At 38.6% G+C, this 121,896-nt stretch overlaps 1 protein-coding gene and 1 long non-coding RNA gene across 2 annotated transcripts; both read right to left on the bottom strand.

The window, feature by feature from the left end:
• Positions 1–272: 272 nt before the first annotated feature.
• Positions 273–24,433, bottom strand: LOC118914354 (uncharacterized). Its single transcript, XR_005025579.2, has 3 exons — positions 23,644–24,433; positions 1,999–2,040; positions 273–398 (listed from the first exon to the last, which is right to left on the bottom strand). It is a non-coding gene; the product is annotated as an uncharacterized LOC118914354 (long non-coding RNA).
• Positions 24,434–29,165: 4,732 nt separating this feature from the next.
• EDNRA (endothelin receptor type A) lies at positions 29,166–83,684 on the bottom strand. The gene is made up of 8 exons (XM_036889001.2): positions 83,535–83,684; positions 78,833–79,320; positions 53,155–53,282; positions 41,500–41,698; positions 37,871–38,023; positions 34,014–34,147; positions 33,246–33,354; positions 29,166–31,575 (listed from the first exon to the last, which is right to left on the bottom strand). The coding sequence occupies exons 2-8, from the start codon at positions 79,277–79,279 to the stop codon at positions 31,435–31,437; spliced, it is 1,311 nt and encodes a 436-aa protein (XP_036744896.2). The 5' UTR covers positions 79,280–79,320; positions 83,535–83,684; the 3' UTR covers positions 29,166–31,434.
• Positions 83,685–121,896: the final 38,212 nt, after the last annotated feature.

The following is a 121,896-nucleotide window of genomic DNA, read 5'->3' as shown; positions in this document are numbered from 1 at the left end:
AAGTTCCTGTTGCTGTCTTCATTTGGCACAATTCCTTCAACTTCCAAACACCCCGTGACATTTTATGCGTTATAAGAAACCTTAGAGATCACATCACACTGGCCAGCAATTAATGCTAGAAACAGCTCTTGGAAGAATCTAATTTGGCTTTCCTCTTCAGTCTTTTCTTTAGATAGAAACGATACCGTCTTAAGTTCTAAACTGAACTTGGTAGAAAAATACACACAAAAGCATTTTGTAAGAGAGCCCTGAGGGTGACTGACTTCAGGGACTACAAGGAAAGAATAGGCAACGCCTGAGTCCTGCCATTCAGGCCTGAGACGTCGTCTCTGTGAGCCACACAGTGATGCTGAGGACGTGCATTCTCCGGACCGAGCTGGGGAAGCCTGAGAGTGGTTCTGGCCAGGGAGACAGAGGAGGGAGAAGAAAGCTCATTACTTGTGCTATTATTTTTTACCTCTGGGTTAAACCGAACAGTGACATCAAAGTGATTCGTTTAACTAGTTTGTTTTTTAGCGAAGCACTTGTTTATTTTGTTTTGAGGTAGTTTCTTTGGAGGGATTAGGGGCTAAGCAGAGTGGATATTACTTGTTTCTTCCATGTAATCCTATAATAACTACAAGTTTGTTATAGTCTTTGGGTTCCCACGCAGAGGTTTGTATTCATGGGTGTGTACGTATATTGGGATGTGGGGAGACAGGAAGCTGAATATAGAGGAACTGAATCTTGAGAAAGAGAATGAATATAGGGCATGCTGTGCTGGAAAGTGAACTAAAGATAAATAAAAACAGTAGTATCTGGGAAAAGCGATGAGAAATTCACAAAGGATGGTGTGGAGAAAACCAACTGCGTAAGAGTCAATCATAAGTTAGAGCTGAGTTGGATCTTTAAAAGTATTGAATTCATCCTCTTTATTTCAAAGAGGAGGGAACAGAAGTCCAGGGAGGCTATGAGAATTAACAAATTGGTTAAAATCAGAGCTAAGGCCAGCACCTGGGTCTCCTGCCTCAGGAGGTAAATAGCTATTTGAGGCGGGCAGAGGTCGGGGGGTATATCTTTGAGCTAAAGACAGGACAGTGATGTGATTTCTCTTTCACTGTTGTTAAACAGTAATAGTTTTAAGTGGTAAAATAATGACTCTGATACAACTATGATATGAACAAGCATCATAGATTTTATGTAACTCATGAATTGTTGGGGAAACCGGTAAGATATTATTCACTGGTTGAAATAATTCAAGTACCACACATACATATGGGCAGATAAGGAATGCTGAAATGAATTGCCAAATAAAAACATGGCATAGATTTTATTTAACTCATTAATTACCGAGAGGATTTGATAAGAATTTACAACTGGTTGAAAGAATCCAAATACCTATCTAAGTACAAAGTTCCTATGTAAGTACACACTTACATAGGAATGCTACCATGAATTTACAAACACATGCAACTTGGTTCTATGCACGGGCAATAATCACTTGCATTCTTTCTGACTCAATAATTTGCATTGGTATAGAGAAGAATCATTTGTATTATTTTCAGCTTTCCACAAATTATAGACTTGTAAAATAGCTCAAAAACAATTAAAGGGAAATAACCAGGAAGGGTATGCTAAACAGTATACTCAATAATTTTTATTTTCTCCATTTCACAATCATCGGAGCTGAAGGAGATGCTTCCTCACCAATTTTGGCTCACAAAATTATTAGCAATGAAACCAGTTTGAGAAAATGGGAAGAATCAAGGAATTCAGCCAACATCCAGCTTCAGGCACCTCTAGTCAGAGGTACCGCTACCTCTAACCCTGCTGGTCACTTGAAACCGGCATTGTTAGACACCCCAGATGGCCACTCAACCTGCCTCTTTGGGCTACACCCTCAATTCCAAGTCTAGGACAGAGGCCTCAAGTGGACCTGGGTCCCATGCTCTCACCCCAGCTACCATAGGCTTGAGAGAAAGAAAATCTGATTTTACTATGGCAAAAGCCAAGACTCACCCAGTGGGCACTTTCCTCCAAATGGGAAGGATATGTGATGTGCTGGATAGAGAAACAAAAAGCAAATTTTTATGCAGGTACTATACAAAACAATTGGAGAGTTCTGTAGCTTTTTTTTTTTTTAAGAAAGATAATGTAATGAAATAGAAAGGGTAAGGGCCTTAGACTCAGATATACTTGGGTCTAAGCCAGCCTCCACCATTTGCTAGCTTAGTTATGGGAAAATTACAAACCACTCTGGATTCCAGTCATTTATATCACTGTTACTATTTACTTCACGGATACTCAAAACTCTGCATGATCTGGCTCCACATCATTATTTCTGTAACCTTATCTTCTACTACTCTTCCCTTGATAAACTCGGCTCCAGCCCTACTGACTTCCTTGCTGTTCTTTGAGCATACAAACACCAATGTGCCTCAGGCCCTTTGTATTTGCTGCTTCCCATGTCAGAAAAATGTTTCCCCCTACATGACTTGCTCCCTCACCTCCTTTCTCATTCAGCTCTATTCTGAAATGTGACTTTGGCTTTAGTAATTAATGTCTACTCTGACAACCCTACTGAAAATTATAACCCTTCCCACCTGATACCACCTCACTCTCCTCCCTGCTTTATTTTTCTTTCTATCATTTGATATTTATCTATCTCCCTTCTCCAATGACAGCAGCAATTTCAAGTCTATTTTTACACGGCTGTATCCTTACTACCTTGAACAATTCTGGCACATAAAAAGTGCTCAGTAATACCTGTTGGGTGAACGACTGATTGCAAAGTGTCTGGCATACAACTAGCACCAAATAAATGCTAGTTTTTGTTATTTTTACCAAAGGCTTCCTTCTCTTCACATTCTCTGGCCAGCTACTCCCAAGCTGACCTGCTTTCCTAGAGAACTTCTGATCTAGTAATAGAATTTTACTCCAGGAACTTAGTCTCCCCCAGCTAATCACATAAGATAACCAGAATATCAGAGTATTCATTTTAACAATATGACTTTTGGGGACTTCATTTTCATTCTGCTCCTTTTCTCTTATATGTATCTGGACTATGGTGGTGGTATCAAATGGTTTATATTGACCACTGGGCAAAAGCTCATAAAATTACCCTGAAAGTGTATTTTGAGGCACGTGAGAGACACAACAACTGAACATGAGGAAAAGTCACTGTATGGGGATTCTCCAGAGAAACAGAACCAATAGGATATTAAGTAGTTATAGGGAATTGACTCACATGATTATAGAAGCTGACAAGTCCCTAGATCTTGACAAGCTAGAGGCCCAGGAGAGCCAATGGCTTAGTTTCAGTTTGAATCCAAAGGCCTGAGAACCAGGAGAGTTGATGGTGTCCAGTTCCAAACTGAAGGCTGGCAGGCGGGAGACCTGGGAAGAGCTGTTTGGGTTTGAGTCCAAAGGCAGGAAAAAAGCTAATGTCCCAGTTTGAAGGCTATCGGGGTCAGCTCTTTTGTTTTATTCAAGCCTTCAAGTGATTGGATGAGGCCCACCCACGTTAGGGAGGATAATCTGCTTTATTCAAGTCTACCAATTTAAATGTTAGTCATCCAAAAACCTCCTCACAGAAACATCCAGAAAGATATTTGACCAAACATCTGGGCACCCTGTGATGCAGTCAAGTTGACATGTAAAATGAACCATCAGGGCCACTCTGTCTTTGCTATTCACCATTAGTTCTTTACTGTCATGGTCTAGCTGTTATAAAGAAACAGTGGTTCACAACAATACATTGAATAAAAACAGATATAGGTCAGCTAACTTATGTTGGTAAACCCTGTTTAGTGTATGTGTGAAGGCTCTCAATGCTGAAATTAGCACAGAGACAATTAACAAAATAAAACCAATATTGCAGTCAGTGCCTAGGGACCTACATTCTATTTATAAGAGATCTGATCTTTAGGAACTTTTAAACCTTTCTGGAATTTGCTTTCCTCTTCTGAAAATGAGGGGGTTGGACTAGATGATTTTTAAAGATCATGTTCAGCCTGAGGATCTTGGGTTCTTGATGAATGAATGGACTGAAGGGAAGCTCTATAGGCTAGCCAGCAGTGTTATACACAGGGACATGTCTTTGAACTTATGTATATAGCATCATCTGCATTTGATGACAAAAATAATTTGGCCTGGACTTTATTTTTTTCCCAGTCAGCTGAGAGTAAACCATTTATTCTAGGAAACATCATGTCTTCTACATGAATTTCCTCATTCCAAGCCTTTTCTTGCCCAAGTTACACGGCCCTTACGTGGATTCCAAAATGGCTTCCTACTTCAGCTGATTATACTTTGATTAAAACTTATTTATGTTGCAATATTACCTGAGCCAGATTTTTAGGAATTTAATCTTGTCATTTCTATTTCTGAAGTGAAAGACTTAGCCCTGGTTAAGAGAAATGCCAACACAAGCAAACTGGTTAGAAAATGTGGGGCTCTGTGGTCCACAGAAAGAACATTTCATTTAACCCAATGGATCACAAAGACTTGAATACCACTTTTGCTTTGTGGAGTGAGAAAAGAGAAGGTCAGAAAGAATGGGGTGTAACTTTTCCACTACTCTCCCCAGCCCTACAGTAAGAATGCAGGTGAAGAGCTAGGCCCAAAATCTAGGGTGGGAATGCAGGAGTGTCACCCAGAGGCCGCAGGAAACAGACACCCCTGGGGCCTGTGCACCCCTTCCTGCCTCTTTTGACCACCTTTATTCCCCCACCCCCATCCCCACCTCTCTCCAAGGTCCTTTGATATGATTTGTGTTTTCTGCCATAATAATAATTCTTTAGTTTGAGTTTCAGGTGGTAACTTTCCTTAATCATTACTTTTTTTTAGACTATATCCATGGCTCTCCTGTGTTTTAAAGAGAGTCTGATTGCTAAAAGGGAGTCAGGGTACAAAAAAAGGTATTACATTGAAAAGTTTGAAAATTGGCTGAAAAGTTTACACATTGTATTAACAATGTTTGTCTCCAATATTTTAATTTTCATCTACATTTCTTTTTTTCTCCTCCCCAGTCATGAGCAGGTGTTATTTTGTAAACTGGAAAAATCAGTATTAAGAAAATTTACAAATCCATTTTATTTTAAGCGAATGCACTTTAATGAACTCCAGCACATGAAACCTTTTGGGAAAAAAGTCAAGAACAAGTTTGCATTTGAGAGGGTATCACACATCCTTTTTCACAGAGCTGTGGCCCAAGAATTGTGAGAAATCTTGACCCCTTGAATAGGCTTATCTCATTTTGAATGAGAGATTGTCTTATCACATTACAAATATTACCAACTTATTTGTTTGCTTTACATAACTTCTTAGAAACTAAATATTGTAGTAAGTAAGTGAGACTTAGTTTGCAAGTTATTTTCCTTATTAGAAAAGACCCAGTTTCCTGAAATAATAAATCAATTACCAGGAAAATTCAGAACACGTTATTCCTCACATTACTGTAACATAATCATACTCCTTTCACTCATTTATTATAAAATTATCTAAGTGCCCAGGATTTCCAATGATTTCAAATGTTTCAGTGGATACCAAATTTCTGATGATTATAATAACAATGACATCTGATTACAATAGTAACATGTGCTTAGTGTTTTGTCGATTGCAGAGCATTTGTATACATATTCCCAAATGATCCACAATATTGCTTTATCCAGATAAGGGAACTGATTCTGAGCGGTTAAGAGGCCAGCCCAAAGTTAGCAATGCATGATATACTTAAAAAAGATCATGCACCTTAGAGTTAGACAGACTTGAATTCAAAACTGAGGTCACTCATATACTAACTGGCAAATGAAACATTTATCCTCTGAGGCACGCATTTTCTCCCTCTTTCCTAAGGATGTCTGGAGATAATGAAAGTAGAATTCCTACAGGAGAATGCCAGGCACATAGCAGTGCTCAGTGATGCTAGTTCTCTTCCCTGTCTCTTTACAAACTGTGTCCTGGGTGCAGAGCATTATTTGGGAAATGGACCACGTGGTTATGACTGTCTAGGCTTTCTATTCTTTCTTATTTATCATGCTAACTGGCAGGATGTTTTCATGCTCTTACAGACCGGGACTGTGGATGCAGTTGGAGCCAGGGCTTCTATTCTCAGTGCCTCACTCAGTGCCTGGCATTAATTCAGCCCTCAATACATGTTTGCTGTGTGAATTACAGAGCTGTTGAATGAATGTACCTGTTTGGCTTCTGGACAGAGCATCCGAAACTTCCCAGGGGCCTTGGCCCTCACTTACGGGTCAGCTTGGGTTGGGTTAGGTGCACGGTGGCCTGTGAAGCACGTCCTTCTCCCTGCCTGCCTGCCCTATGCCTTTCCAGTACAGACCAGGTCATCTCCACTCTCCCTTCCATCTCCGTCATTTTGAATGTGATTCTGGTGACAGCAGCCCTCCTCCCCGTGCTGCAGGGATGGCAGCCCCTGACGTGCCCCAGATGAGGTGGTGGATGTGAGGTATTTAAAAACTCCACTAGAGTAGCTATGAGCAGGAACTGGAAGAGCAGGGATTTCTGTGGACATGTTTTCTCATCCAAGCCTGGTGCCCCTTGTGAGCACTGAGGAAAGGAGAACTTTTGAAATCAAAGAGAACTTCATGGAGGAGTTCTGAATCTGGGGCACTGAGGATGTGGATGGGAGAAAAAATTGCATTTTTATTTTCATTCACTTCCAACTGCCAATGAGCATTTCCTTCAACAATGAATACAGACCACACATCACAGTAGTGTTAACAGTACCTGTGACTTTGTGGCCAGTACAAATCACAGGCATTTTCATATCGTATTACACATACTGGTAGATCTCTCAAAATACCACCTGCACTCATCACTACTTTGAAATCATGATGGTTACTTGACCTACCATTAGGTCTTATTATTTAATATGTTAATACAGAAGACAGATATTGCCTTATCACAAATTAGTTTTTAAAAAACTCTGGTATTTTAATGTAATTACAGTTCTTATAATTCTATTTTATATATTTTATTTTATCTATGTGTTTTATTTGGTTACTTTTTCTTTTATGGGGCAGACAGAGTTGATTCCTAAACCAGAAATCCACCTCCAAGTAATAGTTACTGTTACGCATGTGAGTGAATATATATATGTGCGTGCATATGAATACACAGACAAGTATATTGTAGCTTTTCTATTATCCCTAGAAATATATTCTATGTATATTTTAAAACTCCACTTAAAAATACCACTCTCTAAATTTCCAGAGGGGTCCACAACCCAGAACAGATGAAGTACCCCTGCTGTGGTCTGAATGTTAGCGTGACCTCCAAATTCCTGTGTTGAAGCCATAATCCCCAATGTGATGGTGTTTGGTGGTGCGACTTTTGGGAAATAAGATTTAGGTGAGGCCTTGAGTGTGGAGACCCTATGGTGGAAGTAGTGCCTTTATAAGAGGAGGAAGACAGTTCTCTTTCTCTCTGCCTTGTTTGGATAGGGCAAGAAGGTGGCCATCTGCCAACCCAGAAGCAACTCCCGCCGGACACCAAGTCTGTGGGTGCCTTGCTCTTGGACCTCCCACCTCCAGAACTGTGAGAAATAAATGTCTGTTGCTGTAGCCACCCCATCTATTTCGTTACAGCAGCCTGAGCTGACTAAGCCTCGGCATAGGAAAGTCTTGCACTGAGAACCAGTCGCAAGTGGATTGGTGGTGCAGCACTCACTGAACAAAGTATCCTTTGTTCATGTCTATCACAAAATTGTGGTAATACTTAGCAACATTTTGATATCAGAATTATTCCTAACTAGTATTTTGCTCCCTATCAGATTCAGCTAGTTACAAGATATGAAAAGTTAATAAGTTAAACTGTTAAACTATTTAAGACAACAAATCAAAGTGCTTTCTTGAGAACATGACTTAAGAAAAACTTAACCAACCCATTAACCCACAGGCCTTGGCGTCTTGACAGATGATTCCCTCCTGTGGTAAAAACTCAAAAGACACAACAGATGGCTTAGTATCTCACTTATAAAAATGTCCTGTGTGTTTGTGCGGAGGAATGGTTCTTCCTTTAAATGTCATTATATTTATTTTTTTCTCCATGTGTAAACATTTCTCTTTGGAGAGATCAAAAGATATAAATTATTATTGATTTATTTATATGGAAGGCTTTTATTTGGCCTTGTATGCATGCTGAGTGCTCAGAGGGTATTAGATTAATGAGTCTGGAGACTAAAGTCTTCTGTTTATCCACTTATTTGGGAAACAGAAGATCTCTAAGTCATTCAGTGTAAACTTGTCTGTTCTATGTGGCTAACGGCCTCACACTTGACCCAGGGAACTCTAGAGATTCATCCCTGAAGCCATCATAGGGCCATAGAAACTCTAGCTACCACTCTAAAGCCTTCTGTAAGGAGTTCCTTTCTTCCCTTCCCCTTCGTTCATTTACTCTCCCCCCCTGGTATAACCAGATGGGTATTCTGTGATTTTTCCTCTCCATTTTCTTAAGGCAGCCATAGCCGTCTCCTGTCTAGTCCTTCCTAAATTCACTTTGTTTTCTTTACTTCATCTCTTTACCCCTATGGACCTATTTTACTCTGTGTTAGTGGTACTTATTAAGTGCTTCCCGAACTAAGCAGAAGAGTGGTTAAGTGGATTTCTAGTATTATTCTGTGAAGCTTCTTTCCTCATAACCTAATACAGGATGGGGAGGCCCTAGTCCTGCCAGTTCTGCTTTTACCAGAACAGTTTTTATTTGTTATATTTGCCTGAATACAGCTAGTAAAATTTCATTTGAACAAAGGGCCTGTGAGTAAAGGAATTTAGAAGCCACTGAACTAGAGCATACTCTTGGCATTGACTGCCACTATACTTTGACTCTAGCACATGCTCAGGGAAGACTCTGATTGTCCAGTTATCCAGGGCTAATGTAATACCATGATAATCCAATGAAAACTATGGTAAGTGTGTCCTAATAGCTACTTTGTTGGCCCCTGAAGCCACGTGTCTCTGGAGGCTGTTTTGGGTTGAATAGTGTTCTCCCCCAAATCCACATCTACCAGGAACTCAGAGTGTTACCTTATTGGAAATAAGGTTTTTGTAGATGTAATCAAGTTAAAACGAGGCCATACTGGATTAGATTGGGCCCTAATCCAGAAACTGGTACCCTTGTAAAAAGAGGGAAATTTGGGTATAGACATGTAGATAAACATAGTGGAGAACACCATGTGAAGATAGAGGCAGAGACTAAAGTGATGAATCTACAAGCTAAGCAATGCCAAGGATTGCCTGTAAACCAACAGAAGCTAGGAGAGAGGCAACCTCACTAACACCTTGATTTTGGATTTATAGCAACTAGAAAAAATGTTTGTAGTTTTAAGCCACCCAGTTTGTAGTACTTTGTTATGGCAGCCATAGGAAATGAATGCAGAGCCTTTAACGAGTCCTCCCTAGTCCCCTGTCCTCTCCATGACACCCTCCCACTCCTCCCATGGGTCCAGCACCCCACGCAGCACCTCCCTGCCTTCCATTAGGGTCTCTTCTAAGTTGTTTAGGCTTTGGGCAGGGTCTGTCACTTTCTTCTCCAAGGGGTCTTGCATTTGAAGTCTCATTTCCATTGAGCAAAGGTCTTTTCTGGCATCCCTAAGCTGCGGGGCAGATGCATTGTTTAGTCACAGAGGCTTTCTGGTGCCCCTTTGAGACTGTCTTCTAGAAGCGGACTCTTAACTTTACCCCTCTGTTAAGCTACTGGTAGTGAAGAGCCCTGAATAAGGAGCCAGAAGATTGAGTTTGAAAAAGCTTGTGCTTTTTAGGCATTCTTGTGTTCAACAAAAGTATTAAGAGCAAAAAGAATGAACACCCCTGAGAACAGCCCTTAAGTAATAAAGGAGTGGGAGCTGGCAGATAAATGCTCCAGCTTCTCATTCTTTGGGAGAATAATTCTGAGGTGCATTTACATGATTCCTCTGGGAATCCACAGTTAAACGTTTATGCTTGACTGACTTTTCATTTTCTCTTCCATTCCTTTACTCTGTTTTCTGAGATCATTTCCCAAATGAATTACCTATGCTTGCATTCAAACCTGAGACAGGGAGTACTGAAGGTGTTTCAAGAAGGTAGATGATCAGGTTGGGATTGTTTAGCAGAACTAAATCACTCAACAGCCAGATGGCAACAAAGACCTTATTGCTGATGGTGGTAGCATCACAAAAGTTGAGAGTCTTTGAGAAAGTCTCTGCTAGGCCAGTGGGGAGCCTCAGGGCAACTATTGCCCATTAGAGGAGTCCTATGATGGACAGGCAATGACAAGCTTCTATAATGGTACTGTAGTAGAGACAGAATGCCCAAATACTGGGGTATCAAATAACTATGCTATTAGAATCGCCTATCGTGAATTTGTCATAAGTTGGAGCACCCAAATTATGTTGGAAAGATGAAGTTGCAATGTTTTATGATAAAATAATACATCTTGGAGCTAGTTAGAGGGTACAAAGTTACAGGGATAGCCCTGACCCCATGTCACCTACTTCTCTCGCATCCGTACTTTCCCCTCAGCTCACCCGTATAGCTTCTTGAGGAGTTCCCTATTACCGATAAAGACAGAAGAACATCCTGCCTGGTTCACGGACTGGCTGGTTCACTATGTTGGTGTTATCCAAAAATGAGCTGCGGCTGCACTAGGACCCTCCTTGAGATATACCCTGTAAGGCAGTATTGATGTAAAATCTTTCCAGGGGGTAAAACTTTCAGCAGAACACTTTTGTGTGTGACATTTGTATGCTGTTTTTGTATGCTGGAAGTGCTCTCAGCATTGGCAAAGAGCTTGGCTGGTTGGTTAGGGGCCTGAAAAGAGCGAGTTTAGAAAACTGAAGTAAAGATCTGGGGAGAGAGGAAGGTGTACAGGCACAAGAGCCATTGTACTCATAACGGTGTCTGCTCGGAAGCACCCAGGGCAGGGGAGTCATTTAGTGATAAGATGGACAAGACGGTACATTTGGCAGATGTCAACCAGCTTCTGTCAGTGCTTGTGTAATGGGCCCATGAAAGGAGTAGCCATGTGTTTCAACCATCTATTGTAATGTAGCAACCACACTAAAAGTTAGGGGCTTGAAATAATGATTTTTAAAAAATTTCTCATGGTTCTGTAGATTACGTAGGTAGTTCTTCTGCATTACTTGATTCTGGTTAATCTAGGGCTATGGGCTAGGGAGCCTCAGAGCTCCTCGACAAAGCCCCTCTCCTTAGCTAGCTTGGGCTTCCACATAGCGTGATGTTCTCTGAGTAGTCAGACTTTCTACACGGTGGCTAGCTTCTAACAGGAAACATTCCAAGAGCATGAAAACAGAACTGACTGGATTTTTTTGCTGCTAGTGAGTCATCTTAAAACTTAGTGTCTCAGAACAAAGATGATTTATTATTTCTTATCATCCTGTGGGACAGGAATACAGGCCGAGCTGTGATGTGTGGTTCTTTTGCTCCATATGGTGTCAGCCACTCCCTGAGCTGCATTCGGCTAGGGGATGGTCTGGTTTTGAAGTTCCAGGAAGTCTGTACTCACACATCTGGCACCTCAGGGCCTCCGTGCTTTTCTATTTGAGCTCTATTTTAATTCAGGCTCAGGCTCATCATTTGTTTATCTAACCCAAGCCTTTGTACAGCAGAATATGGATATACATTCCCTGACCACTTATGACCTATTATACTCAATTTACTAACAACAGTCCTCCATAACATTGCTTTCTACCAAGTGACTCATGTTGGGGGCAAAGGACGTGTGGCCATGAACTAGTGACCACAAGACCCATGAGTACTGCAATATATCACATCACTTGGAAACAACAGCCTGACAAAATGGAATGGCCTATTAAAGGCTCAAATAAGATGAGATCTTGGAGACAACACCCTGTGACCTTGGAGCCCTGTCCCCTAGTTCTGAGAGGAACAATACAGGTTCTCAGAAGGACCCCATCAGGACCAGAGCCTAGTTGCCTGCAGAGGACACCAGTTCAAAACAGATCATTTGTTGCCTTTTCTTTCTTCTCTTAATTTCTATCTCCTTTACTCTGTTTCCTAGAGTCACCTTTCAAATAAGCTGCTTGCCCAAGTCTATGTCTCAGAAGGAAGCCATACTCAGGCACTTCTTAGGATATACTACATTTTGCTATAATAAAAAAATGGAAATTAACACTTTTAGCATACAACTTGCTTTTCAGATTATTTTTTGAGCAGCTCCCAGCATTTGAATTGTTGGCTCAAAAGGCATGGATTGCATTTAAGGCTCTTACTCTGCCCATTGAAAATAATGTGCCTATTTGTATTATTTCTACAAAAAAATACATTGCTGTGTCTCACTTTCCCTGTTAATTTTCTGTAAGTTGCAAGAAAAAAGTTTGTGAAGTCAATGGCTTGTTTTGAAAGTCATGAAGCATGAATGACTTGAAATATTGGTTCTTGGGCCATGTTTCATTAGTAAAGTCCACGTCTCTGTAACTGACAGGATATAGCTAGGAACAGGTAAATGCAGTTGTCATTTATGAAAGAAAATTCACAGAAAAAAATGCATTCACAGATAAAGAAGTTCTAGGTCTCAGAACACTTTCTGATAAGTCATTTCAATAAAATTGCAGTGGGTTTTAGTGGGGGAAATGAGAAGTCTCTTCTCATTTTTGGGCTTTACCAGGTAATAAAGTATCAGTTAAATCTTTAATCGTTTGATAGGGATGGAGTTTATAAAGATGTTCAAGGAAAGCAAAAAATAATAAGCTAAATCAGAAATTCCTTTTCCTCCTCTGATTTATAGTGTTCGCTTATCTCTCTGTATATAAACCATATCATTTTTGTGAAGAAAAAAGGACTTTAAAAATAGTTAACTTTCATGGTAATGTGCCTTTGCACAATGAGAAACTCTACCAACTTTGAAGTCTGACAACTTAATTTGTATCAAACATTATTTTAAAAGTGAGTTTGTATAGGAAATATTGTGAAAACCTTTAAGGGCAAGTACACAAGTGCTCCAGAAATGCAGTTATTTTAAGGATTCTAAACTTAATCCTGGTTTCTACTACCAAGGTTAAATTAAAGGGGACTGGATGGTTTAAAAACCAGTATACCACCCACATAGTTCTGATTACATAAGCATTTGTCTTTAAAGGTCATGTTTTGGTTCACGTGGACATCTTCTTTTCATATTTCCTCTTCTTCTCAAAGTTCCAAAATGATAGAAAATATACTTTATAAAAGAATAAAGCCAGAAAATTGTTGGAAAATGAAGAGAGTTACATCAGCAGACCAAAAGATCTGGGGAATTCCTGATTAGTAGAAGGCAGAAGATGCTGTATTGATGGAAAAGGCAGTAGAAAAATAGAAAAATCATAGTGGCAAGGAGTTTAAAGGTATTTGTTCATAGAAAAACTTGGAGAAATGCCCAACAGTGGACCAAGAAACTCTTTAGGGATGTGACCTTGTTGCAACACAGCACCCTGTGCTTAGTTAGAAGTGGCCTCTGTTTGGTTTAATGCCCTGCCATTGTCTTGAAATTATTAATAATTTTTAAGCCAAGGACTCTGCATTTTCACTTTACACCAAGGTCTACAAATTATCTACTGGGTTCCATTAGTACTACTCTTCCACTCCCTCAACTGGGGCTGTGGGAGCAATTGCTTTACCATTAGGCCTAAGTTAATAACTGCTTTTAGTCAACAATAGGCTTGCATGAGACTCCTAGATAGATTACTCATGCCTGGGAAAAAAGCACAGAATTTAAGATAACTCTAGACTTCTAAAACAAAACAAGATGAAGAAGGAGAAGAATGTTTCCAAGGGTAAAATACACTAATAGGTCCTCATAATGTGATGTTTGGGAGAGTTCTTGGCCCTTCACCCATATCGGCTGCCTGGAAGCACATTTCTGTCCACTTACTGTACTTACTGAGCCCATTGGAGAAGTGGACCTACACAACTAGGCAGAAAAACAGTCTCAGTTCCCTGTGCTAGTTAATATCATCCATCATTGATAAACAGGAATTGATAACAGCCTACCAGACACAGGAGGACAGCAAACAATGAGGAAAGTGAGTTTGGAAGCCTAAAGTTGAAACAATAATGAATCCTGGAGAAAACATAATTCAGGGAACAGAAAAAAATTTTAAGCACTCTTTTTAAGATAGTAAAAATTTGATCCTCAGAGGTATTTATGAAAATATTGTATCTATTAAACAAAATCAGGCTGCTGTATTAAAAGGAGAAAGAGTTCAAGAAAGAATACACATTTAAAAAATAATGGCAAATTAGAAATATATGGACTAACTGAATTACAAAATCGGTGGGGGAAAAGATCAAGCTGATAACCTAGAAGATAAAATGAGATAATCTCTCAGAATTTAGAACTGAAAAGAAAAAGAGATAAAAGATACGAGCTCTTGTCCTTTAACTCTTATGCCTTGCTTACTTGAGTAAAAGTACAAATAAATAATAATACATTTTCATGAATTTTAGAAGATTCTATTTTTCATATGGAAGGGCTCACAGAAGTCCAAGCAAAGAACAACAAACAAAACAAAACACTTTAATCTGTTGTGTTCACAGATATATCACTTGTACCCCATATCATTTGTACAGTAAAATTTTGTTCAATGAATGAATGAACAGATGAAAGTATCTTCATGAAGCCTCCAAATTCCAAGAAACAGGAGAAAAATCTCAAATGTAACCACAGAGAATAAAAGAACAGATTACCTCAAATGAAAAATGGTAAATGTCTCTTCAACAACTGTGGCTACTAATGACACAAACAGTATCTTCAAATTTGGAGGGAAAATGATTTTTGTACCTAGATTCATTGCTCAGCAAAATTATCATTCCTGTATGAAGGGAAAATAAAGATATTTCCAATAACTTCAGAAGAAAGACATTTTCTTCCACCTGAAAAAATTACCCAAGGATATTCACTAGGAAAACAAAAAAGAAACTTAGGAGGAAGATGCAGAATCCAGCGCATATCTTGTCACCATCCCTGCCCAGCTCTTTGGAGATATGCCTCATAGCCTCTTCTGACGCCTCCTCACCCTGGTGGACAGAGCTCTTTCAGTATGGCTGGAGCCTGGCTGCCTCCATGGCATCCATTCAGCACAGGTGTCCATATCTTACAAAGAAATTATTTATTATTTATTTATTTTTTATTTTGGTATCATTAATCTACAATTACATGAGGAACATTATGTTTACTAGACTCCCCCCTTCACCAAGTCCCCCCCACATACCCATTAGTCACTGTCCATCAGCATAGTAAGATGTTGTAGAATCACTACTTGTGTTCTCTGTGTTGCACAGCCCTCCCCTTCCCCCATCCCCCACATTATACATGCTAATCGTAAGGCCCCCTTTCTTCTTTGCCCCCCTTCTCCCTCCCTTCCCACCCATCCTCCCCAGTCCCTTGCCCTTTGGTAACTGCTAGTCCATTCCTGGGTTCTGTGAGTCTGCTGCTGTTTTGTTCCTTTAGTTTTTCCTTTGTTCTTACATTCCACATATGAGTGAAATCATTTGGTACTTGTCTTTCTCCGCCTGGCTTATTTCACTGAGCATAATACCCTCTAGCTCCATCCATGTTGTTGCAAATGGTAGGATTTGTTTTCTTCTTATGGCCGAATAATATTCCATTGTGTATATGTACCACATCTTCTTTATCCATTCATCTACCGATGGACACTTAGGTTGCCTCCATTTCTTGGCTATTGTAAATAGTGCTGCGATAAACATAAGGGTGCATCTGTCTTTTTCAAATTGGGCTGCTGCATTCTTAGGGTAAATTCCTAGAAGTGGGATTCCTGGGTCAAATGGTATTTCTATTTTGAGCTTTTTGAGGAACCTCTATACTGCTTTCCACAATTACAAAGAATTTTCAAGAAGAATTTTCAAGACAGTTGGAGGCTGACTGAAGTGTCCTATGGCAGCAGAGGGCGAGAGCAAGCTGCACTTCGCTCACTTAGGACAAGACTGTGAGTTACTGTGGGCCGAGTGGATGCAGTGGAGGCAGCCAACTCTAATCACCTGGAAAGAGCTCTGTGGTCAGGATGAGGAGGCATCAGAAGAAGGAGGCTATAGGGTTTATCGTCAAAGGGCAGAGCTGGGTGGAGCCGGTGACAAGCTGTCAGTTGGAAGGTGTGTTAAGTCAGGAAATGGTGCAGTTTGGAGCTCTCCATAGCTTTGTGTGTGGTGGCTGTCCATCAGTGCTCCCTTGGTGCGCCTACCACAACAGAGAGTACATGCAACCAGTGTCGCCCAAAGGAGAACCACCGATATGGTCTAAGCAAAAGTTCCTTTGTGCCTTTCTCTCCCCCTGGCCCTGGATGACCCAGCAGCAAGAAGGGGAAGAACTGAAAAAACTGCCCCTGTCCTCTGCTGCCCCCTCTGCTGCCCCACGCTGGGTCAGGCTGAACTGGAGGAAGAGAGAAAGATTTGAAATGGATCAGAGGTCTGGGTGTTGGTGAAAACTGAAGTGACCTTTCAAGATCTGAAAAGAAACCTTTTCTAATACCTTAAAGTGGCAGGAAAGCTATGGGATCTGTCTATGATATTGATAAAGAGTAGAGAGGGCAAATCAGATGAAGAATTGTTTCAAAATGTAGGTTTTATTTTATTCAGATATGGCAAGGCCAACAGATCAGGTGATGATTACCATTAAAAAGATAATTATACTCACAGCCCCCTTGAAGAGGGACCCTGTAAAGCCATGGGGGTGGGATGGGGGTGGGGGTGTGTGGGAAGGGTGGGGGCACACAGGGAAGCACCACGGTCTATCAGGAGGCAGGGGGATGGGCAAAATGTGGGCAGAGCCTTTATTGTGGTTTTTGTGGGAAGGTAAGTGAGGAAGAGTAAGCAGGTTTAGAATTAACTAGTTTGAATAATTTCTTTCATCTTCCAGATCTATTGAGATGTAATTGACATATAATACTGTGTATATTAAGGTGTACAAAGTGATGATTTGATACACGTATGTTTTGAAAGATCTACTCTCTGAGCAAATTTTAAGTATATAATACAGTATTGTTAACTATAGTCACCATGGTGTACATTAGATTCCCAGAATTTATTCATCTTATAAATAAAAGTTTGTACCCTTTGACCAACCTCAACTCATTTTTCCAAACCATCAACTCCTGGCAACCACCGTTCTACTCTGATTCTATGACTTAGATTTTTTTAGATTTAAATATAAGTGTGTGTGTGTGCATACATGTGCGTACGTGTGTGTGTGTGTGAGAGAGAGTATATAGTATTTATCTTTCTCTGAATTGTTTCCCTTAGCATAGTGCTCTCAAGGTCCATTGTTGTTCCAAATGGAAGGGCTTTCTTCTCCCTCATGGTTGAGTAATATCTATTGTGTATATACACCACATCTTCATTACACCTTCATTGGTAGACACTTAGGTCCATATCTTAGCTATTGCAAGTAATGCTGCAGCAAACATGGTGGTGCAGTTTTCTTGAGATCCTGATTTCATTTCCTTTGGATATATACCCAGAATTGGAATTGCTGGATCATATGGTAGTCCATTTTTAATTTTTTGAGGAGTCTCCATATTAATTTCCAAAATGACTGCACCAATTTACATTCACACTAACAGTGCACAAGGGTTCCCTTTTCTCCACATCCTCATCAACATTTGTTATTTCTTGTCTTTTTGATAATAGTTATTCTAATAGGTGAGGTGATATCTCATTGTGGATTTTTTTCCCTGATGATTTATGACATTAAACATTTTTTTATGTACCTGTTGGCTATTTGTATGTCTTTGGAAAAATGTCTCTTCAGGTCTTCAGCTCATTTATTAATAGAACTGTTTGTTTTCTCACTATTTAGTTGTATGAGTTCCTTATATATTTTGGATATTAACCCCTTAACAGATACGGTTTGCAAAATTTTTTTCCCATTCTGTTGCCTTTTCATTTTATTTTTTATAATTTCTTTTGTTGTAAGGAGTTTTTAGTTTGATGTAGTCCCACTTGTTTATTTTTGCATTTGTTGTTTGTGCTTTTGGGGTCATATCCAAAAAGTCATTGCCAAGACCAATGTCAAGGGAATTTTTCCCTATTTTCTTCTAGGAGTTTTATGGTTTCAGGTATTGTATGTAAGTCTTTAATCCAGTTTTAGTTAATTTTTGTGAGTGGTGTAAGATAGGGGTTCAGTTTCATTCTTTTGCACATAATCATCCAGTTTTCCCAACACCATTTATTGTAGGGATTATCCTTTGCCACTGAGTACTTTTGGTACCTTGTCAAATACTAGTCGACCATTTATGTGAGCATTTATTTCTGGGATCTCTATACTGTCCCATTGGTCTATGTGTTTGTTTTTATGTTTTAATTATTATAGCTTTGAAATATAGTATCAGGAAGCATGATGCCTCCAGCTTTGTTCAGCTCTCTCAGGACTGCTCTGGCTTGTTTGGAGTCTTTTACCATTCCACACAAATGTTAGGGTTGTTTGTTCTGTTTCTGTAAAAAGTGCTGTTGCAATTTTGGTAGGGATTGCATTGAATCTTGAGGTGGCTTTGATAGTATGGACATTTTAACAATACTAAATCTTCTGATCCATAAACATAGGCTATATTTCCTTTATTTATTATGTCTTCTTCATCAAAGTCTATTTTTCAGTCTCCTTGGTTAAATTAAAAAAAAATCCCCTATGCTGTATTTTTCTCTATCCTGATTTATTTCCCTATGCTGATTGTTTTTTTTTTTGTTTGTTTGATTTGGTTTTTGATTTAACTCCTTGTTTAAGTTTTTTCCTAAGTGTTTTATTATTTTTGATGCTATTGTGAATGTGACTGTTTTCTTTATTTCTTTTTTAGATATTTCATTGTTAGGAACACAACTGGTTTCTATATGTTGATTTACTGAATTCATTTATTTTAACTTTTTTTTGGTGGAGTCTTTAGGATTTTCTTTATGTAAAATTATATCATTGGTAAACAGAAAATTTTACTTTTTCTTTTCTGATTTGGAGGCCTCTTATTTCTTTTACTTGCCTAATCGCTTTGCCTAGGTCTTCCAGTACTATGTTGATAGGAGTGGTGAGAGTGGGTTCCCTTGTTTTATTCCTAATCTTAGAGCAAAAGCTTTCAACCTTTTACCACTGAGTATGATATTACCTCTGGGCTTGTCATATATGGCCTTTAATATGTTGAGGTACATTCCTTCTATATCCAACTTGTTGAGAGTTTTTACCATAAATGGATGTTGAATTTTATCAATTGCTTTTTATGCTTCTATTGAGATAGATGATTGTGATTTTTATCTTTTGTTCTATTAATGTGATGTGTCACATTTGCTGATCTGCATATGTTGAATGAAAATTTATCCCTTGCATCCCAGGGATAAATTCTACTTGGTCATGCTGTTATGATCCTTTTAATATACTGTGGAATTCAGTTTGCTAATATTTTGTTAAGAATTTTTGCATCTATATTCATTGGGGATATTGACTTGTAGTTTTCTTTTCTTTTGGGGCCAGTATCTGCCTTTGGTATCAGGGTATTGCTGGTCTCATAAAATGAGTTTGAAAGTGTCCCTTGTGCTTCAATATTTGGAAGAGTTTGAGAAGGATTGATGTTAATTATTCTTTAAACATTTGGTAGAATTTCACCAGTGAAACCTTCTGGTACAGTTGTCCATTGTTGGGAGGTTTTTGATTATTGATTCAATCGCCTTACTTGGTATAAATCTGTTCAGATTTTCTATTTGGTGGAAAATAGATTCAGTCTTTGTAGATTGTATGTTTCTAGGAATTTATCCATTTCCTTTAGATATATCCAATTTGTTGGCATATAATCGTTCATAGTAGTCTGTTATGATCCTTCACATTTCTGTGGTATCAGTTATAAAGTCTATTTCATTTCTGGTTTTATCTATTTGAGTCTGCCAGATTTCACTTGCACCATTGCCATAGCATGCACAGGGAGTTGGCCAAGGGGTGGTATTTGTGTGTATGGTATACCTCCAGGACAACTGTAAGACCAAAGGAATCCCTGGACACCCAGTGAAGAGGCTTGTGAGTTGAACTGAGCATGCTTGAGCTTCTCAAGGCAGAACATTAGAAGTGGACACTTGTACTATATACATAGAGTAGAGTCAAAATTGAATCAACCTTACATGACTGCACCAAAGTTTAGCTTCTATATTTCTGTGGTTGACTTCATCTTCCTCTGGGGCTACTTAAATTCCTGGTGATTGTAGAAAATCATTTTTTAAAGCTTATGATTAGAAGGTAATTTAGCCTATTCCAGCTAAATAGTTTCATTTTTATGGATGTATATATATTCACATCCAAGTAATTTAAAATTCAAACTCCCCACCAGAGTTCTCTTCTGAAGAGTCTCCCCTCTTTCTTCTTATGCCCAAAATGGTGTCTGGGTATAGGGGGAGCTTATTTAACCTCATAACTTTGGGGAAAGGCTCTTTGTCCAAGCGATATCATTCTCTCTGTTTTCCTATTGATTATACCAGTTGAGGTCTCTACTCACCTCTGCAATGACTGGCTTCTGTCCTCAATGTGTCCAGTGCTGAAGTGCCCATTTTTGTCTTCCATTGACTTTCTGGCTGGCTATGTCTAAACTGTGACTTTCAGTGTCATCTCATCCCTCTCTATAGTGACCCAAAGGCAACATCTGGCTCTTGACTCTTGGCTTGTTTTCATGACCTTCACTGGGAACAAGTAGTAAATTCTATATCCTTTCTATTCTGCATGGGAAAATGTGGGAGACTTGAGGATAGCTAATAAATTCTCCTTGTCTAACAACTCATGCTTATTTCTCCTTAGCTGCTGATGCCCATGTTGGTTAAGGTCAACAGATACTCTGTGAAGTGGTCTGCTCTTGTGTTCCAAATAGGAACTGTAGTGCACAAGGGCCTTTTACTACACAGGGCACAATTCAACAGTGTGAGACTTCCATCCTGTCTCTCTTCTCTACTTGAATTCTGTCTCCACAATCAACCCCTTAAATGGCTGTGGGGGCACTGAAAACCTAAAGAACTCAGGTGGGATGTGCACATTCCCCGTGCTTCCCTACTGCTCAGTAGAAGAGCATGAATTCTTCCCAGTCTGGCGGCTACTTCTCTTATCATGTCTTCCTCCGTGGACTTTTGTTCTAGGCAGTATCTGCCATGCCCTCCCCTCAGGTGATTAATGTTGAAAGGGGCTAAACAGATCAAACAAAGATCTGGATTACTGAAAAGGAAATGTTCTGGGAGGCATTGAAAATGATTTCTCTCATTACCTCTTTTAAACCTACTCTACAGGTCTAGTACTATACCTGTTCTGTTGAAATCTTGGGCCAAGCCTATAATATTCTGTGGTCACTCTTTGATAGTTATAAAGCCCTTTGTTCACAAGAATAGTCTCATCAACAATAAAAATGTGCAGGCCAGTGCAATAATCAAAACTCCATAATCTTAGCTAATTATCATTAATTATGTAGTTTTCTGCTCGAAAAGCATCTCCCCAGAGAGGCCTTCTCTGACCATTCGATATTAAAAGTAGCCTCATGGTGGCCTCCTAGCCACTTTCTACTGTATCACCTTGATTTAATTCATTTCAACTATACATATTGAGGGCTCACTATATGCCACCCAGAATTATTCGAGGCACCGGGGATATAATAAACAAGATAAACCAGGTCCTTTATACAGTGGGAGGGGAAAGATAATAGACAATCTTAAGTGAGCAGGAAAAATATTTAGTGGTATGTGCCATACAGAGAATTAAGATTAAGTGATATGATTGAGTGACTGGCTGACTAATTTACACTGTGGGGTCAAGAAAGGTCTGTCTGAGGAGGTGACTTTTAAGCTGAAATCAGAATGACAGTGTTTTACTAGTTGCATATTGTGTAACCAACAGAGGCAAAAGCTTGTAAGATTGTACGTCATGCAGCATGATTCCTAGATGAAAGCACTCAAGCATAACCACACAGTGTTCCCTGGAGTATTGGGACAACCTGGTGGAACGATGAGTGATCCCAAACATGGTCAGAAATTGCGCATTACTTTGCCTGAACCAATTCATGGTTCAGTAGAATATTCAATTCCCATGACCCTTTTTGACTGAAAGATATACTGGGAAGCTGGGCTGATGACAAAAGTTTATGGCTATACCAATTAACCAAGCCCAAAGAACCGTGAAATTTTTAATATGATTGCTGAATATCTGCAGATGATGTAGACTCTGAGAAACAGAGGGTCAGTGTGGAGGAAGTGCTGCATTCAGGCTCCCTTTTGCCTGACGAAGTATGGATACAGTTGCATTTGGAAACGGAGCCCTCAGTGGAAGGGCAGGAGTTAGAAAACAGTCTACCATTTTATAGATTTTCCATGGACACAGGAAGGGAAAGGAAGTAGGTGAGACTGCTTTGGAGCTTAATCTCCACCAGCCACGCTGATTGATAGATTTGAAACACTGAGAAAGACTCTTTAATGTGAAACACCTATGAGTCTAGGAGATATTTGTAAAATAAAGGCTTTAAGGCATTGTTATGTAGGTAGTATGCATCTCCAGCTTATTGGGAATTTATTTGCCCTGATGTGTTCTTTAAGAAAACATATGCATATAATGAAATGGTTTTGATTTGTCTTGGGTATTTATTATCTAACTGTGAGGATTACTTTTATATCCGAATTTTATCTTTACTTAACTGGGCTAAGTGATGCCCAGGTAGCTGGTACAACATTATTTCTAGGTGTGTCTGTGAAAGTGTCTCTGGCAGAAATTAGCATTTGAACTGGTAGTCTGACTAGGTAAGACTGCCCTGGCCAGTGAGGATAGGCACCATCCAATCTGCTGAGGGCTTGGATAGAACAAAAGGCAGAGGAAGGGTAATTCCATCTTTTTGTTTGAACTGATACATCCATCTTTTCCTGTTCTTGACATTGCAGCTCTTGGTTCTCAGGCCTTCAGGCTCAGACCAGGACTTATGCAATCAGCCCCTGATTTTAGGGCCTTTTGACTTGGGCTGAATTACACCATTTCCTTTCCTGATTCTCCAGTTTGCCGTTGCAGACTGTGGGACTTCTTGGCCTCCATAATCCTGTGAGCCAATTCCTATAATACATCTCTTATATGTAACTATATATGTATATTCTATTGGTTTTGTTTCTCTGGAGAATTTTGACTAATACAATAACAAGTTGTATTATGAAGATGGTTTGACACTATCTAATCACCAAATATTAAAGACAAATTTTCTTTCAATATATACCCTCTGATTACAGAGCAACATATGTTCTTTATAGAAAAAGCCATATAGCTATGGTTTCCACTGGCACCGACAGATAGCGCTGAGTGTGGATGTGACCCCTGTGACTCTGGCTAGAGGTCAGTGTTCCCAGGATCGCTCTGGCCAGGAGCTGACCAAGGTGAAGAGGACAAGCGTGCAGGTGAACTTGAATGGGTGTCTTTCCAGGATGTTCCTGTAAAGTACGATTTTAAAATGACACTCTTCTACCTGTAGTATGATCAGGCCCTGTTCTTATTCTTAAGCCTAAATATAGACAAATGACATTCATGAATAGGAGCTCATATGAAATCACCTGCCTGAGGAAAGAGATGCTGTTGATTAGTCAGTGAGGAAGAATCTTTCCTCCTGTCCAAGGCAGCTGTTTCCAGCTTCTCTCATCTCCTCTGGGGTCCTGACCCATCACTTACCTTCTTTTTCTCATCCGTCCATGATCTCTCCACTGGTCTCAGTTCTTCTGTCTTAAAAATGCTGAGGTTGTTCTTCCTGTGAAGAAATAAAAACCTTTCCTTTGTCCCTGTTGTCGCCGTCAGCTGTCACCCTGCCTCTCCTACTCTCGCTGTCCAGCCCTTTGAAAGAGTGGCCTGTGCTTGCTCCTGGGCTTCCCAATCCCCACTGACTAGTCCTGTCGCTGCTTTCTTTGACTTTTAGCTTCACAAATGACCCACACCTTCATTTGGCAGCCACTTGGAAAAGGTGTGCTCTCCTAAGGGCAACTGCAGTTGAATTCTGTTATGAGGGACGTTTAAATGTTGTTTAAAAACAACAGCCATTCATGGAAGAGTCTGAAAGGGAGTTCCTAGAGGGGGCAACATGGCACCCAACAGAAAAGCAATGCTCCTTCACAGCAAATGGGACTGAAGTGGAGGCTGAGAAGCTTGGGTTGCCCATTAGCAGGGACAGCTCATACAAACCAAGACACCTCAGCTAGAGAAATTCAAAGCATGGTTTCTATGAGCCCAAGTAAGTATGCTAAAAAAAAAATCTAACATTTTCAATTTCTGGAATTTGCCATTTTTATGTACAGCAGTGAAATAGAAACATGTGCTGTCTTTGGTTGGGTTCTTCCAGAAGTGGACCTTGAGCCAAGGATTTGGGTGTAAGTTGGTTGTTCAAATGCAGCACCTGGAAGAAACCAGTAAGGTAGGAGAAGCAGCAGGCTGGGGACAGGGAAAAAGCTAGGAAAGGTGAGGTGAAGTCCAGGCTCAGCCTGAAGATCTCAGGTGCTTGGTGTTTACCCCATCTGACACACAAGAGTGGGGCTTTTGCACTCACACCCCAGTACATCATTGGCCGCAGGTCTTGGTGAGAGTGGAGGTGGAAATAAAATTCCCAGGCACTCCCTCTTCTCCTTACAGGCTTAGGGGCTCCAGTGTCCAAGGGCAGGCTGCTTAAAGTTGCAGGTGCAAATACCGTAAACTCTGAAGCTGGGGATGGGTGAAGAGCAATGGTACCACGGATCCAACAGGATCTGGCCAGGTCTCCAACATATCTGCTACATGCGTCTAAAGGGGTAGTCTCCTCCAGCATGGCAGTGCCAGTGTAAAGTGGAGTAACTGCACGGCACCCAGAGCCCTGGTATCTTTATTAATGGATCAACCCAGGGATGCTGAGGACACTCTGGAGAATATCTGGCATTACATAAGGGACATTGACTATGCAAAAACCCTGTGATCCAGCAGCAAACTTACTCTTCTTTAACTGTCTCACAGAAATCACAAGTCTTCATGGAGACTTGTATAAAGATGTAGTGTACAAAGGACTGGATAAATTAAGTTAAAATGCCCCCTGTATACAGAATTTTCCCCTTGCGTACATGGATCATTCATTATTGTTTTTCAAACTGCAAGGGCTTTAAATGTATTATAGATTCACTTTATATATATTATTTTTATATGTTGAAGAGCAAGAACTATTTTTAAAGAAAATAATACAAATTGAGATGCTAACTGAGCTAAAAGTGTGAAAAAGCAGCAGAAATAAGGGGTAGCAGGACATCTGAGCAGTGTCCTCAAAGATGAAGAAAGGAAGTGGTGGAGCTGGTCTCCTTTCCCCTTTCGAAGGCCATGTGGACTTCCCTTTGGGAAGTCATCCCCACTACTCTCCAGCTCCAGGAGTTGGCCCTGCATGGCCTAAGCTGGTCAGCAGAATTCTCTCCCTCCCAACAAGCTCTTGATTGAGACTGAGGAGAGGTGAGCTAGGCTTAACCCCACCAACTTTCATTTAACAGAGAAAAAACTGGACCTGAAAGATCAGTTTTTCACTATGTACAAATGTATGCCTGAAAAGTCTAAACAGGCATATATGTTCCCTTCACCTGATATATTTAGTAGATTTTCCCCACTTCAGGATACTCTAAAAAGTCAAGAGTTTAATGTCAGTTAATCCCAGTTGGCACACTTTGCAAGAAATCGAGAGCTATAGTTCAAGAAATGCCTTTATTCTGTAAAAATCTGCATTAGTGGAGTGAGTCAGGGCTGTGCTTGTAGGTGCCTGGGGCCTATGATGTGGCTGATCATACGATGCAATGTAGGCCAGGCAGGGTCTGGTACTCTCTCCCATCTGCAACCAATCTGTCCCACACCACCAAATAAATATACAATTGTATATCCTCTCATAGAATCATATTAAAACAAAAGATGATCAGTTTCCCATAGATAAATTAGGTAAGGGGATTGTGGTTTAGGACCGAAAGGAAAAATCTGTGGAACTCTCTATATTCCCCTTAGGAAGATTCCATGACTCTTCTGATTATATCTAGGCTTGGCATTGCTGTTCCTAATTTATTACCTCCCAGGAAGAAACAAAGAATCTGCTGAGTAATACTGATGCTTAGAAACTGGGGAAATCATGAGACCTTAAGACTTCTGGCTTCACCAGTCAAAAATATACTATGCTAGCATGCTTCATGGGGAAAGCCTGGCTTTGCAGTTATAATGTTATTTTCAGTTCTTCATTATTTTCTGATTCTAAGAACTCTGGCTTGTGTCCCCTTCAGTTTTAGAAACAAAAGTCAGAGTATCAATGCTGACCAAATATAGACACTGGTTTGTCTCTGTTACTATGTAGAAGAAAATGTGACAGATACTTCTCCAAATGTAGGATTATTAAGCAAACTCCCTAGAGTTTTCAATGTGAACCCCACTGGAATTTCAAAAACAACTGCTTGTGGTGAAATTATACTCTGATTTAACTTTGCTAGTTTGAAGTATGGAGAACAATCAGTAAATACAGTGCCGTCTAGAGTATGTTACAAATAAAGGAATCACAGACTCAGAATTACAGGCCTGGAGAGGCTTTGGAAGACTGGTAGTGCATTTGCTTCCCTCTGTACATATATTTAATTTTACATTTGGATTAATTATAGTGTTTAATACTATAGTACTTATTAGTGTTTAATACTATATTTGGATTAGTAATACTATTGATAACAACAATGGAGAGAATAGTGAAAGGTTCACATTTGTCCTGGCTATTTCCTGGACTTAATCTCCAATTTGTTTCATTACCTTCAGTATTTTAAACTTTTTGAATGGAGAATAACATGTATTTACAGACTTAAAAAAGCTCATAATGTAGAGACAATACTATATGGCTTATTATGATGCCATTCTCTTAGCAGTGACATGTTTATGCTCACTAAAATAAGGATCATAAAATCAAGAGTCCTCACACTCTGTTCACGGATGTCACCAGCTGAAGTTTAAAGAATCTGGACTACTTTTGCCTTTGTGTCTTTGCTTTTCCCTATGCTCATTCCTACTGAGTCACCACTAAGCACTTCAGTGCTTTTATTTATTTACACATTTGGTTTCATGTTCCCAGCAACTGACACAATGTAATATGGTGTGTGTTCACTATATCTGTGTTGAGTGAAAAGGCAAATCAAGAGGGAGAGGGAGAGGAAAAAGAAAAGATGGAGCACAGAGGTTTTTTAGGGTAGTGAAACTCTTCTGAATGTTACTATAGTAGTAGATAACCTACTATACATTTGTCAAAACCCATAGAATGTACAACACAAAGAGTGAACCCCAGTGTAAATGACAGGCTTTAGTTAATAATATTAAATCAACATCGATACATCAACTATACCACACTAACACAAGCCAAATAATAGGGGAACTGTGTGCAGGAAAGGGAGAAAAGAGGGCAAGCGGGAGCTCTCTGTACTTTCCAATCAATGTTTCTGTAAACCTAAAACTACTCTAAAAAAACAGAAAGTCTATTAATTTAAACAAAAACAAGAAAAGATAAATCAAGATAACTTAGATGAGATGTTCCTGGAATGTGTCTATTGTAAGCAACAGAAAGCCAGATTTAACTAGCACAGGCACAAAGGTAAATGTGTTAGTTTACTTACTCGAACCATGGGAAAACATCAGGGAAAACTGAGTCTAGGGACTGGAATACTCTTCTTCATTTTTGTAACACTCTAGATTGACTTTCTTCGTGATGCCCAAGCCATGGTGGCCAGCACTTCCCAAGCTCACAACCTCCCAGGCTTGCCCTAGTGGGAACGCCTTTAGTTGTTAGAAAACTCCCCCGTGGGATGCTGGTCAGCTTAGTTTGGAAATAGGAACACCTTTAGATCATTTATGGGGCTTGAGAGACAGGCTTCAGTTAGAGTATGGTGTTTACAAGCCTGGAAACAAGTAGGCATGCTAGAGCCTATCGCAGTTATCTGGGCAAGAGACACTGGTGGCTGTACATTGGGAGGTAGAGGTTGACAGAGAGAAATGAGCAAATTCTGGATTTGTTCTGAATACCTGTCAGGATCTATTGAGTCCTTGGGTACAGGGTGTGAGAGAAAGGAATGGAAAATGACTTCAGATTTTTGTCCTGATAACTCAGAGATGGAGAGCTATCTCTAACTGAGCTGTGATGGTTAATTTCGTGTGTCAGCTTGACTGGGCTGAGGGAGCCCCGACAGCTAGAAAGATATTCTTTCTGGGTGTGTCTTTAAGGTGTTTCCAGAAGAGATTCGTGTTTGAGTCGGGGTTGAGTAAAGCGGATCCCTCTCACCGGCGTGGGCAGGCGCCTCCATCTGTACAGGGCCTGAAAAGAACAAAAAGGCAGTGGGAGGGTGAATCTGACTCTTCTTGACCTGGGACAACCATCTTCTCCTGACTTTGGACAGGAGATTCTTGGGCCTTTGTACTTGGGAACTTACACCATCAGGCAGCCCTACATTGTCAGGCTTTGCCTGCAGACTGGGAGTTACACAGTTGGCTCCAGTACCGTCGGCTTTGAACTAGGACTGAATTTTATCTCCGGTTTTCCTGGTTGTCCAGCTTGTGGATGGCAAATTGTGGCATATCCCAGCCTCCATAATCATGTGAGCCAATTCCCATGATAAATCTCCTATATCTATCTATCTATCTATCTATATTTCATTGTTTCTGTTTCTCTGGAGAACTCTGATTAATGCATGAACAGAGGAATACCATGACAGCAATAGGTTAGCGGGGTATTAGGAGCTTAGTTTTAAATATAGTGTATCTGTTAGCCTTCCAGTTGGAGATGTCAAATAAGCAGTTGGATATATATGAGTCTCTTCCTCTAGGTATTCACTTGACATATTGTTTAATGACTGTCATTGTTTATAGTCCAGCTCCTTCCTCTAGAACACAAGCTCCATGAGAATAGGAACTTTGTCTGTTTCATTCATTGCTAAATCCCCAGTACCCCGAATTCCTGGTGCATAAGTAGATGCTCAGTAACATATACTGGAAAGGTGAAGGAAGGAATGAATGAATGAGAGATTAAGTGTTCAGTACACAATGAAGTAGGTTGAGAATAGAATATAGTTAGGAAGCAATCTGTTTGAAAGTAAAATTTCTTCCCTGGCTATTACTAGGGAGAGGTTTGCAACAGGTATTATGTAATAAACACGTTCTATGCAGAATTATTTAAAAATGATGAGACTTGCAAGGCTTCTGTAAACTTTTATTTTATATTTATGGACCACTGCCAAGACAGGGCCTTGGTTTCTGGCTCACTTCTACAGATTTACTTGGAAAGACGTGATAAAGGTAGAAATATTCCGACTATTAAACCACATTTACTTACTGGGCATAAACAAAATGCACACTGAGGCCTGTGTGGTTATTCAGAAATGTATGACTTTTTGAGCTTGTAAAATGCATTTTCCATATGCAAGAAACAAGGCATTAAGAAAAAATACATTTGTCTAAACAAAAGGGTGTGAACATATAGTTTATATTACAGGAATATATTGCTGCTTGTGATGCACCGGTAGAGTAATGGAATTTGACTGCTCATATGTAAAGGAGCCCCAATTGGATAAGTTGGAATCTGGTATCATTTTATACATTCCTGTGCTAAAATGGAGCCCAACAAATCAGCTTAGCTAATTTAACATCAGTAATCTGTCTGGTGAAGTCTAATAGAAACATCAGACCACTTGTCAATCTCATGACCACATTTAGTTGAGGACTGGGACAACATAATATTGCAAAGTTTAATGACTTTTGCTCAAGCACAGAAAAAAAGACAACTCAAAATATTGCCTTAGCCAACCAACCAAACAAAACCCTATTAACCCACGGCTCATCCCCTTTCAAGCCACCTCCATATTGCATCTGTAATGGTAACATTGTCACAAAGTTATGAACACAGGTAGATTAAAACTGAGGTCAATTGTCATGATGAACAACCACCTAGATTCCACTTAGAGTGTGTGCTTTAGCACAACTACAGGGCATTATTATTAGATTACATTAGGTTCATGCGGACCATCACACACATGCATATATCACAAACACAAATACATTTCATAGAAACAATTACAGAAAAATTGGCTAAAAGAAATGTACAGTTTATATATATTTACATACACACAGTGAAAGATTTTCTGCTGTACTCACAGTCTGTAAACATCTTGAGAAATCCCACCCAAATCACTGTGGGCTCTTTGAAATGGTGACCATGTGAGCAGAGGCAGTGGGGGAGGTGTAGAGGTTCATACTGGAAACCCAGAGAAGAACCGAAGTTCATGGTGATTTGGGGGTAATTATAGTTCACTGACATGATAAACTTAGCTGGCCACTTTGAAATTACGTTTCCTATATGGAAAAGGGAATGACCAAAAAAGTCTTACTGCCAGTTAACATTTTAAAATAAATCAAAAAAATATGAAGTGATATGTATAATGTATATATATGTGTACATATACATGCACACAGATACATTTACATGTTATTATTCCAAAAAAAAACCTTAATGAAAATTTCCAAATCTTCTAAAAAGAATCCTTTTCTACCAGGTGTGCTTTAGACTTCTGTGCATTGCACTGAAAGTCTTGGGCATTGTTAAATGATGTGTACATTTGAATTTGGGTGCGTGATATTGACTTTACATAGAATACTTACATTAAAAAAGATTGAGTTTGTGAAAAATATCTATCTGATTCAAGCATTGTCTTAAAGTTTCACATAGAATATGCTCAAGATCTCCTGTAATGAAACTTATATTTTCTTAAATATAGGTTCTCAAAAATTCTTTGAATGATGACTATTAAACTGACATATAAGGATATCAGTCTGTGCTTTAAGTGCCTGGATTTGTTTCAGCTTGAGAATCATGCTATAGAAATAAAACAGTGACATGAAAAACATTAACTTAATTGTTCACCTGAATTCTTTTTTTTTTGCAAAATATGTGTAAATAACTCAATCATTTTTAGGCTACCATGCAGTTAAAAAATACTGGCACTGAATGACATTTCAAATAAAGGTGACTTAAACCTATACTGTATTTGGCCAAAAATAAAAAAATCACATACAAAAATAGAAAACCTTGTCATAATCTTTAAACTTTCACGATGACCAGTTCTCACTGACCATTCAATGTTCAGAACTGACATGAAAGGTAGTCATGTACTTGAAAATTCCATTTTCATGCAGAAGTAATAAATACCCTCCTGGCTTAATCGAAGAGTCTCCTTTTCCCCTGCTAATTCCCACCATTTTTGAGTGCCAAATATAACCTGCAGAATATGCAAATTGATAATTTTGTGGGTGTAAACCAGTCCACCCTTCAATGTTTTGGAAAGCATTTTCCAGGGGTGGAACTGAGTTATAGGAGAAGAATCGGAGAAGAAACTTTTGGAGACACAGTGGTTGTGTGTTTTTTTCTCCAATAGAATTTGAAAAGATATCGATGCACCTTTCTTAAGATGTTTAGTTTATACTGTCCTTATGGCTGCTTCTCTCGGTGTTGTGGTTGTTTTGCTCGTGGTTCTTCCACTGGATGCTTGTTCCGTTCATGGGGACTGAGGTCATCAGGCTGTTGGACCGGTGACAGCAACAGCAGAGGCAAGACTGGGAGAAGGACAGAAGACTGAACAGCGTGACCTACAGTCCTGCCCCAGCGGGACTGGGGCAAATGTGAGCCTGAATAGCACCTGGAGTGTGGGGCCTGTAATCTCCCGGTGTCAATTAAATTGTCCATTCTAGTGCGGAGAAACAGATCCCTCATTTCTTTCTTGTTCTAACTTACTCCCCAAGTGAAAGAGGAAGGGAAGGTGGTATTGGCGGGAGGAAGGTGTCCTGTGACTTGAAGTGGGCCTGGGCGGGGAGGGGCACTGGGGCCCCTGGCATCTCCTCAGTGTGTACCGCCTGTGGGCACCTCATCGGGTGCTCACAGCAGCCTGAGGTGGTAGGTGGTATTTTCCTCATTTTATGAATGAAAACAGGGAGGTTTAGAGAGCATATGTAGTAAGAAGCAAAACAGGAATTAGAACTCAGGACTCTCTAAATTGGGCTCTTTTCTCTGGGGGTGCTCCCTTTTTACAATGAACAATCAAAAACTGTGTTAATTTCTGAGAGTTTGACCTTGATTTTTCTTTCCTTCTAATCAATATGTAAATTAATTAAAATGATATTAACTCCAGATTATATAATATATTAGTTATCACCTGCATTTTAGTCAATCATTCAGAGGGCAGAGTGTAGAGCATTTCATGACTTGTAAACACTATCAAGTAAACTAGAAAAACATGGCAGCTAGAACTTCCATACCAAGTTTTATCTCCTTGTAAGATTCTTTGGTAAATATATGTATCTATCTCCTTTTAGGTTTTAAGTTCCATGAGGGCAGCCACTGTGTTTTTATTATTAAATTACAAACTCATACTAAGTTCTTATGGTCTGAAGCACTGAACATATATTAGTCCATTGAATCCTATTTATGAGATAGATACAGTGATCATCTGATTTTACAGATGAGCAAACTGAGGAATTAGAAAGGGCACCACCTAACAGTTAGCAACTGCAAGTTGTGATGTACATCAAGATTGTTTGCTTCCAGATCCTGCCCCCTTGGCCTCTTCCTAATATGTACCATAAACTGAAGTTAAACATCCCAGGCAAAGATAACAGTTATAGGATTAACTCTATGCTAAACTTATTCCAGGAAATGGAAAAATGATACCTCAATAGGAAGTGCTTAGAGCTTCTGGAAGACATGGGTTGGTTTAGGTGCAAGGAGTTTTGAAGAACAGAAGGAAACCAATTTGGAATAAAATTCCAGTTCAGATTTCCAGAGCAATAAGCATTTACTTTCCTTGAAGAGGCCATTATTAAGTATACTATTAAACAGCATTTAGCAAGAGCTTTGTTAACAAAGAGTTTCTGTTTTGTGAGACTGTAGTTAAAGTCTAAAATACTGTAATTCATGAATAGGTTTTATGTTTTCTAGTAGCCTGGGGCTCACATTTACGCATTTCTTTTTAAAGCATTACTATATTATCATGTTATTAAGTTAGTTTCTTTCATTTTTAACCTCTGAATATGTTGTCTGAATAGATATGGATTTTTTGTTATGCTGACAATTGGACCCTCTTTCTGGGTAACAAATGTGATTGATTTTCACTTCTCTACTGAAAAGTACAGCCTCTGAAAGTAATATTTATGATTGGAATTAGCCATGCCTGTTAGCTACTTAATATACTTTTGGTTGTCCTTAAAAAATACTTGCAAATCCATCTTACCTGGAAACAATTTTTAAATTTCTTGCTCACAAAATAGAGAGCTATTGGGTTTATACATGAATTCATGGTTGCCAAGTTAATACCGATGTAATCCATGAGGAGCAAGAAACTAGAGCAAAAGACAACAGAATAGAATAATTAGAACATAAGGTTTTAAAATCTGCTAACTATCCTAGCGTAAGCATTTTTCTTGCCTGGAAGCCATTTCTCATAGATGGCGATCAGAATTTTTAAGAAGTGCTTATTTAATGGGGCATTTCGATTAGCACACATAATGTAGGTGGGGGGACACGGGAAAGGCGGTATATACAGAGAAGACAAGTAATGATTCTATAGCATCTTACTACTCTGATGGACAGTGACTGTAATGGGGTATGTGGGGGGGACTTGATAATAGGGAGAGTCTAGTAACCATAATGTTGTTCAAGTAATTGTACACTAACGATATCAAAATAAAAAAATTAGAAAAGAAAAAAGGGCTTATTTAAGTGGCAGTTTCAGTTCTGCAGAACATTTACAAACACACCCATGACTTGGTTAGCTCAAACCATTATGCACAGCCTCAGGAGAGTGGGCGGCAAATTATAGATACAGCTTGTACAAAGCTTGGGGTCAGTTATGGGCTATGTCTGCTGAAGAGAAAAAAATCAACTTTGCAGTTTTAATTGTCAGGGTTAAGAACAATGTAGACTAGATGGTTTTGTAAAAGTATTATAAATGCGAAGATCAGAGAAACTCCAATTTCCTAATAAATACATAGGATTGTACCTAAGCAATTCACATCGGTTCTTGTCCATCTCATCATACACGGTTTTCTTCAAAATACGGCTTAAGTGAAGAGGGAACCAGCAAAGAGCAAAGATTACGACCAAACAGAAAACCGTTTTTGCCACTTCTCGACGCTAAAAGGAAATTAGAAAAAAAAGTACAAGTTTAGTGTTTTCCTACTAGAGGAAAGAACTACACAAAATGAAGTGGTAGATAACAGAGAAAGAATAACCCAAGGAAGAACCAACACAGCCAGTCTCAGTGTCTCCACATCTTCAAGATGTGAAAGTCCAACTTTCTCATCAAGGTGTTGCTAATGATTCTCTTGGACAGCTGCCAGGAATAATGGCAGCCTCCGGCAGGTTCTTAAGGCTGGGACAAATGTCCGAAGGCAGGGCAGAGGCGGGAACTGGTTCGACTGGATGAGCCAACACTGGCTGAGTCTGTGGTGTGTGTGAATATCATGCAGCAAAGGGTTGGTTAGCTAAAAACCTCAATGACAGGGAACTAACTAGCATTAATGATGCATGGTACTCAAGGTAACTGAACCTAGCATGATAAAAAATGGACAAATTTATAAACAAGTTTGTTAAACAAAATAGGATCAGAAACAGAAAAGGAAAGGCAACAGCAATGTGTTTTCTCCATTTCTTGATACTGAAGAATATTAGCACTGGAATGTTTTTGCCTTCAAAATTCTTTTATTAATGACCTCTAGTTTCCAAGATATCTTGTTTGCAAACAGAGGGTTGAGGCTAAAGGACTACCAGCAATGATAGAAAAACTGGCTCATGTTGACCCTGAACTAACTTCAGTTGAAGGTTTACATGCTTTCGAGTCTGTGCAGGATCAGAAAAGGCATAGTTTAGGAATTATCTGCAACCAGTCATCTGTATGCATTATGCTTGAGTATTACAGTACATGCATTTAAAAGCCTAAGTAAGAACATAAAATGCAACTTGTCGGTAACTGGGATCAGTTAATGTCAAAATAAAACTGATTGAAAACAGAGTTTGGAAGGGTAATGCTGGTTCAACCCAAAGAATAAAGCATTAAGTATGGAAACTTTACAATAAGCCCACATTATTAATAGAGCCATTTAAAAAGATTTCAGGGCTGTTGTCACAAATTGCTGCTGTAGCCCAAAGAACTGCGAGTTCTTTAGTATTTCAGAGTTATTAGGCTAGCTGGGATATGGCTTCAGAGAACACATAAACTGAGCAGTGTTTGAGAAAATAAAGGACTCCAATCTGCAAGAATGGGGGATCATTTTAAAGGGTGATTTTGTGTACACAGAAAAAGTACGCCCAGAAAAATAGAAAAAGAGGGTGTTTGGGGAAAGATTGTTTCCCCTGAGCACATTTTCAAAGAAGATAACCCTTTAACAAGTAATACCAGTACATTGCATGACAGTCTAATTTTTGCTTAATCAACCTTTCTCCTGTTTTCCTTACTAACAATGAGACCCTTGATTAGGTTAGGGTTTCAGAGGAGCCTGGCCTAATCATCTGCGTGGCCACCTGACACAGTTCTGACCAGTTACACTAAGTAGAAATCGTTATGTGAGGTTTCTGGAAAAGCTGCTAAAAGTGGGGATATACTTTTGGTGCATACACATCAATGTTCTATGTTCTTCCCCTTCTTGTTGCCTGGCAATCAGATAGAAGGGCAGAGCTGTAGCTGCTGCCCTTCAATACTAAGGGAAAGGGCAGCAAGACACAGACCCCTGGCTTCTGAGTCCCTTGACCACTCAACCATTGACAGCTGAACTTACTGCTGTGGGAGAAAGATAGACCCAGTTGGTCTACTCAAAGTTAATTTGGGTTTTCTGATACCAGCATCCCTAACTAAAGTTGTTGTTAGTATAATGAAGAGAAATTCAAGAAAACCATGCAAGATGCAGGACCAAGAGCCATTTAGGATACTAATCCAATGAGAGCAGGGCCTTTCACTGAGCCAGCTCCCCCACAGTTCCACTTGAAAGCCTTCCAGACAGGCTTTTGCTCACTTGCTCTCAGAATCTGCTACAGCTTTGAGTGTGATGCAAGGGAATGTCTACTGCATGAAGACCAAGTCTCGGGTTTTAATCTCGATTTGGTGGAGCCAATCTCATAGCCACTTGTATAATAAGGATAATCTCTGCCTATGTCACAGAGTGCATGGAGGAATCTAGTAAGAAAATGACATGGAAATGTTCTTTGAAAACTTAAAAAATGCTATGTAAATGTGAAGCAACACCTTATTATTATTGCTCCCAATTCCTATTCAGTTATTTTCAGAGTAGATAAAATAGGCTTAATCATGGAGCTAATGCAAAACCCAAGATTTAAAAAACATTGTTTTTCACAAATCTAACTAATTACATCTACTGCAAGAATGAAAGGTAATAATTGCTTAGTATGTTTCACATCTGGAGTACTTGAAACATTCATGCCTGAACAAAGTCATACTGACGTTTCTCAATATATAATTTTCCTTTTAAATTTTAATAAAAGCAAATAGCTACCATTTGTATGGCATGTTAGTTTTACAAAGTATATGTATGCACATTAATTCCTTTGTTTCCTGTAGTAACATTCATTCATATATGATGATGCCCAACTTACAGGTAAGGAGCTGAAGCTCAGAAAAGCCAGTACAGTAGTTGAAAAAAGTTGTTGATGGCAAATGATGCTTGTGTATGGTAATTACTAAGGCTAGGCTTAACAGGCTCCATCAACAACTCACATTAACTTTTGGCATGGTTGGGGGTCCTTATGTACCTCTCTCCTGAGACTACTAACTTACCTGTAGTACTAATCTTACTCTTCTAATTAATACATATCAACATTTCTGGAGTACTTACTATGAATTGGGTTCTATTAGACACTGTACATGCATTAGGTAAGCCCCTTGATGTATTATTTATTATACACATTTAATTTTTAAGACAAAATTGAATTAGTACTTGTACAGAAAGATACAGGTATTATTATATACATTTTATGAAGACCTGTAAGTTCAGTGATAGAAGCAATTTGTCCAACATTACACAGCCGGCCAGTATAAGTATCAAATTTTGCCTTCTGAAGCTCACAGCTTTATTTGTTTTGTTTGCTGCCTGGGAGGGACCAACAGTAGTCGGCTACTAACTTGTTCAGATTTCTTCTAGAACTTCGGGCCCTCCAAAAGTTGATCTTTTCTCATGCACCCAATCTCGTTCCCTATCACGACTCTTACCTTAGATGTTGCCCTAATATGGTTCATCTACTTTTCCCACCCCCCAAATGCATGGTGCCCATGCCACATTCTAACCAGACTTCTGTCCTCCCACCTGAAATGTCCTCAGTCCTCCTCTTCACCATGATGAACAGTTCCATCCCCCTCATCCATGACAAGTTTCTCCAAGACTGTATCTTATATCTTCCCTGGCTTTCTACCACTTACTCTACTTTTACCACACGTTGTGATTCTATTTTCCAGTTGTTTTATGTTTGTTCTTTATTCCCACAACAAGATTGTAAAGCCTGCTGGGGGAGAAAGTTATGTGCTTCTTTGAGTCTGGGCACAGTGCCAAGCCCAGTTCAATGTACAGACACACAAACATGCATGTTCAATATACTCTTGGCCAAATAAATGAATAGCTCCTTGCTCTTTGGGTCCTGCCTCCAGGGCCACCTGCTTCACAGGCAGGCTCTCTATATGACAAAAGAAATTCTTAGTACTATAAATATAAAGAAAATAATTACAGGACACTATTTTTTTTTTTTTTTAGGAAACCAGCTAAATCTACTGAAGACTATTTGTAGGACTTCTGTTGTTTAGGACAAAACGGTCTTGGCCAGATTGTCATGATCTTATTATCTTATTAGGTTTACCTGTTTAAGGTGTTCACTAAGGGCAATTCTCAAGCTACCATTCCTTCTGTTTAACATCTCACACGTCATGAGGGTGTAGAAGATTGCGGTGCACACCAAGGGCATGCAGAAATAGAACCCGAAGAGCCACCAGTCCTTTACATCTTGGTAGAACTGTAAAGTGAAGAAAAAGGAGAGAAAAGGAGGAACATTATAATGTAAATTAACTGTGAAGTGCCTCTGATAGCTTCAAAATCTTTATACTTGCAGATAATTTGTATGTTGACACTCTCTGGTTGTAGTAATGGGCCCAGGGGTGGTGCTCAAAACTCAATTAAATTGGGAATTCTGGAAATTATCTTGGCTTTATAAGAGAACATAAAGGAATTGCATCAAAAAATCAACCTAACAAAGATACATTTTAATAACTGCAGTTGGCTTTAATTATACAATGAAAGAGCCATAATCAATAGAAAGAATTCCCTTCCAAAGCTCATAAAATATGACTTTCAGACATACAGAATACATATTTATCTTTATTTATTGATTGATGAACCTCAAACTTTTGCTAATGCCCAGTTTAACTTCTGACTGTTGTGGTTAAAGTGTACTTAATGTGAATATTTTGTTTGGAAACAGCAAAGCTTATGAATGGTTTATCTGTGTAGCTTTAGGTACTGGAAATTAACCCTTTGCCTGGTATGTCCCCTATGTGACCTTGCAGCTGGAGCCGTCAATAACAAAGCCTTTTCTCTCTCCTTTAATACTTACCACCTGGAAGCTACTGAGGCCCGAGTACCTTATCTGAAGGCATTTGTAGCATTATCTCCCTATTGGCAGGATTTGTAAATACTAGGATTATCCAGTTTTACATCTTGTTAAATGAGAAAATTTAATACCCTATAAAAACGGTAATTAGAAATTATGTCTAAAGTCTTCTTCCCACTAAATTAATCACCAACTGGGGAAGAAATGTCTTCCTTTCCTTATTTTGTTTCTCTGGATTGTTTATTTACTAAGGATAATGCAGCCTCCTATAATATCTCAGTTCCCACAGTAAAAAATAATCAGGCTGCTCTGTGAAAAACTGGGCAGTTTCTAAATATAGAAAGAGGCCCAGTGGGCTTCATTTATAACATGTCTATTAAAATGACCTATAAATGGCTCCTGAGGGGAAAAAATTTATGGACAGGGGTTCTTAACTACTTTCATGCCATAGACACCTTGGAAGTTGGTGAAGACTATAATCCTTTCTGAGAATAATCCTTTTGTGTGCATACAATAAAATATTGAGATTCAATGGAAACCAATTACATTGACACACAGCTATCAAAATATTAGAAATAAAATTCTCATATAGTAATATATGTGTTTATTAACTAATTAGATGACAAATCTTATGTTGGTTCTAACAACTATCAGAATGTTGAAGCACTGATAAGCATAAATGATATTTCGGTACTATATATAACTGTTGTTATGTGGTATGAAAATGTCTGCTATTTCTATTGGTGAAAAATTCATGGTAATGTTTAGTACTATTGCAGTTGTTGCCAACATTCATAATAGAAGGAAATGATAAATTTCAGTTAGAAGTTAGTGAATATAAACATATAAACATGTAGTTTTTCCATTCAAGTCCATAGTCTCCTGAGTTCTATCCTCAGATTAAGAGCAAAATACCAATGGAGTTGGTTTATTCAGGTCTATTTATGCAAGTATTTCCCTATCCATATCATACTGTAGAAATATTTCAGTATTGAACTTAAAAAAACAAAAACAAAAAAATGAGAAGGACTCTTTGTCTAAGTGCAGCATGAGCAGTCCTTAATGTACCCCCTTCATTTGTACCCTCTCCTTCAGGATGCCTTACGGTCTGGGTGCAAATGGCCCAGAAGCAGCTGCAGACGGCTGGAAACTGACCCCGAGGGGATTGGATGGAGTCTCCTGCCCTCTGCATGGCAGAGGCATGTACTGTAAGGGGTCACACATTTCTACTGAACTGATATCATCAGCAAGGGTACGGACAGGTCTCCCTCCAGTCTAGGATACAGCCAAGTTGAGAAGGAAAGGATGAAACAAAGAGGGGAAATAAAATTAGGAAACAGTACAGGAGGAGAAAGAAAATCAGACAACTTTAGACTTGGAATGAAATCTAAGAAATGATCAGTTCAAACTTACACCTTTCACTGCAACGCCCATGGGTGGCCAACCTTTGCTTGCCCACTCTATAAAGGAGACCCAGACTTTACAAAGTAACCCATCTCATTTCGTCCAGCTTGAATGACCAACAAGCTCCTTCGTACATTGAGCCTCTTCTCTCCAACATTTTTTAAAACGGAAGTGTAGGTGATACACAATATTACATTGGTTTCAGGTGTACAACATAGTGATTCAGCAATTATATGCATTACAAAATACCGTAAGCGTAGTTACCAGCTGTCACCATACAAAGATATAACATTGATTATATTTTCTATGTTGTGCTTTTCTTCCCCGTGACTTAGTTATTTTATAACTGGAGGTCTGCCCCGCTTTATCCCCTTCAATCTATTTCTCCCATCTCACTCTCTCCCCCATGGCAACCATCAGTTTGTTCTTCATGTTTATGAGTCTATTTCTGTTTTGGTGGTAGGAATATCTAGATTCCTTATTCACACTGCCCAAATCCTGATAACCTCTTGCTGTCCAGTTTGTTTTTCATTGTGGATATTTACTTAAGTCAGTGGATAAACAGAAGACTTGAATTTTAAGGTTGCCAGCTTGTCAGTTTTCACTTTTAATTTTAAAACAAGAATTTCCAAGCAGGATAACTGGCCAACTGTAAAACCACTAATTTTGTGAATTTTCCATGTTAGGAAAACACACCTTGAGATGTCTGCAAATGATTAAATGTGGAATCTGAGCTGTGTGAAACTTACATCAAAGCACTAAATTATGCTGATTTAAAAGAAATAGTTATCCTTTTGGTTTACCTCCTCAATCCACATTTGACTAGTTTTACAAAGGAAATACGGGTTTTAAACATGTTTCCCAATACACTCAATTATGTAATTAAATTTTTCAGAGAAACATTACTGTGGTCATCTGTATTAAATAACAATGGAATTTGTTCAACTAAAACACTTTTTTAAAAAGTTCTGCAAATTCGTATCATTTGTATATTAGACAGAATCTGTAATAAGAACAGGTAAGTATGACATCCTCTTTAGAGTTAATAAATCTGTCTTTAATAAAAGTGTGTGCAATGTGCGTTTCCCCAAGTAACATAAAAGAATGATCAGCATGTCTGTCAGATGAAAATTGTCGGATGCTTATCATGAAACAAAGCATTATATACATATGCATAGACATCTATCTCTTTCTTAGTAAATTTGTTTCAGAATTCTGAGTTGTTCTACAGATTCTGAGGTGTGTCTACAGTTGTGCTACAAGAGTGAAAACAAAATAGTCATTCTATCTAAGAAGCTAACCCCTCGTTTAACATCTCCTTTTCATGCAGCTGAAGAATGCTTGACTGAACCAGCAGAGGAGGAAACCACACCTCTACAGAGGATACCTTGCAGAGGTATCAGCAAGGGTTGGTGATGGTGAAGTGTAAGTGAATACCTCTTCCCTTCCCTGATTAATTCCCTTTCAACTCTTTGTACCTCCATGAATTTCGATGTGGCATTGAGCATACAGGTTTTGTGCTGTTCACCCTTGTATTCGAAGGGCACCATGACAAAGCCAATGGCTTCAGGGATGGCCAGGATAAAAGAAAGGATCCAGATGGAGACAATCTCAATGGCAGTGATCAAGGGAATCCCAATTCCCTGAACACGACTCCAGGAGGCAACTGCTCTGTACCTGGAAAACAACAACAACAAAAAAACAGAGTGATAGGACCAAGTTGTTACAAAATTTTAAATTTCTTTCAATTAAGAAATATATAAATGCTGGAGAGCTCCTCCCCTTGGCCAGTGACCAATCATTGGCTTTTTAGGAACTTCCTATGACTCCAGGCTTGAAAAACAAGAGGGATCATTGAAAGTTCCACTCATTTGGAAATCAATGCCTGGCAGGCCTGAGTCTGAGATCTTCATTTGAGTTCTAGCAAAATCCTGTGATAATTTACAATACAGCAGCATCAGATAGGTATACTATGTCATTTAAGCTGGGGGAAGACCGAAATGATGGCAGGGGTAGTGAAAGTTGCTGGTACTTATTCCCCTTTATATGTTAAAAAACAGTTTGCAAAATGGGTCTAGTTATTCTTAAGTGAATAATGACCGTGGGTATTCCATAATTTTCTCCCTTCTATCCTCAAAATATGATCATGGTGGGCAAAACTTCCAGGTGGAAGTTTTAGTAAATAAGTAATATTTCTGGTCAAAGAATGACTATATCACTCCCAATATGGCCCTATGCTAGACTATATAAACTGAGTTAAAGCTGTCTTGGTTCCTAATCTTTAGAGTTTCAATCTAACAGAAAATGGTTCATGCAGAAGTGTAGAATATAAATGTAACCAAACAATGATGTCAATCAATAAAAGAAACTGGCATTAAAAAAATCATGCTTACCTCATTTTTTACTTTAATATATTTGTGATAATAATCACATTTCAATGTTAAATCTACAGAAAGTTTGGTTTCAGAAACTATGCTACTTGACGTGATGGTCTGGTGCTACTTTTGAACTTCTTATTAAGAAGGGACCTGTGACGTAGTATGGTATTTTTGTGGCTTCATTCTTGTAATTTTTGTTTCTGTTGTAATGGAAAGGAAACATTCTTTTTATAGCTTTCATTAGAGCCAGGAGAATGCCGCAAAACACACCAAGGCATTAGAGACAGGTGCACGTGGGTCTGCAGGACATGTGACTTCATGTAAAAAATTAGTACAGCCAAGGCAAGCTGCAAGCTACTCGTAGTCACCAAAGTGAGCCCCTATCGCTTACAGTTAGTATTCTGCATCAGTACATCTACAAGGTACTTTTGTGAAAGTACAGTTCTTAGGAATTATGCTACTTAGTTCCCCATTGTGGATTAGAACTTGCAGTTTTGGTATGCACAATGACACCACATTATGCATATATATGTGCTACATATATGCAGCACAATTCGCTGGAGAACTGTTTGACAATATATTTTTAGGTTAAATAAGATTTTTAGGGTAAATAAAATTCTCTAAAAAGAAGTTCAGATTAGTCCAGGGTGGAATAAAATACAGCTACACAAACAGACCAGGAAAACCCTTTTAAGAGATAGCCAAGATTGTCTTTTAAAATTTATGGTTCTTTCCAGTGGGATAAAGACTACTATTTACTTTGCTTTCCATTTCTGTTTACTTTTCTTTTTTGCTTTATTAGACTGGCAGCCTGATGTCTAGTAAAAGCTAAAAGGAATGGAGACGGGATGTCTATATCCCAAAGCTGTCAATGAATTACATCTATTTCTTCTCTCCTTTTCTTAGATCAGTTATCAGGAAAGGTGATTAAAATAAAAAACTTTATCTCCTAAAGGAGTAAAGGACCCAGACTTCTTAGGCAGGATTGGAGATAGAAGTGGTTTAAATAAGAAAATGGGATCAACATGTTCTTATGTGAACATATTCACAGACTGGCTCCATTTTATAATGTGCCATGAGTTCCCAGAATATTACACATATAATTTAAATATAATATTTTTATTTAAACAGAAGTAATTTTTAGTCACATGACTGAGAATTAGATTATTTTCCATTTATAATCACACTGATCTTGATAACATCTTCATGAGATGAGAAAACAACCATAAGAGTAGTTAGAAAAAATCATCTGTGATGAAGGAGTTTGGGGAAACATGTGGAAAATAAGAAATACTAGATGTTCCCCCAAATGATTTCTATTTGGAATGTAATACAACACACGTATACACACAAATATGTTCTTCTTACTAGGTTTGATTACAAACAGCCTTCAACACAGTCAGTGCATGTATATGACATCTTCATTTCCACCACATTCTTCCAATTTTCCTCCTGCTGGTTAGACTGGTCAGTCCATCTCATCTTCTTGGCTGGGTCCTGCTCACTCCTCACATTCTTGCATTTCTCCTTAGCCCTTGGACCTCTTTTCTATCTACTCTCTCTCTTAGCAATCACATCCAGTCTTATGGCTTTAGCATCATTTAAACTATCTATATGCTGATAATTAATTTGCAAATTTATAACTCTAGCCTTGAACATTACCTCTAACTCTAGACCTGTTTATCCAACTGTCTGGTTGAGATCTTTACTCCAATATTTAATAGGCTCTCAAACTCACCCAAATCAGATTCCTAGTCCTCTTCCTTGTCCCCAAAAGTGCCCTCTCTCCTATCTTTACCTAAACTTTGAATTTAGCCTTCACTCCTCTTTTTCTCTTCCACCGCATCTCTAATTCTTTAGCAAATCTTGCACCTTCTTCATGATCTATCCAAATACAATCACCTCTCACCATCTCACTTGCTGCCATACTGCCTGGATTATTGAACTTCCTAACCGGTCTCCCTGCATCTATGCTGCTCTATTGCAGTCTGCCCTGAGCACAGCAACCAGAGGGAGCCTGGTGAAATGTAAGGTGGTCATGTTACCCCTCTGCTCAGATACCCCAGGGGTTTCCCACCCCAGAGGGAATGCCTGCTGGTACCCTGAGAGCGGCTTCTTCACTTCCTTCAGGTCTTTACTCAATTGCATCTTTCACAGAGGCCTTCCCTGAACATCCTATTTAAAAATGTCAAAATTTCCTCCAGAATTACCCTGTCTCACTCACCGTTATTTTTCTCCATAGCATCTACTACCATGTGACCAAGAAATATTATTTACTTTATTGTGTATGTCACCCCTCTGTTCAGAATATAAGCTTCATAAGGGCAGACATTTTGTGTGTTGGTCACAATATCTAGAACAATCAATGCCAAATAAATATCTGTTGAATTAAGTATCTTTGTTCTTACCATGCATTTGTTTTTATTGGCCATAACCAATAAAGCACATTTTATTCTGTACATTGTTTGTTCAAGCGAGCTCTGAATTAGGCATTTAGTAGATCAAAAGCTAATACTTTTAGAATCCTAGAATCAAATAATTTAGAAACCAGGAGGGACCTTTGGGCTGGTCTGGTGTACTCAGCTGGGGAACCTGAGGACCTGCATGTTACCCACACCCTCTCCCTCATCTCCAGCGAATGCCTAGAGCCTGGACCTGGGCTCTGGCCTGCCAACCTCCTGGGGAGTCTTCCCCCATGACCTCATTTTGTACCCTGTCATGTGATATGCCAAAATAAAGTATAAATTACGTGTTTTATTTATGTAAAGATGTGTGTTACTGTATATGTCTATAAATAGATTTTGACATGTTGTCAAGGCCAGAGGCATTTATTGCATGTTTTTGAATTTTAAAGGTATGTAGCAGCTGGGATGGTCATTACATTTTAAGGCATTTATTATTGAATATACTTGGAAACAGTGTACCACATTAAGAAGATACTACTTCAAAAGTTTTTAAAATTTCTTCTTTGTCCATTTCTATTCTCATAAGCATACTTTGAATATATATATTATCATATCAGTTATGATTTCATTTTTAGCTTTATTTACTTTTCATTTAAAAAAGTACTCTCTCATGTTTCTACAGAGGCATGGTATTTAATAATTTAATGGCTACCCAGTATAGCAAGATCACTGTACAATTTCCTTAAATCTTTCTCCTAAATTCACATCACTTCTAGTGTTCCAAGGTTGTGAACACACTTATAGAAAAGTTTGTACAGAAAGCTTTTTCTCTTTTTGAGTGACTGTACTGGATTAATTACCTAGAGTGGGATTACTGAATCAAGGGAAGGAAAAGGTGAGCTGAAGTTCTTTTAAGAAAAGTTTTTACCAAGTGCCGATCAATGCTTGCCTACATTAGAATTTATTACTTTCCCTTCAGTGTTGCCACTTGCATAAGGTGAGGTGGCCCTTCTGTACCTCTGAACATTTTTAGTTAACAGCAATTCTGACCATTCGTTATGTTTATGCTTTATGTCTCTTAGGTGCTCAAAAAACCAGCTGCCATATAGAGGTTTGGAGGCAAAATATCAACAGTAAGAATTTTAAGGAGGAACAAGGGGTGGTGGATTAAAAGCTGCGAAGACTGACACTTCTTCAGCGGCGTCCTTCAGCCGCCCGGGCCTGTGACTGCTTTGACTGGTTGAGTGTGGCTGCAATGATGCCTTAGCACTTGGAGGCCTGGCCTCCAAACAGACTGGCAGCTTCCTCCCCAGAGCCCTGAGCCTGCTGGAGAGAACGTGTGCGAGGCCCTGGACTACGTGAGAGGGCGCTGGGCTCTGCTGAGCTCAGACTTCCAGCTGCTCTTGCCAAAGGGTCAGTCATGTGTCTTGGACCCACGGGACAAGCTCAGTCACCGGCTGAAATCCACAGTGACCCTGGTAGAAGTGACAGGGAGCAGAAGAATTGCCCAGATTCCTGCCCCACAACACGATAAGATAACAAAATGGTGGTTATTTTAAACCACTGAATTTTGGGGTCATTTGTTATAAGAAAAAATGAGATAGCAAAATTAACCAGTCACCTGATCTTCACAATACAGTTAAGATAAAAGACTGAATAACTATGTGCAATGAAGGACAGACCCCAACATGAGATTCCAAGTTGTTCTACAGCCAGCATTTGACTTCGTATCTGTTCAGTCCCCAGGCCCTACTCTGGCTCAGCCACTTTCATGCCTTCACTATTTTCATACAGCAAAACAAAATCCTACCATCCAGAGAATAAAGAGAAACAGAGTTTGAGTCCATAAGATGAAATTTTTTAGAAAATCTCTTTCATGCTTCATGAATTAGGATAAACCTTTGAGACCATCATAGAGACCACAGAGCAATTATTTAAAACGATAGGATGAAGAATGAATTAGGCTTTTGTGTTTGTGCCATATCAAAGTTGCCTTTAACAGATCTTTGCAACTTTTCCAGGTACCTAATTATACATTCTGGAGAGTTGTTGAGAGTTTCATCTTTTTACAGCCTCCTTCCCCAGGCAATTTTTAACTACAAGTTAGATCTGTACCCAGACCTTCTTACTGTGTGTCCCTGTCATCTTTCACTTTTAACTTTACAAGGAACAGCACTGAATTCTCTCTCCCATCCCTGCACCTTCTTGCCCCTCCCCTGAAACTCAAAGTAACATGTAGAGCTTGTCACTTATGGCATGAAAGAATACCTTTCTTAATTATTGGTAATGGCTGGGTGTTCTGCAAGATGGTCCCCTGCGATTCCCCCAAAGAAGAACTACAAGGCAGAACAATGTAAACTTGGGAAGGTAGGGAGGGTTTTGATGATTCAGGTGATTTAGGAATCTCACTGCCTAAATGCCTCCAGTATGCATTTCATCCTCTCTTGTTCTTGTTCCCAGGCTGATGTCTTCACAAGTGTGAGAACTCCTGAAGGGCAACAGCCAGGGCTCACTCTTCATGTCTTTCCATCATACCCAAGTCTCTCTGTTGGACTAAATTATGAATTATACTTCTCAATCTAGGGATAATTTATGTTATAGTATATCACTGAAGAATAAGTGCCTTAGAATATTTTTATCAAGAAAAAAATTATTTTGGGACTCTCTTGTCCCCTCCTGGCATGAGCCAGGAGCTCTGTCTTTTCACTTTATCTCTAAATAAAAGCCTGTACCTTGCTCTCCTAAAAAAAATAAATAAATAAAAAATTAAAAAATTATTTTATAGATTTATATGAAATATAAAAGGGACCATTATACCATGCCACATAATGCTACTTACAAAACAAATCCTAAATTTTGTAACAAGAAAATAAATTACAGGGATAAAAAGTTGCCTGCATTGTTTACCAAACCAAGCAAATTCTCTTTTTAAAAAAAATACTTTTTATTGAGATTTAATTGACATATAACAATAGGTGTACAACATAATGATTCAATATTTGTGTACATTGCCAAATGGTCCCCACAATAAGTGTAGTTACCATCCTTCACCATACATAGTTGCAAAAAGAATTTTGTGTGCATGATGAGGACTTTTAAGATTAACTTTTCAGCAACTCTCAAATATCTAATTAAGTGTATTAACTATAGCCACCATGCCATACATTACTTCCCCACGACTTACTTATTCTATACAAGAACTTTGTAGCTTTGATCCCCTTCACCTGTTTTACCTACCTCCCTGCCCTCCCTACACAGTCCTCTCTGGCAACCACCAATCTGTTCACTGTATCCATGAGCTTGTTTTGTTTGTGTTTGTTTTGTTTTTTAGATTCTACAGACAAGTGACATCATATAGTATTTGCCTTTCTGTCTGACTTATTTCACTTAGCGTAATACCCTCAAAGTTTATCCATGTTGTTGCAAGTGGCAAGAGTCCATTCCTTTTTATGGCTGAGTAGTATTCCATTATATATACATACCACCTCTTCTTTATCCATTCATCCATCAGTGGACACTCAGGTTGTTTCCATGTCTTGCCTATTGCAAATAATGCTGCAGTGAATATGGGGGTGCATATGTCTCTTTGAATTACTATTTTTGTTTTCTTCAGATAAATATCCAGAAATGGAATTGCTGGTAACTCTACTTTTAACTTTTCGAGGAACCTCTATACCATTTTCCATAGTGGCTGCACCAAGTTACATTTCTACCAACAATGCATGAGGGCTGCCTTTTCTCCACATCCTTGCCAACACTTGTTATCTCTTGTATTTTTGATAATAGCCATTCTAAAAGGTGTGAGGTGATATTCATTGTTTTATTTGCATTTCCCTGATGATTAGTTCTTCCCTCTTTTTTGACATCTCTTTTTATCAGTTCCTCTCTTCTCAGAGGATTATACTAGCTGCTTAAAAAAGTATTTTATTGTGTACAGGAGCTAAGCAACTTCCTTGTCTTCTTCATTCTCCTACTTTCTCATTCCTGTTAGTCATATGCAGTTCTTGTCTGACTTTGGCTTTTGATTAGATGTTTCCTCAGAAGTGCAGTTGTTTTTTTTTTTTAGAACTCTCAGTTCCTCTTTCCTAGAATTTATCATCCTGGTTTTCACCTAAACTTTTGGACAAAGTTAATTTTTTTATAAAATGCTATTTTCCAAACTTTGATGGTGCTTTTGTAAAGGCAACAATAAGGATGGAAATAAATCTAGGCTGGGCACATACATGTATTTCTCCATGTGTACAAGTTCTGTGTGCATGTTTATATGCTCCTATGTGCTTGTATTTTAGAGCCGCCTGGCAATAAAAAATTAGTCTTAATTTATAATATAGGTCATGGAAATGAGCTGTGCAAATGATAAAGATAAAATATAGAGAGTGGCATAAAGTAAATAAGGAAAATGGGTAACTGATAATAGAAATAAGCTTTCAGAAATTGTTTGTTTATAATGGAAGAACATTTCAAAAACCTAACAGCCTATTCCCAGACATAAATACTAAGAATATTTATCATATTTCTTTCAAGGAATTTTATATTCATGCACCTATACGTACAAATTATATTTAACCTCCTTATCCATTTCCCAATATGGGGTAATAACGTTGCTTTTAATTTTTTCCTGTAAATTATCTTGTAAAGAACATTTTTGAGCATGAGTTCTCTGTTCAAATTTTGAGTCATATTCTTAGAATCGATCCCCAAAATTGTAATGACTGGGTCAGAAGGCAAAAAAATTTATAGGATTTTTGCCTTATAGAAGAGCTGTTCAAACCCCTATTCCTACCAGATATATTAAGGTATCATTGATATACAATCTTATGAAGGTTTCACATGAACAACATTGTGGTTACTGCAGTCACCCATATTATCAAGTCCCCCCCGACCCCATTGCAGTCACTGTCCATCAGCGTACAAGAAGGGACTAGCAGTTACCAAAGGGAAAGTGGGTGGGGAGGGTGAGTGGGGAGGGAGGGAGAAGGGGATTAAGGAGCATTATGATTAGCACACATAAGGGGAGTAGGGGGAAGGCAGTATAGCACAGAGAAGACAAGTAGTGAGAAATATATTTTCAATTAGAGTTTCTTTGATTATGTGAACACTATTTATATACCTGGAGAAAGTGAAGGTTCCTGTGGCCAGGATTCTCACCTGGTCCTGGTTGGCTTGCTCACTGCACATGTGTGGGCAATACATCATTATTGACTCTATATAAAGAGCTGCACCCAGTGCTCTGAGCTGATGCACAGCTGCAGGAGAGCAGAGACTGTAGTGGTGGCAGTGCCAAGAATAGAGACTGAGAAGGCCATGCAGGCAGAGGGGCCCAGAGGCAGAGACCGGCTTGTTGCATGCAGACTCGCTCTGAGTGGACGGGACTCTAGTGATTGATCTGCCACTGTGGGAACAAAGTTGGGTATAAACCCTGTCACCCCAAGAATGTTCCATTGTTATTTTTCAGTCTCAATGACTCCATAGTGAACTTGTCTGGGGCTGAAACTCATTGGCAAAACTATATATTAGTCATTTTAACTTGTTTGGTGACTTCTATATTTAAGCTTTTTTTATATGGAAGTTTTAAGATTTTAATTACTATTTGTACTGCCTCTTTAAATACCAAGAATATTAACATGTTGCAGCTTTTCTGCAAGTATTTTCCACAGCTTATTGCTTTATTTTTTAATTTTACAAGTGTTTGATTGTAATGTTTAAAAATTTTATGTCCTGGAATACACTTAAAGTTTTATTCAGAATTTCTACCATCTTTTTTAGGTTCAAAAAGTCTTCCTTTTCTAGAGATCAAAAAGATATTAGTCTGTTTATGGTTTTGAGTTTTTAATGTGCTTGAGCACAGTGGTTAAGAAGGCAGACTACTTATACTTGATTACTGGCTACAACACTTAGTAGCCAAGTGGCCTTGATTAACCTCTTTCAACTTCAGCCTCCTCATCTGTGAAATGAGAATAATTAGAGCACTATCACAAGGTGGTGGTCTAAGGATTAAGTAATTTCTGTAAACTATTTTTAACAGGGCCCAGTACATACTTATACTTAATAGTAATTATAATTATTATTATTGATATAAAGTACAAGATAAGACTTCAACATGCTTTTCCTTCCAGGTAGTTAAATAGAAATATTTATTGATGACTCTTTCCTTTCACCATTATCCTTTAAGTGATTTTGGCCTATATTATTGTGGGGAAAATGGAAGTCCCTATGGCCAGGGTCCTCTCCTGACCCTAAACTACTTGATGATGTAATTGGCCTACTGCCAGACTACTGCTTTCACATCCATAGGCAATGAGCTATTATTGACTGAGTCACTATATAAAGAGCTCTGCCCAGTGCTCTGGGCGAGGCAGAGACAGGGTGGGTTATGGACTTGCAGACTGTTGGATGCAGATATGATTCTAGTGCTCAACCTATCTCTGGGAGAATAAAGCTGGGTATAAACCCTTTTCCCCAAGAATGTTCCATTGTCTTTTCTTGGTCTCACAGAATCCACAGTGAACTTGCCCAGGGCTGAAATACCCAGGTAAGACAATTATATTCTTGTACATTCTAGCACCTGTTTTTTTCTGATTTCCCTCTTTGTCAGTGTTTATTTATATGCATGTACCACATTGTTTTAAATACTGTTGCTTTATAGCATTTAAAAATATATAGAAAGAGTATGTGTGTGGGAAACAATTTTTTAAAAATTGTTATGAATATTTTCTTATTTCCTTACATGGATTTTAGAGTTATATTTAATTAAAAATATAATTGGATATTGAGGATACATAGTTAATCTCTATACAACTTGATAAATACAGGAAAAGTTTCACATGTATTCTAGATATTGTTCGAGTATTAATTATTAGAGTATTAGAATTATTAGATATTATTCACAGTATAAAATATAATTTGAAGGCTTCAAATTTTGGATACTCAACACTTTGGATACAAGAAGAAATGATGTTATTGGGATGCTAGGGGTGGAACAGCAGAGTAAGAATTCCTCAGTGAATAAAATCCAGATGATAAATGCTTACTCAATTTTTTAAGGATGTAGCCACAAGTAACATAATCTATATTTAGTCAAGTGAAAGTGACACAGTGGCCACCTTTGGTATGTGAATGTGTTTATGCAGCAGCCCATAATAGCTGATATGATGCAGAAGAAACCTACACAGACCTCAGGTTTTCCTAGGAAGCAATGAGAACCCTACTAATTGGTGATGAATTGCTGTTTGATTTTTGTGTTTATCTTTGCAGTGGCAGCATTTTTGTTAACAGCATACTGCATTTTAAGCTAGTAATGGAATTATTTTTTTGTGTTTTAATTCCAGCAATGTTTATTTTTAGTGATACTACTAAACAGTTTGTTTTGTTTCTTAGAGTTATTGCAGCCATAAATTTATAACAAAGATACCATTATAATTTTCAACTAATGAAATGATTATTTTTATCTTTTAGCAGTGACAATTTGGTCCCCCAAATTAATTGTAAATGATAAATAACAGAATAGCAGTAAGAACTTAAATAATCTTTAAGAAAGTAGGCCTTTTATTTCTATGATGATGGGATTCAGGTGCTGATAGAGTAATTGTCAGAGTGAGACAGAAAAAATAGAAACCTCTTCTAAAGTGTAGGTAAGTCAGTTTGAAGACCACTTGTATAAAAGTATATTCAATATAAAAGAACATTATAGCATGTGTTATGAACCTAACTTCATTCTTCATAATTCCTGCTATGAAAATCAGAGGATAAAGAAAATACTGTCTAGAAGTCCATGGAATTCAGGACTCTTTTGGAAAAGTCTTGCCATTCATGTTTGATTTGAATTCTAGAAAGACTTAGAGATACTTGATGGGGTTTTCAGAAGTGGATCAAGGTGTACTTCTGTTGTCCTCTTTTTAAAAATTATGAAACTTTTTAGTCATTCAAAAAGCATAGAGAAGATCATAACTGTATTGTGTACTCACCAGCTCAAGTAATCAAGCATTATAAATATATCTTCCTTTTTCTAATAAGAAATCTACCATTGGAAATACAGGATTTGCATGTCCAAAAATCTCCTTTTCCAAAGTTCACTCCACCGAATATGTGCATTTTTCCTTTGTTGCCATAAGGGTGCCAAATGGATATAACTGGCAAAATGCTCTAGATGTAAATTGCTTAAGCCAAAGACGGCTAAGAATCAGCCAATGTGTAAAGCAATTCTAAACAGTAGAGCAAGAGACTTAATATTCTAATTCACTTGAAACTAATGAACCATCCTGGGCACCAATTCTCAAGGCTCCTTGACTTCTTTTTGAGAAAAATGCTTTTCTAAACCCAACGAAAAGGTAAAGGGCAAGAACCATGTTACCTGTCAACGCTGAGAGCACAGAGATTGAGGACAGTGATCCCCACTGAGGACTTCTGCAAAAAGGGAAACAGCTTGCAAAGAAATACGCCGAAGTCATTGTGATCAAAAGGCCAGCGCCCAGCCAGCAGCTGAAAAAAAAGGAAACACCATGGTAAGAAATGGCAGAGCTGGCGTGGAATACATGGACACTCATATTTCTAATCATCTTCTGAATTTCTAAATGTCATTATTCATTTTGCTCTCCAGTTAGCATGGTAGCAATAGAGCATTATTATTATTTTTGTTAATATTTTAAAGCCTCAGCAATTTTTTTTAAACCTGGAAATAGGCGGAGAATGATACATATAACAGAAGAGAGAAACCTTGGATCATATATGAAATTGTCCTACCGTCTACTTTTCAGAGACCAGCAAAATTTGGAGATTGGTGACAGCTTGACCAAGAAGCAGGAAGTCATCTCTTATCAATTTTTATTAAGCCCTGAGTCAAGCAAGTTGTTTTCAATTAGCAGAATTGGAAGGTTTATTATCTCCTGACAGGCAGCCAAAGCTCTGAATATGAGGTTGTGGAGAATCCTGGAAAAGTGAAGTGGTTTAGGACGTACTGACTTTGTTAGCTGGTTAGCACCTAAAGCCATTTTGAGCTCAACCTTTTTGTCCGGGCCTAAGGGGCTGAAATCAGCTTCAGTAGGTGTGTTATAGTGGCCGTTATTTAGGCTCAAAATTCCCTTTGCCATATAGGAAAGTGTGATTATTGTTATTCGTTTGTAGTGTTTGCAGAAAAATCTATTTTTCCATGTTGACAATCTACAATATTGGGAGGGAAGGATTGACCTCCTCTAGCATCTGAGGTAAGTAGCAAGAATACAAGTCCCTGGTGAGTTGCTGATACTTATCTAATTAGGTATTGTGCTAGGAACATGGGCCTAAATAATACTTGGCTACCAAAAAGAGGGAAGGGAATCCCGGCTAACTACACGATGTCTTTCAAGAGTAAAAATGGCATTGACTTCCTTTCTAAGTTTGGCTTAGTGACTCAGAATTCAAACTTACTCCACTCAAAGGAAACATAACCCTACTAACTTGACAAACTTGTCTTTTTTTTTTGTACTTTGCGAAATACTTATGGCAATAGTAATTTTGAGCTTTGTTTCTGTTCTTACACTTCTAAAGGATTACGTGAGGTTTAACTTCATTGGCAATATAGTCCTTAACACGGTATGCATTTCGAGAATTTAGTGATGTAGTGCTCTCTGAAATTCTATTTTTATGGCTAAGACCCTATGACTTAATTTCAGAACTTCTCTCTCTCTAGTATTCAAACCTATTCCCTTTCTTCTGAATAGTTTTCCAAAAGGACCTTTTCCTTGATCCATTCCTGCCTCTGGTTTCTTCTTCCTCTTCCTCTGACCAATCTTGCTCAGTGTCTTCTCAGAGTTTTGTCCAAGGACAGCTGGTGGGCTCTTCACAGACACACTGTCCTAAACCGAGTTTCCATGAAGCCAACAAATAATTATATACCATTACTGCTTGCTGGTTATGAATGCATGATGCAAAGAGACAAACACTCTCATATACAGTAGAAAGGAAACCTGTGAAGAAATCATCACCTATAAAGGAAAACCTAAAACTACTTTTTATAGGGAATTTAGTATATTGTCCCAGAATTGTAATTCACCACTGGAGACTACAGAGGTTAATTAAAATGTGCAGGAATTATTTTAGGATATACTTTGGAATAACTGGACTGTTATGGCTGGTTCATTCCCAGAGACAGAGGATCCTGAAATCTGCTTCAATGGATTTCCCAATTCACACATTCAACAGAGAGAAAAGGAAAGTATGTTTCTTGCTTAGCAGGGAGACTCTGAAATCCTGTGAAGATCTAAGTGACAAGCACTAAAAAAAAAAAAAAAAAAAATCCAGAAAAACCCACAACTGAGCACGTATTCTTTCAGGCCGTTTCAATCTCAGTGGTTATTTTCCCTTTTCATGGACTTGCTTAATACTTTTAACTAGGATTAGGTGCAGTGGAAAGATTAAAGAGAAAGATATCACTGAATTGGTGGGTTCAAAGTGACCATAGAATTGGCTTTGACACAAATAGGTGTTTTGTTATTTTTGTTATTTTTCTTTTTCCATGAACAATGATTCTTCTTGGGAATTATAGAAAACAGGGAATGAAAAATCACTGGAGGAAAACTTTAGGTACCATCAGAGTGTAGACTTCCCTAACCTTCACGCACTTCTTTCTGAAAGGATATGGTCAGTAAATGTTTCAGTGCAGCCAGGGGGATATTAGGCCCCGGCCTGGAGGCAACCTCTTCCTTTTCTGGGTAAAGGTGGCTTCCTCATCATCAAGAGCCTGTTTGTTACTCTCTTTCAAGAAACCAGTATTGGCATAATCTTACATTCAGTTCCCTTTCACTCTTTCTGTTTTAGCAATAAGACATATAGGGGAATACTGTTCAATTTAAGAGTCCAGGTGGAAGAGGAGCTGCCACAAACTCTCTGGAGACCTCTGACTTTGGGCTCCAATGAGACTGTCCAGCTTGATAAGAGCCCCAGAGCAGGCACTTGGAGACGACACACATCCTGCCGTCAGGATCCTCGGTCAGCGGGTCACAGAGTAGACCAGGGAGCAAGCAGAGGCAGTCCGCTGACGGTGGATTTCACTGACGGGCACTTGCTTTGGATCTAGCCTGTGGGGTTTTTTTACAGTTGAAATGTAGTTAAAGTCTCTGATAACCACCTGTAGTTTTCTCCAGCGCTTAAGTGCCGTACTACTAAGTGGCAGAAATGAATGTAGACATTCTGTATGTGGCTGATTTGGATGGTGTCAAAATCAACATCACAAAATTGGCAGGCTGCATTTTTAACCTGTGAAGAAGAGATTTACCTAAGGACTTGTACCATGTCACACTGATAAGCGCCCTGGTTTTAGAATGATTCGATCCAAAAGCAGGATCTCTGTCCACCACTATATTTAGTACAAAGCAATATCGACTTGGTTGGGACCTTTTAGTGTAATGTACCTGTTTATGTCAGTTTTCTGGAACATACGTAAGGAGCTGAATGGTTGGTGTGAAAATGATTCTCTAAAGCTCATGTACTTTACTTGTGGGCAAACTGCCTGAGTATTTACCTGAGGGTGATTTATTCTTACTTTACACCCAATGCTGTAAAGTTTAGCTTTTATTGTTCTTTAGTCCCTTGCACACCCAAAGCTGCTCATTAACAGGAACCCTCCAGAGTAATAGTTCTCAGTCTTGTGAGTTGTGCCCCTAGACTAATGCTTCTTGTCTTGGCTGATTTTGCCCCCAGGGGACATTTGGCAACATCTGGAGACATTTTTGATTATTACAACCAAATGCATGGGCAGGGGAGGCTATGCGCATCTAGTCGGTAGCGTCCAATGATGCCACTAAACATCTTGCAAAGCACAGGGTAGGTCTCCACAACAACTAATGACTCAGCCCAGCATCTCAATAGGGCCGAGGTTGTAAATCTTGTCATAGATAATAAACCAGGTTTGTTCCGGTTGGGACACAAGCCTCAATAGTTTTTAAAGCTCCCAGGTGATTCCACAGTACAGCCAATGTTGTGAATCAGTGCTCGAGGGCAGTGATTCTCCAGCTTCGGCAGCATCAGGCTCACCCAGAAGGCTCATCAAACCAGACTGCTGGGCCCCAGTTGCAGAGTTTCTGACTCAATAGGTCTGAGCTGGGACCTGAGAATTTGTATTTCTCATGGGTTCCAAGGTGCTGCTGGTGTGGCTGGTGTACTGACCACACTTTGGGAACCATGGCTGCAGAGGCACCATAATCAACAAAAAAATCACAGCTGACAGCAATCAGGTAGAGCCGGAGGAGCAGAAAATAGTTTATAATATGGACATAAGAAATAAAAAGTCAGAATGGTTTGGGTATGTAAATCACATACAATAAAATAAAGCCTGCATCCCCTTACCCTCTCACCCTGGTTGTCCCTGAAAACTTCAGTACCCAAAGGTACAGTTCAGCCGTGGGTGACCTCACTGAGATGCAGGGCCCCCATCAGCCTGGCACTTCAAAATAAGGCTGTCCTTTTCCTAAATGCAACTTAGGTCGTGAACTCATAAGACTTAGGTTCAAGTCCAAGATTCACCTGTTACTAACTGTGAAACCTTGGGTCTCATTTCTGTACTTATTAAATGGGATAGTTCTCATCCCCACTAAATGGTATGATGACTGTCTGGGAGGCTCAAATGGAACAATGCATATGAAAGAATTCTGAAAACTGGGTGTGCACCACACAAATGTTAATAGTTTTGAACTGCCATAATTTGTAGTAAGAAATGGAAATATTCCATTTCTTCATAAACTGCATGCCTTTATGAAGAAAAGGATAATATAAATGAATGTACCCCTCTTTATCCATTCCAGATGTTAGTATCTCCTGCTCTTTAATGCCATTACTTGGACAGTGTTTTTGTTATCATCATGGCATCTTAGTAATGGGATAAACAAAAACAGTGGCACATTTATCTTCATGCTAATTTTCCCTCCAGCCCATCTGATGAGGTTGAGGGACTCTCCTCTTCCCTTTCATCTCAGTGTACCTGTCCTAGACAGGAATAAGGAATATATGAGTACAGTCTGTAATAGTTGAAAATCTCAAGGTAAATAAAATGTTCTCTTCTCTTTAACACGGATTATTGTAGAGTCACTTGGACTTGAACATGGTGTAGTTCACAAGTGTAGTTCTGAGGTTTTCTTTCTTGTTGAGAGAGTTGCTGGGATGTAGACTTTGGTGCATAGTTGAATCAGTAGTAAACAAGAACATCTTCCAAAAGACTGAGATAATTATAAAGCCTGCAATGCTCAGGACAGGCCTTTAATGAGAACATGCTCTCTGGCTGTTGTAAATCTCAAATCACATACAATAAAATAAATTACTTTGCATGACTGTAAATGGGTTTTTCTCTTCCATTATGCTTTAATTGCTTCAGGATTGAGATAGAGATTTCATGGAAATACGTGGAATCAAAACCAGGTTTCTACCCTATCCATACTCGTTTTCCTTCAACAGGCCCCTCTTGCCTCTGACCAGCACCAAATTTGGAGTGTGTGACAAATGCAGGGCAGAGCAGGAGCTCCAAAAATGTTCTCAACTCTGGTGCTGGGATCCTCAGTGCCCTGTGGGCAATGGAGAAGCACTCCTTTTAATCAAAGCAAGCGGCTTGCGGCTTGGCAAAGTTGTTAGGAGTGTGGGCCCTGAAGCTCACTTCCCTGGGTTGGACTGAAGGCTCTGCTATATTGCTGACTGTGATCCTGGCATGTTGGTTAACCTAACCTTGCTGCTTCTACTCTCCTTCTCTAGCAAATGAAGACAGTGTTGGTAGCTGCAAGGACTACTGGAGCAACGGAACAGATGATCCATATAAAGGAACAAGGAGAAGTAAGTCTCTGAAAAGTGGGCTATTTGCACGGCCTGTGGTTATCAGGCTTTATTTTGGTCATGTTTTTCCAGTGAGAACGTGAAGAGGATCATCCAGTTCACCAGGTATGTAGCGGAGGGGGCTGCACAAGCACAAAAGATCCCATTCCCAAGGAAATTACCACCTAGATGATGAACAGATAAAGGAGCTATAAGCAGCATTCTGTAGGAGCTCCACAAAAGGCAGAGGCAGTGTGGTGCAGTGACAGAGAGAACAGGCTCTGGGACCCAGGCGTGACTTAGACACGTTAGCTGGGCCTCAGTGAAAACTAGAGATGGAAAGAGAATCCATGCCATATGGTTGATGTGGGTCTGAAATGAATTAATTCACGCAAAACACTTAGAACAGGGCCTGGCCCCATCGCACATCATCAGTGTTGGCTCCTGTAAGAGATGGATTCTGAGGAATGGCTTCTATGCTGCACTTAGATAAAAAAAAACATGAGGTTCATTGCTACTAGCTGCCCAAATCTTTCACTATTAAATATTCAGTGCATTAGTTTTTGCTGAGGTGTTAACTTTTAGAATTTGAAATACATAGATGTTAATAACAACCAGTGGAGGAAAGACAAAAAAAAAAAAAAAAAAAAGAAGCCATTTTAAAACCAGAGTTCCAAAGCCATGAAGGTTTTCTCTTTAGAGGAAAATTGGTTCACCCAAGGTATGGGCTTATTGTCCCCAACAGTCTCAGTTACCTGAAGGCTAGGAATGAAAAGGAATGTCTCTTTTTTAATAACTCTGCTTGCTGTAAGGATGCCAATCTAGAAGCACTTCTTTGGCATGCATAAGACCAAAGGATCATTGGAGGGAGAAGAATTAAACTTCTTTAAAGCCAGCCAAAAAATGACAAGTACTCAATATCAAGATTACAGAGGATAGTACCAAATTATGTGTCAATACTTTAAGGTTTAATTCACAATGGAGAGAAGATTTATGCTGGAAAGAATGAACTCTGAGTTTTCCCGAAAGGAGAGAAGATTTCATATATATGTTGTGAACGTGGTCTTATGTTTTCTTGTAACAAAGTACAAGCATGGTACATTGAAATAAGTGCTCTGACCCAGACACACAATAGGGCCCAAAACCTAATGAAAAAGTTTTATTGTTTATTGTAATCAGTGGTCTTTATGGTAGTACACTTAGTACTTACTTAAAAGAAACATGCAGAACAAAAAAACAAGCAAAACAAAATAAACTGGCAGAGATCCCCACATATGAATTTAGGTAGTAGCCCCAAAGATTTACCAGGAAGGTGGTAATATGTAGGAAGAAGAGAAAACTAATGGCGTATTTGAAAGCCTGGAGTTAGTTTAAGGACTGGAGTTAGTTCTTCATTGTAAAGTTTGTCATGTGGTCATAATTATCCTGTGTGTGTAGATGGAAACAGTAACCCAACCGAGATACGGTATTCAGTGTGAAGAAAATGAGGCCATGTCCTTCATTTTATATGACTAATTTTGTTTTTCCAGTTTCTCTTTTATTCTTCTCATCAGTGAATGCTTTACTCCCTTCTGCCTTTTATTTTTCCTACCCAAAAGGATTAGGGATGTTAGGACCTGTAGAATCCCATAGATTGAAGCTTTGAGACTGTTTATTCATGTTCATGAATGTTCATGGCATGTATGAAGAATAATTTATTACTATCCAGGGAAAAGTGAAAATAAAGACTAAATTTCCCCAGTAAGCTAAAGTATCATTTTTTGAAGATAATCCTGACTATATATAAAATGTAGGAAAAAAAACAGTAGGCAAGTGGCTATTTTAAACTCCAGTGAAAAGTCTGTTTTAATAATAGTGTACAATTAAGACTATTAAGAAAAGTTTTGAAAATGAATTTGATACTACTTTTTCTTATTTGTGGTCATTTGGAAATGAGATAACATTAAGTTATACTAGTCAGGAACAATCCATTTTAATCTAGTTTTTCTTCCAGTCTTGATATTTGATACATGCCGTACTCCACTGTAGCTGTTTTATATTTAGTGCTACCAAGAAAAGAAAACATATAAATTTGGGGTCCAAGGTGATCAGCCTACAGAGATTCTGGGGTTCCTTTCAGGGACACTTGAGTACTCCAGACAGACTTTTACCATTTCCTTGAGCTTACGGCCAATGTTTAATTTCCTTTTCATTTCTCTCAAAGGACCTGATACATTGTTCCACATGTAGCAACTGTCTAAGGAATATTGACAGACATGAAAATGAGCCTTTTAAGCAGATATTATTAAGACAAGTTTAGTAAACAACATTTAGATTTTAAAAATTACAGCATTTCAGACTTGGGCAGGTACTTAGAGATGATCTAGATAAGTGGTTCTCTTACGTGTTGCCTGCAGACCCCTGGGGATTCCTGCAAACCTATCATGGGGTCTGCAAGATCAAGATAATACTAAGAGATTATTGCCTTTTTCAGGTTGACATATGCATTATTGGTGCAAAAGCAATAGTAGATAAAAATGCCGATGCTTTACCATGAATCAAGATACTGGCACTGAATTGTTCTAATAGTCATTGTATTCTTCACCATCACACACTAGCAGGAAAATAAATTGATGCTGCAAGAGTAATGGTGAACTCATCAAGGTCACAGAAACCAAGAGCAACATATAAAACATCAACTACATTTCTATTACCAGCAACAAAAAATCCAAAAATGAGATTGAGACAATTCCATTCAGAATACCATCAAAAAAGAATAAAATACTTACTAATAAATCTAATAAAAGAAGAATTAGATATGTACACTGAAGGCTGCAGAAATGATAGAGAATCAAAAATCTAAATACATGTTTATGGATTGGGAGAATAACTATTGTTAAGATGGCAATTTTCTCCAAATTCATCTAAAAGGTCAATACAATTCCTGTCTCAACTCAAGGAAATTAATAAGTTGATCTTAAAATTTATATAGAAATGTGAAGATCTTGAGGGGAAAAGATGGCAGCATGAGAAGTGAGGCAGAATCCTCCTCCCGTAACCACATATAACGTGAAAATACAGCAAATACAACTAATCCTGAAAGAGTGATCTGAAGACTGCAGACCAGACAGCCTACATCTGGGGAAAAGAGAAGAACTCACAGAAAAGGGTAAAGTAGCAAATCCGTGATCTGGCAGGACCCAAGCCCTCTCCTGACTACAACTCACAGGCAGGAGGAAGAGAAATGGAGTGGGGAGGGAGCAGTAGCCCAGAACTGCTAAACACCCAACCCTGGAGATCTGCTCTGGGAGCATGAACCCACATTACATGGTGCTCTGGAGATCAGTGCCATTGGAAAGCAAACACAGGCAGAATAGTCAGAGAGACTGAGATTCCAGCCGCTTGTGGAGAACAGGTTCCCACAACCAGGCGCTCCAGGGCAAAAGGAAGGCAGGAAGTTTGAAAGAGTTCGCAACAGTGAGAGGGCTGCTAAAGGGGCAAGGATTACACAGAGCTTGCTGCTCAGGAGAAAGGGCAGGTGGGCAAAATCGTCCCAGCACACTCAGTGCAGCAGATTGAGAAATGTGAAGGATCTGGAATAGCCAAAATAATTTTGAATAAAAACAGCAACCAAGTAGGACTTATAGTACCTTTTTAAAAACTTACTATAAGGTACAGTAATCAAGACAGGATGGTATTGGCATAATAAGACACACAGGTAATTGGAACAGAGAAGAAAGTCTAGAAATAAACCCTTGCATTTATCATCAATTGAGTTTTGACAAAGGTGCTAGGTAATTCAATGAGGAGACAATAGTCTTTTCAACAAATGGTGTTGGAACAACTGGACATGCCTATGCAGAAAAATGAACTTAGATGTTTATCTCATATCCTACACAAAAATTAATTGTGACCATAGACATGTAAGAGCTAAAACTATAAAACTGTTTGAGAAAAACAGGAGCATTTTTGTGTGTGCGTGATTTTGGCTTAGGCAAAGATTTGCCTAAGAAACATGATCAATAAAAGAAAAATCTGATACATTGGATTTAATGAGAACTTTAAAAAAATTGCTCTCCAAAAGACACCATTAAGAAAATGAAAAGCTACTGAGTGGGAAAAAATATTTGCAAATTATTTATCTGATGAAGTACTTATATCCTAAATATATAAAGAACTACAATTATAAAACATAAAGACAAACAGCATAATTAAAAAATATGAAAGATTTAAATAGACATTTTACCAAAGTAGATATACAAATAGCTAAGTACATAAAAATGAAAATTGTTCACATCATTTGTCATTGGGGAAATGTGAATTAAAACCACTACACATCATTAGAATGGCTATAAAGGAAAAGACTGACAAGATCAAGTGTTGGTGAGGATGTGGAGAAACTGGAACACTCATATAATGCTAGTGGGAATGTAGACTGGTAAAACCAGTTTTTTAAAGTATTGATAATTCATATTTATTCATATTTCTCCAGTGTTACTCTTGTTTGTATTTAGTTCTTTGCAACTTTATTACCTGTGTAGGCTTATATATCCTCTACCACCAAGATATGGCACAGGTCCCTCACCACAAGGATCCCTTATGAGACCCTCTTGTACCCAGACTCCCCACTCTCCCCCTCACCATCCCTATCCCCTGACAGTCATTAACCTGTCCTCCATCTCTATAACTCTACCATTTCAAGAATGTTATACAAGTGAAATCGTATAGTATGTAATCTTTTGAGATTGACTTTTTTCATTCAGCATGATTCCCTTGAGATTCATCCAAGTTTTATGTATCAATAGCTTATTCCCTTTCATTGCTGAGTAGTATTCCATGGAATGAATGCACCAAGTTTGTTTAACCACTCATCCATTGAAGAACATCTGGGTTGTTTACACATTCCTGCTATTACAAACAAAGCTACTATGAACATGCATGAACAGGTTTTTGCATGAACATAATTTTCATTTTTGGGATAAATGCCTACAGTACTTACTGGGTCTTATGGTAATTACATGGTTAGTTTTATAATAAACTTCCAAACTCTTTTCTAGAGTGGTTCTATGATTTTTCCATTCTCACCAGCAATGTACAAGTGATCCAGTTTCTCCTCATCACAAGTGATCCAGTTTCTCCTCATCCATGCCAGCATTTGGTATTGTCACTATTTTTAAAACTTATTCTGGTGTATGTTTAGTGATATCTCACTGTGGTTTCAGTTTTGCATGTCCCTTGTGGCTAATGATTGTGAACATCCTTTCATCTGTTTGTGAGTCATCTGTGTATCTTCTTCAGTAAAATTTCTCTTCATGTATTTTGACCATTTTCTATTTGGATTGTTTGGTTTTTTGCTCTTGAGTGTTGAGAGTTTTCTATATAATGTATATATTGGTCTTTTGTTGGACATGTCAGTTGCAAGTATTTTTTCCTAGTCTGTAGCTTGTATTTCTACCCTTTCAAGGGGGTTCTTTTCATTGTAAAAGTTTTTAAGTTTAATGAGGTTCTATTAATTAGTTTTTTCTTTTATGGATCATGCTTTTAATGTGAAGTTGAAGAACTCTTTACATAGTCCTAGATTCCAAATATTTTCTCCCTTGTCTCTAAAGTTTAACACTTACATTTTCATTTACATCTGTAGATTTTTAAAAATTGTTTTTAATTATGGTAAAATATGTGTAACATAAAATTTACCATCTTAACCATTAGTCATGGTCATGGATATCTTTAGCATAAAATATGTAGTCTGAACAGAATGTGGGGATTCACTGAGAAGCACAGAATCTAAAAAGTGATCTATTGACAAATATTAAGCTGTAAGGCTCTTACTTTCTCTACTCATTCATTTATCCAAAATGTCTGCTTAAGAAATAACACCTTATTAGACACATTCAAGTCTAGTATCAGCTTTCTATTCTTGACCATTTCCACAAACTCAGTGTTTATCACTTCATGAGAGTTAATTATATTACTGCAAACAAGTAAAGAAATTCAAAACCACGGTAGAGGTAAACTCTGGCCTATCAGCTGAGAGACTGCCTTTATTTTATCAGCCTGCAAGCAGGGCCAATTAGAATTAGTGTCTCTATAAAATTATAATAGCTCAGTGTTCTGATTTACATAGTTGAAATACACATGTGGACTCCTCACAATCTGAGAATCTATGCTCCCTCCCCCTTCCTTTTCCTCCTTCCTTAAATATATATTAGCTGTCTTCTGTGTACCTGCTGAATTACAGAGTCTAAGTTGAGCCCCAAGGCTGGATCTCCATCACCCAACTGTCTTCTTTCCTCCATCCCCTGTAACCCTTCCTTCCTTCCCCCAACAATTTAGTAAGGTCTGATGTATACAGAGAATATATGTGCCACAAAATTACATGCATACATACACATATACAGATAGTGTTAAAAAAATATGGAGTTTTTTATGCTTTTCCCCACCTTCCCCTTTATGACATGGCCCTTCTGTCCGTTATCAAAGAAACATTCCTTGAATTTTATAGTACAGAGATAAAAAAATACATCTACTTTTAGTTATGACCATGTAATTTAATTGGTCTATCAAATAATTTCAAGTACATAAAGTTTATATCCTTAATATCTTTAGAGAGTACCTCTATTTTTTTGTGTGAAATTGCCCTGAAATAAACAAAGAAGTTTTCTTTACCTTCTTTTTCTCAACTGAAACATGAATGGCTGCTCAATGGTCCAGCTACCTACCTGGCTTAGTGCTATTGTTAATTATTTGAAAGACAATATAATGAATATCTTTACATGACAAAGAATTTAAAGTATTTTCAATGTTCAGATCTGAAAATGTATGATTTGTTCAATAGTTTTCAAGAATGCCTGGTCACTAAGACTCTCAATTAGGCCAAAGTTCTAATGCTCTTCAACATAAATGGGGAAGACAAAGAAATAACAGCTCCTGGCTGTTCTTTTACTTGATGTTCAACAGTCACCTCAGGAACAGGCCTACTATGTGTCATTATGCTTAATGGGACTTCATGAGATAGGTGCTTACTTGTTCTTTTAAAGAATTTTTATAATTTTTTTATTGATATACAATCTTGGGATGGTTTCACATAAACAACACTGTGGTTTCAGCATTCACCTATATTATTAAGTCCTCATCTCCCTTCCCCTTTACAGTCACTATCAGTATAGTAAGATGCTATAGAGTTGTTATTTGTCTTCTCTGTGCCATACTGTCTTCCCTGTGACCTACTTGTATTGTGATTGCTAATTATAGTGCCCCTTAATCCCCTTCTTCCTCCCTCCCTCCCCATCCTCCCCAATCTCTCCCCTTTGGTAACCACTAGTCCCTTCTTGGTGTCTGTGAGTCTGCTGGTATTTTGTTCCTTCAGTTTTTCTTTGTTTTTATGCTCTACAAATGAGAGAAGTTATTTGGTATTTGTCTTTCTCCACCTGGCTTATTTCATTGACCATAATACCCTCTAGATCCATCCATGTTGTTTCAAATGGCAGGATTTCATTTCTTTTTATGGATAAATAATATTCCATTGTGTTTATGTACCATGTCTTATCCATTCGTCTACTGATGGACACTTAGGTTGCTTCCATATCTTGGCTATTCTAAATAGTTCTGTGATAAACACAGGGGTGCATAAGTCTTTTTGAATTAGGGATCTTGTTTTTTTGGGGGGTAAATTCCTAGGAGTGGAATTCCTGTGTCAAATGGTATTTCTATTTTTAGTTTTTTAAGGAACCTCCATTTGCCTTCCACAATGGTTGATCTAATTTACATTCCCACCAACAATGTAGGAGGGTTCCCTTTCTCCACATCCTCACCAACATTTGTTTTCTTGTCCTTTGGATATTGGCCATCCTAACTGGTGTGAAGCAATATCTCATTGTGCTTTTAATTTGCATTTCTCTGATTTGCAATGTACAGCACTTTTTCATGTGCCTGTTGGCCATCCATATTTCTTCTTTGGAGAAGTGTGTCTGTTCAGATCCTCTGCCCATTTTTTAATCATTTTATTTGCTCTTCGGGTATTGAGGTGTGTGAGTTCTTTATATATTTTGGATGTTAACTCCTTATTGGATAAATTGTTTATGAATATATTCTTCCATACTGTAGGATACCTTTTTGTTTTACTGATGGTGTCCTTTGCTGTACAGAAACTTTTTAGTTTGATGTAGTCCCACTTGTTCATTTTTTTATTTTGTTTCCCTTGCCTGAGGAGATGAATGCAGAAAAAAATTGCTCATGTTTATATTCAAGAGAGTTTGCCTATGTTTTCTTCTAAGAGTTTTATCATTTCATGATTTACATTCAGGTCTTTGATCCATTTCAAGTTTACTTTTGTGTATGAAGTTAGACAATAATCCAGTTTCATTCTCTTACATGCAGCTGTCCAGTTTTCCCAGCACCAGTTGTTGAAGAGGCTGTCTTTTCTCCATTGTATATTCATGGCTCCTTTATCATATATTAATAGACCATATGTGTGGCTTTAAATCTAAGCTCTCTAATCTGCTTCATTGATCTATGGGTGTGTTCTTGTGCCAGTACCAAATTGTTTTGATTACTGTGGCTTTGTAATTGAGCTTGAAGTTAGGGAGCTAGGCCCTTCATTAGTTTTTCATACAAAGATAATGACTTGAGAGATCAAGAGATTTATTCAAGATTAGCTGCAAAACATTTTTAAAAAGAAACATTTTGATTTCTTGGAATTATGCCCATTCATTCTTTTAGGGATTGGGAGCCAAAAGCCACTTAAAAATATTGAAGGTTATAAAGCCTTATTTAAATTTTTGAAGTTCAGAATTTGAACTTTGACCTACAGGGCAAAATGGAGGAGAATGAGAGGCAGGGATGAAAGGCAGGGACAAAGCAGATGGGGAGATGCCACAGGGATTGATAAACTTTTTCTGTAAATGGCCAGATAGTAAATATTTTAGCCTTTGCAGACCATATGGTGTCTGTCAAAACTATTTATGTAAGCAGTGAGTTCGGCTGTGTTCCAATAAAACTTCATTTACAAAAATAGGCATTGGGCCAGGTTTGGCCCACTGGCTGTTGTTCGCCAACCCGTGGGTCAGACAATCAGGCAGGAAAAAGCAGAGGTTGGTGAGTAGTCAGTTCTTATAAAACAGGCCCTGCACTATCACCTTTGTGTATGCTACTTCCAGATTTACTTCACCTCCTTTTGGTGGCCCAGCAGCTGGAGGCAATTTTAAAGTCACTCTATAAGACCAATGAAAATATTACTATGAAGCTAACTGTTTCCTGAGAACAAAAAGCAGGAAAAGTTTCAATAAATCACCTAAGTTTAAATGCATATTCATAAGACTGCAAAACTCAACACTCACACATTTTGCATAGTTCTGAATACTTTCTTGGTAGTATGTATTATTTGCAGTGTAAGACCACTGTAAGTTTCATTTAAAATCTGGTCAGTGGTTTTGATTAACAAGATTTCCTTTTAGGGATGCTACAATGCAAATTTTGTTGATGATATTGAGAGACTTTCTTTTAGATCTGTCTACATATGCTACAATTTGGTAAATTTCTGCAACCACACTCCCTGACCAATATTGTTTTAGATTATAATGTAGTGGCCAGGTTACACCTAAACCTCCATGTTTTATCTAGCAACTAGCACATCCAAGATATCACTTAACAAAAATAACCTCAGAGAGATTCTGGAAAATTTCATCAATTCAGCTTAAAACTCTCATACATTTACTGTCTGTAAGTAGTGCTTTTTAAATGTGTTTCATGGTGTGTTTTAAAATAAGTGACCATTTATTATGTAATGAATGAAATTTATTATGTAGTAATGAAAAATACTAAAACCTAGTTTTATTTCTATGTTTCTTGAGATTAATTTGATTTTGTCTTAGCTTGTATGTATTATTTTGGAAGGAGAGACAACAGTTTTCTGTTTTCAAAGAAAAGTGTTAATATGTGTTTCACATTTAAAATCTAGCCTTTTTTGTGTTCAGTGGTCTCAAAAAAATTCAACAAAACATTGATGTATAAACTTCCCCTGACATTCCGGCTAACTTGGTTGAATATATGTTTATATATTCAAGCAGTATGTGAGCAACTCAGAGGCATGACTATCCTACACTTCTCTGTGTTTTCTATAGACAATATATGTGTAGGTTGATTTGGGGATTATCCATTATGGAGACAAATAATAGATTTTCTTGAAAGGCAAAGAATTATAATGAACAAAATTCATACATATGCCATACAGGTCTTCAGAGCTTTTAGAATTACAAAAGAATTCTGTCTAGGAAATTTTGCCTAGTTTCCTAATACCATACCATGCCCTGGTAGAGTCTTCCATAATTCATGACCAAAATATAAGAAGATTATGATCAAGATTTATATTAAAAGTATATATTTACTATATAGGCATATGTATTGGTATATAAGTATTACATATATTTTTATACATACATATATATAGGTTTTATATGTGTGTATATATATATTTTTCAGCTTGCATATGTGCACAAAAAGATGCATATGAGAATGTCCATAGATGTACTATTCATAGTGTCTCAAAACTGGCAACTATTTAAATGTCTACCTACAGTGGAATGGATACATTTTGACATATTCAGACAGTGAAGTACTTATACAATAATGAGAATAAATAAACTACAACTAAACACAAAAACACGGGCCACTCTTAAATCATAATGTTAAACAAAAAGAGTCAGACAGTAAAGTATATATCATACATTTCCTTTTTTATAAAATACAAAAATAGGCAAAAAAATTCATGCCGTTAGAAGTCAAGAAAGTGGCAGCCTTGGAAGTTAGTGACCAAGGGGCTTCTGGATGCAGGTAATGCTCTGTTTCTTGATTCTAGTTACACAGATGTGTTTGTTTTGTGAAAATCCATGGAGCTGTACTTATGATATGTACATTTTTCTGTATGTACATTATACTTCAGTAAAATGTTTTAGAAGTTCACTAAGTATTACAGCTATTCAATGATGTAACACAACCCTAATTTTCATAGGCTTAACTTCTAAAAGAAAATCAAGTTTGTTAAACAATGTAAATATGAAAAGAAGCACAGCATTTATGACATAAGTGATACTATTTTAAAAGAGAAATGCTGGAGTGCTCTAGATATTTTTACTGTGTGAAACTACGCCAAAAGTTCACAGTGGTCAGAGGTTTTTGTTTTTTTGGTACAAACGTGCTACAGAATTGCTTTATATACCATAAAACTCATGTGGGAAGGGGCACATAGTATATTATTTAATATGTGGCAAAGAGATGAGTGCTCATTACTTTTCATATTTTGACAGGTGATGATATGGACAATCTGCACATGTTTAATAGTTCAGAGCCTTAGTTCTGAACAGCCTTACTTGCTGCTTTGAAAATCGGGGCTATTAATAATGTTCCTTATTCAAAGAGGTTTAGATTTAATGGAGCCATTTCACAAAACCTATACTTCATATATAAATTTTAAAAAATTGAGGATTTCTAGCTTCAAATACCAGTTGAAACATATTCCCAAATGCCATCTGTTAGGCTTTTACATGTCCTTCTTAACTCCCAAGAAAGGTCTTGAAATGCAATATTTAGTTTTATCCATAAAATTTGATGTTTCTCCTCCCACCTGAAACTATGGACTAGCCAAAGACACTCGTTTTTCTGTCTCCTGCCTACAAGTTACCTACCCTTTCCAGTGAAAACTGAGTAAGACACCAGTTTGGCAAAAACTGTTCCTTTGAACAGATGAGCAGATGTACATGTCTAGGCAATCAGTCCATCAAAGACCTCAGCCTTCCCTTTCAGTGTATTTTTTTTTATCTTCTGGCTCCTTTCTGTCAGCTGACCTCACTGTCATGACAATGAGTATAGAATACAAAAATCTGTTTACCAGATGTTCCGATGCAGTTGGCAAGACTCACAATGTAAGTGCTATCGATGCTGGAGAGCAATCTCTGTATTGTACATGTTTTCCTGTACAATGTGTGACTTCTGCCTGAAATAAGCAACTAAAGAAGCTGTTGGCTATGATGCAGGAGAGCAAAGGGGATGACTTCATCTCTGAACGCAGTCTTTGAAAATACATTTCTGTACTAGGGATGACATTTAGATGACTATAAAGTTTGCTTTATGAGCATATGGAATAGAAGCAGTGTGGCAGTTAGCTAACAGCACATACTCCAAGATCAGACTGGACCCAAATCCTAGCTCTGCCACTTGCCATCTCCATAACCTTGAGGCAATTCCTTAAAACTGCCTCAGTTTCTTCATTTTCAGGCAGCAGTACTGCAGCATAAGGTTTATTGCAAGGATCAAATGAGTTAGCTTGGCAAAGAGTAAACACTAATTAACCTTTAGGTAATATTATTCTCATATTATATATTGGTGTACATAACATACTTTAAGACTCATTATTTTTCTTTTATTGTTTCAGGAAATGCTTCTCAACACAATAGCCAGAATGTTCTTGTTAAAATGTAAGCCAGATCATTTCATTCATCTGCTTATAACCTAAAAACTTTCTTAATACATTCAGAGGAAAAGGCTAAAGGCTTAATAAAGGTATACAGATAGGGTAACTATGTTACCTGTTTTTCCAGGACTGTCTTGGTTTATGCCTATAGTCCAGATGCAATTACTGACAGTGTCTTCTTTCACTCTCAAAATATCCTGGTTTGGACAATAAATTATATGGCCACTCTATTATTTGGCCCTACATTATCTGCGTCTCCCCATCACCTTCCCTGACCCCATATTCCTCTGACCTCATCTGTTACTAGTCTCCCTTCCATTCTCCCACGATGGCCTCCTTGCTGTTCCTTTAACTCTCCAGGCATATGTCTAGCTCAGGACCTTTGCACTTGCTATTTCCCATGGCTTGAATGCTCTTACCTTAGATAGTGGCATGATTTGTTCCTTTTAAGGTTTTTATTAAACTATCACTTTTATGGATACCCTTGTCAGACCCTCACTCTAAAATTAATATCCTCTTGTATGTACCTCAATAAAAAAATTAAATTAATATCCTCCCTCTTCTTTCTATTCCTCTTTCCCATTTTACTTTTCTCCTTAGCAGTTATCTCACATACTACATATTTACTTATTTAACTCGCCTACTGTCTTGTTTTTCCACTAGAATAGAAACTCCATGAAGATAAGGATAATTGCCTTCTTTTTGTTCACTGCCGTTTCCCCAATGACTGGTATATAGCAGGAGCTCAATAAATATTTATTGAGTGAGTAAATGAAGAACATTTAAAGAAGAAAGACCGGATGTAACTGAGTAATGAAATGGTCAATCAGTTGCCATTCCTGCTCCCTTCTAGTATAAGATCTGATCTAAAATAGTAGGACTACTGTGTTTAGGATAAGTGTTATGAGAAGCGCAATTGGACTAGCTTCCAGTATAGGTCTATAAGTAAGCTGTTTTAAAACTTGTGATTGCAAACAATGCAGTGAAAATCTTAGAGATGTTTAAATTCTAAAAAGTGACCTCTAAATTTGCATATTCAAAAATAACATTAAATCTTTTAAAGGACAGCCTTGAAGTTTGCTTCCTGAGTCTAGGACCGTGGGGACTTCAAACCTTCCAAATTAAATAAACATTTCAGAGCATGTGGTTTTGTAAGGTTTTTGATGTTCAAATTTAAAAATAAGGCTACCAAAAATTAACAGTGAACTTATAGTCAATCCTATTATTGAATGTAATTTCAACTATTAACTTTACACCGTAGCAAAGTTTTTCCAAGAAAAACTAGACTTAGTTAAAAATAAAATTGTAGCTACAGAAAGCAGTTATTCTAACTCCCAGGAGAATATGGTAGATCCAGAAAGCAGTTGTAGAATTTCTGGCAGCATATCAAATTTATTTTGACAGAATTTCTTAGAACATTCCTTATTTAACCACTCCAGTCTAAGAGTCAACTTCAGAGACAGTAAGCTTGGTTTGCCATCCGTTTCATTTTAGTTCACACACTCTTTATACCAACTATAAACTTTGCATGATAAGAAGTAACACATTCTTGCAACTTCTAAGATAAAGACAGTATGGAAATATTTCAGAATAAAATAACCAGAGTATCTGCTTTTATTGATCAGAATGCTGGAATTAGTGCAACATTTACACACACAAAAATACACCAAACAGTGTATTATGTGAAATTCTTTTCTTAAAAGCAAAACTTGTATGCATCACTATTTCATGTTAAATTTAGAATATGGCAACCTCTTCCATGAGTTGAACTGCTCGATGGAGGAATATCCTCAGCCACGATGCTTGTTGCATCTCAACACCTTCCTAATGAGAAGAGGACTGAAACCATCTCTCCTCCTCAGCCATGAGAACAATCTCGCAGCTATGGACTGTTTCCATCCCCCAACCCCCAAATGGCAATAACTGTGTTGCGAGCCAAGTGCTGTGGGTTAGCAGAGTAACTTCACATGAGAATAATTAGTTAACATGGCCATGAGAGAAAGCAATGAGGTTCCCAGACACAGGAAACGAAAAGTCAGAATGGGAGGTAGAGTTGGAGAGGGTTCTGAAGACTTTCCAGACAGCAACTTCCTTAGGACAGCAAATTAGGTAATAAATTTATCACTCTGTCACTTTATATGTACATACAGTCTTAAATCAGCTGGTTAGCATAATGAACTTTTGCAGCGTGCATATGTCTTAGCAATTCCAGAAAATCAACCTATTTCCTGTTCTCTAAAAAGCCAATAAAATCTTTTGTGATATGAGTATTACTTTGACATTCCACATGACTTGTAGATTTAGGATTTTAATTGAAACCATGATTGTAACTATACTCAAAGGATGCATAATGCCCAGAAATCCTGAAGAGACTCTTCAATTGGTTATAGGCCCTAGAGAGGAGATTAAACAACACAATGCATGAAACATAGAAAAAGAACTTGACCTCTAAAGACAAGGGGAAAAGGGTAAAATCATCCTGTTACGGACTACTCTGCTGTGCATGCACTTCTCTCAGATTTATGAGCCCTGATATATTCCCAGTTTACAGGAAAAAAGCAGAAATTCAATAAATTTTAAAAGCAAGTCTGACTTTAGATCTGGAATTGTGTGAGAGAAAAACATTCTTACAGAGGCAAATACAGTGCATTTTCTTATTTTACTTATTCATCAAATATTTTTAAGCTGGGCACAGTGCTGGTGCAGGAGATACAGTGATGAATAAGGATGATGGCAGCTTGCTTCAAGGAACTCGCAGTCTAGTGGGGCAGATGGGCAAGTGAGTTGGCCAATACAGTAGAGTGTGTGTTAAAAGTGTGGGTTAGTTGAGGGTGTCGTAGTGCACACAAGAACGGCACTAACTCAGTCACAGGCACTAAGTTGCCAGACAAATAGATGATTAAGCTGAGATCTGAAGAACAAAGTGGAGTAAACCAGAGGAAGTATGAGGGAAAAACAGTCCAGGTAGAAGGATCACCTTGGTAATCCCAAATAGGCCAGGTTAGCCGGAGGGAAAGGTAGAGGGAAAGCACGGAGAGAAGTGCCTGGGGCGGTGGCTGGTCAGGGCTGCCCAATAGGACATTCAGCTGGGTTGCATTGCACCAACAAAGGGCAGAGATCTTGGTCAAGGGACACATTTTCTCTCTTAAAATTCAGAGCATACAGTTCCTATACCTAATTTTATGATTCTAACACTATTATGGGAATGCATGAGAAAAGGTCTATTTTTATTTGCTTGATGATGAATAATAGGGAAATGACATCATTATCACACATGCACTTCAGTGGTAATTTGACCATCTGGAGGGAATAGTATGTGCAGACCACAGATACTCTCCTATGCCTTGTCCATAAATGAAGAATCTCTCTGATAAATTATCATCATCATCACTTTAATTTGAAGGTCTCAGAAAAATATGATTAGAAGTTAATTTTAACAGTAAAGACCCCAATCATATCAAAATGCATTTATGGAATGACTACTATGAGGCATACAGTCTATGTGTTGTGGCAATTGATTCTTTGAGAATTTACTGAAATTGCCTTGGTGATTTGATGTTATCAAGAAACAGCTCTTGTATGGCTGCCCCAAGATGGATCCCAGTTGCACAAGATGTCAAAGGCTGTGTGAATATGGAGATAACTGGCTATGTATGAGCGTCTCTGGTTTCCACATTGCTCAGCTCCTCTGCCAGAGCAACATATCGGGAGGCTTGACTTTCCATTGCAAAATATTCCTGATAATTTCCATGCAGAAATTATATTTTCATTGTTGTGCTCAATAAGAGGTGGTTGCTTGGAGTGGATGCCGTTAGTAATCAACCATCAGTTACTGGATTCTATCACTAGCTCTTTAACTCTTTCTACAGATCCGCTTTACCCGCTGTGCTAAATGGAGACATTACTCACCTACAGTATCATCTGTGACATCACTGGCTTCAACTCCCTGCCATGCATGTCAAGAGATTTCTTGGACTCAACTTCTCTCTTCCCATGGCCCCATTTTAATCCTTCGTACTCTATTTTTCTCATACATATATTTCTCCACATTCTGTTTCTACTCAACAGGCGGAGATACAGCACTTTTTGGGGCATATCTGTGTGCACACATGTGTAAGCAGTTATCCTGAAAGCCTGTGGTGCCAAGCTCTGGCCCACCCCTGCACAAACAAACACCATGTTTGGGTTTCCACTCTTTTCACAATTATAACCTACTTTCCCTATAGGCAAACATTCTATAAACATAAACACAATCTCATGTACCATTAAAGAATATAATTATTAAATTCTATACTTATGTTGGCATTCAGTAATTGAAGATTATTTTTGTGAACACAGATACAATGTTTTAATTGTTTTGCTGTTGTATATAAATATTTTACATATGGATTAATTGGCCAAATGTTTGCATTTCTTGAAAATTCAGGGTATCAGATAATGAAGTTTCTTGGCAAATTGAATCTGTCTTCAGTTCAGATGATACCATCTCATCACACTTAGATGGGACGTGTGGGTATTTGAAAGAATCTCCTCTTTCCCCTCCTCTCTCCTCCTTTTGTGGGTCTCCTCTTGCACAATTATGCTTTTTGCAGAATTAAAAATTAGACTATTCCTTTAATAAACTTGGTAATAGCTTTTCTTCAACATTGTTATTTGCTTGAAAACAGGGAAGATAACTGCCACTTGCTTCCTTTGGTTCCTTCTGCTCACGTTTTACTGTCTCAGACTGATTTTATCACCACATAGTGTGTCTGTGCATGTGGTGTGTGTGTGTGTGTGTGTGAGTGTAAGCAAGGTCCAGAGGATTTTCTCTCCACTTTTTGGTTTATTTCTTCTCTATGTGATGTATTTAACTCTAGACCTAACTCATTTTTCAATTTAGGGATTTATAAATGCTTCAGCAGAAGCAATTCAGTAACTACATCCAGCCTCTCTGAAAATGTTATTCATGGCACAGAAGGTTACTTAGGGGTAGGGATGGCATTCCAACAGGAGCTGAGCATGCATGTTGGCAACTGGTAAGAAGTAGGTCAGCGTGGCCAGAGTGCGGAGGACCTTGGCTACTAAACATGGGAGCACCTGGATATTTTCATCAGTAAGTAGAAGCAAAGTCCAGTATAATCTGAAGGGAAGAAACCCTAAAGATACAGAGATCAAGTAAGAAATTTCTGGAAACTCAGGTGTGGAGTGACCCTCTCTTCCATGCCTGCTGACCTTCCAGAGCCACCCAGCACTAACATAATGGTAAAAGGGCGATGGAGAGGTGCCACCTTGCCCTGCAATATGTGGGTAGCTTGACATGGTCGAGGAATCCACAGGTCTGATGTGTGAGACTCCAAAGCACGAGCCTCTTGGAGCAGAAGGTAGAGTGGAGGAATGGCCTCAGGGCCAGGCGCTCACATTGCCTGGAGGGACCCCTTTTGACCATCCCAGGCAGAAATCCAAGAAACAGCAACACCCTGGGGTCTCCCGAACTAGAGAAGCGAACCAACAGAAGGAAGGAGAAACAACCCCTAAATAGGGTGAGATTTTTTAGTTCATCTAATATTTTTCTCTTTTCCTCTGGAAAAAGACTGACATGAATGAAAAATATTTTTTTAACCCAGAAGGTTCACTTTCTAAAATTAATGGTTAAATGATTAGTTACATGAGTTTTAGAAAAATAGGAATTACACAAATGCACTCCTGTGATGTAACAACATGCCAAACGGTCCACATTATCTAGAATTACAGTAAGGTATCCAAGGCACTGGATTCCCAAGAGGGAACAACCATACAGTTTGATAGGATGTGTTCATTTTTATCTGTTGCTATATGAATGTAATACAAAATTGTATTTGAATTTTCACCAAATTGGGAGATATTCCAGATGATCTGACTGAAAATGTTGCTATGGAACAGGAATGAAGTTTAGTCTGGTGATTGGCAGGTAGTCCCTCAAAGAAATAAGCAAGTCTTCCCAGCAGTCACAGATACTGTTTTACCAAGAAGCTGCTCTGTACAAGGTCGAATGGTACTTGTTAATGCAGGGATGGCTAATTACTCTCCGGAGCCGTGACGGGTTGCTTAACTAGTATATAAGGATGAATAATCAGTGTTTAATACTGCACCCTGTGACTGCCGAGGAGCCACATTTTGAATAAGTCATATTAGCAGTTTCAAATCTACTAATTAAAGAGAGATGTATGAGAAAATCAAATGTTGAGGACACGTATTTCATAAGGAGAAAATTAATAACCTTTTAAGAGAGAACAGTTAAAGTTCTGGAGCATATGCTAAGCCTTTTAAATTAATTACACATTTTCAATTTTGTGTCCTAGCTTGGTTCTAAAATCCCATTTTAAATGCAAATAGAAAAATAGAAAACACATGTTTTGATTGCTAGTCTGTGGGAAGAGATGGTATGTGATATTTTTTTCTTTTGATTATTTGTTGTCTAATTTCCTCAACTATGCAAACATAGTTTTGAAGTGTTTTTTATTTATAAGGTTCAAAGTTGTAATCATTGTTTTCATCTTTACTTTTAGACCACTGATTTTTCTGGCAGGCTGGAATAATTTTGCCAGTTTATCTGTTGGAAACTGAGAGGCTACTATTCTACTTAAACTTTATTGTATCTCCAAACAAAACTTGCCACTTAAAGTCACATTTCAGAATGGCTTTCTGTGGAAAGTACATAGAAGAAAAAAATAAAGGCTGAGGAAAATACTTTTCCTGGGCTTTGAATAAAGACATTCCATAACATCTGGCACAGATCATGTAATTTCACTTGAATTTTACTCCATCTGAATTCTTGCAGTAATTTTCTCCTCGCAACCACTAGACCAAATATGGAATAGTTTTCTTTGGTACTAGATGGTCCCTAACACGAGGTGATCACAGTGACGGTGGGTTATTATCTGCTTCTCCCATTGAGATACTAACTTTGTCTCACAGGTCTTTGGACTCTGCCTACTCTGAGGCGGGCACACAGTGGGCGCTCCACACACAAACATTGGAGAAATGAATGAGGCAGCAGTAAATGGACGCCTATTTTAAATGGTTTTACTAATGCTGCTCAACAAGGTCAACACTGACTATTATCACATGGACCCCATTATCTCTAAGTCACTCAGATAACTGAGGGAAGCCAGCCTATCCTTTGGCTTCAATTATCAATACAGTCAAAATAAAACAGGTACTTTACAGCAAGGAGAAGTCAAGTAAAAACTCTAAAGCCTCTTACTAGTGTGATAGACAGTGACTGCACTGGAGTAAGGTGGGGGGACTTGGTAATATGGGTGAATGCTGAAACCACAATGTTGTTCATGTGAAACCTTCCTAAGATTGTATATCAATGATACTTTAATCAAAAATAAAATAAAGTAGGTACTTTCATTTCAAGCCATACTGAGGATATCTGCCTTCTGAACAGCATTATATTAAAAAGGTAACTGAAACTGAAGGTATATTTCAGTACTTTTTGGACATAGTAGGTCTCACCCTGCAAACCGAATCTCAGAAATATCCAGTATTCATCCCCAAATCACCCATCCACTGGAAGCCAAGAGCTGGCATGAGAATCTGAGTCATCAAAGACCAAGACTTGGAAGAGTCATCCCTGAAATACTACCTGGCTCCAATTTAGGTAGCAAATATGTGTAAGACTTAACAAATAATGAAAATTTAAAATGCCATCAAGTTTTAAGGTAACAGAAATCACTCTCAGTAAAAAAACAAAGGTGAAAATTCCAAAGGTCAGAAAAGTCTGCAGCAACTCTTCCTGTGGAATCAGAGCATATGTTCAAACCTGGAAATACATTTGTGGTTACTTTCCTACCTTAAACACATTGATAGGGAGATCAATGACCACATAGATAAGGTCTCCAAGGGCAAGGCTTGCTATCAGCGCGTTGGGGCCATTCCTCATACACTTGTTCTGGTAAATGATCCTGAGCAGAGTGGCATTCCCCACCATTCCCACGATGAAAATAGTACAAGATATCACAGTGTTAATGTATTTGAAAGCTGAAGTAATCTTAGTCTGCTGTGGACAATAATTGTGCATTGAGCCATTGCTGGGTAGAGCCAAGTTAGTGGGCCTGTGGGTGGTGACCAGGAAGCTGAGCTCTGTCCCACGAAAAGTGGTGAAAGCGTCCACAGGAGCGCTTAGATTTGTGCCATGGCTCTCAGGATTGTCGCTCATTACACATCCAACCAGCGCCACCCAGAAGGGCACCCTGAGGCAGAAGGTTTTCATCTTGATGCAAATTTGAGGAAATGGCATTTAATGAGTTGCTTTTACACCCTCACTTTTTTTTTTTCCACCTGGAAAAAGAAAGGAGGGAAAAAGAATTTTGGTTACAAAATCCAGCTGCCAATAAGATGGTAGTTTACTACTTCAATTTACTACTTCAATTAAAAAGTAGTACCTGTTTGGTAATTAGATAAGAAATGTCTATGTCTAGTTACCCCATGGCAGAAAACAACAGAGAAGACCAAGGCTGCTAGAGCCCATTATGACCCGTTGTATCTCTGTCTGTCTCTCTCACCTCTACCCTCAGCTATACTTAGATCTAGGTTATAATACGGGTGAAGATATGTCAGTTTTTCCTTCAAGTAATAGATAAAAAGTTCCATTTTTTATCTCCACTGCAGCTAAGCTGATAAGAAGTTGAATTACAAAAATCTTTAAGATTGAGATATAAAATTTTATCTATTCATGGAAGAGAAAAGGCATTATATGATGAGTAGAAGTTACATATTTTGAGACATAAGATTACCAAATTGTGCAATTAAAAACTTAATATTTCAAAATGTGTGTTGTTTTGCATATGGCAAATAATGAATGTGGGAATAAAATGTAGCACAGGTAGCCATTTAAAAAGTTACAAAATGTTAACTTAAAATCTGAACTCTGATTAACACCATCAATACATTGAACAATCTTGGTTTCAATCAAAAAGGATATAATTGATAGATAACATTTATTTCATTGAAAATCTTGTTGTTTAATGTAATCTACTTCCCTGGCAGGAATATTTTTGCTTTTCCATTCCTCAGAAATGATCATCACTCTATTTGCCAATGAGTGAAAGTGGGAGAAATGCTTTCCTAGGCAGGCCTAGTATTTAGTTTCCCAAGGGATCTTTGTCCCGTGCTCTCTTAAACATCCTATATTGCTGCATTTATTATGCCCAGTCGCTGTGCTGAGCACTTTACAGGAGTGATGCCCCCTCATCCATATGATCCTGTGAAGCAGATACACAGGTGCATTATAAACATGGGGAACCTGACGTCAAGTAGCCTGTCAGGGCCAGAAGGTGCAAGGTGGGCCGTTCTACTAAGGTGGGCTAGTCTGATGACTCTGCGTTTGAGCTCTTAACTACTAAGCCACAGTCTCTCATTCTGGTGTCTTCTGAGCACCTACAATATTTTAGCAAATTCTCCAGAGCTTTGAAGAAGCAATAGACTTTGGGAAGGTAACTAGACATTTTCAAGAGAGATATTTTTTTTAATTATTGAGAGCAAGTGGTCCTTCTTGCATGGAGGTCTAGGTTTCTACCTGAATCCCTGAAGAAGACATGTTGGGAAAATGAGGGCGGTTGGTAATAACACAATAATCAAAGGTAAATCAAAATTGCTCCTCCCATCTACATAGTTTATGTATTTTCTTTTCTGTGAGTTTTTATGAATCTTTAAATGAAGACTATAAGCTCATTTATGCAGTTCTGTGTGTCTATGGCATATACACCCAGGTCATAATTTAATTTTTAAAAATTGTGTCCTTTTTCTGAGTCTAATGATATGATTGGTAGTAACCACTTTTAGCAATTTTGACAGGTATCTGGGCAAACCAATAAAGCTTAGGGAATGAATAAGATATATTCAAGTTGTACAAAAGGTCTACAGTAAATATAAGGTGCAAATACCTCATACTTTTGCCTTACCCTGAGATTTTTTTCCCTGGAACCTGCAACAGTAGCATTTTACCTCTAGTAGTCATCTATTATATATGGATCTGTTACCTGACTTGAGCTTTACAGCTCTACCAGGCAATGGCAGTGTTCCCATTTGATAGGCACACTGCATTTTATTGCCCTACACTTCACTGAGTTTCACAAGTATTGCATTTTTTACAAATTGAAGGTTTCTGGTGACCCTGTGTTAAGCAAGTCTCAGTGCCTTTTTCTAACAGCACTGGCTCACTTCGTGTCTCTGTTACATGGTAATTCTCACAGAATTTCAAACTTTTCATCACCATATTTTTTTATGGTGATCTGTGGTCACTGATCACAACTCACTGAAAGCTCAGATGGTGGTCACATTTTTTAGCAAGAAAGTATTTTTTAATTAATGTATGTACATTGTTTTTTTAGACGATGCTACTGCATTCTTAATAGGCGATAGTGTAAACATAATTTTTATATGCACCAGAAAACCAAACAATTCACTTGACTCACTTTATTGCAATGTGTGCTTTACTGCAGTGATCTGGAACCCAGCCCACATTATCTCCCAAGTGTGCCTGTCCTCAGGAGAAAACTGTCTTAAAAAGTCAAGTCAAGGTTTCATGGCCAAGAAGCGGTAGACAAGCATAATGCCTTACTTTACTTTGCTTACAGGACTTAGTCTGATTAATTAATAAAAATATCATTTTTTCTAAGCTAGGGGCATACTGTGTATGTACCTGTCAGTTCTGCCTAAACTTAAGTAAGGTGCATTTTTTTCCTGCTTCAAAACAGTTTGGAGTATCCAACCAAATATTGATAGACCTACGCAATGCCACTGTTTCCATTCCACATCGGAGGCCAGGGCTCTAGGAACAAAGCATATTGTTATCTTCCTCTTCAGATCGTAGGTGTGGGAGGAAAGAATCCTTCAATATCTTGTGTTGTTTAATGACTAAGCCTCCCAGTTTCCCCATCGGAAAGGAGCCTTCAGCAATAGTTTCCTTAAAAATAAGAGAAGGCCTTTTCCGGAAATGGCATGGATGGCCCTTTGCCCCTTAGAGTCCCCTAGGAGGGTATCTAGTGACGTGACCTGGCTGTCATGGTTATGATGCCACTCAGGAGCAGTCCCGCTGGCGTTCGAGCAGGAGCGTGCTGGTTTGCCTGGTCGGCTGACTGAGGCAGGAGCTCAGGAAGCCCAGGCTGTGGGCTCTTATCAAAATGTGAGCTAGCTACCATTAAAATCACTTTCCTTCCTCGTCTTCCTCCAATGACACCACCACAGAAATCATTTCTGATGACATGCTGACCGGCTGTCTACACACACTCAGCTGCAGAGCTGAGGGATACTTGGTGCAGGTACATGCGTACACTGGGGGAAAAACACAAAACCAAGCAAAAGAACCCTTCCAAACGGGATGCATGTTCCTCCAAGGGTGAATCTAGAGCTCATTTCCATGGATCTAAGTCATGATCAACAGTCAGTCAGTCACAGTTCCACAGAAGCAGCTCAGGTTCAGACCTGAAGGGCGTGGTTTTCAGATTCAGCATTCTTCATATTTGGGGTCTAGGAATTTGCTGGAGGTTCGAAAGCTATTATTAAGGAAGAGGACTGAGTCCTTATGTGTACACTTTAACCATTTAACATTTCAGACTCTCAGGATCAAAGTTCACCTGTAATGAGTAATTTGGAAATTCCAACCGTACCAAAACGGCCTGAGTTTAGAGCAGGTAATTTACATGAAAAGATTGCGAAGGTGTTTCACAACTAATTAACACTTAGAGGGGAGCTATAAACATAGAAGAGAAAAGAAACAAACAAAACAGCTAGTAACTTTTTACAAGTTTTCTGTGGGTTTTGCTCCCTGGGTAAAAAATTAGCAACTCTCCTTAGGGACAACGCCTGACCTCAGTATGCCTCCCACCCCACCCCCTCCGTCGCCAACTCTAAGCGAACGCCTTTAGGATGGTGTAAACAGAGACTGATTACAGCTCTTGTTTTCTGCACGTGAAAGGCAACAAGTGCCCTTTAAAGGAGAGCAAAGAACAAAACGCCCAGACCTCCACAGGCAGGTTTCCAAACCTAGCTGCTCTGGGGTTTTTCCAAGCACATCAGTGCCTCACGCCCAGCGCCCTGGGCGGCTCTTGGCAGACCCCGGGTGTGCGGGGAGGAGAAGCAGGCTAGCCAGACAAGGCTGCAGGGCAAGCTCTACGAACAGGCTTGGAGCCAACGACACGGGCGTGATGGTCTACAAAGTTCCTGCAAGCCTGGGGAAAAGGGGAGACCCTGGGAGAATTGTTGGTTCGCTTTTGACTAAAAATCTAGACTCCGGCGGAATTCGGATCTTTAGATGGAGGGGCTTTCAATCCGTTCCCTAAACTCAAAACGCTTCCGGAGCCCACCCCTCCCGGGAAGGTGCCCGCCCCGCCGTGCGCCCTTGGGCAGGTGGGTGCCAGCCTTGCGCGGAGGGTCGCTCAGGGTGCAGGGCGCAGGCTGGGGACCTGCCGGCTTGCCTCTCCTCCCAACCCAGGGGCCCTGGCGACCTCTCCCGACCCCCGCTCGGGTCCCCGAGAGGAAAGAGTTGCACCGACCGTGGAGCTGGGGGGCGCAGCCAGCGGCGGGGTAGGCGCGCGGCGCCCGGGCGAGAGGAAGCCGAGCCGGAGAGGGTGGGCGGCGAGCGTCCCGGGCTCCGGCGCGGCGGCGGCGGCCCCGCAGGCACAGCTGCCTCGGCTTCCAAGAACTTCCTGGGCACGGCTTCTCCGGGAGGGTCTCCCCAAGCCTCCAGCCTCCGACCCCTGGGTGGGATGGAGCCTCTCCACCTCTTGTCCACAGTCGCCAGACCGGAGGGATGACTGTACGCGCGCGGGGAGGGCGGGGGGGCTCCGAGGAGAAGAAAACTCCGTAGGAACACGCCTCCTGCTTGTCGTCCCCTCTGCGAGAACTCGCAGACCTTGTACTCCACTTTGGGACAGCAGGAGCGACCTAACCTTCCAGCCCTCCTAGGCGGCAGCCGCTCTAAAGCACAAAGCTGCCGCCCCCTCCCAGGCCCTGAAGGGCAGGAGTCTCGTTAACTATTTCCTTCCCGAAATGAAGATGAGAGGAGGTGGAGGGGGGGCAGTAATCGAGGGAGGAGGGTGGTTTAACAGACAAGACTTGGAACTGAAGAAGGCCTTGCAGAGAAACCCACTGGGTTCCTAGTAAGTGCGGGCAGGTTTGATTTGCGACTGAAGCTGTAGACGGAGCCGGGGTCCGAGCATGGTTTCTCCTGTTTTCCCTGCCCCTTTGCTTGGCTTGTATGCTCCCTCTTAAGCTTACAGCAAGTTCAAGTGCCAACGTGAACAACAGTTTATGGGATCAAGTACATTTTACTACTGTCTTGTCCCTTGAAGTCAGCACCCAAGGCTATAACACCACTAGCTCAGGTCAAAGCCGAAACCCCTGGACAGTCTGTGGAACTGTCATGTGTGCGGCTCAGAGAAAACTACGGGTCCTCAAGAAATCCAAACAATGAGGGTACGAACAGCACAAAAGATGGGTGTCAGTGTCTTTATATACGGAGAGATTTTATCCTAAATTAGGGAGTGGACAGGAAATGAGAGACAAAGGCCATTATCTGTGACATGTGAGAAAAACTGAGGGTGCCTTAGAGAAGGCCTAGCCTTGGAACGCTTCGGGGCACTGCTGGTGTAAGGTCTGTTGTGGAAATGTGAGTTTGGAGTGCTGGTCACATTTATTACAGACTGTTCTGGTTATCTACTGCACCTAAAGAAAACCCCCAAATGGTAGAGAGGTAAAGCAATGATCATTGACTTAACTCATCAATCTGCCATTTCCGGGGGGGGGGGAGCTTGGCTGGGACAGCTGGTCTTTGCTAAGGCTACAGGTTCTGCTTCCAAAGTCATTCATTTGATGATGAGTTTGGTTTTTCTCCATGTGTCCCGCCAAAACGCGGGTTAGGCTTTCTCACTGTGGTGGCCGAGTTCCAAGAAGGAGTGTCCCAAGGGGCAGGAAGTGGAAGCTGCCAGTTTGTTAAGCTCTGGGCTTGGAAACCGGCACGGCGTCACTTCTGCAAAGTTCTTAGTCAAGCAGTTACAGATCCCAGATTCCAGGTGAAGGAACATAGACTTCACCTGTCAATTTGAGGAGTGTCAAAGAATTTAGGGGCATTTTGTAAAATCATTAAAGAGATCCTCAGAATATCACTACTGAAAGGGGCCTTAATAGTTACCTGGAACTATTACCCTGTGCTTTAATCTATTCTAAATACAACTTCCTCATGACAGAGTCAGCCAGCCAGGATAACCAATAGATTTTATAAGTGCCTTAATTTACACTGAAGAAAAAAAACACACTACCCCTTCAAGCACATGGTTTGGCAGGGTGACAATATTTTCAGGTAAGAAAAAGTTACTTGACATTTGGGTTATTTCCATCCTTTGGCTATTGTGAATAATGCAGCTACACTGCATGCTCAGTGTACCACTAGCTCAGGTCAAAGCTGAAGTCCCTGGACAGTACACTGGGGTTCACACTTTGGAATGTGAAACATGTGCTGGATTTCCGTTCCAACTCATCCTATAACAGGATAGACTTGGGCAGTGCACAACTTGCACAAATGAACATGCCAATCCATCTAGTCTTTGGTAGAGCACATCAGCCTGTACCTCCTGGGACAGCTCATCCCACTGCAGTACAGGTCTAGGTATTAAAAATTTTGCATTCACATCTACTAGAATGGCTACTATCAAAAAAGCAGAAAACACCAAGTATTGGCAAGTATTTGGAGAAATTGGGACCCTTGCTCATTGCTTGTGGGAATGTAAAATAGTGTGGTGGCTGCAGAAAACAGTACGGCAATTCCTCAAAAACTTAAACAAAGAATTACTGCATGATCCAGCCATTCCACTTTTGGGTATACACTCAAAAGAATGGAAAGGAGGGAGTTGAATAAGTATTTGTACACCCGTGTTCACAGCTGCATTATTCACAATAGCCAAAGGATGGAAATAACCCAAATGTCCATCCATGGATGAGTGGGAGAAAAATGTGGTATATATACATACAACAAAATATTATTTAGCCATAAAAAATGAAATTCTGACACATTCTACAAGTAAATGAAACTTGAAGACTTTACACTAAATGAAAATAAGCCAGATACAAAAGGACAGATATTGTATGATTCCACTTATATGAGTACTTAGAGTAGTAGTCAAAATCATAGAAACCAAAAGTAGTGTAGTGGTTACCATGGGCTGTGGGAGAGGGTGGAATGAGGATTTGTTTAATGTATTTCAGAGTTTCAGTATGGGAAGATGAAGAAGTTCTGGAGATGGATGTAGTGATGGTTGCACAACAATGTGAACATACTTAATGCTACAACTATATATTTGAAAATGATTAAAATGATGAATTTATATTACTTTATTTTACCACAATAAAAATGATTCTTCCTGACATCGAGATAAAATCTGCCTTCGTACAGTATTACATGTTGATCTGCCCTATAAGTTCATAAAATGAATGTACTCCTCTTCTAACAGATCTTTAAATACAAATAAATGTTTATGTGGATCACGAGCAGAGATCTGCCTCCATAAGGGTTTGGGATTGCTTCATTCTAGGCGAGAACAACACAAACTTTCCTTCACCGTTGAAGATTTATATGCTCATTTTCTCTGCTGTACTTTGGGGAAAATGACTTCAGTGGGTTTAAACCAATTTTCATTCAAAGTAACTTCCTCCAGCAACCCCTCTTCCCATACCCAGCACTTCATATACTTGTCCCACCTCTCTATTCCTCCTATAACTCATATATTTCACTAAATTTTTCAACCTGACTTTCAAAGGTTATCTCTTTTCCCTGCAAGGCAGGTTGGATGCAGCTTTGCAGGTCTTCTGAGTTTTAGGGAGACTTTCTTAATCATGCTTGTTCTCTGTTTTAGGCAGCTCATTAAGTGGAGCATTACTTCGGTGGTAGTTGCAATGACTTTTCGCAGCATCATATTATCACTATTGATTTGATTTCCTGAACAAGAATTGCTGAAGATGGAGAAGTACTCAAGGCAGCACTTAAAAGCCAACTTTTCATGTATCCTTGGAGTAAATGTACTTATGAATTTAAATTTCTTGATTTAGATTTGCAAATTGATTTCACAATTGCTGATTCCTGAGATCCTCAAACTTGAAATGCAATAAAGGATTGGAGTTGCACAGTATTTGCTAGGAATGTTATGTTCACTTTGGGGTTCCCTGGGGGAAAGGAAACATGAAGAGTTCAGAGAAGAACCACAAAGATAAAGAAAGGCTGGAAAGCTGTCAGTAAGAGGAGAAGAGGAGAAACTGGGGGAATGCACATCAGAGATCTGAGCATGTCCCTGCAGCCTTCACGCTGGGCTATGCCACAGTCAAGACTCGCTGTTGGCAGCCAGTATCAGTGGCCTGAAGAAGAGAAAGCAAGCTCAGTGAGTTGAAGGTCCATTTTTAATTGAAATTCCCTGCAGGCATTTGTTTTCAAACGGAAGTATTCCAAAATGTTAGCTTGTCGATGGGTGGCTGAAGATTCTAAACTGTTTTCTCACTACAATAATGATGCACATGGTGGTCAAGACAACAGGTTCTCATCAAAAAATGCTTAAGATACAATGTAGCTTAGTGTTTTGTAAACTGCTGGTGGTCTCATTAGAAGGCTGAAAAAATCAGTCAATCTTAGTGTCACTGATTATTAGGTAAGTAGATATTAAATGTCCCCTGATGACACATGCCATCTGGCCCAAAATGTTGAACTTGAATCAAGGCTTTAGTTATTCCAGCTTCTAGGAAAGACAGGAGATAGAAGCACAAGTTAAACAAATGCCATGAGGAAATAGACAAACCCAGAAAGTATGACATTTTATAAGACAATTAGTCCTGATTCTTCAACAAGTCAGTCCACGAAAAAGGCATATTTTTCTTGATTTAAAGGGTCTCAAAAAAAGTGTGACAATCAGTTGCACTATCCTAGATTGGATCTTTGTTTAGATAAACCAAATGTAAAGGATATTTTTTGGGCAATTGGGAAAGTTCAGATTTGGACTATGTGTTAGATGCTATTAAGAAATTATTAATTTTATTAAACGTGAAATTTTATGAAATGTGGTTATTTGGTGCATATAGAAGAATGACCTTATATTTTAGAGATTCTTTTAGGGAAGATATAATTTACTTTAAACTACCAAAGCAGAAGCAAAACTGACATGAGTTTTAAAAAAAGAGTACAAAGGACCTAAAGGCTTGGCACTTAATAGGAGCTCAATAAACGATCTCTTTTTTTCACTTTTCTTTGTTCCTTTCTTGTTTGTCAGTGAGGTGACTGGTAGAGCAGAATAAACAGCATGACAACACGAGTGACTTCAAGAATGACTAAGTGACTTCAGGAGTGACCAAGGTCAGGGAGATCAGTGGCATCCAAGGAGAGAGGTAAAAGCGGGAAGGGAATCTGATGTCTCAAATTGGCCATAAGAAGAACAATTATCCAGGGTAGAGCTTATTCGACCCTGCAGCAGGGGTCCCTCTAGCAAGACAGGAGGGGCCTGGGCATTCCAGTATTTGCTAGTGAGGACAGAGACCACCGTGCCCTGATGACAGCATTGTGACCCGACTCTGGTATGTCCTTTTAGGCTGGTAGGGGCTTGAGAACTGTGGGTTGTGCTTGCCATAAGAGACGACAAACAAAAAATGCCTAAGCTTGAATAAAGGAGACTTAATCAAAAGAGGTGCTCAGGGAAACTTAATAGATTTGAAATTGGCAGAAAAGGTCACTAGGTGTCCTGCCTAGTGCATTCTTCTGTTTTCTCTGTGCCTCTCATGATCATTGAGCTATTTTACATCTGCAAATTGTAGAAAACTTGATAGCGATGCTAGAGATTCTTGTCTATAGGAATAAGCATTAATTTGGATTGGTAGAGATGCAAGTGATTCTTGCCTTCTGGATGTTGACCAATTATCTGACCTCAGGTTGCCAGGTTGCCATAATAAAATATGAACTTATTTTCTCACATTTCTGGAGGCTGTAAGTCCAAGACCAGGTACCAGTCTCCTCAGGTTCTGGTGAAAACTCACTTCCTGACTTCAGACAGCTGCTTTCTTGCTGTGTCCTCATATGGCAGAGGGAAAGAGTGTGGAAGATGGTAAGAGGGTGAGATAGCGACAGAGAAAGAGAGATACAGTGTCCTCTGGTATCTCTTCTTACAAGGGAACCAATCCCATCATTAGGGCTCCGCCCACATGATCTCATCCAATCCTATTTACTTCCCAAAGGCTCCACCTCCAAATACCTCCAATACCATCACATTGGAGAATTCATCCTGAGGCAAAATTCCTCTCCAGCTGTGAGCCTGTGAAACCACACAAGTTACGTGCTTCTGAAATACAATGGTGGGACAGGCATAGGATAGGTAGTTTACTCATATGTAAGAGGAAGTGGTAAGATTATCTATAGGCTTTGTTGTGCTTTGTGAGTCATTTCTCACGGAGCTTATAACTGTTCCCAGATCCAAATGGATATTTTGGATATAAAAATAAATATTTAGCATATAAAATGGATTTTAAGAAATAAGGTGTCTTTATCATTGATCAGGATATGGTGAAAGAAAAGTTTTAGGAAGATTAATTTGGCAGATGTGTTTTACATACTAAATAGAAACTAGGAGCATGAAGACAGGTTGGTGTGTTTTCTTAGCATAAAGCATGAGAGTCATGTGATCACAAATCCAATCTCACACCCAGCAGGGTGAGTTTTGATGGGAAAGTACTTGAGAGATTGAAGAAAAGACCTGGAGACAGAGTAAGAGACCTGAGAGTTTATTGGGACTTACACACAGGGAGTCCAGGAGCAGCCTCCTGGGTGAGGTTGCACCCTGCTCTCATCATGTACAGGGAGGGATTGATTGTATGAGGTGAGGAGACAATGACTCCATGTGTGCCAGGGGCTAAGGGACGGAGTATATGTGTGTGACAAAAAGGTATCATTAGTGTGTGACCAGCACCTGAAGGAACAAAACCTTCATCAGAGGTGCCCCCATTCCAACAAGGTGTTTCCAGTGATGAGGTGGGTCCAGGTTTTGCCAGCCCCAGGCCATTGACAGACCACATACTTAACATACAGCCCCAGAGATGGGGCCATGTGGACACATGGTTACTTTGGTTGAAACATTACGAGGAGGCAATGCTTGTCCTCACAAGGGTAGAGAATAAAGTAGTGATGGGCACTTCTTTGGTGGTTTGGAGGTAAAGTTTAAGGCACAAATCCCAGAGATATTGAAAATGAAGAAGACCAATGGAGCAGCTAGCTTATGCTGTATAACAACCCTCTCTTCCCTGCAACAGATTGGTTTAAAACAGCAATAGCTTTTAGCTCATGATTTTGAGTCAGTAATTTGGAGTAGGCTCATCTATCTGGAGTGGTTCTTTTCTGGCCACAGCTGGGCTCATTCATGCAGTAGAGTTTCCTTAGGACCCTCCAGTCAGCTAATATTTGATGGCCTTGCTCGCATATCTGGCTAGACCTCGGCTGGAGTAAAGGGTTATCAGTGCCTGGTGTCTTTTACCATCCAGCAGCTAGCCTGGCTCGTTCATCCGGAGGTATCAGAAGAAAGAAAAGGGCAAGCAAATAGTCTTCAAGGGTCACTTGTATCATATTTGCTATTATCCCATTGGTCAAACCCAGAGTCAGTATTGGAGGAAACTAACCAAGGGCATGGAAAGAGAGAGAAGGAATTATTGCAGCCATTTTTACAAACAATCTCATGCAACCAAGAATCATTTTGGGGGAGGCGGTGCAGATTGGATCTGCAGGATGAAGCAGGAAGAGTCCAAAAGGGACTCTAAAATTTTTTGGAGGGAGTTCCAAACAGTTCACCAGTATTTATTAGTACCGTGAGTCAGGTTCTGTGCTAGGAATCGAGATTTAAAAAAACAACAATGAGTAAGACATGACTCTATCATGAAGAAGCCTAGAGTCTAAAGCGGGGAAAGATATGCAAAACAGCTTAAAAACAACCCATTAGTGTCAGCTTAAAAACAACCCACTAATGTCAGCTTAAAATCAACCCACTAAGTGCTATCTGCTAGATAGGGGTCACAAACATCTCTCATAAAGTGGTACCCAGTAAACATTTGGCTTTGTGGACCTTACAGACTCTGTCACAACCACTGAACTCTGCTGTTACAGCATGAAAGGAACTGCACATAATATTAAGCAAAGTGGGCAGGTAAGGAAGATTGACAGTGAATTCATTAAGGTACCTGGAAAGGGAAGCCTGATTTGAGAGGCCAAAGGGGCTTATATAAATGGGAAAAAGAACTCAATTTAAATGGTGTGAAAACATTCAAGTGGATGTGGTGATATCTAAGGGCAGATGGAATTACAGGTCTGGGTCTAGGCAAGGGCTTCAGGCTTGAGATATAAGAGTGTGGTCATCAGTGACTGAAGCCATGAGTTGGAAGCATTTCATCTGGTGACTCAATGTGAAACAGCAAAGTGCAGAGAAACCAGGATGAGCCTTGTTCAAAGCATGCATTAAGGGTAAGCAACAACTGAAAGCTTGTCCAGTGGAAAGAAACATCAGGAAAGCAGGAAAGGCAACATCTGTGATGTGAAGAAAGAAGAATTTCATGAAACAATGGGTGGTCAGAGGGGTCACAGGGCATGAAGAGTGAGGAGGGGTCCTGGGGATGGGTAATAAGGGGAATACTGTTCTAAGGATGTCAGGCTGAGCCTTTAGGCAAACTCTTCTGCTTTACACACATTCACAACAACTTAGTGATTAGAAACAGTACGAAAAGACATGCAGAAACATTGCTAAGGAGTTAGTATAAATCTTTTGCTAAATGAACTTTTTTAATATGTGGAAGAAAAATCAACACCATCTATAATTAGCTTGTACTACACCAGATTTTTCTTTTTCTTTTTTTTTTTTCCCCCAAGACTTCTCAATAACTTTTGGAAAAGGAATTTGGAATAGTGGGAAACAATTCTGCCTGTATTTTTAATCAGAAGTGAACAGGAGACAAGGAAGTTTACATGTTAAGTCTGAAGTGAAGCCTCCTCATTTCTAATTTATATTTTAAAAAGGTGAAGACGCTCTTCAATATCTTATCTGAATTCTGAGTCAAACAATGATTGAGATGCCTAGCTTTTTACATGTATTTATTGATAAAATTTAAGTAATGTTTAGTGCAGAGTGTGCTCTGTGGCAAAGCCTTCCAAATTTTTCATCTTCATTTGTCAACAAAGGCTCTCTGACGACTATCTGAAACAGATGTCCAAACTTTGTGCTGTAAAGAATTTAGAAGTTAGATTTCAGAATTCTGTTCTCTGTCTCCAGCACAGTCATCTCGCATGGATATCAGGTATTCCTCTCAGTTACTCTTTTTATCTGTCAGCTGGAAGACTTAAGAGGTGGATTTGCCTACTGGATGACAGATAGATTAGACAACATCTCAAGGACCTTTGTTTATAGCTTTCTGATTTGAATACGTTGGGGAGGATATCAGTATTCATTTGCTAGGGCTGCTGTGACAAAACACCACAGACTGGGTGGCTTACACAAAAAGAACTCATTTCTTACAGTTCTGGAAGCCACAGGTTTCAGAAGTATGAGATCTAGGTGTCAGCAGGCTTGGTTTCTTCTGAGGCTTCTGCCTCGCCTTGCCTGATGGTAGCCTGATTGCTGTGAGTGCACAGGGGTCTGCCCTTATTTTCTTTTCTTATAAGGACACTGGCCATATTGGATTAAGACCTGCCATATGATCTCATTTTGCCTTAATTACCTCTTTAAAGGGCCCATCTCCAAATACAGTTCCATTCTGAGGTTTAGGGGTGAGGACTTCAACATATGGATTTCAGAGGGACATAATTCAGCCCATAACAATATTTAACACTTCTGCTTTATGGCTTGAAACAATAGCATGATTTTGCAGACATATTTAGCACACACCACTGCACTCCAGGCTCCATAGCTCTGCTCCAACTTACTGATTCATGTACTGCCTTTTGGGTTTGAATGATTTAGAAAAATGTTCACAGTTTGCTTTATGTGCTTTGTAAATGTATGTTTCTGTGGAAGCATTTTAGAGTAATTTATAGACACCATAACATTCCCTTCCAAATAACTGAGCATCTCTAAAATGTAAGAACATTTTCCTATTGAATTTGTCATTTTATTTAATGTTTATTTCTTCTCAAACATACGAATTCAATTTCGATATTTTCCCAAAGCACTCATTTTTTGCTGTCCCCCTTTTAAATCACTATGTGCATAGTATCTTCTAGGCTGGCATTTCATCGACATTTTATAATTCATAAAGCATTCTGTGGTGAAGTAAAACTAGGAAGTGCTGATGTAGGTGAGTCTCAAGGATGTGGTTATGTGTCATTGTTCTTCATTTTAGTAATACTACATGATGTTACTCACTGTAGGTAAAGTTTATTCATGCTACAGTTTGTGATTTCTGTCCATGTGAGACTTAAAAAAAAAATCATGCCTCAAGGGTATTAAGTTTTAGACATTGTTCTTAACAACAATTTAAGCTCTTTTACTTTCAGCCCTTACTTTATTCCTTGGAGATGTTCTCTTTTTCATTTCTGGGCTGTGGTAATATTTCCCCAGAACATTTCTTTTCTTTATCCTTAATACCTGGATGGAACTAACTTGAGTTCCATATGAAAGACTCTATCCCAATCCCTCTATCTTTTTTCAGAGCCAGTTGTACAAGTTATAGAACTGCTGTGCAGTTATTTCCATCTATACTTTCATCCTAGAATCCTGCAAAGCTATCCACTGTCTTCTACCTTGAACCACATGAAACTGAACTCTTGTCTACTCTCTCCCTCAACATTGCACTTGGAAATCCTACTAGTCTGTATTGAACATTTCTTATAGGGAGGGGCCTACTTTTGAGACTACATGCTCTCTGAGTTTAGTCATTGACAACTCTAAAGCAAGTGCTATCTGGTTTCACCTTCTTCTGCCATCTAGCCTTTATGTATACCACTCACTCTGACCAGAATGCCCTCTCAATTCCTTTTCAGAGCACACTGTCATTGTCCCATCACAGCCTCTGACTCACCTCACCTGTGAGCACTTTCCAGCCTCGGCCCGCTGAGCCCACTTACATTTACCATGCCAGCGGTTAGACTGTATCCATGTCTGTCTTCTAGGTTACTTAAATGCTGGTTTGATGAGACTCCTTTTCTTAGTTTTCCTTATTTGGACTTAATAATGGAAAAGAATATAATAGATATAGTGCCTGGTTCCACAGATTTTTAAAGCTGAAAGAATGGTCACTATATCGATCATGCCCACCCTAAGCATGGAAAATTTCCAGGTTAGGAACTGGATTAAAAATATATATATATCGAACTCTTTCAAATTGCATTTATGGACTATATATATATATATATATATATATATATATATTTTTTTTTTTTATGGACAATATTTTTAAAGCCTGATAACATTCTTTGAAAAATTCAGGACAGGTATAGGCAAATCTCATTTTCTTACCAGTCTCTGGAAACTGCATCATAAGGTAAATCATTGAAAGGAGATTTTATTTTCCCCAAAGAGACAATATTAAATTTGAAGGTTACATACCTTACTAAAGACTCACTTATTTTGGAGCTGGTCTAAAAACAGTGTAGTAGGTGCTCAATAAAAAAACCTGACAAAAGTGCTTTCATATATATTTTTTTCCTCACTGGCAATGTTTTAAATAATAAAGCCCAACAAGTTTCATGTTCATGCCCTCTAATATCCTCAATTTTATTAAAGTTATAAATGTGGTTGCTTGATGCTAGATAGATGAAAGCGTCCACCCCTCAAAGACCTTGCTTGGACCTTCACTTTGTTGATATTTATCTGATATTGGGGCTCCTCACACTTCATTGATAACCATAAGTATTGTTACCAGCCTATCAGATCAGAATTTAAAAATAGAGCATTAATCACAGTAGTGCTACAACTGCAATAAGAGTATCTTAACTGAAACACATATACTTTAGACGGTGGCAAATATGAATTACTAAAGACTGTAGCTAGGAATAGGGAGAGATGGCTAACAGGAGGAAAGGTTGACTATAGAGGTACAGCAGTCCTCCTCATCCTCGGTTTTGCTTTCTGTGGTTTCGCTTTCTGTGCTTGCAGTCACCCGCTGTCAACCGCTGTCGGGAAAATCCCGCTGACGTACCGCAGATCTGACGTACGTAGCTTTACCCTGCGTCACAATGCCTGCGTCACAATGCCTACCTCCCTCACCTCGCTTCACCTCTTCCTGGCGTGTTTTATCTTCTATCATCACAAGAAAGGTGAGTACAGTGCAGTAAGATATTTTAAGAGAGACCACATTCATGTAACTTTTATTATGTTGTTATAGTTTTTCTATGATTAGTTATTGCCTTTAATCTCTTACTGGGCCTAATTTATAAATTATTGTCATAGGTATGCATGTATAGGAAAAAGCTTAGTATATACAGGCACCTCTCAGTGATATTGCAGGTTCGGTTCCAGTCCAGGGCCTTAAAGTGAGTCGACTGAAATTTTAGGTTTCCCAGTGCACATAAAAGTTATGTTTACACTATAGTGTAGTCTATTAAGTGTCTATTAAGTGTGCAGTAGCATTATGTCTAGAAAAACAATGTACATACCTTAATTAAAAAAGACTTTACTGCTAAAAAAGGCTAACCCATCATCTGAGCTTTTGATGAATTGTAATCATTAATCACAGATCTCTATAACATATAATAGTAATGAAAAAGTTTGAAAGATGGTGAGAATTACTAAAATGTGACACTGAGAGGAAGTGAGCGAATGCTGCTGGAAAAATAGCATCGATAGTTTTAATTGACTCAGGGTTGCCAGAAACCTTCAACTTGTAAAAAAACGCAGTAGCTGCAAACTGCAATAAAATGAGGTTTGCCTGTATAGTGCTGGCACTAACCCATTTCAGGCATTCACTGGGGGTCTTGCAACGTACCCTCTGTGCGTAAAGAGGGACTATTGATTGTACAGCTACACACGAATGCTGGTAGATTTTTCTGGTAGAAAGATGAGAAAGCTATTTTTAGACTACTTCTGTTTTCTCAGTGAATTACGAAGTAAAGCCATTAGTTGAAAGTGAGGCCTGAGGGTGAATTAATGCAAGTTTGAGGAAAAGAGAAGGGTTGAAAAAATTGTCCTTAATTTAGACTCTGGGGCAGTGATTGATTAGAGTATAATGTAGGAGTGCCAGGTAATGGAGAGGGCTCATCGGAGTTTTATTAGCGATATTATAATTCTACAATGCATAGAGAAATCCTCCACAACAGAGGATTAGATGCCCCCAAACTTCAGGAGTGTCTGATGAGAAACTCTGGTCCACAGGTTCATAGTGCAAATATTTTCTTGGAACATTGATATGGGGTCATAATTCGTGTGTTCCTGAGGAAAAAAGTCAATTGTGATCCATGATAAAAAATAACTAAAATGCTCACCCCTAACCAGACTATTGCTATTCAATCTATGTATAGTATTAGTTACAGGTTACAGGCATTTTGGTCTTTATGGATACTCCACAGTACATTTAAAGTATGAACTGCACAGTCTCATAGACTTTTGACTTCTAGTGGTTACTCTGGCTGATGCTGATGCACTGAGGATGCAAAACTCAGTAAGTAAGCTAACTTATTTCCTTGTTTTATGTATTTCTTTCACCATTGTTGCTGCTGGATGTACCTTGGAGATGTGTCTGTGTATTATATCTAGATCTGTATCTACATGCATGTTTGCAACTATGTATCTATGTGAATTCTCTTGTTTCAATTAACATGGCTTTCTAGTTTACTTGGATATTTGCTAGAGAAAATCTCCCATCATCGTTCTTTTTCAATTTTTAAGTTCTTTTTCTAGTCATCTTTACTATTACAAGTAAACTTTAGAATCAACTTTACAAGTTCCATTGAAAATAGTTTGGATTTTTGTTGGAATCACACTGAATTTGTAGCTATCTTTTTGGCAAAAATTGATGCCTTTACCAATGGGAACATCCTATACAAAAAATAATATATTTTGATAGTTATTTAGATTTTTAAAAGGTTTTTCAGAAATATTTAATAATTTTTATAACTTTCTTGTTTTGTTATCCTTAAATATATGTATATATAACATTTTTATTCCTATTATAAATATGACTTTTTTGTATTTAATGGGTTATTGTCTATTTATAGCAATATAGTTATTTTGGTATACTCATTTTGTATCTTGATCCCTCAGGAAACTCTCATTAGTTCAATAATTTTCTCTTACTATCTTGAACTATAACTTTTCAAAGCTTAATGTATTTTTTTCTAATATTTATGTTTCATTTACTTTCTTGTCTTAATGCAATACCTAGGAACTCCAGAATAATTTTGAATAATAGTGATGGTTTTTCTTTTTCTTAATTCTTTCTTACCTTTCATCCTTAAGAATGTCATTAACTCTGTGTTTCAGATACAGTGTCTTTATCAAATTAAGGAAGTTTTTTTCTACTCTTTGCTTACTAAGAGTTACAAAAGAATCAGAAATGGATATAAAATGTTCAAGTTTGTGTATGTGTGTGTGTGTGTGTTTGTGTCCATCTATGAAATAGTTCTTTAATATGTTAACATAGCAGATTCTGTGAATTAATGTACTAATGGTAAACCAGTTCTTGTATGTATAAGCTCTGTTCAGTTATAATGCTTTGTTATATTTGACACTATGCCAAATTTGATTTGCTAATATTTTAGTATAAATTTTAAAATTCTGATTCACAAATGAAATTGGTCTGTGGTAAGAATTGTAAACTCAAATGCCTAGAGGAACCAAATTTGTAGAGTGGATGAGACACAGAGAGAAGTGGAGACTCTGGTAATAGGAGAATGGATGTTGGGTTACAGCATTTATATTTGGTATTAAAAATATTGCTATCTAAACTTAATCATCGGCAAGACACAAATGGCCCATAGACCTCAACCACTAGCATCTGGTATGTGTGTGTGTATGTTTGTTCTAGCATTACAGGAGGAGTTAGGAGACTTCTTTTTTTTTTTAGCATCTATGGACAAATTAAATAAAATAGAGGTTATTGGTTTTACTGAGACAAATTCACCTTGAACAGTGCCTTTTGGGGGCTTACATTTCCCCCCCATATATTTAATTATCATATGGTTATTATCCAATTTGGGTTTACAACTGCTTCTGGAACTATGAATACTTATGTTTTCTAGGAACATAGCATTTCATCTAGAATTAAAAAATTTCTGTGTAAGTTAGCATACTTTCTTTTAGAGTTTGTTAGCTTGGGAGTGGCTGCGCTGGCTGAGAGAACCTAGTACTGCGGGTCCAAGGAATGTCTGGGTATGGAAGTTGCTGCCTTTCCTGTGTGTGTGTGTGTGTGTGTGTGTGTGCGCGCGTCCATTGTGGATGTCTGGAGTGACCTCAGACTCTTTCATTTTTTGCCCTATGTAAGGATCTCTGCCCAATTAAATCCTCTGGAAGCAAATAGCCCAGTCAGAAGATGTCCACAGACAGGGGCAAGAGGGGACACAGCTGGCTCAACAGTTCTATGGGTATTTATTTAATTTCTTGTCTTGATATTCTCACCTAGTCTACCCCACATTTGTGGATTCAGAGCTTGCAGTGTGTCTCTGATGGAGTTCTTAGAGATGAATGCTGCTTTCACAGCTGTCTGTCCCACACCTCTTGTGCACTGCAGTTTTCTCTGGTTTGGATTTTCTGTCAGTCTGACCCCATCTGCTTTCTATTTCCTCATAATTTCTGGTCTACTGATTATACTTTTTCTTGTTTCCAGTGCTGTTAGGGATTTACTCCTTAAAAAGATACTTTAAAAAAAATATTTTCAAATGGGGTTTGGGAAGGAATAAAAAGTAAACATGTGCTTTGTGTGTCACCTCGAACTGAAAGCTTTATGAGCTTTGTGTAGCCATTACTATTATGTTATTAGACTCTTGTTCAGTCTCTTTTCTAAAAACATGTACTTTTTTCCCCATAACTGTTGATGAGCTAATATTAGAGTTTTTAAAACTGGTTTATTATGGTATGAATGCAGATTTGCTAGAAATATTTCCTTTAATCATTTCTAAATCTTTAGACTCTTTATTATTTGAACCATAGACTTATTTGAGCATTAAAAGTTTTTTTGAATAAAAGTTCTCTGGTTTTATGGTAGTCCAGTCAGTAAGGCCAGTCTAGAATTCAATCACTAAATCAACTGAGAAAGGATTGATATGCAACCCCTTGGAAACTGGGTCAGACTAGTGGATACTGTTTCCTGCTTAGATGCTCAAATGGGATGTAAGCAATGTCATGAAAGGACTGTTGGGTTTGGAGTGGAGTCTTATAATTGAGTTTTGCCTTTAGCACTTACTTTAGCTGTAGGACCTTGAGTAAATCCCTTGAATTTCTTAATCTCAGTTTCCTCATCTGCAAATGGTAATGGCAATACTTGCCCATCCCTATCTTACAGGTTTTGAGAGAGAATGTGAAGGTCCCTTAAGAAACCAAAGTTAGGTTAAACATAAGTTAGTATTAAATATTTTCATTCCTTACTGATGACTATCTTCAAACAAACATTAGACTTAAAAAATGAATTCTTGACTCCCTTAGAAAGATGACTTGAATTCAAATATTTATTTTCTGTTACTGAAATGAGACCTTTTTGTATGAGAAAAAGACAAATGCAGAATAGTAAAGTATTTGTTTAATAAAATAGAACAATTCATTAGATCTGGTGAAAAATAGAGGTTTGTTTTCATCAGTGTTTAAAAATTATGTGTCCCAAAGGGAACCAGTTTGGAGATGTTTTCATAGAAACATCTGGATAGTGGGCTAGAATTGTTTAGTATGTGCCTGATCTAAGTATACTTAATTTATTTTGGCTAGCTAAGCCTTTTCTCTAGAACAGTTACTTAGTACTCACCTTTCCTTTGTTAGCTCCTTCCAATAGCTAGTATAGCTGAACAGCCTCATTCTTTCAACCAGAATGCCCAGTCTGGAAGTCTGTGTGTCGGTCTCCAAGTTGAGAATTCTGCCAGTGAAGGAATTAAAAGAGAAAAAGTTTTGAAGTCAGGCCACGAACACTCAGGATTCATTTGTGCCCAGCTAATTCACCAGGGAAAATAACCTTGGGTATATTATTGCAGAAAACAGTTACGCATTCTAATGTATCAGGATTAAGCCTTTGGGAAAAGAGAAGGATTCATTAACAAAAAAACTCTCTCTCTCCTAGTCAACCTCATTATGACCCGAAGTTATGGAAACAAAATTTGTCAAAAGACAAATACTGTTGTAAGTTTGTTTGTATCATTGAAGGGGAATGGCATTTCATGGAAGTGTAACAGAATGACAGATGCTGAATAGAAAGCCCGAGACTGTCCTGTTTTTCCATAGCTAAAACATCAGAAGTTTAAAAACTGATTTTATTGATCTAAATATACTTCCTAATTTGTCAAACTCTTTGGGATGATCAATGGATTGCATGTGTGCACATTTGAATATAGAGTATAACTGATTAATGTGAATTGACTTTTAACATCCATTTTTTTGAGCATTACAAGGTCTCAATTTTTTCTTTGTGGTACTTTCAGTGCATTGTGGGAATATTTTTTAAAAATGGAAAAAAGATAGGCAGATTACTTTACTGACTACCCGAGAGAATGCAACAGTCCTTGGCTTCATTCCCTCCTACCCCTCATCATAGCCCTAAATCTCTATTCCCATTTACTTCCTTGAAATAATTGCCTGTTCTCATTATCTTTAATTTTTCTTCTTCCATTCTCTCATTAACCCACTTAATGTGAGCTAGTCCAGACTAACTGGTCATGTGTGACTTTTAGATTGTTTTCAGTAGAAAACGGTAGCCACCAAGAGAGGCTAGTAGGGGTTTGCCATTCCTCCGCCACCTCGCTCTACCAAGTTATAATGAAAGTAAGTTTCAGAGCAAATTCTAACGTGTACAACATTTATTAGCAAGCAGGCACAGAAAGGGTGCAGAAATCTCAGATCTTTGTCTTTTTAGGTGTTCTGACTACAGCTTGATTGAAAATGTCATTAAGACAAACATGACAGTATTCTAGAGGCATCGTTCACACAACTGGAATCCCCTGAGTTTAGAGCTGGACACAGGACTGATCTTGGCTGGGGTGCCATGCTGAAGTGTACATGCTACAGGCCATACCAGACTTTTATACCATCTTCATGCAAAGTGGGAGCAAAATCTTTTAGGCAGTCCATATTATCACGACTATCACCAATTTCGCTTATGAAAGTCCATTCAAACCTTCGTAATGATTTAAGCCAGATCATTGGTGTTAATCAGAGATAGAAGGACAGACTTCTCTGGTATTGTGGACTTTATCATTTTAGCTGTACCAGAATCACCTGGTGGATTTGTTAAAATACAGATTGCCAGGTCCCATTCCTAGAGTTTCTGATGCAGTAGTTCTGAGGTGGGGCCTGAGAATTTGCATTTCTAACAAGTTCCTGAGTGATGTTATTTCTGGTCTAGGGTTCTCAGTTTGAGAACCCTTGATAGTATGACTGCAAGTCCGCTCAGGTTCAGTATTTCTTCTTGAGTTAACTTTGGTAAATTTAGGAAATGGTGTATTTCATCTATGTTTGGAATCTTAATTCTTTAATTTTTAATCTCAATCTTTTCTAACATACATATTTAAGATTATAATTGCCCCTTTATGGCATTGTGCAAGTTTTATATGTAGTATTTTTGTTGATATTCAGCTCGAAGTGTTTTATAATTTCCAGTATAATTTTTATTTCTGCAATGAATTATTTAGAAGTACAGTTTTTAGCTTATAATTGTATTTGTTATAGACTTTTTGTTATTGATTTCTGATTTTGTTGCATTGCTGTCAGAGAATACCAGCTGTACAATACCGTTTCTTTAGTAGTAGATGAAACTTCCCTTGTAGTATAGGATATTATTAATTCATAAGATTTCCATGAGATCCTGGAAACATTTTAAGACTGCCAGACAGCCTCTTCCCTACCTAGGCCCTCTCCTCCTACCTCTGCTCTGTGATTCTTGGCCACTGGCTCTCAAACTTTAGTGTGCATCACCACTACCTGGAAGTCTTGTCAAAACACACTTTGTGAACCTACCGCCAGAGTTTTGGATTCAGGTCACGTGTGGTTGAGGAATTTTGCATTTCTAAGTTTCCAGCTGGTGCTGACGCTGCTGGTGTGGGGGATCGCACTTGCAGAACTGCTGGTCCAAACTAATGCCGCCTCTATTTCTCATGACTGTGTTGCCCAATTTTGACTGGCCACCCATTTCTGATCTTTACTGTCCTAACACCTGTTTGCTGGGGTTGTTTCATTCAAGAAACTGAACTCTGTTCTATAACCTGACTTCAACTTCTGATTGTTCCATTTCCTTTTTGTAGACCTTGAGCTGTGGCTCTCCTGATCAGTCTCCTCATCGGTTAGTAACTTTCATCTCTCATTTTACAGCAGAAAGACCTGTGGTGGTTTTCAAATATACATGTTCCTGACCCTCTCCTAGAGATTCTGGGGTATGGACTGGCCATGTGTGAATCATAAATGCTTCATAGTTGATTATGATGTACAGCAAGGGTCTAGATCTGGCCATATGGGTCCGCAGTAAAGGCTTGCCGTGGCAGCTTCTGTGGCCTGCTGTGCCATTACTTCACTTACTTGATACGTCTCCAAGTAGAAGCCTTAGCATGCTAGAGTGTCTGTTGAGCACGGGAGATAGGCTAAGCCTGGATATATAGATGGAATTAAGGCGTTATGAACATAACACTGACGTAATGAGCATGGGTGTGCTGTCTGCAGGGTAAGGGATGGTAAAAAAGAAAAGGTCGAAAACTAAGCTTTGGGAATCACAAACATGGAGTTTTAGAGAGAGAAATAATGCAGTCAAGAATCATTTGTGTAGGAGAACCAACGACTTCAGAGGAACGATCAATTTAATTTATCATTGTCTTTGTAAAATCAACTCTTCAGTTTCTGTCAGTAGTGGTACCATATTCCTGTTTGTCCAGGTTTACTTCAGAGCCATCTTGGATTCTTCATTTTTTTCTATGCCTCAAGATCATTCAGTGGCTGAGATCTGACACTTCTTTTTTAATGTTTCTCACTCACCTCTTTCTTCCCATTAGTACTTGTTCAAGTGCTTTTATTTGCAAATTTTACTTATCATGAAGGTCTGCTAACTAGTCCTCTTGTTATCTGAAATCATCTTGTACATTATTGTCAGGTTCATTTTCCTACAATGTCATTTGATATGTCTGTTTCTTGCTTAAAGGTATCAATGGTTTTATTGTTGTTACTAATAGACAATCTTCCCAAACTTAAATTTCTCTGCCCTAAACTGTGACTTCTCTCACCTTTTTGCTTTTGTTCATTCCTTTCCCCACCAATCCCCTCTGCATTTAGTGAAATCTTATCTGACCTTCAAGACCCAGATCAAATCTTACTTCCTTGGGGCCCCTTTTGGGTTTATACTTTAAAGCCAAAATGTGTGGATTAAAATCTCAGCTCTGCTACTTAGGAATTGTGTGATTTTGGACAGTCACTTAACCTTTCTGAGCTTCAATTTTCTCATCTGTATATGAGATGATAATATGTGTCTCACAGGTTCTTGCAAAAATTAAATGAGTTAATGCATATAAAGTACTTAAGGCTAGCCTGAGGCACATGATACACACTTAATACATTCTAGAAATAATGGTGGTGATGATGGTCATGATGGTGATAATGAGGATGTAGGTCTTCTTTGGCCATTGTACGTCCCTCTTCTTGATTGAGTATTTCTTGACTAAATTACTCATTTAGTGATCACTCATTTAAAAGTAAGCAAAATGATATACTTTGTTGTGTTGGTAACTATCTTTTAAATTGTTTAAGTATTATTGCCTCTTTTCGGTGCTAAACTTCTTCAGGAAGATCAGGGAGTCTGTCTGACATTTCTCTGTAAAGATTTAAAAGGGCTCCTTAAAAACGTCTTACAGCTAGTGTTCTCAGATTGAAATGAGACTGATAGGGGTCACCAAGTGAAAAGTCAAGAAATCTGGTTGGAAACTGAAACCAAGTACCTCTCTCATTTTCCTAAGATAAAATCAACTCGGTAGATCTTGTGTCATGTGCTGATGTAAAAAATAAACAAACCAAAATCCTAATCAAGTATATTTTAGTGATTTGGACTTTGAAACAATGGAAGGAAGAATGAAATACATTCTTATACTTTCTACAGATATTCAACAATAGGCCTCATTAGCTGAAACACAGTTTCTTTTCCTCAAAAAGATTTTTTTCCTTTGAGAGATACTTTTTCTGGCTATAATTTAAAAATAATAACCAGGTCATATGTCATTGAAAAGGGTCTTTGTGATTATACCTACTAGGATGTGGTTAGAATGAGAAAAAAGGTATTAAGAAGCAGTGGATGCCAAGAACTAATGATTCTGGTTATTAATTGACATGTCTGGGCTAAACTGCCTTCACAGACAGTGGTTAAAGTAACAAAGACATAGTCATTATTTACCCCAAAGAGCTACATTCTCAGTTTTGGCTGTCTTATAATGAATAAAATGTTCAATACTTTCTTTAAATTTATAATATGAAACACTACTCATTAAATTTAGGAGAAAGTCTCCAAGTGACTAGGCCAAAAGCCAGTAAAATATTGAGGTAATACATTTTGGAAATACATCCAGCAAAGGTTAATGCTCAGCCTTCCTATTTATGGCCACAAATAAGTCAGCCAACTTTGCCTGACATTAATTTTCTTTTCTAAAATAACCATAATAGAATTTTTTCCAGAGAGGAGATCTATTTGCAAACTTGCACTGTGACCTTGAATTAGTACCATTTTGGGTCTCAGTTTAACTATCTATAAAAGAGGAATTGAGTTCAGTAGTCTCTAAGGGCATTTCTACTAGAAGACATCCAATTGTACACAGCAGAATGGCTTTCTCTTCTATGTTATTTAGCTGTTTATATTTCTTTGCAGGCTCCATGAGTAGGGATTTCTTTCTCCCACCTTCTCCCCCTCCCTCCCTTCCTTCTCTCCATTCTTCTTTCCTAGCTACCCTCCTCTCTCCCTTCCATCCCTTCTTCCTTTTTTTCCCTTCTCTCACTCTTTCTATCTGGCCCCAAACCCCTCCTATAAATGCACCAGTAATCTTTGTGGTAGGCACTGTGCTAGGTCTTTTCACATTATTCCATTTACTTTTCCTCATAATCCTGCTGTTATCCTCATTTTATGAATGAAGAAATTGAGGCTCCAAGAAGTTTTGTAACTTGTTGCATCACAGAGCCAGTGTGGTGCAGAGGGGTTCACATCCAGGTGAGTCCCTCTCCAGACTCACGCTCTTTCTATCTATGCTGCTGCTTCTCTCTTTTCCATCTTCTCTTTTTCCTTCCTTATTTCTGTACCAGATCACCTTAGTATCCATCCCCTTTCTTTCCACTTTGACAGTGGCAGCAATAGTCACAAGGCCTTAATTACTCATGTGGATGTAATCATTCCTGTTCTTACAGAACATAAATGATACATATTCTAGATTTATGCATCTTAAACCTCTAAGTAATCCCTTGGATCTTTAGAATTTCTGCAATCTCTGGAAGTTGTTTTTCCTATTTGTTCTTGAGTTCTGCTTTTAAGGCAGGATTTTCAACAATTTTCAGTAATATATTTCTAAAATTTACCTCTTCATTGAAAATCTGCTTGTATCACTTTCTTGTGTCCTTTGTAAGTGTTGGTACTCTTTCTCTTGATATCTGCATTCTCTTGTTTTGGCTCTTGATACAAGCTTTTATCTTTCACTTTTTAAGCTTTCCTATAACCTTTTTCCGTGTGCCAGTGTTGTGGTTTTAAGACATTTCTCTCCGTCATTCCAAGGAAGAAAATAAATGCATCTCCCTTCTTCTGACATTAAAATGGAAACCAACTACACTCCAAAAACCTTTGGACTATAGGAAAATATCCAAGCTATCTTGAAATCCCATTGACACCATTATTCTTTGGAGAGTGATCACGTATGAAGGTAGAGTGTCTTATAACCTTTAGTAGATTTGAAGATGGATGCCACCACGGACTGGTATCTGGCTTTGATTAAAATGGTAAAGTTTGTTCCTGAATAGTTGAGAAAAGTAAGATTTTAACATACTGTACATGTTTCTTGTACATTTTTACAATAACATGATTTATATCTAATTCAGCAATGTGATTGTAGCATCACTAATATACATATTAGCCTCTCCTAAGTTTAAGAGCTGAATGATAAATTTATGCCCAAAATTTAAAAAATAGCACTCTTTAAGAAATACAAATGCAAGCTCCCTCCACGAGACCTCAACTGTTATCAATTATTGTTTAATCTAGTGATGAATGCTTTTTGGAAAATTTATTACCAGGAACAAAGGTTTTCTCCCTTACAGCATTCGTGGGTTTTCTCTCATTGGCATAATATAACTCAGTGTGTTTTCCTTTTGGTCTTGCCTGCCAAGAAGCCTGGGGCCAAGCACAGGGCTCCATCAGTAACTGTATTATCCTCTGTGGTAAGGACATTTGTTTCTTTTTCCTTTTCTGTTTTTAATTTCTATTTTAACAGTATCGATGCTTGACTTAATGTAAAGCTATATCAAATCCCCCCATGCTCCCTTATAAATAGGCAAGAAATAGAATTCAATAATAATGAATTTGCTTTTTAGGGTAAAACATAGTTCATTCTGATTTTTGTTTTTAGAGTAAAAAATACGCTTCTACATTCTATTTGTCTGACAGTAATTTAGGACTTGATTTGCTACTATAGATTGTAACTTTATAGAGTGTAGCATGCACACTCTCTACAGAAACCCTATAAGTAAGTCTTTAATTTCTTCTTCTTTATCAGATAAGAGGTAGTGTTTTTTTCTGTTTGACTTTTTAAATTAGTCATGGTGTACAGCTTTCCAAAGGCTGCTCTTCTGAATTGACTTGAAGGTCTAGGTACTTTCCTGCTTCACTTCCTGGTGGCTGACATCTGGGGCTGGTGGGTGTGGGAGTGAGTGAGGATAAAATCCCACTTTGAATAGTTCCCTATAAATGTCTTTTTGGGCCAGCCAGAAGAAAATTCTATAGTCATTTATTCTTCTCAATGATTTGTCTCTTTAGCTAAATTACTATTCTTTTTAGGCTGGTGAACCCAAAGTTCACAACCTGTGTAAAATCTCTAGGTTTTTGCCAGTATCTTAAAGAAAAGTGTGTATATATACTTATTATTATATATAATATATAATACAGACCTGTGTGTATTTAATACATTATATATTATCACATATATACATATATATTTATACATTATCTAAACTTAAAAATTGTTCACAGTCCCTCTATCTCATTATATGTTTTAATATTTCCTATTTTTAAAAAGCAAAAATCTTTTTGTATTTGTAAACCTACTGAAGTAAAATGGAATAATACTTGAAATAAATTTATGAAATGGTATTCTTACAGCCGAGGCTAAAGAGTTAAAGTCTTTTTCTGATGAGCAGATATTCATATTTGCAGAGCCTTGGTTTGTGTCTCTGTTTTCACTCATCTCTTCCCATCATTTGTTTCCCTTATTCCTCAGCCTTAGGGCTTTCTGGGGTTCTTCTTCCAATTTATCTTCAGTCTTTTTGTTTTCCTTCACCTACTCACACTGAGGACTAAGTCAGCTTTGTAAAAATCTCCTATAGACTAGCACGTATTTTCTGTCACCATCAGACATGTCATTTACGCCCGCCACATGTTCGCTTCACGTATGTGTTCTCCTTCGCCTTTTCATACCAAACGCCAAAGAATCAAACAGTTTTGATGAACAGCCTTGCCTTGCATCTTGGAATATGTTTCCTACCCAGGCTGTTTAGCATAAACCACACTATTTTGGGTAATGCCCATAAAGTGTCCCAACATTGAATCAGGCATACTTGTCAGCAAATTTTGTCCATTGCGAGTGGCTGCTGTCTGCGGCTAAACATCTTGGATTTCAGTCAAGGAGGTATTTGCATTTTCTTTCAAGATGAAATGTCCCAAGATTGAATATGTTGAGAGCTCAAAGGACCCCGACTTTCTCTTTCTTTGGATAAATGAGCAGTCTACACCCTCACTGGAGCAGGGATTCCAGAATGGGTTTCGGGAGTGCTCACCTTTTTACATGCCTGCAGAGAGCCCTTTACTTGTACTAATGATCTTTGAAGGGTTTGTCTTAAAAGAGCAAAGTTTCTGCTTCTAGAATAAAAGATTCTACAGAAACCTGACCTTCCCTGACATAATGAATCTCACACCCAGAGCTCACTGTCCCGCTTCCCCATGCTTTGCCTTGCCTGAGCTTTCCCTGCGTCCACATCTGGAACTACTTGCTGCCCTCCTCACCCCGACCCCAAACTGTTTGGAGTAGAAATAGCAAATGGTCGTGAAGGCTTGGAAATCTTATGCCTGTGAAAGTGGGAGTGTAGTTGTCATCTCCAATTCTGAAACAGGAATCAAAAAGACCTGGGTTACAGTTCCTGCTCTGCCTTCAACTACCTATGTGACCTTAGGGAAATTGTTTAATCTCTGAGGTTTTCTTTCTTCATCTATAAAATGAGAAAATACTAACCTGCCTACCTCCCTGGGTATGTAAGAATGGAATGTGATAATTTGTACAGAAGAGCTTTAAACATGCCTTATTCTTCTATTATAGCATGTGGTGGGGAGACAGTCACAGTTCACTACTTTGCACTCGGGTAGGGAAGATTATCAGAATTGGCAGACTCTTCTTGCCAGAATAGGAAATTTGAGGCCATCCTGGGAGAGTGAGTTCATCATGGTTCTTGCTGAAGTGTCCCTTCCCTGGACCCTCCTGTCTTTTTCTACTTCTCTGTGTCATTTCCCTAAGGACATTTTCTTCCCTGTCTTGGGGGCTCCATGGGCTAGAGACATTGTGCTACATTTGTAGAATCACGGGGCCTTCAGAAAAGCTGTATTAAAGCTGAACTTGGACCTGTGAAACTGTCCCTCTTTGGAGCTGCCTCTACTCCTTTCTATAACATTCCACTTTAAACATTTATTTGAGCATGTGATGTGTTAGGTGCTGGGAGAGAAAGAAAAATAGCACTCAGTAAGTTTTTGAGTCAGAGCTCACAAAAATTAAGATGCACAAGGAACCTCAACCTAAAACGTGATAAAGGCTCTAATTCTGGTAAGGACAATGTGTGCTGAAAATACACAGTTGGAGAGGTTAATTCGAAATGATTTGCTCTGGGAATTATGGAAGGTAAGAGATTTGAGTGTTAAGTACCTAGCAGATAGGACTTTTGATGGGTCTGTAAATGGGAATGGCTTGGAATTCAAAGAGGGATGAATTTGAGAAGGTGGGGTGCAAGACAAGTTAGGTGAGGGGAGTGGGAGATTAAGTCTAGAATGTGGGAAGATAGACAGGGGCAAGTCGTAGGAGGGGCATGCTCTCAGTTTAATTTTTTTTTTTACCCATGTGAATGAATTTACTAGTTTCATTTCCTGAATTTACGTTGACTATTGGAAACTAAGTTACTCTGAATATATACCATTCTTATACTTCCTATGAAACTCACTTATGATGGGATTGGTCCGTGGAATCTTTCACAGTCTGAATCATGAGTAGAAATTAATGGGTTTAAGTAAATGTGTTTTTGATAATCTTTTCTTGTCAACACCTGAGAGTCACTGGTGATCATGGAGTCTAGTGGTGTCTTGTGGAAAAAACACATGCAGAGAATGTGGGTTGTAGTATTGTAAGTGAGACCCGGTCGCTGCCAAAGGCCTAGGAAAAGCACCCAGAGACCACACAAGACCCAGGCAAGAAGGTGCAACCTTTTGCAGTCGGGTTGCTAATTGGATATTAGTGTCTGTGATTCACAAAGTTCATGCTTAGACTTTGAAATAAGTGGTAAAAGAGATCAGCCAAGAAATCTGCCACTGAATATTTAATATCATTGTGGGGAGGAAGGCTTTCTACAGATTTATGACTTAATTTCTTCTTATTCAGATAACACCACTGCAGGCTATCTATTCATCTGTTTTGAATATAAAATTAAGAATGAAGTCAGAAGGAACTTTTTCAGGGAAGTATAAACTCAGATACCTCATAGACCATGAAGACCATGGTCTGAAATAATTTTTTTTCCCTAGAAGGTGAAAAAAATTCCTTTCTCTTCTATATTCCAAACCCAAGGGAAGATTTAGTTGGGTTTAGAAGCCTAGAAAGGCTTTTTTAAATGAAAACCCTCTTCCCTTCCAGCAGTGCTTGTTTTTTGAGATGCTCAGAGCAGTTGACAAACATCTTATTTTCCAGATTTCCCAAGTGATCTTTTTTTTTAGCTTCATCTCATTTTTTTGGTATCATTAATATACAATTACATGAGCAATATTATAGTTTCTAGATTCCCCCCATTATTAAGTCCCCACCACATACGCCATTACAGTCACTGTCCATCAGTGTAGTAAGATGCTATAGAGTCACTACTTGTCTTCTCTGTGCTATACTGCCTTCCCTGTGCCCCCACTACATTAGGTGTGCTAATCATAATGCCCCTTTTCCCCTTATCCCTCCTTTCCCATGCATCCTCCCTAGTCCCTTTCCCTTTCTTTGGTAACTGTTAGTCCATTCTTGGATTCTGTGATTCTGCTGCTATTTTGTTCCTTCTGTTTTTCTTTGTTCTTATACTCCACATATGAGTGAAATCATTTGGTACTTGTCTTTCTCCGCCTGGCTTATTTCACTGAGCATAATACCCTGTAGCTCCACCCATGTTGTTGCAAATGGCAGGATTTGTTTTCTTCTTATGGCTGAATAATATTCCATTGTGTGTATGTACCACATCTTCTTTATCCATTCATCTACTGATGGACACTTAGGTTGCTTCTATTTCTTGGTTATTGTAAATAGTGCAGCGATAAACATAGGGGTGCATATGTCTCTTTCAAACTGGGCTGCTGCATTCTTAGGGTTAATTCATAGAAGTGGAATTCCTGGGTCAAATGTTATTTCTATTTTTAGTTTCTTGAGGAACCTCCATTCTGCTTTCCACAATGGTTGAACTAATTTACATTCCCACCAGCAGTGTAGGAGGGTTCCCCTTTCTCCACATCCTTGCCAACATTTGTTGTTGTTTATATTTTGGATGGTGGCCATCCTAACTGATGTGAGGTGATATCTCATTGTGGTTTTAATTTGCATTTCTCTGATGATTAGTGATGTGGAGCATCTTTTCATGTGTCTGTTGGCCATCTGAATTTCTTTTTTGGAAAAGTGTCTGTTCAGCTCCTCTGCCCATTTTTTAATTGGATTGTTTGCTTTTGGTTTGTTGAGGTGCATGAGCTCTTTATATATATTGGATGTCAACCCTTTATTGGATCTGTCATTTATGAATATATTCTCCCATACTGTAGGATGCCTTTTTGTTCTACTGATGGTGTCTTTTGCTGTACAGAAGCTTTTCAGCTTGATATAGTCCCACTTGTTCATTTTTGCTTTTCTTTCCCTTGTTTGGGGAGATATGTTCATGAAGAAGTTGTTCATGTTTATATTCAAGAGAGTTTTGCCTACGTTTTCTTCTAAGAGTTTTATGGTTTCATGACTTACATTCAGGTCTTTGATCCATTTCAAGTTTACTTTTGTGTATGAAGTTAGACAATAATCCAGTTTCATTCTCTTACATGTCGCTGTTCAGTTTTGACAACATCAGCTGTTGAAGAGGCTGTCATTTCCCTATTGTATATCCATTGCTCCTTTATCATATATTAATTGACCACATATGCTTAAGTTTATATCTGGGCTCTCTAGTCTGTTCCACTTGTCTGTGGGTCTGTTCTTGTGCCAGTACCAAATTGTCTTGATTACTGTGGCTTTATCCCTCCCACTTTATTCTTCCTTCTCAGGATTGCTTTGGGTATTCGGGGTCTTTTGTGGTTCCATATGAATTTTAGAACTATTTGTTCCAGTTTGTTGAAGAATGCTGTTGGTATTTTGATAGGGATTGCATTGAATCTGTAGATTGCATTAGGCATGATGGCCATTTTGACAATATTAATTCTTCCTACCTAAAAGCATGGGATGAATTTCCATTTATTAGTGTCTTCTTTAATTTCTCTTAAGAGTGTCTTATAGTTTTCAGGGTATAGGTCTTTCACTTCCTTGGTTAGGTTTATTCCTAGGTCTTTTATTCTTTTTGATGCTTCCCAAGTGATCTTATCATCAGCAAAATGTGATTCCAATTTCAGTGTCTTGTCTTGGGTGGACTTTGGCAGGGGGGCATTTGGGAGAAAAGAGAGGCCAATGCTCTCTGCTATCCCCTTGTCCTAGCACAACCTCAGCGTGGACATCAAGTGTCCCATTCCAAAAGCTCATGGAGACTTTGAGGTTGTCAAGAAACTGAAGCGGGATGGGTGGCAGGTGGCCACCACAATGTCATCACTGTCATTACAGTCATTACTGGTGTTGCTGCTGAGTTTGAGGAAAGTAGTGAGGAAGGGCTGGTAGGAAGACCCAGAAAGGAGGGACTTGGAGCTAGAGGATTTCACACCCTTTATTGCCCTGTGATGGCTAATTTTCTCTATCAGCTTGGCTAGGCTGTCATACCCAGGTGTTTGGTCAAACATCAGTCTAGATATTTCTGTGACAGTATTTTTTAGATATGATTAACATTTAGACTTTGTGTAAAGCAGATTGGGCTTCATCCAGTCAGTTGAAGGTTTTCAGAGAAAAGCCTGAGGTTCCCTAAGGAAGAAGACATTTTGCCTCCAGACTGCTTTCAGACCTCAAACTACAGTATCAGCTGTTCCCTGGGTTCTCCGTCTGCTGGCCTGCCCTGCAGGTTCAGACACGCCAGCCTTCACAATCATGTGAGCCTATTTCTTAAAATCTTAAAATGTCTTTTTCTCTTTATATATTTTATGCACATTTATATGTTTATATATATTTATATATCCTATAAAACAAATTATCTGTCCATCTCCAATTGGTTCTATTTCGCTGGAGACCTAATACAGCCTCTTGGGTTGTTCCGGGTTTCTTTTTCTTTTCCTTTCCTCCTTTTCTTTTCTGTTTTTGCTTGTTGTTGCTTGTATTGAAGAGTCAGAGTTAAGTGTCCCAGGCAGAGCTGAAAATAAAATTGTGATCCGCATCACCTACGCTTCTTTCTCACTGCTATTAGTTTTACCATCAGGTCAAGAGATTGACTGATAGAAATAAAGGGTAATGAAAATGGCTTTGGAATGAAGCATGCAGAGCATGGGGCCTGTTCTGTTTAACTTCATCTGCTCTCTGTTACTCATCTCTCCCTTTCAGTCCGTTAATGTCATGTTCCATTTGAGGTTGAGCTGTTCTGCACTTTGCCGGGAAGAGGGAACGTAAGATTCTTTTATTAATGGTATCATGTTGTCCTGACCTATCCTTGTTTTTTTTTCCTGTGCAAAGTTGGCCAGAATTTTACAGATGAAAATTAAAGATTTCAATTTTTGATTTGTTTTAAAGTAGATTAAGCATTATATTCTTTAAATTTTTGTTTGGTAACTGAACTGTCTCTAGTTCAGCACTGCTCAGCAGAACTTTCTATGATAATGGAAATTTTCTTCCATGCTGTCTAATAGGGTAGCCACTAGCCACATGTGTCCGATAAGCACTTAAAATGTGGCCAGTGTAGCTGAGGAAGTAAATTTTAAATTTGTCTTAATTTAAAATCATTTAAATTCAAATATAAATAGCCACACAAGGCTAGAAGTTACCATATTGTGTAGCACAAATCTGAGTCTACAAAAATCAATTTCCATTTTGTTTTTATTCAAGTGCATTAGGGCTCTCCAGAGAAAAAGAACCAATAGGATGCTTACAGATATATATACGCAAGAGGAGATTATTATGGGAATTAGCTGAAGTGGTTATGGGACTGAGAAGTCTCATGATTTGTTTTCTGCAAGCTGGAGGGCCAGGAAAGCCAGTGGTGTAATTCAGCCCAAGTCCAAAGACCTAAGAATTTGTGGTGATGGTGTTGGGGGGCATTGGTGTCGTCCCTGTGTGAGTCCAAAGGCCTGGAAGCCAGGAGAGCCGATATCCAAAGGCAGGAGAAGACAGCTGTCTCAGCATAAACAGAGAGAGTGAATTTACCTTTCCTCCACTTTTTTGTCCTATTCAGCCTCAACAGATTGGGAGAGGGTTGATCTTCTTTACTCAGTCTCATGATTTAAATGATAATCTCTTCTAGTAAAATACCCACAAACACACACAGAAGTAATATCTTACTAGCTATCTGGGTACCTGTTAGTCCAGTCAAGTTGACATGCCGAATTAACTAGCATGTCAGGTAAAGCAAATCTCTTTTCATGTCAACTTTATGATAAAAAATACAATAAAAATCCTTACTACTTGTAATTGAGGTCCTCGGACCAGCAGCATCACCATTATCTGTGAGCTTCTCATGTGTGTAGAATTTTAGGCCCTGCCCTAGACCTGCTGGATCAGAACCTGCATTTTAACAGCATCCTCTGTTTATGTGCACATTACGATTTGAGAGTGATGGATACAAAGCAACCATACACTTGGTTTGCGGATGGAGACGGGGGAGAGCAGGGAGGCTTGGGTCCACACCACTGTGTGACTTCTTCAGAGGAGCCCCTCTATGTGCGTCCAAGCTCACTTCTGGGGTCCAGAGACCTCCAGCCCTGGGTCTGGCGTGACTCTGTGCGACAGCTACTCACAAACTTACGATTTCTGTCTTGCTGTCTTGGAATGGGGCGTCTCATGTTTGAATCTTTGGGCCTTCTTAAGGTGAAAAATTGCTCCTGAATATGTATCTGGCTGTGCTGTGTGATACCTTAAGAGATGTAGTTCCTTGATAAAAATAACTCTTCAAAGTACAAATCATCATCTGCGTTGGTTTTCTGTTTATAATCAATCAGATCAATTATATCTCTTAACAGCATTAAATACAATTAATGTTGAATTTTGTATATATTTGTGACCATCATATACCCAGCACTGTTCAATCCTTATTTTGATGAGTGAAACTTGCAGTATAGAATATAGACCAGAGGTGGGGAATTCACATTTATTGATTTTAAATTAAATCTTTATCCGCTGAGGCATTGATGACCACAACCAGTCTGAGAGAAAAGTCAGATAACTGCTATTACATGTCCCTCAAGATCTTTTAGTCCACAATCCATAGTCACATATTCATTAGGTTCTAAAGATAATTCTGAACAACTAACCTTTTCTGACATTATGACGGGTTTCATGTGAAGCAACTTATGGCAAAGCTCTCCTGTCTTTTTAGGATGTAATCAGGTAATACGTAGTAAATCATACTAACTTAGAATTTTAAACTCTAAGATGCTACATAAGTTTATAAAGTACAGATACCAAATGCATAGATGGACATTGTGATATGTGATTTTGTATTAGCCTCAGTCCTGGCACCTTTTTGTATCCTTACCATGGTGTTCACTTTTCTTTCTCACCTGCTTCTGATTTGTATGATCTTGCTGCACTTTATACATCTTTGTAAACTATATTTTGGTAACAAATTGGAGCTACAAATTAAAAAATACTTATTTGGATTAAAAGTCAAGATTTAGTAAATTTGAATCAATCTTAGGAATTGTCATCAGACCCAGGATTCATCCTTTCTGTTAGTTAAGCATACATTAGGTGCAAAGATTAGTCCAATAGTTTCCCTTCTTAATAGGAAATAGACAGGGGGGAGACTGGATACTTCACATTCATAGGTCACAGGTTAAAATTTAGCACAGGCTTTGTCTGACAGGTTTGAACCCTGGCTTGTTCGTTTATTTGTACAGATGAGATAACAATACTTAACTCACAGGTAGCTCTGCTTAGCTTAGAAAAGAGCTCTATGCTCCGTCTAGTGGGTGGCCTTGGCAGGTTAAAAGTACCTGAGATGTAAGATTTTGATTACTGAAACTACATTCAAGCTGTGATATTATGATTTGGGAGAGATCTGGCCCAGATGTTCCATATAAACTCACTAGCAGCAGGTACTGTGGTTGATATTCTTTGAGAGGATCAATTCCAAAATGACTTACATGCTGAAGGAGCTTGGAAAGGCTCTCATGTGCTCTGACTGGGGTCCGTTGTGTATCTGATTCCCTTAAAATACCTGCAGCTTCATGAGGTCCTTTTCTTGAGTGTTTCAGTGATATAAGTACTCCAGTTTCACTGTGGTTCTAATCATCTCAATAAAACTTCTCCAAGCACTTGTACCTACCATAGCCATGATTCAGTGGCTGCGCAGACCAAGAACTGGCCCAGAGATCCTGACCTTGAATGCCATTAATCTCTATGCCCTTAGTATCAACTGATTTCAACATGGACCTGTCCTAGGTGCTTGACAGCTATTTGACAGAAAATTGAGGTTATTTAAGATGCCACTACTTAGATAATGATTTAAATTTTTGCGTATTTAATTTCAGAATCTTTTTTGGGCGGGAGCACATTTACACATACATACACACATATTCACTTGCATGTAAATTATATTGGTATTTTCTGATATCCTGCTCTTTAAGCAATATGAGAAATAAAGTAATATGGGATAATGAATGTTATTAAATATTTTCTGAAATCAGGATTTTTAATGGCTACATTCCTTCCTATTTTAAGGGTGTTGCATCACCTATGAAACCATTTTCTTATTGTTGGACTTTGGGTTTTTTCACTTTGATGCATTATAAATAATACTTGATTGTTACTGTTTCATATGCTATGAATTCTTTCTTGGTACATATTGCTGAATTCAGTTCCAGAGAGGTTGTATCAATTTTTTCTTAGTGGCAGTAGTTGAACATATAAATTTCCCAGGACCCTAGCTATCCCTGGAATTCACATGTGAAAGATGCCCATTTGATGAGAAAGATTGTTTTAGTTGATGAGTAATTTTAATAAATTGTTTTAATTAGAACCTTTTTTGTTAAGATATAATTGACATATATTAGTTTCAGGTGTATAACACAATTATTTAATATTTATATATATTTAAAAATGATCACCACAATATATCTAGTTAACATCCATTACCATAGATAGTTATTTTATCATTTTTTAAAAGTATTGGAGTTCTTGTTTTAAAAAAGTTGTTGAGGGCATTGTGCCAAGAGAAATAAGCCAGACCGGGAAAGATAAATACCATATAATTTCTCTTATATGTGGAATGTAAAAAACAAAATAACAAGAATAAGCAAAACAAAAGTAAACCAGACTCAGAGAACAGACTGAAGATTGCCAGAGGGGGTGGGGGGTTGAGCGGTGGCCAAAATGGGTGGAAGGGATCAAATGGTACAAACTCCCAGTTATAAAATAAGTAAGTCATGGGGTTGTAATGTACAGCATGAGGACTATAGACAGTATTAACTTTGAATGGTGATAGATGATAATTAGACTTACGGTGATCATTTCATAATGTACACAAATGCCAAATCACTATGTTGTACACCTGAAACTAATATTATTATTGCATATCAATTATACTTCAATAAAAAATAAAGTTTTATAGGTCCCATAATCAGAGTTGCAAATGTTCATTGCAAAAAATCAGAAAATGCAGAAAAACACGTAGAATAAAAGTCACTCCTAATCTTGTCACTCAGGAATAATTTTGGTTGACACTGTGTGCTTAGAAATCCCCTCATGTTTTTTCCTATGTCTTCATAAATACATGTCACACAACCACCTATACTTGCTTTTCTCTTACCAAAATGGAAACTCATACTGTTTCTGCAATGTGCTCTTTCTCAACTAAAAATATATTGTGGGAAAAAAACAGACAGCATGATGTTGTGGTTAGGAACGTGGCCTTGAAGTCAGACTCCCAAGGGTTGGCATTTCATTTCTGTCACCTACTAGCTCTGTGACCTTGAGCAAGTTGCTCACTTACTCTGTACCCATTTTCCTCATGTGTAAGGAAATACAGATTGGGAATGATTGAGAATAATAATAAAATGAGACAAATGTACAACCTATTCAGAATTGTGAACAGGAAATGAAATAAAGCATGTAAAACACTAGAATGGTGCATGACGCAGAGTGAACACCTAATGAACATGAACTTCTATTATCTTCTCATATTAATAATAGATTTACATTGCCTGGAAGATGATTATATTCTATTGTACCATGGTATCTATTGTGCCAGCTATTGTATGTGTTTGTATCATAATTTACTGAAACAAACCCCTTTTGAAGTACCTTTCAGTTGTTTGTTATTTCTCAATTTTAAACTTTATTAAGATGAATGGTGAGCCGAGGAGCACAGAATTTAAGAATGCTAGCTTCTAAAGTTACTACCTATGTCCCTGTGAATCCTGGCTCTGCCATGTACTAGACAAACTACTATAACTAAGTCTTAGATTCCTCATGTATAAATTAGGTATAACAAAACTTTCATAAGATTGTTTATTAGTTATTTATTGCTACAAAACAAACTAGCTCCAAACTTAGGCATTTAAAACAACCGTTTCATTTGCTCGTGAGTCTGTGGGTCAGCATTTCAGGCTGGGCTTAGCTCAGGGGAGCTTCTGTTTCTCACACCTGAGGTTGCTCATGTGGCTAAAATTGCCTGGTTGCTCAGCAGTGGTTAGCTGGCCAAAATCGGCCTCCTTTCCATGTCTGGTGCTCAGTGTTGGATGTTGACTGACCTCGATTCTTCAAAATGTTGGAGTTTCTTAACATCATGGCAAGATTGAAAAAGCAGAGAGAAGGAAATCCTCTGTTTGAGACATTTGGTTCTATCTCATTGGCCAGAACAAGTGGCATGGCCAAACCCAGAGTCTTTGTGGGAGGGGAGAACGCAAACGCAGACAAAGGAGGCATGATTCATTGGAGGAGGCCATTACTACAATAAATATTCTAGTTGTTCTAAGTGTTACAATTTAGTTTTTCTCATCCTTAAAATGTAGATGATGATGACAATATGTCCCCACAGAATTACCATCAAAATCAAATGATCCAATACATATGTACTATTTTTCACAGTGCCTGTAACATTGTGAGTGATCAATAATTGTTTATTGCTTATTGAGTACTTGCTTATTTCCTTGGGAAATGAACTGAGGTGTGGACTTGATGAAGACATTAGCTAGCATTGGCAAATTACATATTTTCCTACAGTTTTTAAAAACATTGAATATTACTACTTTTGAAAATCATTGCCACTCTGATGGGTGAAAAATGGTACCTCATGCTACCATTTGCATTTCTTTGATTACTTGAGTTTCTTTGTACATAATTTCCAGAGATTTCTGACCATATGCATTTCTTCAGTGATTTGTTTATTCATCCTCTTTCCCACTTAAAAGAGCATGAATGTTTATTTCGAAATAATTTTAGATTTACAGGCAAGTTGCAAAGATAGTATATGAAGTTCCTAAATTTCAGACTTTGTTTAGATTTCACTTGTTTTTTTCCCTGATGTCTTCCTTCTGTTCTAAGATCTGGTCTGGTGCACCACACTGCATTTAACTTTCATGTTTCCTAGTTCCCTGTGGTATGGGACAGTTTTTCAGTCTTTGTTTTTCATGAACTTGACAATTTTGAGGAGTTCTGGTCAGGTATTTTGTAGAATATCTCTCACTTCGGGTTTGTCTGAAGTTTTCTCCTGATTTAGTTGGGATGATGGGTCTTTGGGAAGAATACCAAGAGGAAGTGCCTTTCCCATCACGTCCTGTCAGTGGGCACGTGCTGTCAGCACGACTAAGCATGGTTGATATTAACCCCGATCACTTTGTTCTGGTGGTGTTTGCCAAGTGTCTTCACTATAGAGTTAATATTTTTTACTTTCTGTACTCGATTCTTTAGAAGCAAATCAGTAAATTCAGCAGGGGTGAGGGTTAAGCACCACCTCTGAAAAGGGAGGTGTATTAGTTGGCTATGGCTGCCATTACAAAATACCAGAGACTGGGTAGTTAAGTTACAGAAATGGAGGTAGAACTCTGAGATCAAAGTGTTGACAGATTTGCCTTCTCTTAAGGCTTCTCTCCTTGGCTTGCACATGAACACCTTGCTGTGTGTTCATGTCGTCATTTTTGTGTGTGTGTTTGTTTGGTGTCCCTCCTTGCCTGTGTCCTAATTTCAGATTGGATTGGGGCTTACCCTAAATGACCCCATTTTAACTTAATTAGCTCTTTAAAGACCCTATATCCAAATATAGTCGCATTCTAAGGTGAGATTATGGGTTCAACATATGAATTTTGAAGAGACACACTTCAGCCCATAACAGAGAGCATATCTCTCTATATTATATACAGCTTTTCTGTAAGGTCTCTTTCCCTCCATTTAGTCACGTATTCAATCATTTCAAGTCCGTATGGAATCTTATATACTTATTTTATACTTTGGATTGCAATTCAGTATGTTAATAATATTTTTGCTCAAATTCTTCTAGCTCGGCCACTTGGAAATCGTTCAGGTGGGGCCCTGTGTCCCTTTGGCATGCTCCCATCCTTTTGCTTTTACTTCCTTACTTTCTGGTCCTACAAGAAGATCTAGGCTCCTCTTGTATTTTTTTGTGTCCCAGTGTTAGAATCAGCCGTTCCTCCAAGAAGCTCTGGTTCCTTTAGTTGGAAAATAATATTTCAGCACCAAGATCTGCCTATTTTTTCTCTGGGAATAAAATAATATTGATTGGAACATCTCTCTGTATTAAGGAGATTAACTTTTTTACCTGTCTTATATGTTGTAAGTGTTTCTTCTTTCATTCATCAGTGAATATTTAGCCTGTGCTTACTTTGTATCTGGCACTGGTCAAGAGGCTAGAGATACTGCAGTAAACGAAACAAAGGCCCTGCCCTCAGGGAGCTTGTATTCTGGAGATGGCAATCAGTCAGTGAACAAGAAGGGAAGTAAAAGAAACCAAAACAGCATAGTGTCATAGCATAAGACATATAAAGAAAAATAAAACAGGGGAAGCACTCAAGAGTAAATGAGGGGATGACTTTGTTAGGCCAGTCAGGGAAGGCTTCTTGGATGAGGTGACAGTCAAGCAGAGACCTGAATGAAGAAAGGGAACAAGCTGGGGAGATGGCTGAGAAGTAGAGCATTCCAGGCAGAAGGAACGGGAAGTGTAAAGGGCCTGAGGGGAGTTCATGCTGGCTATCTGTTAGGAATAGAGAGACTAGGGCCTCTGGAACAGAATGAGTGAGGAAGGCAGTCATAAAAGACGGCATCAGAAGTTGTGAGGAGCCAGATGTGCAGGGCCCCATAGGTCAGAATAAGAACGTTGCCTTTTATTCTGGGTGTGATGGGAAGCCATGGAAAGGTTCTGAGCAGAGGTGTGACATGACAAGATTTATACTTTCAAAGAGGCACTGCTAGCTATCATGTGAAATTTTGACTAGGAGGAGCTGAGAGTGGAAACTCTCCCAGGTAAGAGGCTGCCATGGTGACCCACATGAGAGGTGTGGAGCTTTGGATCAAGGTCATAATGATGCAGAATGGAGAGAAGTGTTTGGATTCTGAAGCAGAACCAACAGAATTTGATGACTGCCTGGATATGAGATGGAAGAAGACAGGGACTCAAGGATAACTTGAAGATTTGTATTTAGCCATTGGGTGAATTAAAGACTCTTTCATTGAAATGGAAAACTCTGAGAGGACGAGGCTTTGAAGGGGGAATTCAGGGTTCTCTTTTGGACATTGGATGCCTATTGAAAGCAGAGGGGAGAAGTCCAGTCCAGTCCAGAAGTCCAAATGGATATGTGAGTGTGGAGTTCAGAGGGAGGTCAAAGAGGGAGCATAAAGTAGATGTCACTGCTACACACACACACACACACACACACACACACACACATACACACACAGTTTTACAGATTAAATGTGGTTTTACTATGCACATTTAATTTATATGTAATATTAGTCAATAT

Source organism: Manis pentadactyla, chromosome 1, assembly GCF_030020395.1.
Source record: "Manis pentadactyla isolate mManPen7 chromosome 1, mManPen7.hap1, whole genome shotgun sequence".
NCBI classification, from domain to species: domain Eukaryota; kingdom Metazoa; phylum Chordata; class Mammalia; order Pholidota; family Manidae; genus Manis; species Manis pentadactyla.
The sequence above is the reverse complement of the archived record's forward strand: the minus strand, read 5'-3'. Positions and strand labels throughout refer to the sequence as shown.

Bases quoted from the DNA above. Each gene is read 5' to 3' on its own strand.
- EDNRA (XM_036889001.2), bottom strand. From the start codon at position 79,279: ATGCCATTTCCTCAAATTTGCATCAAGATGAAAACCTTCTGCCTCAGG. The intron at 53,283-78,832 runs GTAGGAAAGTAA...CTTTTTTTTCAG, and splicing joins TCCCTATCAATGTGTTTAAG to CTGCTGGCTGGGCGCTGGCC. The intron at 33,355-34,013 runs GTACAATCCTAT...CTTTTGCTCTAG, and splicing joins AACCGATGTGAATTGCTTAG to TTTCTTGCTCCTCATGGATT.